Source organism: Molothrus aeneus, chromosome 2, assembly GCF_037042795.1.
Source record: "Molothrus aeneus isolate 106 chromosome 2, BPBGC_Maene_1.0, whole genome shotgun sequence".
In the NCBI taxonomy this organism is placed as follows: domain Eukaryota; kingdom Metazoa; phylum Chordata; class Aves; order Passeriformes; family Icteridae; genus Molothrus; species Molothrus aeneus.
In genome coordinates, this window is record NC_089647.1 from 84,018,980 (window position 1) to 84,130,366 (window position 111,387).

At 37.4% G+C, this 111,387-nt stretch overlaps 1 protein-coding gene across 1 annotated transcript; it reads left to right on the forward strand.

The window, feature by feature from the left end:
- Positions 1-6,034: 6,034 nt before the first annotated feature.
- Positions 6,035-110,271, forward strand: HERC2 (HECT and RLD domain containing E3 ubiquitin protein ligase 2). Its single transcript, XM_066545195.1, has 93 exons — positions 6,035-6,110; positions 6,807-6,926; positions 17,414-17,528; positions 25,070-25,207; positions 33,081-33,300; positions 35,019-35,119; positions 35,854-36,010; positions 36,814-36,924; positions 37,237-37,408; positions 37,965-38,138; positions 38,753-38,941; positions 39,558-39,709; positions 40,504-40,661; positions 41,105-41,218; positions 42,565-42,816; positions 43,729-43,922; positions 44,454-44,654; positions 45,277-45,505; positions 45,580-45,704; positions 46,197-46,375; positions 47,286-47,470; positions 47,840-47,995; positions 48,252-48,437; positions 49,270-49,440; positions 49,548-49,651; positions 49,762-49,912; positions 50,525-50,739; positions 51,610-51,742; positions 51,839-51,966; positions 52,089-52,284; positions 52,895-53,031; positions 53,539-53,712; positions 53,803-53,939; positions 54,438-54,589; positions 55,017-55,208; positions 56,037-56,224; positions 57,493-57,685; positions 58,270-58,452; positions 59,011-59,195; positions 60,824-60,971; positions 61,063-61,259; positions 61,492-61,722; positions 62,404-62,539; positions 63,071-63,214; positions 64,593-64,735; positions 64,941-65,208; positions 65,368-65,510; positions 66,890-66,988; positions 67,084-67,252; positions 67,366-67,491; positions 68,108-68,216; positions 68,352-68,491; positions 69,935-70,125; positions 71,224-71,329; positions 71,502-71,593; positions 72,138-72,313; positions 72,773-72,884; positions 73,692-73,773; positions 73,872-74,015; positions 74,592-74,682; positions 76,091-76,268; positions 76,681-76,762; positions 76,845-77,016; positions 78,939-79,083; positions 79,677-79,902; positions 80,613-80,784; positions 81,344-81,530; positions 82,273-82,413; positions 83,921-84,112; positions 85,385-85,538; positions 86,260-86,367; positions 87,455-87,586; positions 88,107-88,265; positions 88,358-88,476; positions 88,865-88,990; positions 89,944-90,099; positions 90,247-90,362; positions 90,481-90,679; positions 91,867-92,081; positions 92,348-92,525; positions 93,353-93,514; positions 94,612-94,703; positions 95,577-95,716; positions 96,667-96,854; positions 97,503-97,700; positions 99,349-99,432; positions 103,629-103,770; positions 104,548-104,742; positions 104,840-104,952; positions 105,819-106,009; positions 107,761-107,866; positions 108,408-108,620; positions 109,269-110,271. The coding sequence occupies exons 2-93, from the start codon at positions 6,855-6,857 to the stop codon at positions 109,539-109,541; spliced, it is 14,520 nt and encodes a 4,839-aa protein (XP_066401292.1). The 5' UTR covers positions 6,035-6,110; positions 6,807-6,854; the 3' UTR covers positions 109,542-110,271.
- The last annotated feature ends 1,116 nt before the right edge of the window (positions 110,272-111,387 follow it).

The window sequence follows — 111,387 nt, forward strand, 5'->3', positions numbered from 1 at the left end:
ATTTAAAGAAATAACACGAAGAGCCACAGAGAACTCATTACTGCTGATATGTTTAGGGATGTAGGATTAAATCTGATCAGACCTGGTTTGGGCTGTAAAGCAAGAGACTCCCTGATAGAAACACTGGGTCTGGCCTGGGGGAAGAAAAACAACTGTTCTTCTTTAATGGAAGACATAACCTGGAAAGCAAGCTTCTGGGCCTGTGTTTTTCTGGAAGACTAAAAACTAGCATGGTTAGCATTGTGTGAGTGAGGCTGTGTGGATGAGGAAGATTATACCAGGCTGAATTTCTGAGCTTAATGAAGCTGATGAAAATGTTACTGCATGCTTTAACAAGGACAGGATTCACTAGAATATTAAAAATAATTAACTATGCAAAATGTAATTAACAACAAATTCTAATTAGCTACCTGTGGAAATTGTGCCTTTACTGTCACAGTTTTTCTTTCTTTTTTTTCCCACTCCTCTGTATTCTGAATTGCTTTTCCAACACCACCTCTGCAACTGAGCTGTGTCAGCTGTGCAATATACTGTGATTCACACAACAGTGTTCTCACAAAGAAAAATTGTCACAGGAGAAGAACTTGTTAAAATTTTGATTGTAAGCAATATTTGTCATTTTGAACTGGAATAATAAAAGACAGGGAGGGGTTAACCTAATTCTGTTTAATAGAGAAACAACACAGTTTCCACACTAGAACTTACATGACTGCCTAGTAAAGGTAGGAGTGAAACCACCTTGGAAGTAATAATGCAAAGGATAAAGGTTGGAAGGGAGATCCATTAGCGAAATGGAAGAGATGTAGCAGGGCTGTTACTGCTGAAAATGAGAAAGGAACAGAAAGCCATGCACACAGATGGAAGATCTTGTTTCATTGTTCTGAGGAGTGTGAGGAAAGACAGGATACTGATTGCAAGAGGCTTGGGTTTCTGAACATGGAAGCTGCTTCTTTGTTTGGTTATTCTTCTCATTATGTAAATAATATTTATTCAGTAATGAAAATGGTTAGTAGAAAGTGCTGTTGTGATTGTTTAGAAGTATTGGCGAATGTGGGAAAGGAGGAGAATCCTCTTGTATCCTTACTGTTCTGTTTTCCCCCTGCAGAAAGCACTGGTGTGGCATAATAATATGTATTGACCAACTTGAACTGATGGCATTCTTTGCAAATAACACAGTAAAGAAATAATGGGCCTTACCATGAGCTTCTAATAGTATAAAACTGAAATTTTGGGCAACTGCTCAGTTCAGAGTGTACTGAAATAATAAAGGCTAATTTCTCACTTTCTTTGGGAAAGCCTCCATCCTTCAGAAGTAAGCCAGGGAATTCTTTGAGACTTGTTTTAAGCCTGAAGTGGACTGGATTTTGTGTTTTGTTTATAATAATACACAAAGGCTTCCAAACTCAGTGGGACAGCTCAACACAAATGGCTCTTGACAAAAAAAATTACAAACAAAACAGGAATTGTCTCGCAGTGAGCAGCTAGGCACTGCTCTTACAGAGATGGTTTTGTGTCCCATTCACATGCATAACACTTCTTGATATTCACTAATGAGAGACAAAAACGCCCCACATTCCATTGCTGTTATCACTAGAATGGAATCCCTAGAGCGTACACATTTAAAATAATTATTAATTAGTAAAGATCTCATGCTGACACTGAGAAGACCTGCAGGTAGGACTAGATGCTATTTTTATGTAAACATATACTTGCTTATTTTTGTCCCTCTTCATGAAAAAAAAAAGTAAAAATTGCTCTCACCATTTGTTCATTGGCTCTTATGGCTTTGCATTTAGTTATTTGAGAATGCAATTGCCTCAATTTTTGAGACTGATCTTATAAAATACTTATGAATTCATTTTCACAACTGAAATAGAAAGAAATATGGCACTGCTCAGATTTTCCAAAGATACTTCTCTTTCTTCTGCCTGTTCTGCTTCAGATTCTTGTGATAGATTTGCTTTATTCAATTAACATCCCTCCCCACCTCCTTAGGCTGGCCTGACAGTGTTACAAATTGGAGGTGAATGTATTAACTGCATGGAGGTGAGGGTTCCATTCATGCTACCAGCCCCACCTTCTTCAGCCTTCCGTGGTTTTCAGAGTTCCCATGTGCACCACCAGCCATTTTTCCTCTACATCCTGCACCTCTACAGCACCTTGCCTCCTGCAGAAGGCAGTGTGGTTCCTCTACCACATTTACAAAAAAAAGAGGTCTCCTGCCCACAGCCTAACATTTCTAAAGTACTCTGTATTGTTTGTAGGTGTTCTAAGAGGTAGACCAGAAAATGTGACCCCTTGGTTTTAGCGTGCCTTTCATTTGGATGTCTTTAATTTTTGCTTTAATCTATAATAAGAATGAATTGATCTAGAATGTGCCTAGAAGTGGATACAAGTAAATGAGTGACTGTATCTGAGCACAGAAACTAGATTTTTCCATGTCCAACAATTTCTCTGGAGGAAGTAATAAAGATGGGGACAGATTTTGATAGACTTGTAGTGAATGCAGAGAGCTGCACCTAGCTCACTAGCTCTCTGCCATGCAGCTCTGAGGATGTTGGTGGCTCTAAGGCAATGCTGTCATAGAATCACAGAATGGTTTGGGCTGGAACAGATTTTAAAGATCATCTCATTCTAAACCCCTTGCCATGGGCAGGGACACCTTCCACTGGACCAGGTTGCTCAGAGCCCAATCCAGCCTGGCCTTGAACACTTCCAGGGATGGGGCATCCACAGCTTCCCTGGGCAACCTGTGCTAGTGCCTCAATACCCTCACAGGGAAGAATTTCTTCCTACTATCTAACTGGGGTGTGCGTTTGACAATCCATCAGATCCATTTAATGAATATCTCAGGTGTAAAGCAGGTTGCTTGAGCAAGCTGCAGCACTAAGAATGATGCCTGGAGAACTGATTTGCAGGAATTTATAACCCTGCTTTAAGATGGAAATATGCATCAGGAGAGTGAAACACAAAGCTTAGAGTGCTAACATTTCAACAGTTTGTTTTGAACTTGCCTTCTGAAGTCTGTCAGACCTTCATTATGTTGGCCAGTCTAAAGTGATACAGCTCGCCATTGTTATGTAAATAACATCAGAATAACAGCTATTGGTGGACTTAATACTGCAAATGCTCTGTATAAAGAGACTTCAAATTTTCTGATTATTTGAAGTCTCAGGTTCCTGAGACTTCAAATTTTCTGATTATTTGAAAAATAAAATTGTTTTTAATAATGTTATCAAATAAATTATTCATGTAGTTGTACCAGACATACTTACCCTCTGGAAAATGTGGCGGGTGCATATTTTTATAATTGAGAATGCCATTTGATATTGTCCCATGCTATTACAGTGCATTTCAAATGGAAAAAAAATGTTCATCAGAAGTGAAATCTAAATCTGGATATACAAAATAACACATAAATTCTTCATAAGTATCTCTGGCTTTGAATTTCCATGGTTACTGCACCCAAATATAATTTTTGTTGAAGTGAGTGTGTACCTGCTAATTGGACCAGTGATTCAAATCTAACAAGTTGGATCATTGAGCACTTTTCAAATTCTTCACATCAGGAGTTCCAACAAAGGCTACTGCCATTTTTTATTTAATAAAAGAAAACTTATGGACATCAATGTAGACTGTCTAAAGATGATAATCTCAAAAAGCCAAACCAGAACTAGCAGTGAATGTTGCATTTACAAATTATGTTATTTACATATCACTTGCAAATTGTTTAAACAAGCAGTAGGCACAACTGGTGGGCACTGTGGTTTCAAGCAAGTTTTCATAATTCCTTTTAGATTGGGCTCCATACATAAAATGTAGAACCATTAAATATCCTGACTTGGAAGGGACCCACATGCATCATTGAGTCCAACTCCTGGCCCTGCATAGGACACTCCCAAGAGTCACACCATGTGCCTGAGAATGTTGTCCAAATACTTCCTGTCCAAATACTCTGTCAGGCTGGTGCTGTGACCACTTTTCTGGGAGCCTGTTTGGCTGCCCAACCACCCTCTGGGTGAAAATCACTTTCTTAGTAGCCAACATAAACCTCCCCTGGCAACTTCATGCTGTTTCCTTGGGTCTTGTCACTAGCCAACACAAAGAACTGTGTCTGCCCCTCCTCTTTCCCTCATGAGGAAGTCTCCCCTCTCCTCTTCTCCTGGCTAAAGAGACAAAGTGATCTCAGGTCCTACTCATACAACTTCCCTTCAAGGTCCTTCACCATCATTGTGTCTCTTAAAGAATAATTCATCAATGTTGCCATCCTGGCTGGGTGACCTATATTAAACTCCCATGACGACATCCACTTTATTTATCTGTCCCTTAATCCTTATGTTTCAAAGCAGTTTTTATCCCTATCTGGATTATGTCAATATGACTACTTTCTTACATTTTCAGTCTGCCAGGTAAGACAAGAGTAAAGTATTTCCCATCCTCGTGCACTAACATGTAGGCATTTGGGAAGGTTTTTCAAAGGAAACTACTTTTGGTTTTGAAAGCTTATATTTTAAAAGTTCAATCAGTAACATGAGGAAATGGAGTATTTCTATATTTTAATATAAATTTTGAGGCATTTCAGAAGTTTTGTAGAGTATTTTACTTCAAATGCCTACTCTATCTTGATTCAAGAGGTGTCTGTAATAAACGACAGACTAACCAGTTAGGTGATAGTTGCCTTTTTTACTTTGAAAATAAAGCCCGGAGAATAAAATTCCTTGTTTTATTACAATGCTTCTTACATAATAACAACAACTAAATATTGTGTACCTTTGCCTAAAAATGCCAGCAAATGGTCTCAGTTCTGTTAGCATTTCATTGACATTCAGTCAGTGGCTTCATGTTGGCCAAACCCAGTAACAGTCCCATCTGCCAAGTCTTGCTCTACATTCCTAATTCCTTAGCTGCCAGGGAACAGGAGTCTAAGTATTGTGAGAAACTTGACTTCTGGTTTATTTGAATTTCAAACTACTAATATACATCCCCAACAAACTTATGCTGAAGGATGATTATTTGCCTCAGAGCAGTTTCTCCCTTGAGCAATCAGTCATATTTGCCTCCAGACTCCTGTTATTGCCTGCCATTAGCAAGTTCACACTTTATTCCCCAGCATCCTTATTCCTTCATGTGTAGTGGCATCGCTTTATTGTTCCCAGCCTTTGTTCCTTCCCTGGTTACAGAAGATGCAGAGGACGCAGAGTTACTGATATTTTCTTTGCAGTGGTCTTTACTTACACAACCAGCAATGGGCAGAAACTGATGCACAGGAAGGTCCAGCTGAATATGAGTTTCTTTACCGTGTGGATGACCTTGCACTGGAACAGATTGTGCAGAGGGGTTGTGGAGTCCATTTCATTGGAGATATTCAGGAAGCATCAGGACAATCAGAGTCACAGTATTATTAGGGTTGGCAAAGACTTTGGAGGTCATCCAGTCCAACACCTCTGCCAAGGCAGGGTCACCTAGAGCAGGTTACTCAGGAGCGCAGCAAGGTGGGCTCTGGATGTTTCCAGAGACAGACACACCGTGCTGCGCCGCATGCTCCAGGATGACTCTGCCTGAGTAGGGAGGCTGGGCCAGATGCCCCAGTGTGGTCTCTTCCAACCTTTCCCACTCTGAGATTCTGTTTGCCTCCGAGCTACTCCTTACTAACCTTTCTCGTCTGAAACACTTAAAAGCTACTTTATTTAAGAAGTCAACAGTACAGTTTGCAGATGGCCCTTCAATGACTTAAACAACCCTTTTTGGTTTTTTTGGGTTTTTTTTTTTTAATCTCTGCATCCCGGCTGTAAGGATGCTCTCATCCCGTTACTACCGGCGCGGCTCCGCCCGCCTGCCCGTGGCGCTGCCCGCCCCGCTGCGGGACAGGATGTCCCGCCTCCCGCCGCTCTCCCGATTGGCAGGGAGCTCCGCTGGCGTACGGGGGGCCGAACTCTCCCCGTCTCCAGTAGCGGCGGAGCGAGGGAGGGATCGGCCAGCGGCTCCGCCGGCGGAGGGGTGGGGGGTGGGCGGGCGAGGGAAGGAGGGGCGAGGATTACCCGGGGCCGAGCGGGCGGCGGTGCAGCGGGAGCCGGATCCGCCGCTGCCGCCGTCGCTGCCGCGGCTGCTTGGTGAGTGTGGGAGCCCCGGCAGCCCCGCCGGGCTCGGGGGCGGCGGGAGGCAGGGGCGGCGGCGGCGGCGGGGGAGCGCGGCCTCCGCTCCGCATCCCGGGAGCGCCGCGGGAGGGGCAGGCGAGGCAGGGCCGGCCCCCGCGGCGACCCCTGCCCGGGCGGGGCTCTGCCTCCGCTCCCCGAGCCCCCGGCCCGGCCCCGGGCTGCCCCGGCGGGTGGGAGCCGTCAGGGCGGTGACAGCGGGGCGGGAGCGCGGGGTGGGATGCTCGGCAGAGGGGGAGCCCCCGGCCTCGGGGAGGAGGGGGTGCGGGTGACCCTGATAATCGCTTTATGTTGGCCTGCGGCTTGCGTAATCTGCGATCAATTATTTATTTCATGCACCACTTGCGGGGCTGAGGGGCAGCGTTAAGGCCTTCGGTGTGGCTCAGCGCAGCAGAAGGGAGGCTTCCTTCCCACGGGTGTGACAGGGAGGGGATGTGCAGGCTTTTTTCTGGGTTCAGGTAGTATTCCTAATGCGCGTTCCTCTCCCCGTGCAAATTCAGGGGATGTGAACGAGCGAGGTCCTTCTTCATGATACATTTTTAAAGATCGAGTGTAAGCCGTCCTAGTCTGAACAAAAATAACCTTGTGTGGTTTACTTCATGTGCTAGATTGTCCTTTTTTTTTATTTTTTCTTTCTCTCCGCTCATTCTGTAGCAGGTTGGGCTGCTCAGCCAGCCTGGAGAGAAGGCTGAAGAAGGAAACATGTCTTCTGATTCTTTTTGTCTGTCTGCTCAAGCAAGGTTTGACTCCAAATGGTTGAAGACAGACTTGCAGGTAAGGACTTTGGTCATATTGCATTGTGACCTTTCAGGTGCTGTTCAAGGATGCTTTTAGTCCAAAAAGCTGACAAGTAGAAGATTGCAGCTCTTGAGATAGTGTATAGGTTTTCCCAGGTATGCTGATTTATAAGTGGCTTTGAAGAAACACCAAGTTATTTTGATCTGCAAATAGATCTGCATTTTCAGTCCAGTCCCTTCTGCTTTGAAACAAGCTGGGCTACATATGTGTGTTATCTTTGCCGAGTGTCAAAGCTCCTGGCAGAGTATGTGGCATTTCTGCTAGAACTATAAATTCTTATTTAGGCTGTTGCTAAATGTCTTGCCTGCATATGAGCTGGCAGTTTTAATGCACAGGAGAACTGAAGCAAAAGGCAATGGAAATGTAATTTATATTTTGAAGAATTCAAATTAGATTTTGCTGCAGTTGTTTGCATTATGAATAGAAGGTTCCTTTAAATTTTGTCCTTTTTGAGTTTTTTGTCAAAGGTACAAGGTTGAAATGGAAGTGGTCTTCATTGAAATATACCAGTATTTGATGAAAGTTTTCTTTTATCTTAGAAGATTTCTTCATTTAGCAAAGTTGTGTGATGTGGGGAGGAGGAGGATATTAATATGTTTTCTCAAATCAGGTTTTACAAATAAATGGAAAATACAGAGAAATAGAGTAGTTTGGGTCAGTTATGTTTGTTGTAGGTGAAATGAATAACTAGATTAAGTCCTTGTGTCTTCTCCTTCTTTTACCCAGATGTTGCGTATAGATCTCTTACTTTGAATAACCTTTCCAAGTTTCAACTCAAAACTGTGAAATTCTTTTTGGGGTGGGCCAGCCAGTGTTATTCTTTTGTTACTGTTAATGATAGTGCTACTGAAAAACTCCTAAAAATTCTGTCTTCGTGACTTAATCCCAGATTACCTGCTGATAGTCTACATGCTTGAGTTGTTCTGATGGTTAGAGAAGGATTTTCCCCATGCAGTTGTGATTTAAAAGCAGCCTTTCTCCAGTATTTTACATCAAACAAGATAAATTGGAATCAGAAGTGACAGATATAGCCTAAGAGATTCCATTATTTAGTAGGTCTTGAATGTAAATGCTATGCAATGACAGGGCTTGCTCTTGATTTGGTTAGATTAATTTTATTTTCATCTTTTGTTCCTACCAAAGTAAAAGTTTCAGTCTAAAGTCAGATGTTTCTCTAATGTAGTAAATAAAGATGCTATACAACATTTTGGAGGCAAGCATATTAAGAAATAGGGAAATACTTTTTTTGTTTTCAGAAGAGTGGCTTTTAGATTACATTATATTGTATATAATGATTGTTGAATACAGGGAAATTTATCTGAAAAAGTGGCAACCTTTGTTTGTAACACCTGCTGACTATGCATTGCCTTTCTTTTCTTTTCTATTATATGGGGTGAAAAATGTGACTGTTCATGTGATATATCAGATTTTTCCTTTTTTGTAGTGCCTTTTTTTCTACATCACTTTTTTTTCCCTAATTATTTAAACTTTTGATAGGAGGGTTTCAGTTGTCATGGATTATTTTCAGTTGTGTGTATAAATGCAATGATATTATTTGTGATTTATTAGACTGTAGCTTAGTTGATGTGTTACAAGACTTCCTTTTAATAATAAAAATCTGCATTTGTAGCATATTTCTATGAATAAATGCTCTTACTTACACATGTTCTTTATGTGTAATAACAAGTTAAACTCTTAATTGCCAGAGTACTCTTTTTTTTTTTTCCTTCCAATCAAGCTTTAGTCAGAATAATGAGAATAATGAAATAAGAGAACAGTAATGATTTGTCATGTGCTGGATGCAAACATCACTTCTCTGGAATCTGAAGACAAGCCAGGCCTCCTGGGTATAATATAATTTTCTTATTAGGTTACCTGTTTTTGGTATTACACAGGTCCTCATCACAGAACTCTTAATTGGATGCGTGTGTTCAGTATTTTAAAAAATTGAGCATGTGAATCTTGAGTAGCATCTTTTAATGTATTAAATGGCAGATGCCTTCTGTGAAGGACAGGGGTTTTGGGCTCTGGAGAATTTTTCTACTACATGAATGATTATTTTAGCTGCTTGTTGGCTAGCATGACCTAGCTGCGTGTGGTTATTTTTTTTAATGGGTATAAATCCTGAGTCTTAATCCTTTGAGTTCTATGTGTACTGAATATGTAGATTTCTTAATGTGCTTGTTTTTACTGGCTCAGCTGTAGAAGAGCCCTATTGGTGCTCAAGAGACTGTCAGCAGGAATTGAAAAGGTGAACACAGTACTATGAGAGGTTTGAAGAGGACACGCTAAATTTATGTGAAAGGATTAAAATGACTACAGATTGTTTGGAATTGGACCCTGGAACTCTTCACTTTTTAGCTGCATTTTTAACTTCTCAGTGTACAGCAGTCCAAGAATGAGTAGGTGACAGTCCTTGTAGAAACAGAATTATTCTGGGGAATTACCTTAGGAGGCATACAGAGACTGATTAATTTTTAAAATAAATTCTGCTGCTAAAAAATTTGGGGTGTATTGCTAGGATTGGAAGTAAAATGGTTTCATTTGGTGGCCTAGTATCTCCAAAGTAGTTTTTTCTTTTTTTACTTTTTTCCTTTGTCAGTGTTGCTAGAGAGTTTGTTTTTTAGACTTGATAACTGGCAGTTATTGATGATTAGGCCAATGAAATCTCTCTTAAAATTATTGCATTCTTTTTTGCATTTGCTCAAGATGTTGCATGAATAGTGTAATACACAATATTCTAGTACTATTTGCATTAATAAGTATTATGTTGTGGCATTAATACAATAAGAAAAGAGTGACATGTGGATTGTAGCATGGCTTGTGTTTAATCACCTGTGTGCATCACTGTTGCAGCTGGTGTCCAGGCCAAATTTAAATGTTCTTACTCAGTTTTGGGATGTTACTGCTGTGAGATAGAGGCAGTGGGATGTAGCATGTTATTACTGCTCTTAAGTGAATATCAAAGGCACAAGTCCTTCTGTAGTAGCAGTGACCTTCTGGCCTGCACAATTACCTGACATGGTGTGAAATGTTAATGGAACTGCATCTTCACAATGTTTTTTGCTTATGTTATTTTTTCTGAAACCGAACAATACTATTTTAGGAAGCCAAAGTGCTCCACAAAGATCCAAATGCAACCTGTAACTGCTCCATGTCTTTTTAAAAACTTTGTAATTATTTGCATGATCTATGGCTACTAGTGTAATTTTGAAGTGCTCAGAAACATTTCTTTTACTTAAAAAAATCTAAATTTCCTGGTGGAGCAAAATAGGATACTCTCTGTTATCTGTAAAAACAGACTGTTACAGCAGCTGAAATATCAGGGTAGTACAGCTGAATATGAGAACATCAGTACACAATATGTAGTATGTTCTCCTATGACATATATCAACAGGATGTGTATAACATCATCATTAATGAAATAGTCCTGTGAAGTTATGAAATAGGTGGATTTTAGTGCAGGTCACTTTTTCATGTATCATTCTTAATACAGTTGCTTGAATTTATAAGTTACTTATTTAGATTTGAATTAATGCATTGAAAAGGCCTACCTATTGATGACTATTACTAGTAGGAACCATTACATTTATAGCAAACTTTGTGTGTCATGGGAGATTGTGTTTCAATGACTGTTCCTCAGGAAGACATCCTTTATTATAAAAAGGGAAGATTAAAATTGTTTACTTAAACCTAGGTAGGTACCCAGTTTGTGGAATCAAACTGTGCTTAAAATAATTCTGATTAAATAGATGTACTGTACAACTAAATTAGAATCTTATGCAGAGACCTTTAATTAGTGATGGATGAATAACTAAAAACTAGAATTGCTGTGAGCTAATGGGATGCATGTGTGTGTTCAAATGGAGTTTAATTAGGCTGCTTATTCTGGATCCTGTGGAGAACTGTTGTGCTTAATAGCAGGAGTTAGAGGGAAAAACTTTTATTTTCCTGTAGTGTGGAAAAAAACTTTAGGCAACAGTCAAGGTGTAGGAGCTGTCTGCAATAGGAAAATGCAGTATTTCCATCAGTTTTGATTGAATTCATGCTTGGCAGACTATTTCTGTCATTATCTTTTGTCACAGAGATGAAAATAATTTTTTTGAAATTAAATAGCCACCTTTAAGAGTTGCATTAATTTGAAACCTTTTTACCCTTCCTTTGAAGTTACATTCATCATTTGTATTTTCTTGAAAATCCTACCTTCCAACATTCAGATCAGTGTCTTTACTTGTGAGAAGATTATGTAAAGAAATGATGTCTTGGCTATTAAAAGCAAGAAGTCGGTGAAAGTTGCTGTCTCTATTTTGTTGTTTCCTGTTAATCTTCTTTGCTTTGGTTTTCTGATCAAAAAAATGAAGGGCTTATTTGGAAGCTCTTACAGTAAACTGCAAATGAGGACTCCTTTGTAATTAAAGGAAGTGAACTTTGTGATACCAATTTTTAAAAGTTATTTTAAAACTGAAGTAGTGCTGTCTCTCCTAAATAAGTGATTTCCAGATGGAGGGAAAAACACTCCATGTGGTGTGATAGGTTAGAGAAATTAGATTTAATCCATAGGTTCAAATATTTGTGTTCAGACAGAGCTATTCTTCAGATGTATAAAAATAGGGAATTGCATAATTTTTCTTTCTGTGTGACTATTTACTGTTAGTTTTTCCAGCAAGTGGAAGACCAGCACCCTGCTATAATGGGGATGTTTCTAGTTTAACCCCAAATCTGTTGCAGTAATGTGGGGCTGCTGAACCTTTTGATTTTGCTCTCTGAGCTGTTGAGCACTGTGTTTAGGTGTAGTGATGTTGCACTGTGCTCTGCATAGGTGTGATAAGCAGCTGTGGTCTCAGGGCCTGCCTCGTTCAGCAGGAGAGGAAGGAAGCTAGGACAAAATACTAAGACAACAATGAAAAAGGAAACACAAATTGAATGGATTCAGAAAAGCAAAAACAGAAGAGAGACTTAGTAAAGGACTACTTCTGTGATTTTCTTCACTACTACTGGGCTGAAAGTGTTTTTCACTTAAGTATTTTTCTAGCTATGAAAGTTTTTCATGTAGTTTTTAAATTACAGCCAGTGGCTAATGCAAAAATAAGTGAATAGAAGAACACATTCTCCACTACCCTTGACAATTCTGAGGTGAAGATTATTTAAGTAGCTTATATTTTAAATTCCATATTGATGTTCTGTGGTTATGAAGTCAGTTTCTTAAATTTCCAGCGCAATTATATAACCAGGAATCCTACCTAAGTCAATCCTTGTCCTTTTGGGTAATTTTATTTTCCTGGCTTCATTTCTCTTGAGTTCAAGTTAACTTTTATGAAGGCTTCTATGCTTTTTGCAGGGAAGTTTATGAAACCACCTTGATAACAAAATCTAATGTACTACATAGAGTTTGTCTAATTAAAATAGTTGACTTCAAAGCAAAATCAGAGCTGCTGATTATTCTTAAAATAACTTACTGAAAGCAAAATTGTAGCAGTGCTTTGAGAATTCTCAGGAGCTTACCCAGTTATGGTTGCAAGATTTAATTTTCTTGAAATGGAAGGAAATGTTAATGCCAGGGTCTTATTGTTTAAAGTTGATAGGGGTGGACGGGAATTTCACTGCCAGCCCTGTTGGAGGCTGGCAGCAGCATATGTCAGCAACCAAACTAGATACCCCTTGGACTTAATCAGATGTTGTACCAGACAGAATAAATTACAGTTCTACTGCAGAGATAAGATTAACTAAAGATTAGAGTGGAGGCAGCCCAGTTTACAGTAGAAGTTCACTTTAAAGTCTCCTTAGGCCCTTGTGTTTTTAGTTTGGGATAAGTGGGCAGGGCTGAGCCTTAGGTCTGTGTGGGAAGTGTGGATTTGTTGAGATATATGGCTTTCAAGTGATCATGACATGGTCTGGGGATGAGAAAGTGTGACAAATGATGGAAGAGCCTTGGGGTTTCAGAAGGTGAGATGCGTAGGAGATGGGGATTGAGAAGAGGTCAGTAGATGTCATGGGAAAGGACAAGGGAGATTTTTAGCTTGGGGAATGAGTAGGAGGATTAAGAACATGGGCCAAAGTTGCAAGGCACAAGGCAGTGGATAGTAGTAATGGAGTATAGAGCTGCTCTTGTCCTGGTCTTTGGAAGGAAGTGTGTAATGGGGCAAGCAGGGCCTTGGGGGAGATTTACTGAGGGCACATCTCTGATACTGTTGTCAGTTGCAGAAGTTCAGTGAAAACTTCATTATTCTTAATTTGTTAACTTACTGAGTTGAAATTCATCCCTTTAAACATTTGCAAATGAAATTGCTTGATTCATATGAATATCTTTCCCTCTAATAATTTAGCAATCTAGTGAGAGAGACTTTACAGAACACAAGTGGCTGCTCTTGTGTTTGGATGTCCAGTATGTCAGGAACAATGAAGACACCAAGTGTGTTTTTCTTGTCTTTTACTGTAGCACCAATTGCCTTGTGAAGATTCTTCAAATAATTTAGTGGAGGGAAGTACCTTTTTTCTCTCTCTTTTTTTTTTTTGTTCTGAACAAAGTTTTAGTTCTCTAGTTTGAACATTGAGATGTGTGATGGACTCATTATGAATGACTGAATGTGAGAGGTATCGGTGGGAGCAAAGGAAGAAAGTCATAAAATACTGTAGGAAGAAAAAAATGCAGGGTTGGGAAGTTAAAGCAGACACTCTTCCACTACACAGAAGAGTGTTATCTTCAGCTGCAAGTTTCACAGGGTCACAAATGTTTGAGATTGGAAGGACCTTTGGAAGTCATCTGGTCCAACTCCCCTGTTGAAGAAGAGCCACCTAGAGTCCAGTGCCCAGGTCTGTGTTTGAATGTCTTCTGCATATCTTCAAAACTTGGGAATCTACAACCTCCCTGGGCACCTTGTGCCAGTGCTTGGTCTCTCTCTCACAAGGAAAATGTGTTTCCTGGTGGTCAGAGGGAAGCTCCTGCATTTCAGTTTACACCCATTCCTTTTGGTTCTGTCCCTGGGTACTACTGAGCAAAGCCTGGATCCATCTTTTTTACACCTTCCCTTCAGATTTCATACACACACACACACACATATATACATATACATATACATATACATATATATATATATATATATATATATATATATATATATATATATATATATATATATATATATATATATATATATATATATATATATATATATATATATATATATATATATATATATGAGCTTTCCTCCCAAACCCTTTCTCTCTGCCTTTCCTCATAAAAAGGGAGTTCCAGTCCCTTAAAAATTTTCGTGGCTCTTTGCTGGGCTTTCTCCTTTTTGTCCATGTCTCTCACACTGAGCCTACACTGGACCTGTAGTGATGCCTGAGGCTGTTCCTCCCCAGCTGTAGGACTTTGCACTTCTTCATGAGGTTTAGGATCATGAGGTCAATCCATTTCTCCAGCTTGTCAAGGGCCCTCTGGATGTCAGCATGACCCTCTTTTGTATCGACCACTCCGCCCCATTTCTCTTGGCTAAAAGAAATATTTCTCTTAAGGGAGCAGTAAATTTTCTATTGTGATTATGTAATTTTGAGATCATGAAAATAAACTTGCTTAAATAATTTATCACTTAAAAACTCAGACTTTTCTTTCACTTTTGGCTAATATATATAGCAAATACTAGATATCTGCTGAATGTTGAGTAGATTAATAGTAATTGTGTTACAGCTGAAATTAAGTTGCCATGTTATGACAGATGGATTGGTTGTAAATACAATTTCTTAATTATCTGTTCAGTTGGTTGCTTTGATTATTGCTGTAAAGTCAGTCCAGTGTTTCTTTACTTTCATACTTGTCTCATTTTTTCCCTTCCCCCAACACAGATACTACTGACAAAATGTTAACTACAACCTAAGTAGTAGGCAGAATTGTTTATCTGAAGGCTGCTTATGGTATTCGGAGAGGGAGGTGGAACTCTGTGACCCGTAGTCTTGGTGGTTCCTCTATCTTTTTGCAACATACCAAGAAAAAATTACTTTGATAAGACTTTGAAACAAATCCAAGGCCAAAGAAATTTTGTTTACTTTTACAATTTTTAGTTGCATGAAAGAGTTGAGTGAACTTTGTGCTGTGTAAAAGAATTAGAAGTTGGAGAAAACAGTTCCTGATTCTGCTTTATATGAATGCTTTCAAAAGTAATAAGTAAGTTTTCTGAAATAGAGCAGTTCTACATTATGAAGAATCTGGCATTCAAAGCCTGGAGACATTTAGATTCTATGGGCTGTGAGAATGATTTTCCATACTAAGGTGATCTGAGAATGTAAAGTAAAATGTGTGAAAAAGACAGTTTATTAGAAAAAGATCTGTAATTTCTGAAAACTATAATTTATTATGCAGCCCATATGGAAGGTTGCCTCACTTACTATTTTTCAAGCTTGTATTTTACCATAGGTTAGCATTTTACAGGTGAAAGATAAAAAAAATAATGTATCACCACTATATGAAATAAAATCACTGAAACAACTGTTTTACTTTTTTTTACACAGGAAAAAAACTACGAAAAGTAAATTCCCTAGGTGTCCCACTAAAGTATATGACCACATCTAAAGAAGGAAAAAGTGAAAACCATTTATTGTTGAAATATTCATAAATATAAAAAAAATCAGTTAATGGTGAATGATTTTTTTCATTGTTGAAATGCAGCTTCAGGTTATTCCAATTTTAAAAAAATGAAGCCAAATGTAAAGCTCTTAGCAAAACACAAAGCAGGTCTTTGCAAAATCTCCTTGTTCTGTGTAACACTGAAGTACAGGGACTGTACCTTTCAGTAAAGCATGGTCAGGGTTCGATTCTGGTGCTGTACAACTGATAAGTCACAGATAAGGTGAATAACGTCAAGCTCACACTGCATGATTCTGCCCCTGGTCAGGCAATAGTAAGGGACAGACAAGTACAATGTGTCAACTCATATTTTATGCTGAAGGAAGAATTATGGAGATCATTAATACGTGTTGCAGTGGATTTGTGAATATGAAATTCTCAATATGAAGTCAAGAAATTACTATGGGCATTTAGTGTGTTACAGTGGTGTGAAAGCACGTAACTTGTCTTTTAATTCCTGTTAACTGGGATGAGCTGGGTCAGCAAATCTCTGCCCTGCTGGTGGATGTGTCTCTTAGTATCTGTAATCCTTAATCATTACAATGTAATGATTTTATTTTGAGCTGTTTCTCGAGACAAGTGGACTTTTATGTAGTGGTAAATATTTTATGGCAGTTGTTGCAAGTCACATCTTTGTATTACCTCTCTGTTAAAACACTTTGGATTTGATTGCTAGTTACATAACACAAAGAAGCTTCTGAATGAACCTTCAACAAGTGCTGTATTTTCTTTTCTTATTTTTAAAAGGGTTTTTTGGTGATGTTATGGGGTTTTTTTGTTTATTTTTTGTTTTTGTTTTTATTTTTTTTTTTATGTGGTCCACTGCACCACTGTGGTATGGAGAAAATACTCTGTTTTTCAGTTTTGTGTCCTGCCCTCCTCCCTTATGCTTTATAGCTGTGAATTAGAGCCTGGTTATTATGGAATTCACTTGGGATGCAGATACCTGTTCTGCAGCATTTTATAAAGCAAAAAACAACATCCATAGAAGAGAAGTTGTCCTGCTCATTAGGATTCTCCAAGGGAGATCCAAATTCCTAAATCATTAGGAGACTTGTGTTACAGCCAGTGCTTTTGTGAGTGGTTCCAGCTAGCAGAGTCTATGTTCTGTTGCCAGTATTTGTGCTCTTGAGCACAGAGTGTATTGGGAGCTGACCTGGGCTCAAGCAGCCCTTTGCTCTTGCTCTGGGTGTTGCTGGGTTTAGGCTGATCCATTCCATAATCTGGCTCTTGGTGGGAGAGGAGGCATTGGAGCAGTTGGAAAGAGGAGGGAGGGTGGTGAGAGATGCTTTGCACAGCAGGACCAGATTGAACTGGCTGAATTCATTTACAAATCTGTGCCTTGATGTCATCATTCTGGTTAAGATGCCCAGCTCTTCAGCTGCTGGTTGGCGAGGGGACTGTGAGCTTCTGTGTCTTGGGATTTTATGCAGCTTGACTTTGTTTGAATAGCTTTTCCTGAAGAGAAAAAGGACTCCCCACACCCTCTCCCTGCCCCCCAGCTGGTGTCATCTTGAATGGGTGGATAGTTCTGGGGTGACAAAGTCCATGCCTTTAATGAAAACTTATCACCAAAAAAAGTTCATTTTTCTGGACTTGAACCTAAAATTTACCATTTTGCACTTTTAATTTGAAAATAGCATAGCTAGACAATCAGAGATTCTGAAGATTTTTTTAAATCCTTGTCATACACACACACAGAAAATCTCATTTCCAGTGAGATGGTACATGTGTTTTCTTTCTTCTGGGATGATGTATAAAATCAGATGTGTTTTTAGTGTTAGCTTGAGTTGCCTTGAGAGAAAAGTGTGTGTAACTGTATGTAATGTATTATTTTTAACAGCTTGCTTTTACACGAGATGGATTGTGTGGCTTGTGGAATGAAATGGTAAAAGATGGAGAGATTGTATATCCTGGAACAGAATTAATACAGAGTGGTGAACTACCTCCAAGAAAAGGTATGAATTTTAAACTTCTTTTAATTTGTTCGTTTTTTTTCTTTCATTGTGGTGTTGAAAATGGACTTCAGCTTTCATACTGTCACAAAACTTTTGTTCATCATCACCTGTCTATATGATTTGCAGGTGTTAATGTTTTGAATTAAATACAATTGAAAGTGATTTCTAAAAAGTGTATGAAAAGGTAATGTCCAAGCCTCCAAATGAAGGCTTAAATCTGTTCTAGCCTTGTGAAATTTAACTTCATAACTAGGCATGTTACTATGAGAGAGGCTTGGCAGTGTCTTTTTGTTTGGTATGCTTGGTGTGTTTACAGCTGTAGCCTTTGTTTAAAGGAAGTGGACTGAGGAATGGGATAAAGCTGATACTGCTATTTCTAATTTTGTTTACAGTCTTCAGCAAGTAACTGAAAGGTCAGCTGAAAAACTGTCCACGATCCGCCTGAGAATGTAGTGTGTGGTGTGTGGGGGGTTTTTTGGTTTTTTTTTTTTTCTTTTAAGTTTTCCAGTGTACTTGAGAGCAGTTATAACACTGCAAATATTGCAAGTGGCAGAGTAATACATCTGCTTAGAGAGATTACTTTGGTGGGGGTGGATTTTGTTTTGCAATGGGGAATGCTGGAATGGAGTGATTCTGCTCTTGCCTTTTTTTCACTTTCACCACATAAGTGGTGCTCTTTTAACTCCATACTGAACAGAAAATTAAACTGGTCAAAAACTAAAATATTTGTTTCCTCATCTGGCTGAAATAGACTCACCAAATGGTCAGATAAGTTTTGTCAGTAATTTGTGAAATTCCCAGATAAATGAGGAGATGGGTAGAAATACTGCCTTTGGTAACAGTGAACTATTTTTTTGGCATCTGTTACTTCCTGAATTGTACTGTGGAATAGACATGATATTTCAAACCAATAATGCTGAATTACTCATGTAGACAATTTTTTCATACCTATAGTATGCCTTCTTTAAGAATAGGAGGAATGGATGTGTTTTTGACTATAAGAGGTAATTTTTACAGGAAGTAAGATGCAGTAAATAATTTATGAAAGAAGAATGAATTATACATTTACTTATCAAGAGTATAAGCTTTGTAGGTTATTAGTGGCTGCATGCTGTAGTAAAAATCAGGTTATGCTCCTAAGTGTTTCAGAGTTAGAAAACTTTTGTCTTCCCTATGCTGCTGGCCCTTTGGAGTATTATTGTTGCCACTGGGTGAAAATACAGCTGATCTTATCAAGAAGGCTACTACAAAGCTGCTCTGAAATGAGTGGAGGTAGAGTAATGGTTGGTTTGTTCTTTGGGCTGGCTACTTCCATGTGTAGTAACAAAAGGCATTGTAAACTTTTTGCAATAAAGGGAAGTATTACCTCCTAAAGGAATTGTAGGAAATGGTTTCCTGTTCACTGACAGCTTGTGATAGAGGTGTTGTGGTGGTTGTGGTAAAACAATTCAACACACTGTGCTTTCATGTAGAAGAAGGATAACAAACATCTGTAGTACTGAAGGGTACTATATATATGTATATATATATATATATATATATACATAATCTATATTTTATTAGATATATAAATTATATAATGTATTTTTTTTTCTTGCTTTGCAAAATTATCTTTTTGTGCTGGATACTTACACGTTGCTTTTTAGAGTTGTACCTGTGCTAGTCCTTGACAGAAAACTGTTCTTCCAATATCTTTATAGCTAAGTAGCTGCAGAGAATTGAGATTTTCAGTTAATTATGGTGCTGTAGTGCTTTTAGTAATTCTGAGAAAGCTTATAGAAAGATATCAAAGTATAATTGTTTTTAATTTTCAGGATAATCCTTGAAATATCATCTAGGAAAATGCAATCTGTCACTTCTGATGCAAAATACAGACAGCAGTATAAAATAAAAATCCAGAAGTGCTAAGTCAATCATCTATGACTTCATGTTTGTCCACCCTTAGGACACTTCTGAACAATTATGAGAATTTATTTTTTTAATGCCAGATGCAAGTGTGTACATGTCTCAGAAGGTTCAAAAAGTGTTGAAGACTGTAGAAAACATTTATTTAAAAATATAGAGTTTCTGACACTTCAGTGTATAAATAAGGCTTTCATGGTACTCTGAAATGTCCAAGCTCTGATGAGGCTTTTGAAAGCCTTTTCATGTGCATGGTGGGGTGGTGGTAAAGGCAGACTGCCACTTGTTGTTTCCAGTACTGTATTGTGGTGGGCTGACCTTAGCCAGGTGCTCACCCTTCCAGCTCCTTGCCTGCTGCCCCTCCTCCATAGGAGGTGGAATAAAATATAAAAGCTTGGGAGTTGAGATAAAGCCAGGGAGATCACTTACCTGTTACTGTTGTGGGAAAAACAGACTTGGGGAAAATTAATTTAGTTTATTTTAGTGCCAATTAAGATAGACTTGTATTGTGAGTAACAAAGGTAAAAACTAAAACATCACCTTTCGCTCGTCTTTGCTTCTGGAGGAGTTAAGTGTAAGTTTTACATAGCACAGATCATACCTGTTCCTTTCCACAGCTGGAGGGTGTATGTCCTTCTACATATCTCTTGAAACACTGCAGTAGTTTGGAAATTTAAATAAATCTTTTTCAGGCTCTTAACTCTTAGGATTAATGTACGAACTGTGTTTCAGTGAAGTTAGTTGTCATAAAGGCTGTTGTGTTGGCCTACAGGGTTCTAAAATACAGCTATCTTGCTAACCAGGCTTGAGGGGAAAAAAAGGGCTATTTTAGGTCACTGTCAATCAGGTTGTATGTTTGATCATGGAACCAGAAAAACTGAGGGTCAGTTTACACCTCTGAACTTGCAGCTTAAGTTTAGTTTCATGAAATGAAAATCTAAAGTATTTATGTCTGTTTAGTTGGTACTTACTTTTTTGCATAAATGATCTGCAAATATAATTCAAGACAAGAGGGAAAAGTACACAGAAGTAATGAGATTTATATAAAACCCAGTGGTTTCATATGAAAAGTAATATAGAGTAATGTCAATATTCAGAGTTTGCTGCTAAATTGACTAATCTGGAGATGAACAAGAGAGGTTGCTGTATGTAGTCCCTTTTATTCAGTCTTTTTAAAGAAGTTTTGATTTAAGCCCATCCACTATACACACACACACACACATATACACATATATATATAAATATATTTCTTCACTAGTGCTATAGCTCTCTGTTGATGCTGACTGGACTGTTCAGAAGAGGCACTTCATTCTGTCAGTGGATATTAGCAGTGGCAGCAGACTGGAAGAACATGCTATTGATAGCAAAAAACATCCCTTTTCCCTCTAGGAGGAATATAAAAGTAGTGCTTTTTTTTCCCCTCCTGTTCGCAAGAATGTTTGGTTAGGAATAAGGTCTTTGTTTTGAAGTCATGGCACTTTAAGAAAAACATATTTGATAAATGTGTTCAGCAGAATGTGTTTGTATGTTTCCAAGTACCATCTGAGGACACAGCTGTGACAGTAGTGATGTCCAAATACAGGTGCACTTTCAGCATTGCATGTATTTCAAAGACAATCAGGCTGCCCTCAGGAAATTTGGATTAGATTAATACCTTGTATACTGGAATCCAGCTTCTGAAAATAATAAAAAATAGTAAATAATATTATTCTTACTAAATTTTGAAGTTAGAGAACTGTTACTGTAAAATTTTAAGACATACCAGTCTCTTTAAGACACACAGGTCTCTTTTGTGGGTTGCTATTTTTTATTTATTTTTGATTCCTCAGTCTTCATAGGTGGAAGAGTCTGTTTCATTTAGCTGTTTTAAGTTTCAGAACAAAAATATAAAATTGTCAGCTTCATACCTCTGTCCTGCCTTTTGTAAACACTGTGGGCTTCCTTTTCTGTTCCCCCTTTCCTGAAAGTTGGGCTTTCTCTGCCTGGTGCCTCTAAATACACAAACCTCATGCAGTGTTGCACCTGCAAGCAGGTTAAATGAAGTCCAAATGCCACAAGCAATTCCAGAGAGGCTGGCAGAAACAAAATATTTATGACAAGAATAACAGCATGTGGGAATTGGTTATGGTGGCTGCTGTACAAACCACGTTATAAATCAAACTGTAGCAGTGTGTAGGGGTGTGGGCTGGCTCCTGCTTTGAGCCTTCTTTTTTTTTGTGTAAGGGAGAACTTGTTAAAAGTGAGAAGTGGCACTTTTCTCTTCTGCTTCCCCTGACCCAGCTGTGGTCTGTACACCGTGACTCAAGAATTCAGTGCTCAGCTGTGGGTTTTCATATTCTCTCTGCAGGGTAGGGAAGTCTGTAGTCACTCTGTTGGACAGTTTGACTTCAGAAGTGTAGAATGCTCTATTGTAAATTCAAACAATAATGTATTAAATAATGTATTAAAAAATAGTATACAGGGAAGAAAAGAAACTTAAGATTCTGATCTCCTAACCCTAATTAGAAATAATCATCTAACCTAGAGAGCTGTATAAGTATGGTTTGCAAATGGTAAAGCATATCTTTCCCTCACAAATAACAAATACCAATTTTGTGTATGTAGGTGTATATATATATGGGTGTGTGTGTAAAACATCAAGGATTTTTGACAGAAAATATATTGCAGCTGAAATATTTCCTGGATCTGGGACTAGCAAATACTGGTTTAGGGTGGTTATAAAACACAGCCCTTTTCTAAAGCACACTGTGTGACTTTTTGCCCTGTCAACATCTGTAGGGGAACTGTTGCAGGCCTTCTCTTGCCATGGAGGGATTCCCAACTACATGAGTTCATTGGCATTTCAGAGCAGCACAAGACCATACTAGAACAGGTGGTGGAGGCCACTATGCAGTGTCAGGTTTTTTTCCCCTCATTGATTATGAAATGTAAGTTCCATTTTTAGTGCTTCCTTTTTATGCTCTGTTTATACCAGATTAAGCCATGGCTGTGCAAGATAGTGCAGGCATGGTGAGCTGCTGTGCTTTGGTTTGGGAGCTCATTTCTAGCTGAGAAGGGTTACTTCAGTTGCTCAGTTCTGACTGCTGGCTGTACCTGCCTGCCTCAGTGTAGAGGTATAAGGGTGTGTACTAAAACATAATAAAGGGAAAGGTCTTTCAGGGAGATGTTATGTTGCTTCCTCCACAATATTCACAAAATTAAGTTAAATCATACTGACACACTGCATTGTATTTTTGAATGCATTGTTTTGAAAAGTGTCTTGTTACTTTGGTCTGTTCTGGTTTTGCTCAAGATATTTCTCCTATTTCTCCTCCCTGCCCCTCTTTCTGAAAAATCTTTCATGAAGCATAACAGAACTTCCATAATTATGATGTCTGTGTTGCTGCTTTCAGTCTAGACTGATACCAGCTTTCTCTGTTATGTGGCAAGTAGTTTTTTTGCAAGTTTAGTGAACTGTCTGTGTGGAACAATTTGACATGGTCTTTTAATGTGATTTTTAGCTCATTTCCTTCCCACTTTTTCTCTCATTGCTCCTCTTCCTGGTTCATACAGACAATTGAAAAAAAAATCCTCCTGTGGATTTATCTGCCAGGGTTGTTTTTATTCCATACACAGCTTGAGTTCCTACCTGGACTGGGATCTTCTCTATTTGCAGTGAGGAGTTTGATTAAATGACTAAGTTTGTAGCCCTTGGTTGTCATCCTTTGCCAAGGATCTGTTGAAAAGCATAACAAGTTCTCCTACAGCTGCCTGTAAATTGTGTCTTGGCATAGCATCCTTCTACCCACTAACTAAAATTCCAGACCCTGCAAAGCGTATCTCTAGACGTGTGGGTGAGTGGAGAAACAGTGAGATTTATGGTGTTACTGTGGAAATATTCTGAGCCACTGGGGCTGAGCAGGGTCCTTGGTCTATAATGGGTTCTGTACTTTTCATGTTATTCTCCTGTGCCTCTGAAAAGAAACAGCTGGATTGAATCACATTTTGGACATTGTTATCAAACTGGTGACTCACAGACTGTTCCTCAGGGCTTGAGGGACACAGTTGGATTCTCTGTTTGCCACTTACAAGAAGTATATCCAAATTTCATTTTCCTGTTCTCAAGTGACTTTGCTATCTCTTCCTTGACCCACAATCTCAGCTCCATCATTGATACTGCAATTATGCCTCCTTTCCTTTTCTCCTGCTCTTCAGTCTTCATCTTCCATCTCCTAAACACCTGTCAGTTACAGGTCAGGAAACAGTGCTTTAATTTCAAATTTGGGTAATTAAGGTGGCACAAAAAACCCTTTTTTTTGGGAGGTCTTATTGTCTCCAGTTAAAAAAAAACTTAACAAAGTGGCAATCACAGATCCAGTTTCAGCCAGATTAAGCATTAATTTTCTGTTAGGCCAGATGGAAAGAATAGTTGAATGTTCTTGTACATTGTGATAGGTGCATTTTGTACATTCTGAGGTAATGAGAGCCTTTGATCTCACTCCATGAGTGTGAGGTAGGCTGCAGTCAGATGTTCCATGTCTGGCTACTGATGTAAACCTCTTGCTTATTATTTTCTTCTGATATATGCTGGTACAAATCTATTATTTTGGTGGGGTACGTGGGGTGAGAAAGGAAAAAAGACAAAATAGTAGTGATTATCTGTCATGTTGTGGCTGGGACATTTAGGGAGGGAGTCTCTGGACTAGACTGGCAGATAGGAATGAAGGATTGATCAGTTCTAGGAGCCAGGTAAAAAAGGCTGGAACTAAACTCTTCACAGGCAAGTTTCAAATGCTGGACTTGAGAAATTTGGAGTGGTATGGTTTGAAAAGAAGGTCAGGGTGAGGAAAGTAACTGGCCATGTGTCCCTCAGTTGCAAGGCAATCTTACGCATTGAACTGACTGGAGGTATGGATATGGAAATCCCTAGTCCCAATATAAATAAAGAGAAACTTCCAGCTGTCTAGTTCTACTCTCTTTAGAAAATTGAGACTTTCAGGCAGCCTTTGATTACAGAGATAAGTGACTAATGTCTGTGTTCTGACTTTGTGAAAGTAGTCTCAAAAGGATTTCACATGATGTTTTGTTGCTTGGGCAGAAAATGGTGGTATTATTTTCAGTACTTGCCAGTAATTACTAAGATGCTAGATGTTTTACAGATGTTGACATACTGCTGCATAAAAGTAGTGTAAATGCCAATGTGTAGCTCTCCTTGATTTTGAAATATAGGCTATTGCTGTCTTTTTTTATTCTTGGAAACAGAATATAAAACCAAGTAAATGCTACAGCAATACAGATAGCTGGGAGCACAGTCTGACTTCAAGTGCCTTCTTTGCAGTACTGTGTATTGCAAATCCTTTTCAATTCTTACATGATGGTATCTATATTAAATGTTCATCATGCTGAGGAGGTTACAGAGGTGATTTCTGGATTGCAAGGTCGCTGTCTTATAAAATGTAACGTGAGACCCAGCACCTGTGACAGTTAACATGATAAAATAGAACTTCCCCCACTATGTTCTCTTAATGATAGACAACATTTCTGTAAGCTTGTGGCCTGGGGATTTCACCTTTATATTTCTAATCTAGACCTGAATTCCAACCTGACTTGAAGGTAGCTTAACTGGTCTTTTTTTTCCCCCTCCCTTTTGTTTTCTTTAGATGATAGCACTGAATGCCAAACTGCATCAAAGAAAGAAGAGCAGAATGACAAAGAAAAGAAAGATGAAGAAGAGACTCCACTGCCCACTTACAGGGCCAAATCGATTGTTGAGAGTTGGGTGTGGGGTAAACAACCAGGTATCACAGCTGTTTTGGTCATTTTCACTGACATCATGTATTCTATATACATCAGGAAGTATTTGTATCAAATGTTCTTGCTGACATCTGCATCTCTTAGGTTAGTGAAATAAGTTAGATACATGGTTTAACTGTGACTGAAATTAGACGTTTGCTGTAATTAATTTCAAATTTAATTAGACTCTTGACTTGAAGAGTCAATTTGCCCCTTTCAGGCTGCTTGAAGGAATGATAGACCAACTTGAAATAAATGAAGTTACCCAGTGAAAAGTTCCAATGTCTTCAGAATATTTCTTTTCAGTTGCAGACATTATAAAGAAATTGCTTTGTTTCTGAAGCCTGAATTTTCTGCAGGCAGTAATGGTTTAATGGGTGATTTTTCTTTTTGGTTTCATGGTCTAGTAGATAGGTTTGTGTGAATCATGGGAGGAAGGTTGAAATGCTTAGTTCACTTAACTGTTTGTCCTGACCTTTGCTGACACTAATTGCACCTGTGGGGCAGTGGAACAGCAGTTTGTGTATTCACATCTTTGTGCAGGGGTCTATAAAATCCTGCTTTTGATACTGAAGCCATTTGAGGTTTGTGGCTGTTTGCTACTATAGAGCGGCAGTTCATTGTCTAAAATTGTCCATGTTTAAAAATAGCAGATGAGAAGAAGCCTCAGTTCAGTAGTTTATTTTACAGTTCCTGGTACATGATATTGCCTGATTCAGATGTTGGCATGTACAAACTTCAGAGACATCTGTTGTGTCACTTGTCCTTTCCCCTCACCCAGAAGCACTTGAAGATCCCTGGGAAAAGTATTATCTCTTCAGTGCCAGAATCTGCATCTGTGTAGCTGTGTTTGCTAGGGGACATGCTTGTTTCTGTTGAGCCACAGGTCAGCTGCCAGGCTGCTGTCCTCTGCTCTGTGCCAGCCTGCTTGCTCCCTTTCCTTGAGGACAGGAGGACAGATGGATTTGCTGTCACTCTGGTAGTAGGACAGAACCTTGCAGTATATCAGGAATGACAAGAATTGCCACTACAGTGGAAGTGGGAGCGAGAATTCAATGTGTTGTAGAGATGTGAACTGAAGGTCACATTACTTATGTCTTATATTCTTATTTAATGTGTGTTGCTGAAAAGTAAAATAAAACAATTTTACAGAATAGTAAGCTAAATGTCAAAGATCTTAACAAATTTCTTCCAGCTGACCAAAGTGTTTGAGACAACATTTGGTCTTTAAGCTCACTCTCCAATTATTTTTTAAAAAATTGAAGCAGCAGTTTTTCAAAAGAAAAAGGATGTTTGTGTGTTTGGAGTTTTCAGAAAGAAGTAGCTTTCTGTCTTGTAGTTACTTATAATGCTTATATATAGTATGGCTTATTGCCACATGTATGGATTCTTGTTCTAGAAATAAGGTGTGAAGACTTTATAATTTGTCAGAAATAAATTTTTATTCCTTGGTCTCTGTTACCATTTGTGTTTGAATTTTGTATCACCTGGCTGTGACAAAAATCATTAAACAGCGTTGGGAACACACTTGTGGTTTATTTGTACAATAAATGCATTTATTGTATAAATAAGCCCCAAGTGGGGCTTTTGTTCATGATTGCAGGTTACCTTGTAAGTTTTTGTTTTGCATTTGTCAGAAATATAGCTAATAGCTGCCTTTTGAGCCATCCTAATTGTGACTTGGTAATTAATTCTGAAAAAGCTACAGCATCAGTTCCATTTTGATACTTCCTGTTAATGGTTCATAAAATGAGAACTGTTTTAAGCATTTCTTCTATTATCCTTTGAAAAATGAACTTCTAAACATTTCCTTGTCAAATCCATGAGGGAACTTCTAAAAAGGAGAGTTATTTCTTAAATATATCATTGCTGATCAAGTAAGAACTAGAGACTTACTATGTCTTCATTTATAGTTTATATTCCTTTACAAGTAAGATATAATTCAGAGATGGAGATTTGAAGTTATGTTACAAAAAGAACTGAAGAGGCATTTAAAGTCAGTGTTTCAGGTCAATACACTGAAGTATTTCTGCTGAGCTGAATGATTTACAGCCTTACATTATGAAAATAGTAACTAGATATTGGACACTGTATGTTTGAGAAGTGCTGTAATGCAATCTTATTTTGCCAAGTGTGGGGTATCGTGGTGTTGAACTTCAGCAGGCTAATCTAGGTCAGTGGGCCTTGTGACACCTCTCCCCCATGAGGGCTGAGAAGTTGTGGGAGCACAGAGGAAAACCTGCTCATTAAATGTGCTGAGGAACAGTACTTCATGTGCCCCTCAACTCCATGCGTGTTTTGTCATCCTGGCACAAGTTCAGAGAAGCAAAATGCTTTCTCTAGGTCTCATTTAAGCTGAGATCACTGTGCTGTCAGAACACGGCAAAGATATCACAGTGGTTTTCTTTTTTTCTTATTTTTTTGTAACAGTCCTACTATTCCAAGAACTGTAAGAATACATAAGATAATAATAAATACATGTATAAGTCATTTTTTGACTTGAGGTTTTTTTTCTCTCTTTTGCATCTTAGTGTTCTTCTATTTCATATGCTGCTCTTTTGTGATACCACTGTTAAACTATTCGTTTTTTAAATGAATGCTCCCTTAAAATATCTTCTGCCTGTTGTATTCATACCAGGTTGAGTACATTAATAAAGAAGTTCCTGTGATTCTTCCTAAAAACCCTTGTTTACTACTTTCTTCTTTTTTTTCAGTTTTCTTTTCTGAAGATCTTTCAGGTTTTAACATCTTACACGATCTGAGGTCCAGGTGTTCAGCCCTAGGTATGGGGGGAAAAAAAGAGAGGAAACTCTTTGAAGTGGTTGTTCAAAGCCTACAGAAAATAGAGCAGTATTTCATCTTCTTGGGCTTCTTTTTCTTAGTTATAATATGCTTAAGGTTGGCTGTATTGAGCACACTTTTTTCAGTGTTGCACCTTATTTTTCTGATATTGTTATACAATATCCCCAAGATTGCACCAGGATATGCTTTATGGGCACTACTGAAGAGGCAAGGTTAAAATTAACCATGTGACTTCAGTGAGCTTGTTGGGATACTTGTCATTACCAAGTGCATTGTATTCCTGCATTTGTGTTATGAGAGAAGGACATAGGCAGGACTTTCATCCTGTAAGGGGCTTTTAGTTACACAATGAAATCTAAATTTACACTGTGTACAGAAGTAATTAAAAAGTAGTCATGGCATTGAAAAAAACCTTTCTTTTAGCCTTCTTTATTGAGATACTTCTGGTTTTTATCAAATTTCTTTGTTCATACTTTCAAGTTTAGATTTACAAATGCTTTACAAATGATTTACAAATGTGTCAGTGTGTTTTTTACACACATACAGGAATTAAAATTCTTGCTGTTTTGTTCTGTGCATGAATATTAGAACATCAATTTAAACAAGTTTTGCTGTAAAACTTTGAAAATCATAGAATTGTAGAATATGCTGAGTTGGAAGGGACCCATGAGGATCATTGAGTCCAACTTTTGGCCCTGCCCAGGTCACCCCAATAAGTCACACCGTGTGCCTGAGAGCATTGTCCAAACACTGGCGCTCAGGCTGGTGCTGTGACCACTTCCCTGAGGAACTGCAGTGCCCAACCACCCTCTGAGTGAAAAACTTTTTCCTGGTATCCAACCCAAACCTCCCCTGCCTCAGCTTTGTGCCATGTCCTTGAGTCCTGTCACTGGTCACAAGAGTGAAGGACAGGTACCTGCCCCTTCACTTCCCCTCACAAAGATGTTGAAGATCACAATGAGGTCTCCCCTCATTCTCCTCCAGGCTGACCAAACCAAGTGTTCTCAGCTGCTTCTCATAAGGCTTCTCCTCCAGCCACTTCACTGTCCTGTAGCCAGCCACAAAATGAGATGCATTCTCAATGCACATATGGCTGATCAATATCTCTCCTATTGAATACTAATTAGGTGAAGTTTTGATGTTGTTCATCTTTTGAACAGGGGAGCAGAAAGCTAAAAGCTAAATGACCTTTAGGCATTTTAGTCTTTGTTGGTATAAAATAACATTGAAAGCCTATTTTGGTTTTGTTTCTGAAGGCAATTCTGTGTATGTGATGGCATTTTTGTCCTTCCCTCTAAGTTTTGAATTTGCTCATTCTGGAGGTTTGAAGGCTCATTAGAAGCCTGTTAAGCCAAGCCAGCTGCATCCTTTATCTCCTCTTTGTCCAGTGGAAATAGTGTGTAGTAGAAAGGGAAAGAGAAGACAAAATATGAAATTCTCTAGGAAATTAGAGCACATTAGTTCTGCTGGTGACAGGAATGTGTACTCATTATAACAGTAGATTCATGCCAAATTCTGCTTGAAATGTGTTTCCAAGTCTCCAATCTCTCCACACTGTAACATCTATATTTGCAGTTACTAAAGTTTGTGAGTCAACCTGGAAACATTTCAGCCTGATATTGGCATTTCTAAGGTGCCTCATTTATCTGTCACAAGCATGTGGTGTTCCGTAAAAGAGCTAATGAAATTAGTGTTAAAAAACCACCTAGCATGTTAAGTTATTTCTTTGTTCTGCTAAAACAGGAGCAGACTGCCTTTGGACATGCTACCTGTCTTAGGGCTAGTGTCAGAGATGGTTTAAGAAGCTGCTCTCTTCAGCTGTTTGTTTTGTTCAAATATCTGAATAGCACCACTTCTTAACTCTGTTCTGTCAGATAGGCTGGGTTGAACAATTCCTGTGTTTTTCCTTTGAATGCAGGGAACTTTGGGCAGGAGGAAGTCGCAAGTGAAAATGTGTAGTTGTGTTTGCTGAAAGGAGGGAGAGATGTGATAAATTTTAACAGAAGAGGGTAAAACCCTTGCCTAGCTCTACTGCAGCCAGTAACATACCTGACTGTAGCTGCCAGTTAACAAGTATTCTGCTAATGGTGGTTTGAGAAATTAAACTGGTGTGGTATGACTCCAGCCCCTACAGTGCGGGTGCAGAATAGGTAAATAATGTGTCTGCCTTTCACAGAATAACTGACAAAGCATAGGATGGTTGGCATCAAGGGCTGGTGTAGTGACATAGGAACAGTTTTGTTTAAAGAGTTCCCTGTAACCTTCTCAGATGAAATTTGAATCGTTGCTATTAATAAGCTATTCTCTCATTTGACTGTTCAGTTCATCAGTAACAAGTGTTGCTCACATTTGAAGGTTTATTGAAATGAGTTTCACTGCTTTGATTCCCAGATATGTTTAAATCTTTTGAAAGCTTAACTAATTTTTTTTGTAAAGATAAATTTACTTATTGTGGAATAAGAGAAGATTTAAAGTGAGGAAGTGTATAGATATATCTCACTTAAAATAGTGTTGCTTTTAATAAAACAAGACAGTCCTTGGTTCAGTTTTTAGATGTCTGAGTTATAAGGATACTATTACCTGTTCCAGCCTTTACTACACTTTGTATATGAACTTTGTTTTGCATTCTTGAAATACTAAAGAAAGTTTATATAAAGTATTTGTGAGCAGAATATTTTAATTTTGGTAGAAAGCCTTCCTAAAATTGTAGCCATTTTTAACTGTGAAGGCACATCCTTCTCCCCCAGCTTTCTTAACCTCCCCTAGGTCTGAGATCATTGAAACATGTCAAACCCTAAACCTTAACAAGGCAAGAAATGTGTCTTTCTTAGTTTATGTAACACTGGGATGTCATTGTGGCCGAGTGAAAGTGGTTAGAAAGGTTTGCAGTTGCAGACTTTCAGGGAAAGTTCCTTGTGAAGTAATTGCTGGAGGATTGGAGAGTAGGTGGCCTCTGCTTGTCCTAAGTGTTTCTTTCTAGTAGTCCCCATGATGGATTTTTCATTAGTGTGTTGTTTTGAAACAAAGTGCTTTTTCACTTGAGTCTTCAACTCTCAGAAGCAATTTTAGAGACTTTCCACAATTAGGTAAGTTGCCAGGCAGGAATGAAGGACAAATGCTGTTGCTCTGTATTACTTGACAGACTGCTGAATCTAGCACCCAGTGCTTGTTTTCTGTAGCACCAAACATAGTCTTTTCCTCAAACACAACTGTTAAAGTGCCTTCTTTTTTCTTCATTGACTATTTCTTTACTTTTCCTATGGATATGAGACCATAATTTGGGAATTGAATCTGCAGCATAAAATTATTTGTTGAAACAGTGTTAAGCAAAGTCTCTTTGTGAAGAGGAGAGCATGGGTCATTTTGTACTTTGGTGTTATAGCCTGGTGATATTTTAGAGGGTAATAGGTCTTCAGTGTTCAGGAAGGGAGGAAAAAAGTCCTGACTTATGTCTTCTTTGAATGGTTTGCCTAGAGGGATCATGAAAGTAGGATGTCAGTATTGACTATGTTCTGTTGTGGTACACTGTGAGATGGTTTTTTTGTGTGTGTTTTTGCTCTGTGCTACTCAGTTGTTTGGGAAATTTTGTAGAGATAAAATTAAGTGTGATGTGGCTTTTTATAAAATTTCTTGTTGATTTTGTCATATTTCTTGTTGTTTGAGTCAGGATGTATAATTGTTGCTGTCACTTCTATCTGAGAGGTCTAGACTGCAAGGTCTAAATTGCAAGGAATATTTTTTAATCTGTTCTTTCCTGTTGGAAAAAATAAGTCCCTCAGAGTCAGGTGGAAAGATGTGAATTGCCTAGGGGAAAGAATCTAACACATTATGAAATGGTGAAAGGTGAGTAGCAATGTTGAAAACAGGCTGGGATGCTGGCTGACAGCAAATCCTAAGTGACTGTGGAATGTGATCCAGTGGCAGGAAGAGTTGCTTGAATTCTTTCCTGGGTACACAAAGATGGGGGACAAAACCTTGCAATAGATTTTATAGCTGCAATTGCAAAAGAAGTTTTATACCTCCTTAGATTAAAACCTTTAACCATAGAGACTGCCATAAAAGTGTCTAAATTTCTATAGTTAGGAGGCACTTGTTCCAAAAACAATATTGATTTTGCATGGTTTTGGGGTTGGTTTTTTATAATTATTTTGAAATGTGTCCCTCTTCTCACATTGTTACATATATGCAGACATATGGTTTTTTTTTTCATACCCCTAGTTAGGTGTCATTTAAAACAAAGATACTTCTGTGTAGCTGCCAGGCAACAAATGTGGTTGGCTTAGGGACAAGTATAGTAATGCAGTGCAGAGCAGAGTGGGGTGGCTCAGTGACCAGACTGTTAATGAAGGGAAAGAAAAGAACTCCTTTAGGAATGCACATTGTTGGTGTTTGTCTTAGGAATTGAAGCTACAGAGTACATAAAAATACAGTTTCCAAATTTTTATTTTAGAGTGGTTTTTCCTTGTAGTTGTTTTTGACACTGTACTTGTTACCATCAGTTAGTAGATTAATAGGACTTTGGGCTGTTGCATACTTGCTGTGGTGAAGAGAAAGAAGAATTAATATTCTAGCATTGGTATATAAGTGAGATCTTTTATTTGCTAATAGCAACTGAAAGCATCTTATGTTATTTATGATGTTGTTTCAGAAGCATAGCAGGTCTTGGCAATGATCCTAGAGCTTCTGAGAGTAGTTTTATAACTTCTGAGGAACTTTAGATAATATGTAAAATGAAAGCATATTCTTGTGGGGACTTGCAAGGGACTTGCCTACACTTAAGAGAGACTCTGAGGTTGGATGATAAGAAGTTGTTGTCTAACTTGTTTTTTTGAAAAGCATAAAACATTTCCTGATGTTTTAATTTCAGACATGAAATATGAAGCTTTAGATATGTTTAGTTTTGATGATAACCTGTGTTTGAACACCTGTTTTATTTATGTCATACCATGTGCATTAAATATAGAAATGGGGAGTTCCACTGGGTTCAGACATCTGGTCAATTTACAATTTTCAATTTGTCTTTATTTTTCTTGATACTGGTCTGGTTTAAAGAGGATATTTCTCTCTGATTCTCAGACGTGAACGAACTGAAGGAATGCCTCCAGGTACTAGTAAAGGAACAGCAAACTCTGGCCACACAATCTGCAACAACAGCTCTCTCAGCTATGAGGCTAAAGCAGAGGCTGGTCATCCTGGAACGATATTTCATTGCTCTGAACAGAGCAGTTCTTCAGGAGAACGTCAAAGTCAAGTGGAAAAGCGGTAGTGTTCCTCTGCCTGCTGTGGATAAGAAAAGGTAATAACACATGTATGAACAAGTTAATCCATTAGAAAAGCCATAGAAAGGTTATCAACCTGTCTGTGAGGGCTTAATGTGATTTATTCCTTCTTGTGAAACATTAATGGTAAAGAAACTTCATATTTCTTAAGATGGCTTTACCATACTAAGTGGTTTCCCTGCCATCAGTCCTCCTTCTTGCCTGGTGCTTTCTTACAGTATCTCTCTTTGTACTAGTAGGTTTTTATTGTAATACATTGCTGTAGGTATTAAACTTTGAGCTATAAGTATACATTTATTGAAGTATTGCTTTTGTTCTGCTCAGCTAGAAAGTATGGAGAAGCCTGTTTCAGAAATGGTGCCAATGGAAATTACATTGTTTGAATAACAATATGTTTTTGTCAATAGTTGCTCAGTTAAATAGTTGCTCAGCTCACATAAATTAAAAAATACAAATACCTAAAAGCAGAACACAGAATCTTAGCTTGGGTGCGAAATTATGTAATTGTGCATTTTATATGCAACTATTTAATACAAATACAAAAAAAGCTGAACATAGCTCTCCTTAGTTTGAGTGTGAAATGATGTAATTATACATTTTATATGCAACTGTTTCAAGAGAAGTAACTGAGTGAGGAATCATCTGATTACTTTTCATGTCTGGATAGCTGTCTAGACCTAAAAATAGAAAAATCTATCAGATAAGGCATTAAATAAAGTTTCAGTAGCTGTCTGACACAACAAGCAATTTGTCTAGAGAAATTTTTGTTAGATTGAATCTCTAGATTCAGATATGAAAGGAGAATGTAAGTAGATATCACAACTAGTTATTATGGAATTGGAGTTCTGACAAGGATATCTTTGTATAGACTGTTCCCTTGAAATTTTTTTCAGCTCTGATTAAACAGAGTACTGATATGTTTAAATTATCAGATTGATAAAAATGCAAGTATAATTTTTTGAAAAAGTCCTAAGCTGTTCACTTTTGTTGTAATCTCACAACAAAACAATCTAGACTTGGTGGTTCAGTGTTGGAAGAGGTGGGGAATCTCCTGTTGCTGACTACAAAGGGGAGCTTATTTAAATTAGTTTGATTGTCTGCATAAGTTAGCAGAAGTGAATGTGAGTCCAGTGAATATTACCAAAAGTTGAAGCTATTTCTCTTCCTTACACACACAAGTACAGAAACTGCAAAGAGATTTTTGGCATTGAGATTTGAATAGAAAGATAAGTAATGACAAAATGGGTGAAATTTATTATCAAGAATTAAAGATGAATTTAAAAAAATCTGCAAACTTAGTTTATGCAGTCCAAACTAACCAAAAATATAGACTTCCTAAATAAATAATTAGTACATGAAGTACCTTATGTTTGTGTATTTTGAGAAAAGCATCATAATTTCACTTTGAGTAACTATGGGCATTTTTTGGTGGCAGTCCATTATGCTGGTCTGGTTTAAATTTTTCTCTCTCAAGCTTTTTGATTTGGACATTGAATTATTTCTTTGAAGTAGTTGAAGTTGAATTTTGGTTGCTGACATTTTGATGTTGTTCACCTTATTTCTCAAGGCACAGCTATGATTCTTTACAAGTAAAAATTGTGTAATTGTATATGCATGCATATGGCTAAATTTTAAAATAATCAAATATACGTTATAAAGAAGAATAATAACATAAATATGTATATATTATTGTAATAAAGATTTATTGAAGCTATTAATATATAATTTTATTTAGCTCAAGACCTGTAGGCAAAGGTGTGGAAGGACTTGCACGTGTTGGATCCCGAGCAGCACTCTCATTTGCATTTGCTTTTCTTCGTAGAGCCTGGAGATCAGGTAGGTGTACTCTTGAGCATTTTGCATATATATTTCATTTGAAGCCATGTGACTCATTGAAGTGTGTTAAATATTTGCATAGCACTATGAATTTGTAAATGATGGATTTGCATAATTGCACTTATGTGATTCTGTGTCCAGCAATGTTGTTGCTGATCAAAGCCATCCAAGCCAGTATCAATGTTGGGTTTTTCTCAGGTATTTTATGCTGAGGAAGGTAAGTTGGGCTTTCATGAGAAGAATTGGATTTTTAATGCTAGACTTCAGAAAAGTTAGATTTATTCTTCAGACAAGGTCAAGCCACTATTATTACATGATAGCAGCAGCTGAGAAAAAGCTTTGCATGTGAAGCTTGTGTTTAGTTGGTGATCCTGTCAGCTATTGTCAAATTGCAGAGATTGGCAGAATTGTCACCTGTGCCACTAAACCTGCCTCAGTCTGCACCATTTGGTCAGATGTCAGGTGTGGGCTTACTCCAGCCAGCTCTAGTTCTCCTCTTTTCTCAGTGGCTGCATAGTGAAATCAGCTGGTTTGGGTTTTCACCTTTCTGAATTTTATTTTATTTTGGTGAAGATTTCTTCAGAATCTTGCAGTCAAATGTTCATGTGAAAATTGAGAACTTTGTCCATAGGAAGTAACTTGTGTTGAAAAAAAGCTCCACAAAATGTTGTGTACAACCATTTCTCTAACCTCTGTGAAGGTGGGGATGTAACTGCTCTTGCTGTGTTCCTTAGGTGAAGATGCAGACTTGTGCAGTGAATTGTTACAGGAATCACTTGATGCACTGCGAGCTCTACCAGAGGCATCCCTTTTTGATGAAGGGACTGTGTCTTCTGTGTGGCTGGAAGTGGTAGAAAGAGCTACTAAATTCCTAAGGTCTGTTGTGACTGGGTAAGTTTCTCTTTTTGAGCTGTTAAGTGGCAAGCTTGCATCTCTCAGAAGCTGGGGATATAAACATAGTGATTTATAGAAAATTTGAGAGATTTCCTTCCTTTTACAATGTAGTTATACAAGCAAGCAAAAAATTAATGAACTATTGAAATGATGCTATTTAAATATGATTTAATGATTTTAGCTGCTTAAGAAAAATCTGAATTGGAATATTCTGAATCACTGCATGAAATTTAGCAAAAAATTGTGTTTTACTAATGTAAATATATCTGCAGAAGAATGCTTTGGTAATGCTATGTATATGCACTCTTAACTGTGCCCTTCAAGTATAGTAAAATAATACAGATTTTTGTGCATGAGGGTAAACGCACTCATGTTGGACTTGGAACAGTCCTCTGCTTTTCCCTGTTATTTAAGTAGGCTTCAAGTTACTACCTTTTTACAGTAGTTACTAGAAGTTACTAGGAGTTACTAGAAATGTCTTTTCAATACTGGAACTATGTCATTAAGGTGCATATCATAAAACATATTTGAATTTCACCTGTGAGAAATGTTTTTCATGTTCTTAGCATGTTTAATAGAACTGTAGATAGATGGTGAAGGTTGGGGTGCTTTTAAAGCCTAGCTGTCCCTTTAAAATTTGATCTAATTTGGAATGTGTGGGCTTTTCTTCTCAGCTGTTTTCATCACCCCTTTGATATTTTTCTGTAAGTTTAGTGGTTCTTGGGGTGCTGTAGATGAATTTGGTAAGCAATTGTGTATTATTTCCTCTAGTTAATGTATATTGTTTGACTTTTAAATAGAGATGTGCATGGAGCTCCCAGTACCAAGGGGCCAGGAAACATTCCTTTGCAAGACCAGCACTTGGCACTTGCCATATTGCTTGAACTGGCAGTGCAGAGGGGTACACTAAGGTGAGAAGCAGAGCACTCTGATTTTTGGCTGTCATGTTGGAATGGGCTGACAGGCTTCAGTTTTCATGAATTTGGGTTTAATGTAATAATTGTGGTTCATATGCACCTTTTCACTAAAGCAGTGGTGACTGAGACCTAATACTATCTAGACTACAAAATCCATTTTTTGTATTTTGATGAACTGTTTAAAACAGAAAGCCCTGGCATCTAATTTTGGTGAACTTCAAAATGTAGAGATTGAATTCTATGGATAACCTAACCCAATGGTTTTAGGAATGCTTATTAATAGAAAATGTTGATTCCCTCTTTCAGCCAAATGTTGTCTGCAGTTATGTTGCTGCTTCAACTGTGGGATAATGGAACGAGGGAAACGGATAATGAGCGATCTGCACAGGGAACAAGTGCACCCCTTCTACCTTTGCTACAAAGATTTCAGAGCATAATATGTAATAAAGACATGCCCAATACTGAGGAAGAGATTCAGGTACTTAGTCTTGGTTTATTTAAAAAGGGGCATTATGTTGGAATGAAATTTCATTTGCCTAGCTAAAATAATCATAGAATTATCCAAACAAAGTTGGTGGTGGTGTTTTCCATGTAAGGTGTATATATACCATGGTCATTTGGTTTTCATGTGAACATTTGAGTTTCTTGAGGTAGGGGGAAGAATGTCACAGCATGATTAGAGGTGAGTTGTGTTTTGTAGTTAGTGCTGATGTGATAATGAACTTAGATGTGGCTAAGTAACTTTTCTGCATATTTGTATTGTTTTTGTGTTTAAAATTAATTGAACTATGACTGTCATAGTTATTAACTGAGGTTGATAAAACAATCAATTTTATTATGCTTATAACTTTCTATTTATATCCAATCTGACTATTTTGTTGACATTCATGTTTCAGATTTTTCTCTAATGTGAAATGTGTGGAGTTAATTAATTTTCTCTTATACTTGTGCAGATAGTCATCTTATCTAAACTTTATTGTGTAGTCTCAGATATATCTTGAATGTTTTTCTGACTGCTTTTTTCTCTTTTCCAGCTCCTGACTTACCCTCTAAGTCCAAATGAAAGTTTTCTGAGGTATCTGACTTTACCACAGGACAATGAGCTGGCCATTGATCTGAGACAAACAGCTGTGGTGATCATGGCCCATTTGGACCGCCTTGCCACCCCTTGTATGCCTCCACAGTGTAGCTCTCCTACATCTCATAAGGTAATTTTTGCAATATCAAATACAGTAAGATGTTTTCCCTAAAAGCATCACTCAATTTCAGAATGCAAGGAAAACATCTCCTAAGATTCTTCAAATTCCTTTCTGATTTTCACAACATAACCTTGAGTTCTGAAATTTGTCCCACTTGGGTAACTTTTATTACATCAGCCCTTTTTGAGTGAGCCTTGGAGTGCAATTTTATGGTTTGTGAACCATTCTTTCTTACCACACTATGGCTAATTCTGCCATATTTTGAGCTGTTCTTGTGTTTCTCAGAATAAATTCTCAAGACCAGACTTTATAAGTGTTGGGGGTCTGAATTACTAGAAAAATAAAAGAAAGAAAAAAGTAAATGCCAAACTTTTCAATCTGAAAAATCTCTGAATCTCTTACCATAGACACTTATTGCTCTTTTAGTACCAGACTGAACTGAATATGATGCATGCAAGTCTTTAATTTTGATATCTTATAATTAGGTAGGTTTTATTGACTATTGGAAAGAAGGACAGTCTCAGATTTAAACACATTTGGTATTTAAAAAATAATTTGCTCTGTGGATTTTACTAAGCTGTTCGTTTCAAAATTCAGTACTTACAGAATTTCTTATTTCCTAGGGATCACTGCAAGAGGTCATTGCTTGGGGATTAATAGGTTGGAAGTACTATGCTAATGTGAGTGGTCCAATTCAGTGTGAAGGACTGGCCAACCTTGGTGTGGTACAGGTTGCTTGTGCAGAGAAACGTTTTCTGATATTATCTAGAAATGGAAGAGTTTATACACAAGCATATAACAGCGACACTCTGGTGAGAGTTTTTACGTGTTTTTAAAATTTGTTCTGTATTACTTCATAAGTTTCCTCTTCTAAATATTTACAGTTTCTTAGGAGAGTAGAGGGAAGCATGCTGATTTTTTGTGAGCTTTCTGTGGTGTTGTATTTGAACTTTCAGAAGCAGTGGGGTTTGTCTCTTGGGTCGATTTGAGGAAAAGCATATGGATTCTGTAATTTCGATCATGCTAGAGGTTATGAATACTATGATAATTGCTTTTATTGGTATTCTGGCCTTGGTAACTTCACAAATTGGAAGATATGAAATGGATTTTATTTAGTGATATAACTGTGTCCAAGCTGTGTAGTTTCTCAAAGAAAAATACACTGTAAATAGAAGCCTTTGTCACTAAAATAGCCTGTAATTTTAAGTTAAACACTGTTTTCATATGTACTGAAGACCTATAAGAATGGGAACAAATGACTTCAAAGCATTGCTTTTGTCACGTTTGACCATTTTTTTCTTCATGCCTTCACCTCATTAATTTGAGAGCAAAGTTTTGATTAAACTGGAAATAGGAAAACTGTACCTAGTTATGTGATGGAAAATGTCAGCAGATTTTGTAAGCATATTGCTTTTGCTTGGTTTACAGGGACCACAGCTGGTGCAGAGTCTAGCTTCCAGAAATATTGTGAAGATAGCAGCACATTCAGATGGGCATCACTATCTGGCTTTGTCAGCAAATGGTGAAGTTTTCTCTTGGGGTTGTGGAGATGGTGGAAGACTAGGTCATGGGGACACAGTGTACGTATTAAAAATAATCATAACATTTATTTGCAAGTATTCTGAATTCTTAGTAAAAATTATTTTGTTGTCTATATAGGCAATGTTCAGCATTTAACATTTGGCTGTTACTGGACAAAAGTTACATTCTCCCTGCTTGTTTTCTCTGTCTGGAATATTCCTAGTTGTCTACTGATGCTGCTTTCTGAAATTCTTGTAGGTGGAGGTGTAGTAGTGAGCACTGTTATCAGGCCTTTTATCAATGGTTTTATGAATCCAGATCACATTTTCTCTGAAATGTTGACTCACATTCCAACACTCACATGTTGGAGCAGGGTCATTATTTTTTATGCAGTCATGTTGTACATTATTCCATTTTTCTGAGACATTACTGCCCTGCTTTTGTATAGAAGCAGTCTTCTACAACAGTATTGTATAGGAGGTGTGCATCAATACATTTTAGATTTTATGTGTCTTCCCCCAGTGCAGAATTCCCTCTGAGGCAGGAGAGACTACACAAAGGTTACCAGTATCATGAAATTAATTGGTCAGATATAGTAATTAAAGATAGTATTTTTAATAATAGACAAATATTTTTAAAAAACATTGCATGAACTTAATTGAAAACAGAAATTGCAGTGGCTTGTATATTGTTGAACAATTTGAACTTAATTTTGGCTTGTATTTTGTTACTTCAGACTAATAATAAGATGTGCAGGTAAAATTGCAGCAATTCTAACAAGTATGTCTAGCACCTTTTATCACCTACTCATCAAATCACCTTTTGTGAAATATGTCACCTTCTCTTTAAATAGCCCTCTGGAGGAACCTAAGATGATATCTGCTTTATCTGGGAAGCAAGCTGGAAAACACGTTGTTCATATTGCATGTGGAAGCACCTACAGTGCAGCCATTACTGCTGAGGGAGAGCTGTATACATGGGGACGAGGAAACTATGGCAGGCTTGGTCATGGTGAGTTAGTTGATAGCTTCAGATAAGTTGTTGAAGAATTTAGTGCCTGTTGCAAATGATCTTTTATCCCACCAAAAGCTGATTTGTGAACATTATGTGGCTTCACGAGAATTGAAATAATTATGGGAGGGATTGTCTCAAACCCATTAAATTCCCTCAGTTATCTGGAAATAAGCAACTGCATGGAGAAGAAAAATCTGCAATGTTCTCTGTTCCTTTCCTCATGAAGCTAAGACTATTTCATGGGTTAAATCCTTGTTGGATGTCTCTCAGAAACCATACAGGAGCTTAGTCATGATACTCAAATCTGAAAACAAAACTAAACAACGCTACCCTGCACCCACACAATAAAACATCCAAAAGCAAAGAAGCAAAAAAACCAAACAAAAGAACCTGTCAGGCCTTCTGGGTTTTGCTTCTCACAGAACCATTTTGTTTTGAAGGTTCCAGTGAAGATCAGACCATCCCAATGCTGGTCACGGGGCTGAAAGGACTCAAAGTTATTGATGTGTCGTGTGGGAGTGGAGATGCTCAGACTCTTGCAGTTACTGAAAATGGTTAGTAGCAAAACAAAACTTAAAATTTTAAGTCCTTCCTTTTACTCTGAAGATACTTGTACTGAAGATATGCTTATTTCTAGCAGCTTGAATTCTGTAAGAATTTGAAGCTGAAAATCCTTCTGGAGAAAAAAATATGTACATTTATACATTTTGTATATAATGTTGCAGAGGTATTTCCATACATAGATATGCAGTATGTTCCTTATGAATATGTAAATATATTGAGTTATGGTGTATGTATATTTAATGGAAATGTAATGGACCCACAAAATAATACATATATGTGCATGTGTCTAAATTTTATTTGTTACTATATAAGTACAAATATCTCATGTTGTCACAAGAGCCAGAATTCAGAGTAGGAGAGCTGTCTCTCTTAATCCTTTGGAAGTGTAAAAGAGAAGCTGCATGGAAGTTCATCTTTCCAACATCCCTGACCAAAGGTGCCTAGAGTTAGACAGATTCAAAACCTGCATTTCATTGTGAGGTCAAGCCCCAAAGTCATCTCTTAGAAAGCAGATAGTTCTTGGAGGTCAGTTGTTCCTTTGAAATGCAGCTGCTTAGTATGACCTGCATTATTTAAAAACTGAAATGTTTGCTCATACAGGAAATGGAAACTCAGATTTTATCAAATTTTTTCCTCTCTTTGATTTCTGCCTTGCATGCTTCCACTGCTTATCAGAGTACCTTAGGGACTCTGCTGATGCGGGTAGGGAACAAAAATGCATCAGAACATAAAAAAAGACTTTCTGTTTGGGCATGCATGGGTTACCATTCTTGAAGCATAATTTTATTTACTGCAGATGCAGAATGACTTGACTGTTTCTAAGTTTCTACATCAGGACTTAGATTTAGTAGTGTATTTCAAGAGAACCTGATAAATGTGACAATTTCATTTCATTTTGAGAAATGCTTGAATGATACAAACTGAAAATTAAAATAGGTTTAACAGAAAATTTGGCCATTGGATGTAGAAAACATTTTGTAAGTTCTTATAAATAATTAAAGAAAGCCGTTTTTAACTTGCTTGATTTACAGTAAATCCTATGCTTCATTTATTTTTAAGAAGGACTTTCCATACACTGATAGATTTTCAATGAATGTTATATATTGCACTTTTTATGTTTAGTTTTGTCAGCATGACTATTTTTCAAATATTGTTCTTTATTATTGTCACAAACAATTAGAAATTAATTTGGAACTGCTTTCCTTAAAATAGAGTTTAAAATTTGTGCTTGTTATAGAATCTCAGATTATGAAGAATTTATATGTTAAAAGGGATGACTTAATTGCATGAAAAAAGCAGTTCAATTATTTTTTGTTTTCTTTCTTCTGGTTTAAAGGCCAGGTGTGGTCTTGGGGTGATGGAGACTATGGAAAACTGGGAAGAGGAGGCAGTGATGGTTGCAAAACTCCCAAGCTGATAGAAAAGCTTCAAGATCTGGACATTGTGAAAGTGCGCTGTGGGAGTCAGTTCTCTATTGCTTTGACCAAAGATGGCCAGGTCTACACCTGGGGGAAAGGTGACAATCAGAGACTTGGGCATGGGACAGAAGAGCACGTTCGATATCCCAAACTGCTGGAAGGCTTGAAAGGTAATTATCAGAGTTGGAAATGCACCAGAGCTCTTTCTGTTGTTGGAGCTTTTTACCCGACACAAATGAACTCTGCTTTGAGTCATGGTACCATGTACTCTGTCATATTTTATGCTGGTAGCATTGAAAAAGGTAATAATGTGCATTTCCCATCACTTCTTTACACCTACAAGATTTTAGCAGGCTTAAAGGCACTATATTATGGCCACTTTAAATGCTGCATGTCTTGTGTTCTCCATATTCTTACTGCTTTTCTTTTATTAGGTTCACAAAAATGCTACTTTAAAGCAAGTATGTTTGCATTGTCATGCAAATAAATATATATAATATATGCTTAGATTAAGGCAGTAATAATCTGTAGATATACATTCTCATTTATTCTACTCTATTCTATAGAGTAGAATAAATGAGAATAACAGACAACAAAAAATGTCACTAAATATGTGTTTGACTTTTGACCAGTTTGTAATGGTGAGAAAATTACTTCCTTCATTTGGGAGAAGACCTGAGGTTCTGTCGGGGAAGATGAGGAAGAAACCTCTTTTATAGCTCGGTCTTTCCTTTAAATCGTTACTCATATATTTTGAATGATCTAAACGAGAATAATTTTACAGTCTCTCATCGTAGATGGGGAGATCTTTAAATAACTCTTTCCCAAAAAAGTTTCTAAGTTGAAGGGACACAAAGTAGAATAATTTTTTTAAACTTGTAAAACTTCTGTACTTATCTGTCTCTTGGTTTATGCTTTGCTGTACTCTTCCAATCCACTACTGAGGCAGAAATGAGCCTCATGACATCCAAGGCATGTTCCTAGTTAAGCATGGTTGTAATTAGTTTTCTTTACGTCTGCTATTTTTCTGCCCATGATTGTTGTATCTAAGTTATATTTTCCATATTTAACTTTCTTATCAGGAAAGAAAGTGATAGACGTGGCAGCTGGATCTACCCATTGTTTAGCACTGACTGAAGACAGTGAAGTGCACAGCTGGGGAAGCAATGATCAGTGTCAGCATTTTGATACTTTGCGTATCACTAAACCAGAGCCCGCAGCTCTCCCGGGATTAGACACAAAGCACATAGTTGGAATTGCTTGTGGACCTGCTCAGGTTGGTGTTAATTTTGAATTCTTTGGTTTTACTTCCCACTGAGGTTACTGTTCTGTATTATAATCCTGGTCCTTCTTTCTGTGCTTGCGTGACTTTTTGTATTCTTCCTTATTCTGAGTAAATGAAGGCTTTGGAAAAAACAAATCTTGCACAGTTGTTCTGCCAAAAAGGGGTGATCAGCTTTCCCTCTGTTGGGTGTTCTGAGAAGCAGCAATTTTCCTGTTTTGTTTTGTGTGATACAGCAGTTGAGGAGATGTCAGCAGAAGGTTTCCTGTGGCAGAAGCAGTGAGGTATCTGGATTGGGTTTGACAACACATTGGAAATGTGATAAGAGAGTTCTGGATCTGTATGGATTTATCTCTGTTTACAAGGATGCAAGTCAAGCATTCTCTTTGATAGTTGTGTTGGTATTATTTCCAAATCATCTATTACTGTTTGAAGGCAGATTTAGCTTTACACTCCTGTCTGTAGTCAGTGTCATATTTAGGAAATAACAAACTGTGGAACTTTGTATATTGTTTCCATTTATAGAGTTTTGCTTGGTCATCATGTTCAGAATGGTCAATAGGCTTGCGAGTACCTTTTGTGGTGGATGTTTGCCCCATGACATTTGAGCAGCTGGATCTGTTACTGAGACAAGTGACTGAGGGAATGGATGGATCCTCTGACTGGCCCCCTCCTCAGGAAAAGGAGTGTATGGCTGTGGCAACATTAAATCTTCTAAGGCTTCAGGTACCTTCAATTTCTTACACTTTGAGCAGTCATTGAGCTGAATGTTTTCACTAAGTTGCTTGGATGGAAATCATGACCTTTAATGTGCCTTAAAGCACTTCTATTGATTTTAAAAAGTGAAGTAACTACACTATCATTTTATATTCTTTGAAATTTGGCATCTAGTGGTTGTTTTTTGATTTTCTTGATAGCTTCTGAGTTTCATTAAGAGTGAACTATAAAAACAATATCTAAATGTATTAAGCCTTGTACAGTCAGAGATTCTGAGCATTTTTAAGATTTCTAAATAGCATATTTAAAAGTGAATTACCTCTTTAATTGGAGTCTGACAGTCACTGAAAATGTGCTGTTTTTTCTAGCATAATGTAGTGACGCAGAAACAGTTTAAGTTATTCTTTAGGTTTACTTCAGATCTTTGGGGCTTATAGCTACCATTCATAATCTTGTATGTAAATTCAGGATGTAGGCAAGCCAGCATTTCCCTTTAATTTTACAGATTTGCAGGTGTAAGTTTGTATCTTGGTCACTGAAGTTACTTGCTCCAGGAGCGACTTCCTGCCAACCTCAACAAGTTCGTATCACTTATTAATTAAAATTTACCTTTTTTTTTTTTTTTTTTCAGCTTCATGCTGCCATTAGTCATCAGGTGGATCCAGAATGCCTTGGCTTAGGTTTGGGCAGCATCCTGCTCAACAGCCTGAAGCAGACAGTGGTAACATTGGCCAGCAACGCTGGGGTTCTGAACACGGTGCAGTCGGCGGCGCAGGCGGTGCTGCAGAGCGGCTGGTCTGTGCTGCTGCCCACGGCCGAGGAGCGCGCCAGGGCGCTCTCAGCGCTCCTGCCCAGTGCAGGTCGGTCCTCACACTGAAGCCTCCTTGTTTGGGCCTTGTGTTTGGACTCCATTCATGGCTTCTTCCATTCTTAGTTTCAGGAAATGAAATGAATGTCAGCCCGGGACGTAGATTTATGATTGACCTCTTGGTGGGCAGCTTGATGGCTGATGGAGGTTTAGAGTCTGCACTGAACGCTGCTATTACTGCAGAAATTCAGGTATGGTTCATCAGCTTTGTAGTTCAGGTTCTTCAGGGACTGGAGACTGGATTTGTTACTGGAGACTGGATTTATTCATCAGCTTTGCAGTTCAGTCTTCTTCAGGGACTGGAGACTGGATTTGTTACTTATATAAATACAAGAGTAAATGTGCCTTCAGTTATGTACTGTGCAGCAGCTACTGACATATGTCCACCCTGGTTTTGTGGAGTTCCCCTACACTTTTTTACCTTCATGACCTTCATCCCTCACTTTGCCTTTCTTTTTATAATTGTACAATTATATTAAAAACAATTATAATTGTTTTTTAAAAAGTGTGCCCATGTGGTTGTTGCAGAATATACAATATATGTCTTATCTGGTAGGAATTGTTTCATTTTTTCTGTAGGTAAAAGTAACTTGATCTTATTACCATGTTGTACTTGTTAGCAAAATGTTTCATTATCATAGTGGAAGTTCATGTGTTTTCTCTAACTTGATTTACTTTTTTAGGATATTGAAGCAAAAAAAGAAGCACAGAAAGAAAAAGAAATTGATGAACAAGAAGCAAATGCATCAACACTTCACAGGAGCAGAACTCCATTGGACAAAGACCTTATTAACACTGGAATCTATGAATCTGCAGGAAAACAAAGTTTACCATTAGTTCAGTTAATTCAGCAATTACTAAGGTAATTGTTTTGAATTTGTCTTTTACTTTTGTACAGAATATGTATTTAGATGTTCTATAAACTAGTCAGCTAAACAATGGTTAATTTTGCTTAATAAATAAAGTCTCTTGCTAGCATTTTTAGCTCTTCAGAATTCAAAATATTAAACATTCTTGTAGCTTGTCTGTAGTTCTGCTCTGTTTGCTAAGGAACAATGTTCTATACTAAATTACCCAATTTTAGAAAGATTGACTTGGTTTTATGGACTTTGATACTTCTTCTCTGAAAGAAGTATCTGAAAGTTTTTGTACCAGATACAGGACAAATGTTTAAAAGATTGTCCTTATAAAGTGTGAGAATCACCACAAATCTGTTTAGAACTGAGTATTTTGTGCTATTTATTTAGAACTGCCTCAAGGAGACTGTCATTCGGGAAGAAACCTCCATTTTAAATTCTTGACTGAGAGTTTTGAGTGCATGACCAATTAAGGTGCTGAAAACAAAGCTGCTTTATATCAATCAGAGGAGCTAAGGAGTACTTAACAGAGAGGATGTATAGCAGAAAATAATTATGAGTTTCCTTTTTCACTTAATTGTGACGGCAACCATGTAAATTAATCAATACTGAGGCTCTTTTGAGCTACATAGTGTCATGGCTTTCACTGCAGGCTGTCAGTAAAGATTGTCAAATTGTGTTTTGTAGTGAGTGATGACAAAAAGCATAAACTTGAGGTATTTTACAAATCCTGTTAATCAAAATGTAGTCACAAAACCATTGACTTTTTGGGCACTACAGTGCAGAGGAATGAAAGTTCTGTGCAGAAAATTTGCAGAGGCTTCTTAGATATTTATGCAAAATTGCAGCAAAAGCTTGACCCATGGACTGTCTTCACTCTGAGCTCCCCTTAAGTGACACTTTTGTACTGCTTAGGAACATCGCTTCTCAGACCATAGCCAAACTAAAAGATGTTGCTCGTCGCATTTCTTCCTGCATGGACCAAGAGCTTTATAGCAAGGAGAGATCTGCTTCTCTGGACCTGTTGCTCCGTTTTCAGCGTCTGCTTGTTAGCAAACTTTACCCAGCAGATTGTGTTGGCCAGGTCCCTAATACATACAGTAAGTTGTGGTTTTAAAATTAAAAGCAAATAACATCTGACCCCTCCCCAAGTATTTCTGTAATAGCTTTTACAGGATAGCAGTTTCTTATTTGAGTTTGTCTTCTTGTCTCATTTATCAGCCTGGTTGCTGTCTGAACAGTGTTTGAAAGTAGTTTATTTACATTGTTTTCTGTAAGTGATTTTTTTTTGGGTTAGGTGATAGGATCTAGATAATAAACTTTTTATAAATTTTTAAAAATACGTGATTTCCTAAATTAGTGCTAATATCCAGTGGCATAATTTCAGAAGAGTTTGTTAGCTTTTGAAGTCTGTTTCTTAAATATGACTTTGTGATGGTTTTCTGTGCTCTTCCTTTATTTTTACACAGGTCCTGACCTCTTAGGTGTTGGTTCTTTACTGAAGAAATACACTGCTCTTCTGTGCACACACATTAGTGATATACTTCCTGTGGCAACCAGCATTGCTTGTACTAGTCATAGGCATTTTGCAGAAGTATCTTGTGTTGTGGATGGAGATTTAACAGGTAGGTGTTTATTTCCTCTTTCCTTCCCCTTCCACAGAATTTTAAGACCTTCATGAAAGTTCTAAATGACTAACAAGGAGTCAGTTTAATTTTTTTGGTTAATGGGAGAGAAGGAGGGAAAATTCAATGAGGAAGGCAAGAGCTTTGTACTCAACGCTAGTCAAAGGCAGAATATATTAGTGGTGATTTACTTCTGCAATGCAATGAATGTAGAACTTGAACTAAGTGTGTCTTCTGTGTTTGTTTTTTGTTTTAGGCATTCTTCTTCCAGAATTGGTGGTTTCTATAGTGCTACTCCTCAGTAAAAATGCTGGATTAATGCAGGAAGCTGGTGCTATCCCTCTGTTGGCTGGCTTGCTGGAGCATCTAGACAGATTTAACCACTTAGCCCCTGGAAAGGAAAGGGATGACAATGAGGATTTAGCATGGCCAGGAATAATGGGTATGAACTTAGCAGCATCTTGACTGCTTTCATAAAGTAGCTATATAAAAGTGGTGGCTGTTCATGAACTACTCTCAGGAAAGGGAACCTGCTTAACAGTACAAAGTTTTATTAACCAAATTATATGGCAGTCATTAGGCAGTATTCATTTCTGTCAGTACATTCTTAAGGAAGTTACATATAGAGGTAGCATTAAGCAGAGTACAGATACTGCTTTTTCAAGAAGTAGTTCACATAATTTCACATTTTGAGTATGAAAAGTTGCAGTGAAAACCTGAGTAGTACATCTAGACATTTTGCTACTAAATTGTCTGTAATACAAAGGATGAGTAATGTGAAAGCTGTGAAATAAAGAATTCTTATTTTCTCTGGGCACTTTGTATTATGAGCTGTGTCTGTGGTTAAAAGAGAAGCTTCTTTTATATTTAAAAAAATCTGAATTTAAGCTGAAATGAAATACACAGCAAATTCCTTGCAGGCAAGTGAGTAATAAAACCAAAGTAATTTGGAGGAAGAAGCAATTAGAGCAGTGATTTACCAGCAAACTGATTGTTCTGCTCCACCTCCACACAAAACAGCTATATAGCTGGGCAATGCTAGGTGACATTAAAGATTAGTGCATTAGAACACAGTATTCAGACAGTTTAATTGCACAATACATAGACAGGAACATACTAATAGCCGCTTTTACTTTTGAGCATATTAAAAAATAAGCAGCTTTTGAACAGATGTGAAGAACTGGATTAGGCAGCTATTTAAAGAATGTTCAGGAAAACCACCTTACTTTCTGATTTTCTGTTGATAAATTCTCTTTTCTGTTTTATATGGATAGGTTCATTTTTTACTGGCCAGAGTTGCAGAAATAATGAGGAGGTGACACTTATACGTAAGGCTGATCTAGAGAACCACAACAAAGATGGAGGATTTTGGACAGTGATCGATGGCAAAGTGTATGATATAAAGGACTTCCAAACCCAGTCTTTAACTGGCAGTAGCATACTTGGTGAGAATTTTCATTTGACTTAAAGACACAAATTACTTTTGTTTCAAAACCAGGTGGAATTAACAAAATGTTTAGATACTGTATTGACTACCCCATTGTTTCATTAGCTCAGTTTGCTGGTGAGGACCCAGTTGTTGCTTTGGAAGCTGCTTTGCAGTTTGAGGACACACGGGAATCAATGCACGCCTTCTGTGTTGGCCAATATATAGAGGTAAAAATGTTACTAATGGGTAAATGCTTACTAAAGTCAAGCATTGATTTACTGTCAGATTTCTTGTTGGGGCTCAGTTCTAACTTACAGTTGCTATTTCTTTTGTGCAGCCTGACCAGGAAGTGATTACAACACCAGATCTCAGCACATTGTCATCGCCTCTGATAGACACAGAACGGAATTTGGGTCTTCTCCTTGGCCTGCACGCTTCCTACCTGGCAATGAGCACACCACTTTCTCCTCTGGAAATTGAATGTGCCAGTAAGCAGGATGTCATTTTGAGCTTTATTAAGTGATAAATACTTGTCAAAGCATGTGAGGAAAAGACAAAGGACAAATAAGTTAACTGAAAATTTAGCACTTCTCTAGTCTTGCTATCTTCTGTAGGAGTTCTGTATTCTTAATGAGTGTGGTAGCATTAGCTACTACACTCATCAAGATCCCAATAATTTAACAAGATTTAAATAGGGATTAGATAATTTTGAGCAGTTGAATTTAGAATTTCATAGTCTGCAACATAAAATAGAAAATGATGCTACACAGTCTCCTATCTCACCAATTTGTTGTCAGTTAAGAGTCACTCATGTGGTACTGGATATTTTCTTATTGGGTGTCTTGGTTTGGTGAATAGAAGGTATAATTCAGTATTAATAGCAGAAAAATTTCTAAGGCCCTATATCTCTATATGATAGCTTCCCTGTTAGCTAATGATTTCTTGGTTGCAGAAGCTTTTTTTTTTTTCTTTGAAAAAGCTTCAGCAGATGAGAAAGTTGCTAAATGTTGTTGAAGCCTGTGAATACATTTTACTAGAGAAATTGAGTCTTGATAGCTTATCTTTGATCAGAATATTCACTCATGTTTCCTTTATTTTAGAATGGTTGAAGTCATCGATCTTTTCTGGAGGCTTGCAAACTAGTCAGATTCATTACAGTTACAATGAGGAAAAAGATGAAGACCATTGCAGTTCACCTGGTAACACTACCCCAAATAAATCAAAACTATATACACATCGATTAACTTTGAATGACCATTCACAACCCTTTCTCCAAGCTATTGCAGATAATAATATTCAGGATCACACTGTGAAGGTAAGCCCTCAGTAGTTCTGTGCACAAATACTGTTTCTGAAGGGTGATAGTGATGAGGAAAATTCTCCAAAAGTTATAGCAAAACAATTGAAAAAGTTATTTCAGAATTACATTATGTGAAAGGAATGGTTGAGTACTACTAATGAATAAGATGTGTATATGTCACTTAATAGCATAACAGTATGTTATTTATTCAGAATTTTTGAGTGGGAGAACTAAAAAATTTGAATATTCTTACAAAAAAAAGGTAATGCATTACTTCTCATGTCAAGTTTCAGTAACATTGAGAGATCCTGCTCACCTTCAGTTGAAATAAGATGGATTTTCTTTTGTCAAGATGCAAGTGTATTTTATGTTTCAGATTCACATATGCCTTTGTCTTAAAATCCCTTTGGGCCTTGAGGTTCAGGTTTCACAAGGTTAGAATTATCACTATTATGAAAAACCTTGTGATTTACATTGATCACTATCTTTTGTAACACATTTAAATTTTCTAACCCTCTGAGTTCAGCTCCTTTATTACAAAAAACCCCAAAGAAGTCTTTAGGTATAGTGATGATGATCAATCATGATTTATCAGAAGACAATTGAAAATTTTGTTAGGTGACCTGACTATCTCATGAAGAGATCAAAGCAGTAGAAGCTTTATTCCTTGAGTCATGTTTCTCCTGAGAAAGGATGTAGGGTATTTATAGGATTGGGTTGTAGTTGCTGTGTGTTAAATTGCACATGCTGCCTATTGTATCTCAGGTATGTTAGTTCAGATTGTGGAGTTTATTCAGTGTTACTTAAATGCTGCCTGTGGTCTTTTGAGTGCTTACATTGTATTCGAAAATGAAGTTAAACAGAGGCTGTTGTGTATTTTCTTAGGACTTCTTGTGTCAAATAGAGAGATACTGTAAACAGTGTCACTTAACAACACCAATCACATTCCCTCCTGAGCATCCTGTGGAAGAAGTAGGACGTCTGTTACTGTGCTGTCTTCTGAAGCATGAAGATTTGGGTAGGTAGGCCTGTGGTGTGATTGTTTTGGCCAGTTTAAACTCTGCTACTGATGGCTTTGGAGATGCATATTCAAACACTGTCTTTTCCCATTAAGGTCATGTAGCACTGTCTCTTGTTCATCCTGGTACCCTTGGAGTTGACCAGGTAAAGCACAAAACCTTACCAAAATCTGTAGTGGATGTGTGTCGTGTTGTCTACCAAGCAAAATGCTCACTGATTAAGGTAAGCCTCTTAGCTGCTGATGTTAAGATTAATTTTCATTTGAAGTGTTTTATTAAGAAGTTATATATTGTTCATTTTAATGTGCATTATGGAGTAATTTAATCTTTCAATGTCTTTTGTAGACACATCAGGAACAAGGGCGTTCTTACAAGGAAGTCTGTGCTCCTGTCATTGAGCGTTTGAGATTCTTATTCAATGAGCTGCGTCCTGCTGTTTGCAATGATCTCTCTATAATGTCCAAATTTAAACTTCTTAGTTCCTTGCCCCGCTGGAGAAGGGTAGCTCAGAAAATCATTAGAGAAAAAAGGAAAAAAAGAGGTAAGGTAGAATTAGTGTTGTATTCTCTTTGAAACAGTGGAAATCCATCTTATTTCAAGGTTTGCTGCTTCATGAGACTCTCCTTAGATAAAGCATCAAAGCCATTTGCTTTCTGCTGCTTTTTCATGAAGTTTTCTAAACCAGAGGTTGCATGTCAGATCCTACAGCAAGAACTGGCAAACTAATGTGTCAAGTTTAGTTGAGATGTGTTTCTTCATGTTCCAGTGTATTAAAAATGATCCTTCAATATCAGACCTTCTGCATTGGTTTCAGTAACATTCCACTGGAAGTGACATCTTTTTAGAAATCGAGTTTTATTAAAGTGTAGTCAGACAGTGATATAACTGGAAATTAATGTCATCAAAGGGCTTTTCAATTTTGTCTATAAAGGTAAAAGCATACTGCAGGTAATACCAGAGTTCATTTGGTAATAGCTGGACATAGACTTCACCAAGAATGCATTTCAATTCTAATTACAAACAGATCTTAGGAATTGTGTGTGCTTAGATTATCATACAAACCTAAAAATGCGACCCTGAAAATCTAAACCTAAAAATGCGACCTGAAAATCTAACTGTACTGTATGAAAAAAGAATACTTTTTTTTACAGTGCCAAAAAAATCTGAATCTGCTGATGTAGAAGAATCCAAAATAGGAAATGAAGAGAGTGATTTAGAAGAATCTTGTGTGGTACCTCACAGTCCTGTACCTATAGATAAAAAGCCCATACCAATCAAATCACCCAAGGTAGGATATTAGATTCTGAATCAACCTTGTCAATAAAAATAACAAGAGAGAAAAGAATGAGCTAAAGCATGATTCCTATAACTTGACATTTAATGTTCTGATAATGGTGTTTACTGTGTATAATTAAGTGTGACATGTTGTTTCAGTGAAGCCTGGAATGATTTTTAAAGATAAGGTTGTACTATGTATTTAGCATATGTGAATATACCTTCTTTAATTTTTAAATTATTGATAATCTTAGATAAAGCTTCATTTCAAAATAAAATGTTGAGTTACTTCCTCTTTTTTCAACATTTGAACATTTGAAATTTTATGTAGCAGTAGTAAAAATGATAATGATTAAAATAATACTAAGTTCTTTCCTGACTTTTAAGAAGTTTTCATTTTCCCCTCAGCCCCCCCCCTCAGTATTTTAAATTTGGAAATTGTTTTGCATGAAATAACTTATATTTTCAGTAATTTAAAGTTGTTTAAAAAGTTTTGACATACTACCTTCTTGTTTTGCAGGATAAGTGGCAGCCAATTTTGAGTACAGTTACAGGTGTCCACAAATACAAATGGCTGAAGCAAAATGTTCAAGGCTTGTATCCACAGTCTGCCCTCCTTAACACCATTGTTGAATTTGCACTTAAAGAAGAGCCAGTGGATGTAGAAAAAATGAGAAAATGTTTATTAAAACAGGTGACATGAACAAAAATGTGCCACTTACATAATTCTGACAGTTATTAGCAATTTACATAAGTATGACAATTTGTTTTTTCCCTTTGACAGTTGGAAAGAGCAGAAGTTCGTCTGGAGGGAATAGACACTATTCTGAAATTGTCAGCTAAAAATTTTTTGCTCCCATCTGTGCAGTATGCCATGTTCTGTGGATGGCAGAGGCTTATCCCTGAAGGAGCCAATATAGGGTAAAACTTCTTGTTGCTTTTGCTTCTGTTAGCATTCAGAAACACAGAATCACAAGAGTGATTATATGTAGGTGCTTTTTATTGAAGAGCTCTGGGTGTCAGGGGTATTCAACCCAAATCTGACTCCGACATGCATTTGGGATGAACACGTTTTTATATTCTATTGTTATAGAACTTTCATGTTAATTATTAAACTTATATTGTTCTATTGTATACATAGATTTCAGCCAAGCATGGCTCCTCATGGCCCACCTTTAAATTTCTAACATAGTTTCTCATGATTATTCTTATGATTATACAATAATTATATTTCATTACTAAACAATCATCACATCTAACAATTATATCATTTATCATACTGCTTATGCAGGTGCAATGATATGGAAAAACACAAAGCCTAACATTTCAGAGTCTAACATTTTCCGGGGCCCCGCTATCACTTCCACAATTCTTTAATAAGAGAACAATACTTATTTTTGTTGTTGGTTTTCTTTGAAGAGAGCCTCTTACCGACTGCCTGAAGGATGTTGATCTGATCCCGCCGTTTAACCGAATGCTGCTGGAAGTAACTTTTGGGAAGTTGTACGCCTGGGCTATTCAGAATGTCCGGAACATCCTGCTGGATGCTAATGCAAAGTTTAAAGAACTAGGTGAATCTCATCTCCTTGCTGTTTTCTGTGGAGAAAACTGCTTTACATTAATATTATTGCATTTTTTTAAAGTTCCAAATAATTGGGCTGTTGAAATCAGTTCCCTTGATTTGTGTTGAGAATTACTTTGTGTTTGTTTCTGTGTGTTTTTCCAACCTTCCCACCGTGACCCTGTGTTAACTCACTTCTCAGTATTTGAGTATATTGGTGATTTCCCAGCAACAGGTGATTGATTACTCATTAGTAACATTTTAGCATTATAATACAAATTAGTCAGTTTCTTGGAACTTCTGCTTTTAAGTTCTCAAAGACAAGCAGGGAATAAAAAATAATTTAAACCATCAATCAAACAAATAAATCTATAACTTATTTTATTGTAGCTCCCAAATGTCAGCTGACTTTGTTGTTTATATTACGTTTAAACTAGGTCTGCAGCCTGTTCCTCTTCAAACAATTACTAATGAGAATCCAGCAGGACCAAGTCTTGGAACCATTCCCCAAGCACGTTTTCTGCTGGTCATGCTGAACATGTTGACCCTGCAGCATGGTGCAAATACCCTGAGCCTGCTCCTCAATTCTGGCATGCTGGCCTTGACACAAACCACGCTGCGGCTGATAGGTACAGTTCTTCTTTCTTACTTGGAGAAAGCATTTGCTTTACAAATTCCCTGTGTTTTCTACCTGTTGGTATACACAAATTACAGAATCACTTTGCTGCTTGAAGATAGTGCTTAATGCTATTTACCTTTACCCTGATACAAAAACCACATCTGCAAGCATGATTGAGAAGGAGGTTAATTTAATTGCAGTCTTTATTCAATCTTTTTTTTTATTGTTTGCTTTGGCCAGCCTTTTCTTAAATTTTAGTTAATGTGTAGTTTTGGTGGAACTGTTGCAACTAAATTAAAAATGGAAAATTTAAAATTAAAGTAGTAAAAACTGCCTAATCTCTACTCTCTATTTAATTTGTTCTACATATGAAAAATGTTGCCAGTCTGCATATTTAAGCTTGAAGCTTTGTTCTGTTATAGAAGTTCTCTGGTGTGTTTCGCTATGATTCAAATTGCTGTGGTTTTTCTCTCTTAGTTTTCTTATCTAATAGCAAACATTTGTTCCTGTAACTTGTGTTTAACTGAAGTGTGCACCTAAAGTTTTTAAAAAAATTCTGTTTGTAGAACCATTGAGCCAATTGAGTCATCATTATTAATGTCTTTTACTTGTCACTTGTTTTTTCATTCAAAATTAAGTATTTCAATTTCTTTGCATTCAAAACCATTACACTTCAGTTTTCTAAAAGGTCATTTGGCTTATCACCTGCTAGTCAGGTTTCATCTTTGTTGCTGCTTTTATATTACAAGGTTTATGTGCCTGTAATTTTTCATGTGATATAGGTACATATATACATGTGTAGCTGGATAAAACCTCTTTTGTGTTTTTTCCTTGTTAGGACCCAGTTCTGATAATATTGAGGAGGATATGATTGCCTCTTCTCATGGGGCTTCAGCCACGGTCCTAGAGGAGTCAAGAAAGGAAACTACACCTGTTCAGCTCCCTGTTTCTGGACCAGAGCTGGCAGCCATGATGAAAATTGGTACCAGAGTGGTCAGAGGGGTAGACTGGAAATGGGGTGACCAGGTACAATTTCTTTAATACAGGTTTTGGGTGTGTTATTATCTAAAGTCTCTGTTCAACAGACTGTCTGTGAAGTTTCTGGTCCATCAAACTTAAGGGCATTTTACACTCCAAATGTTGAATTAAGGATATGGGAATTTAACAGAAAATAAACCTTGCATTTCAGCTGGTCCTCGGAGATCAGAGGAGCTGGTTGCAGCTGGGCTTGAATTCTGATTGTAGCCCAGTCTAGCATTGTAAGTCTGAGTTTGGAGGAGAACTTGCATGAGCACAGAAGCACAAATAGTGCAGCTTCCCAGTGCAGTTCTGTAGGTCTGATGGATTCAGTAAGGACTTGCATGATCCCAGCTCACAAGTAGTATGGTTACTTGAAGCACCAGAAAAGCAGGCTCAGAATTGCTGGTGTTAAATGCTCTAACTACAGAGTGTTAGTATGTGTTGTGACACAAAGCATAGCAAGAGATCTAATAGCACTATATATATGTATACACACACACACACGCATATATCTGTATGTAAATTAATATTTCCAGGTGTGCTCCAATGCTGTTGGAGATGCAAAGCTCACATAAAGGCTTCTCTTTGGGAAAAGAAGAGAGATGTAGTCTGTTAACAGATCTTGAGCAGGCAGGGTTTTCCCCCTCCAGCCCTTTCTTGCCCCTGCAGCCACTCTTTTCTATACTGTAAATTTTGGCCTGTCCGAATGGGATGGAACAATCGTGTTCTAGATGGGGTTTGGTGACTTTGGCCATATGTGCATTATTACACATCCCATGTTTCCCTTCATCTGCGTGCTGAGGGGTGCCTAAGTCAATAATAGGGCTCAATGAGGCTCTCAGTTACCTTCTGTCAGAATTTATAGTTGACAGAAGAGGTAGAATAAACACTTTGGTCCTCCTCCATGTACTGAGGCAGACTCTCTGACCTTCATCAGAGGGTCTTTGTGTGCGTCCTTATCTCCTGAAGGAACTGAATTTAAAACTATGCTATAATAGTATCCATTTCCAACTATATAGGACATAACTTCTACTTATGTAAGACATAGTAAAAGAGATCTAATCATGAGTGTCCAAATATGCAGCTTACTGGGGTGATTCTTTTGAAAATTGTGAAATGCTTTCTAACTTCATGCTTGATTTTTGAAACCCCATTGAATGTTTACTGCCTAATCATTAGGTTAGCAGCAAAAAAGAGCAATTGCATTATTATTTTATGAGCTTTTGGTATGAATTAATGTTGTTGATTGAGGTTGAACCTCTCTCTTCTGTCAGGATGGACCCACACCAGGTTTGGGTCGTGTGATTGGAGAACTGGGAGAAGATGGCTGGATTAGAGTGCAGTGGGATACTGGAAGTACAAATTCTTACAGAATGGGAAAGGAGGGAAAATACGATCTCAAACTAGCTGAGCCACCACCTGCAACGCAGCCCACAACAGAGGATTCAGACACTGAGGATGATTCTGGTAAAAAAAAAAAAATGTGGAGACACAGTTTTATTGAATTTTAAAATTGGTATCTTGTAATATAAAATAGTTTTTTCACAGGAGCAAGTGCTTCATCAAAGAAGATTCATTTAATAGGTGTGCACTTCTGACCAGAATCTTCCTTAATGTAACTTTACTGTGAAAAAGGAAGATACGCAAGATGGTGTCCCATTGTTGCATATTCACGGGTCAGAGGAAATAATATTATTTGGTTGAAATAGTTACAGATACCTGGAGGTATCTATTTTAACATATGTTAATAACATTCTGAAGTGGGTTTTATATATGGTCTAATTATACATTTAGTCAGTGTTTCCCTATTCTTGGCAATATTTTGGAATTCCTTTCAGCTGGGTACTGCTAGAAAAAAACTTGAAAATATATGTGCAAAACACCTGGTTTATATTTTGCACTACTTAGTTGGCAGTAAGGAATCTTCATGTCAGATCATCTCAGAGAAACTATTTATGACAAATCATTCACAAAATGTTTGTTTGAGAACCTTCGTGAAATAAAGTAACTCAGTATTAATGTATTCCTTTGCCTTTTATGTCCCCCTTCAGAAGGAGAGCAAGTTGAAAGGAATCTCCACCCTACTTCCATGATGCTGACAAGTACTGTGAACCTGTTGCAGACACTGTGTCTCTCTGCTGGTGTCCATGCTGAAGTCATGCAGAGTGATGCTACTCGGACTTTGTGTGGGCTCCTCCGCATGCTTGTGGAGAGTGGAACAATAGATAAATCAGGTATATACAGCAGCAATCTCACTGAGCTCTGTGCTTGTCTTATGCTTTGTTGTCTTGTAAGTTTGTACATCTTTTCTTACTAGTTTTTAATCCTTTTGAGGCCAATGGCTGGAAAATGCATTTTCAGAGCTTTTAAAATCGTAATTTTTAAAGGTAATGTAGGTGATCCTGTGCATTCTTAGGATATAAACAGTAAAAGCAGAAGAAATGCATGAGATGTGAATTGTTGACTTAGACAATTTATTAGCAATCTTTTTGTGTTTGGCAACAACAGTATGACTGGGTGTGTCATACTCCTTTTCGTAGCTTTCGTGTAATTTCAGAAGTAATGCTGTTAACTACTTTGAAATGAGGAAATAGTGTAATGATGAGAATTGTTTTAAAGGTTTATTTTATAAAATTAATTACAGGCTCTCAAATTGAAATTAACAGTTCACATAAAGACAGTGAAACAGCTTGGTGTTCTGATTTGTCCAAAAAAGACCAGTGTAGCATATAGAGAACTACATAACTGGTGAAAAAGTCAACTGTTACATGTATATATCTTTTTGTTTGTAGCTTCCTTGCCAAATAAATTAGTTTATAAAGAACAGCATAGGAGTTGGTGCACGTTGGGATTCATTCGAAGCATAGCACTCATGCCTCAGATGTGCAGCACTCTGAGTACCTCTCAGTGGATAACTTTGCTAATGAAAATTGTTGAGGGGCATGAATCTTTCACTGCTGCTTCACTACAGAGACAGGTAATGTGTGCATTTCCAAATTACTTCAATAGCCAATAAAATTAGTAGACTTTAGTTTTCTTAAAAAGAAAGGTATATTTTACAAAACAGCTGTGACGTGTCCATAAATTAGATTTTAGTTAGTTGGGAAAAAGATAACATTTTCTTAATATTTAGGAATTACTGTTTTAAATTTACACCTCTTGAATTTTGAGCCTTCAGGATACTATGGACTCCCTTGTTCTATTGAAAGAAAGGTCAAAATTGTGTTCCAGAACTGTGCTTCAGAAACTCCCGTATAACATTTTCTACAAGTTGAATAAATGAAAGAATAACAAGTATATGGTTAGGAAAAAGTTACATTTCCTTTAAAGTTACCAAATTACATATTGTCTACTGCCCCTATTTCCATTGGAAACTGTTAATATTTAAATTACAGTCTCTGTTAAGAAGCTACATCTTTGCATCTTATTTTGGTATTGTATTTCCCTTGGCATCTTTCCCCTTTTCTCATTTCTTCTTTTATTTTTTATCTCTTTTTTCCTCTTCTGCTGTTCCTTAGCATCTTGTTAGTGCCTTTTACATGAGACTGAAAAGTTTTTATGGAATAACTGCCAAATTTTAAGGCTTGGGGATCAAAAGATCATCTTATTCTTTTCCTTGATAAGCTAATCAACATTTATTGATCATAAGGCCCTGTTCATAAAGGCCTGTTCATTTTTGTGTGATCTTGCAGTAAATTCTTACCAGTATTTTTAATATGCTGAGATTTCTGTTATCATCCTGGACTTAGTGCAGTAGAGTCATCTGTGCTGTCCAGGGAATACTCAAGAGAAATGACCATTCTTCGTGTACTTCATGTACCAAGTCAAGAACAACGAAAAGATGAGACCTTGAAGTTCTATAAAGACATGTTATTGGCAGAAGTTTGCAAGAGGAGAGTTATCTTTGCTGTTAGTCACTTGTATTGGTCTTCTGGGTAGAAGATGAGGAAGCTCAAAACCTCAAGTGCTCCGACTCAAAATATGCAACCACCTCTGGTCTTTGATACTGCAGTGCTGCACCTGCCCCTGTTCCTTGTCAACCTTGCACTGAGTGTCTGGGTTCAGAGATGCCAGCCTGTTCCTTCTGTACTGTGTTGGAGGCCCTGGTTTCACAGTGCCTACTTCTGACTGTCACTGTGGCTGCTTTTGCCTGCCTTCCACCATTCAGCTTTTTATCTCATGAATTTTAACTATTATAGCTTCTTTGCAGAACACTTGGAAACTTTCTTTCTGAAGTACATCTTAGTACTAATTTCTGAATTTGCAGTCTGAACAAACTTTCCCATTCTGTATTCCTATTTTTCCTATTTGTTTTTTTCTCAGTGTGCGTGTCTCATGTCCTAAGAGGTTGGTTCACTAATATAATGTGCCAGTAAAATTGTTACTGGCTCTGAATTGTATCCACTCATTTTAAAATATCCCTTAGCAAACTCAAGATCAGTAACTCTGTAATTTTCACAGCACAAAAGAAATCAACATTATAAAAATAACTACAAAGGAAAGCAAACTTTAAAAGCTTCATTCTTTTGTACCTAATGTATTTGAGAGTTTCTTTAGTATTTGGTGATGTAGACTAGAATGACACTAATTTTGTTCTCTTTTTAGATCCTTGCTGTACATTTATTGAAAGCAGTACTTCCATCCTGGGATAAAAATGAAAGGTCAAGAGACATGAAATTTCTCGTGGAAAAACTGTTTGGATTTTTAGGGAGCCTGCTTAGTACTTGTTCTTCAGATATCCCACTACTCAGAGGTAGACGATTTTTCCCTCGGTGGCTTGTTTTCTGTATGGGAAAAGTGTGCAATAAACTCATGACTGTTCTGCCACTGCTTTGTCTTTCCAGAATCTACTCTGAGGAGGAGAAAGGCCAGGCCCCAAGCATCTCTAACTGCCACTCATAGTAGTACTTTAGCAGAAGAGATAGTGGCACTGCTGAGGACGCTGCATTCGCTCAGCCAGTGGAATGGACTCATAAACAAGTACATCAACTCTCAGCTAACCTCCATCACCCACATCTTTGCAGGAAAACAGTCAGAAGGGGTAGTTTCCACGTTTTAAAATAAGCTCATTTTTATAGCAATATTTATTTTGAAATTATAAATACTAAATCTTTGTAAACAATATTAAGCTTAATATTGAAACCATTTTTCTACTTTTATATATATTTGTGTTGTAATTTTTAAGTTGAAATATGTGTGATTAACTTTGTATTTTAAAGCAGATAGAAGGGTGTGTTTTCTCCCTACAGTTAAATTTTATTGTTCTTTGTTAGGCTGTTTTGGATGACTACTTCCCTGACACTGAGAATCCAGAGGTGGGAGCTCTGATGGCAGTCTTGGCTGTGATTGGTGGCATAGACAGTCGCTTGAGACTGGGTGGACAAGTAGTTCATGATGAATTTGGAGAAGGCACGGTGACACGCATCACCCCGAAAGGGAAGATCACTGTGCAGTTCTATGACATGCGGACGTGCAGAGTGTGCCCTCTGAATCAACTGAAACCAGTGAGTTTGTTTTATTAAGGCTTCAACACTGGGAAAGTGTGAAACTCTGATATGGACCAAAGAAAACATTAGTTCTTCATTGGCTAAATACACTGACATTTAACACACACAATGCTCTGAATGCACGTCTAAGATGGTCCTCATGCAAACCTCTGTAGGACCTTTAAATCCCATCCTGGGATTCCCATTTGCTGGGGAGGTGAAAGGAAGAGGGGTTTAAGCTGGAGTTGTTTGATTTGAGGTCAAGCCCCAAGTTATTTTAATGTGTTTTATAGCTCTTAGATGAGAGGAGCTTTCTATTTAACCTGATTTGCTAAGTAATCTTAGAAAGTCTTGGGTATTTGCAATTGAACCTTGATTTCGTTGATATGACTTTAGTGAAAGCACAGTATGCTTGGCTTGCTTCAGAGTCTGGAGTTCTTTCTTGCTCTGACTCTGTTCTGCTTTCTCACCAAGAAGGCCTGCAATTGGGTGGTACAAGTACAGGCTTAGGAGCTGTGTAGGGAATAGAAATCCCCTCTAGTTTTTCCTGGTCAAGAGCAGTAACACAAATGCAACTTTTCCTCTCCCACAGTTAATAACCGTTGAAACTTTTTAGTGACTCTGTGAGATTTTAGGAAAATGCCTACCTGTTTTTTTTAGTTTTTTTTCTTGTTTTTTGATTCTTCTCCCACTGTCTAGCTTCCAGTTGTGGCTTTTAATGTGAACAACTTGCCTTTCACTGAACCTATGCTATCCATTTGGGCTCAGCTAGTGAATTTGGCTGGAAGTAAAATAGAAAAACAAAGAATGAAGTCTCCCAATCAAGGTCTTTCAGGTACAGTTGGGGGCTTTTTGCTGGTTTTTTTCTTCGGAAGTAGATGAATATGCTCTGAGAAAAATACTAGTATCAGCAAACATAGATAAGGAAAAGGGTGTCCTGGAACCTTACCTGTTTTGTTATTCAGCAGTGGATAACAGGCACTTAAATTTAGCTAGATGGTGAATTGCTCTGCAGTATAAGTGAAATATCTTTGATGGGAAAATATAAATAAGGTTTGGGGCTGATCTTACTCTACTGAGTTGTTGAAAATACCAGATCCAAGTAACATCTCTAGCTGCACTTACTGTGTTATCAATCAGCTGTATGATTGTCCAGGTTGTGAAAAGTAGGAAGGCAGTATTTTTAACAGCATGAGTCATACAATGTGTGCAGGCTTTTGATCCATTTGCTGTTTAAACTGACTCATGTGAGCAGGACACAGTGAGTTAAGATGTAAACTGATGTTTGGGCTGAGGTTGTATGAATCATAATCTTCCCTAATACAAGAGATTTCTAGCACTAATGGCTGCTTAATGTTTCTGCTAGGTCAAGTTGATCTGGATCTGCTGCGGTGCCAGCAGTTAAAGCTGTACATACTAAAAGCTGGACGAGCTCTGCTTTCTCACCAGGATACACTCAGGCAGATCTTATCTCAGCCAGCTGTTCAGGAATCTGCATCAAATCCTGCAGGTATTCTGGAGTGCTACCTGACTGTGCTGGTCTTTGTTCAGATGGTAGATAGAGTATGTGACCATAACCCTTGCTAGTGGCAATTGGACAGTAGAAATTCAGTTTTCTCTAAAGATTAAAAATTAAAATTCTTGTGTGTTTCAAGCTTCTATGTTAAAAAGATTTTGACTTTTTAACTTAAGTTTTGAAAACGAAGAACATCATCAAGTGTTTGAAGCTCTAAGTAATGGAGTTAGCTAAATTTGTAGGTCTTCTATAGTTGGTAAGCTTTGTAAGTAATTTAAAAAATACTTAATACTTTTTGCAGTGGCTTTATTTTTCTGCTTCAAAAGTTAAAATTGGCTATTGATTTTACTTCAGATGTCTTGCAGCTTCCAGTGAAACAAGTATAGAAATATAATTTCTTAATCATAATATTAAAGGAGTTGAAACAGCTGTAGTTCTAATAATTTGAATTATTTCTTCTACCTGCACTCTGCATATAAAAATAAATACAATAACTATGTCAGCTTTTGAGATAGTTATCGATGCCTTTGGAGTATGTAATAATTCATTGGGTATTTGGGAAGCATGCAATATCTTAAAATATAACAATATATTTGTCTTATATGGATATTTTTGTAGGATTTTTTTGTCAACTGCCAGACTTTAAGTCAACTGAATCTACAGGTTTTTTTTAGGAATGGAGCAGCGTTTCACTCTTACCATCATTTTTAAAGGGGAAAAAAAAAAGTAACACTTTTTTTTAACCTGAACAACATATGTTGAGGATTATTAACTGTTTTGTTATTGCTTAATGACGAGAGAACATTTTCATGTGGTAGTCACTGTAAAGATTTAGGAAACATGAATGTTTATGCCAACAGCAATACAAAATTAAATATGAAAGGTGCAGAATTGTGAGCTAGTTGGTTCAATAAAATTATCCTATTTTGAAGGGACAAAGATACCTAAAGGGATCTCTTCCTAAGATGTACATTATAGGGAAAATAACTCCTATAATTAATGCATTAAATTTTGAAGGAAATCCAGGGGTCACTAAAGTTCTTGGTTATCTGTATCAAGTAGTTTATCATGGAAGTATCTCTAGCTAATAGTCTTATTGCAAAAAAAGGTGTCAAAAGACACAAGGTGTAAATTCACTGTCCACTGAGTAGTTTCTGTTAGACCTGTCTTAGGTGTATTTTAATAAATATATTGTTTATCTGTAAATTTTGTACTTGCTTCTTTTGTCCAGAGATTGTGGTACAAATGGCTTAATCTTAAATGCATTGTATCTTGGGAGAAGAGATATGTGAGAAATAACAATAAACCCTAGAATAAGTCTTCTGATTGACCATGTTGCATGGTTTTGGTTAAAATAATGTTTTTCTTTAAGAGGATGGAGCAGCTGCCTCTCCAGACATAGGAGATATGTCTCCTGAAGGACCTCAGCCTCCCATGATCCTTTTGCAGCAGCTTTTGTCAGCTGCTACGCAGCCATCACCTGTGAAAGCCATATTTGACAAACAGGAGCTTGAGGTAGAGTCTGTGATTTCTGCTAAGTAACCTGAGAAATAACTCTGTGTAATCTGCATTCCAGTTGAAACTTATTAAACTATAGGTTTAAAAAAGAAGTGACTCTGAACCCTTTTGGGCAAATAATGTTTAAAGCATGCATGTTCACACACACGAACGTACTAAATATTCTTGTTTTGCTTGGACTGATTGATTTGTTCTCCTCTAGGCTGCTGCTTTGGCAGTGTGCCAGTATCTGGCTGTAGAGTCTACACATCCTTCAACTCCACTGTTTGAAGACTGCAGCTCTAGTGAAGCTACAACACCCATCACAGTGCAACATATCCGACCCACAAAAGTGAAGAAACGCAAGCAGTCTCCAATTCCACCCCTCCCCATTGTAGTTCAACTAATGGAAATGGGCTTTCCTAGGAAAAACATAGAATTTGCACTAAAATCTCTGTCGGGAACGTCTGGAAGTGCTTCTGGATTACCAGGTATTTTGTTTAGTAAAACAAATAATATTAGAAGGAGAAGAAGAGTTGTAAGCTGATTAAAAAAGTACTTAAGAGGGAGAAGTTGTCTTCTTTTTGGATACAATCTTAACAATGTCAGAGAATTCCTTGGAGACAAGCTGAGTTTGTTTTCTGTGTTAGGAGTGGAAGCCCTAGTTGGCTGGTTGTTGGATCACCCTGATGTTCAAATCACGGATCTTTCTGATGCTGATACTATCTCCGATGAATATTCAGATGAGGAAATAGCAGAAGAAGTGGAAGAAGCTGAAGCTGCTTGTCCTGTTGTGAGTATTAACTTAGTAAACCTAAGTTATGCTAGCTAGCTGCAAATTTTGTAATTCTTCCCTTTTTGGGAAAATGGTGAGAGTACAAGGACAACCTGTTGCCCCAAGCTTTCAGAACAGTATCAAGGATCATGCTTGCCCTGTGTTTCTAATACATGACGTTAAACAATGGAGGATAATCCATAAACAGTTTCTGAGTTAGCACAGGGAGGAGTAGAACGCAGGTAGATGTTTCACCATGCAGGTGGTAGTTCCAAGTATTCCTGGTAGATGGTCTTAGTTTCTATAAAAATAGTTGATGTTATAGTGTATTATTGGTGAAGGAGTTCTCCCTTCTCCTTTCCCTTGGTCTGAAAAACAAACAAATGGACTACAAGGAAGGACTTAAGAACCAGTGAATAAATGGCAAAAATAGTCTATTAAATAACTTAGCCTTTTCCTCATAAAAACTTTTTCTACTTACTGATGATAAAATTACCATTACAGTGCCTATTGAGTGTGATAGCTTTAATGTGAATTTGTGTTAGTCTTCTGTTGACTTTCAAGAACTCTTTCAAAAAAGGACTTGTCAATAAAATTAAATGGATTTCATATTTCTGTTTATCCTTGAAGGACTTATGTTGAGTTTTCATTCACATGTGGGATTTTGTAATTTAAATTAATGCATTATATTTTGAAGGAAATTAACTCGACAGCTTTTGCTATCTTTATCAGGATTGCAGTGAAAAACTGCTATATATTGCCTTTTATGAAAAAAACCCATTTAATCCTCAAAACAGAACAAAGTTTTCTGAAAATTGTCCTTACAGGTGGAATGTAGTAGTTCTCTTAAAAAAAATTAAGCTAATCAAATCTGGAAAAGAATAATTTTTAATAAATACAATTTAATTTTTAAGCTTATTTTTCTAAAGGAGTACTTTAAATCTCATTGTTCTATCTAAAGAAAAGTTAGTAAACTTCAGGTTAGAGATTACCATTTACCACTTCTTTTTTTTTTTCCTCTCTCAACAAATGTCCTAAGAAGTGGAATGTGAATGTGTATCTTCAAGGCTAATTAGAGCAGTGACAAATCCTCTCTGTTCTGATTTTCCTTGGCAATCAGGTTGCATAAAAGCAATTTGCAGCTTCCTTCAAACATTTTGAAAATTTGCATCTATGTTCCTTGATAAGTAATTTTAATTTAAAATCAAGTAGATTGTAAATGTTATCCTTACAGTGAGTTGAACCTGTTGAAGTTTTTTCCCATTTTGGCATGGAGCTGGGATATTGTATGGGCTTATTTTTGTTGGGTTATCTTCAGTCTTTGCCAACAATTTTATTTATCTGAATTGAAAACAAATTGTGTAATTGTTTCATATTTATTTTGGACTTTTTTCCAGTCAAGTGGTGCTGTTGTAACAGAGAGCCAGACCTATAAGAAACGAGCTGATTTCTTAAGCAATGATGACTATGCTGTCTATGTTAGGGAGAATATTCAGGTAAGTATGATGATCAAAAGCAACATAGAAACTACTTTCCTCTTGGTACTAAAGCCTTTACAGATTGATTGCATTCTGTTGTCCTTTTTCTCTAGGTGGGGATGATGGTTAGGTGCTGCAGAACCTATGAGGAAGTTTGTGAAGGAGATGTAGGCAAAGTTATTAAATTGGATCGAGATGGATTGCATGACCTGAACGTGCAGTGTGATTGGCAACAAAAGGGTGGTACTTACTGGGTCAGATACATCCACGTTGAGCTTTTAGGTGAGTTCACTTCTGACTGCTTTCTAACTGAAAAAGTGAGTGGTAGACTAAGGCAGATGTAGTTTTGGAGGGGGAAACCCCACTCACTATCCATTTATTCTTGCATCTGCTAGGATTCCCGCCCCAGAGTTCTGCCTCCCATATCAAGATAGGTGACAAAGTGCGTGTGAAAAGCTCTGTCACCACACCCAAATACAAGTGGGGATCAGTCACTCACCGAAGTGTGGGCATCGTCAAAGGTAATGTGTATTCAATGTGTATTCAGCATGGGGCAGGGGGAGGTAAGAAGCTCAAGACCATGCAGGCTTTTTTCTAGAAACACTTAAAAATCCCACTGTTTTGTGGAGTATTGTATGATGATAGAAAATATAGAATGCATTTGAAGTCTGTGGTGCATTCATAGACATGTGCTCTGTGGCAGCCCATTTTGTTAGCCTGTCCATCTGCTTTTGAGCCACTTCATTTGCTCACAGTAAAAGTCTTTAAGCATCTGTGCAGCTTCTGGTTATAGTTCTCATTTACACTTTGGATGAATCACAAATGATTTTCCTTTAAGAAGTAATTGTAGCTTGAGAGCTTCATAAGGAAGCAAGGAGAAAGTGGGATGCACTTGTGTCAGGCTGTAGGGGATGTAATTGAAGTAATCTGTGGAACACAGGTTCTTTGAGGAGGTACAGATTTTGGTCATACTGTATCTGTGCTTAGAAGTGTGTGCTTGCTTGGGAACTTCTTTTAAAAAAAAACTAAGACAAAATCAGAGTAGAAAAATTGAAATGGAAAACTGCTCTAAGGGCTTTTGGCTTAATTTTATAGAGATTTGCAACACCTTGTGTTTTCTCCATGTTTTTGTTACAGCCTTTAGTGCCAATGGGAAAGATGTTATTGTAGACTTTCCTCAGCAGTCACACTGGACTGGCTTGTTGTCAGAAATGGAATTGGTTCCCAGCATTCATCCTGGAGTCACGTAAGTGATGATTTACTTTTATCTTGGTGTATAGGGGTTGTCCTTTATCTTATTGTCTTGATTCTGTTATCTTGTCTCATTAACAAGTAACTTGTACCATATATATATAGACTTGTTCTTCTCTTGTCAAATCAGGTGTGATGGCTGTCAGATGTTTCCTATCAATGGGCCTAGATTCAAATGCAGAAACTGTGATGATTTTGACTTTTGTGAAACGTGTTTTAAAACCAGGAAGCATAACACCCGACATACTTTTGGCAGAATAAATGAACCAGGTAAGTTTTACAGTGTGTCTCTTAGATTAATTTAAAATGTGTTTAAGTTGTTTTGGAAAAAACAGTTTTAAATTTCAGCTCCTTAATATGATGAACTTAGTGTTCAGATTCACCCCCTGGACAATAAAACATTTATGGCATTGCTACAATTGCATGTGATGGACTACAACAAAACATTAACCCCTAAACCTTTTCTGTGGTGTTAAAAAGTTTAAAAAATGTCTATATGACAGTTAACTCTACATGTCAAAATGGCATTTTTACTTACACCAAGAATAAAATGTGTAATTTTCTAATCCTCCTTCCTTTTGCTGTCAGCCTAGATGTAGATGAATAGAATCCTCATGGTGCCAGGGGCAGCTAGAAATACCTAAGATATCTTCTTATGCCTCAGTTGCTCTTCAGCTGTTTTGCCTGTTGGTGTGTGATGGCTGTTGCCTCATTTCCTCTGTGATGTGGAGGCTCCAGAGGAGAATAGTGGGAAAGGGAAGCCTTTTGAAAGACTCATAATCAGACTTTTTTTCTCTAGGGCAAGAACAGGTACAGCCATTTTAGCTCCAAGAATTCGGGGCTTTGCTTTGTTATGCAAAACTTACCTGATGTTTTGTTTTACTTCTTTTCCATCCACCTTCCTAACAATTAATCTTATCCCTGGTATTTGCAGGGTGATGCTGACTTCTGGACTACATTTCTTTCTATTTACACATCACCAGTGTAATTGTTTTGGAAAATGAACAAACCTAATTCCTCCCTAGAGATTGTGAACAAGGTGTTGTGTGGGCAAGAAAGACATTAATTTAATAAGTCAGCTGATAGAGCTGTGCAACTAGAATGGTGTGAATCTGTAATCCTTCCCCTTGCCCTGTGCTGTAGGGCAGAGAAGTTAAAATATTCTTTTCATCAAAATTTCTAAATGCTACAAAAGCAGTGAAGGGTAATGAAACTAAGGTTTGCAGGGAGGAAATCCACATCTCACTAAACGACTTTCTTCTGGATCTTTGAATTTTTCAGTGTTCCAACTTTTCCATTTCTATTCTTTGGTAGGGGATTTTTGTTGAGGTTTAGTTGTGGTTTTTCATATGCTGTAGTGGTGTAAAAAACTGGTGTGCTGTGGCCTGTATTTGAATTACATATCATCATAAGTTTTGATCTGATTTGTTTTAGAGGAAAAGACCTTTTCAAGTAGCTGTCTGGTCAAGAACTTGGAAAGTTAAAACTTCTTTAAAAAAAGGCGCTACACCCTTTAAGCACCAGTGTTGTGTACTACATAGCATCACCATGCTAATGTGATATGTGCCTGTGTCCTAAATGCAGCCTACATACCCAAAATGGGTACCCCTACATCTCCAAAATTTGTTACATTGCCTTTCGCCCTGCTTATGGGTTTCAAAGGAGTAATTTTCTTTGAGAGGTGCATGCTAAATGTGTCACTTAACCCTGCAGGTCAGTCTCCCGTGTTCAGTGGGCGTTCTGGAAAGCAGCTGAAGAGAAGGCACAGTAGCCAGCGGGGAATGTTACTGGATGATTGGTCAAGGATAGTCAAGAATTTGAATGTCTCATCCTCTGTGAATCAGGCTTCCCGTCTCATTGATGGTAGTGAGCAGTGCTGGCAGTCTTCTGGTTCGCAAGGAAAGGTAACTTTTTTAAATGATTTATTCTGGTATACTTCATGCTTAAAAGGATCTCCCCAGTACCTTCCCTTCTGCAGACTGAGCAGCCCCAACTCTCTCAGCCTGTCTTTGTAGGAGAGGTGGTCCATCTCTGTGATTGCTTTTGTCACCCTCTTCTGATCCACTCTGTCAGGTCCATGAGGGGTTTTTGTGCTGAGGACCCCAGAGCTGGTTGCAGCACTCCAGGTGGGGTCTCACAGGAGCAGAGAGGGAGAATCCCCTCCCTTGACCTGCTGGTCACAGCTCTTGGGATGCAGCCCAGGATTCAGTTGGCTTTCTGTGAGTGCACACTGGTAACCCGTGTGCAGCTGTTCATCCACAAGAACCTCCAGCTGTCTTTCAGTGGGGCCACTCTCCAGCCTCATCCCCCAGAGTGTTGGTATAAGCAGGACTACCCCATCCCAGATGGAGAATGCCACACTTGCCCTGGTTAAATTTCATACAATTGGTGATACTCAACCCTCTAGTCTATCAAGGCCTCCCTGCCTTGGAGGGAGTCAACAGCTTCTCCTGTTTTAGTGTCATTGACAAAGTTACTTAATGTACATTTGACTCCTGCAGCCAGATAATTTATAAAAGGTGGTGTTCCTTAGTTTATGGTTTATCAGTTTCATTGGCCTACAGCAGTGCTTTGTGACCAGCTTAGGCACCAGGTTGTGCAGCTGAGCATCTCTCCAGTGTGTTTTGATGCTCTGTTGATGGCCATGCTGAGAGTATGCCCAAGTACCTTTACTCCAGGTTTTCTACAGACTGTAACCTAGTAGTTACATTATGTCCCATTACTTAACCTCCAGTGGTACTCTGCTTTCTGTGTTCTCAGTGGTGTTGGTCTTGGCTGAAATAAATTGTTTGCTACAACTTTTTCTCTTGTAATTGGACATAGGACAAGCAAGAAGTTCACAAGGTCATTTCCCTTTGGCCGGTTGCCATATATTGCAGCTGTTGTGTACCGTTCAGAGATGTTTTCCATTCTTTCTTCAAAAACATCACATATATATTCTTGTTAATCATATGGTGGTCATGACAATACTACCTAAAAATGAAATTCTGTGTTTCCACTAGCACTGGATTCGCTTGGAGATTTTTCCAGATGTTCTTGTTCACAGACTAAAGATGATAGTGGACCCTGCAGACAGCAGCTACATGCCCTCCTTAGTTGTAGTTTCAGGTATGTGTATGTTCTCTAAGAAGTCAAAAATTTTTTTTTTGTTTTTTTTTTTGCACCCAACAGCAGGTATTTATCTGGTTTTTGTTGACATAGTTATCTGTTACACAGATGCCTGTATGTGAAACAAACACCATATCCTAAAATGTTTTTCATTCTGTGTTTTCTTTTCTAGGGGGTAATTCCTTAAATAACCTTATAGAGCTAAAGACAATCAATATAAATCCTACAGACACCACAGTGCCTCTACTCAGTGATTGTACTGAAGTAAGTGAAGTTTGTGTGAGAATTACTCTTGTGTGCAGCAGAAGAATATTGTGCTGCAAGAGATGAATGAAAAGTATTGTTGTGATCATTAAAGCCTGGTATTTTATTTTTCCTCTTAACTTAGCAGTATTTCTGGCAAGTTAGTCAGGTTAATTATTCTAAAAAGTTTTACCATAATCACAAAGTAACGCTATAATAGACTTAGATATTTCAGGCAGTTTATGTAAGTTAATATACCTGAGAACCAGTAAAACATTCCAATAACCTTAAGTTTTGGGGATAATTTTGGATAGCAGTTCTGATCTTTTCTAGCAACAAGGAGAAATGCATAATGAATTCTATGAGATTGGCAGTGAAATTTCTCATATGAATGAGGCCATATGCTAATGATAAAGCATGAATTTAGAGCTGAAATGACAAGCATTTAAAGTGACAGATTCATTTTCCTCAAGTGACAAAGTCAAGCAAGAGTTCTAACTCTTTCTTATGTTTTATGAAGTTACATAGAACCCAAAAGATGTCAACAGAGTATTTTTCTTCTTAGTACCACAGATATATTGAGATTGCAATCAAGCAGTGCAGAAGCTCTGGCATTGATTGCAAAATACATGGCCTCAGCATACTGGGACGTATACGTGCTGAGGATGAAGATTTGGCTGCAGTCCCTTTCCTGGCTTCTGATAATGAGGAAGAGGATGATGATAAAGCTAACACTGGGAGGTAGGTAACTGCAGTGGTGAAGGCAGGGGGAAATGGTAAACAACCTTAGTGTCTATATATTCCTATAACTCTGGAGATTATTGGAGGAAGAACATGTTAATCAGGTTGAATGGTAGTAAAGATAAATCAGTATCTTAGTTTATTGGAGTTGTAAGGGGATCCTTTCTCAATAAATATGTTCTCAGAGATGATCACACATGTTACACTAAGGTGTAACATTTTGTATGACTCATTCCCTTTTGCTGTATACTTGGGGTTGGAAACTGAGCTAAAATCTTGATGTGCTTATATTTTATACTTTGTTTTCTTTTTTTTTTTTTTTTCCCCAACTGTGGTAGTGCAGTTTGAGTCTTGAAACTGTTCCCAACTGTAAAAATCAGTAAATACAGTAACAAGATGCCTATGCTACAGCATGCTGTTTGCTAAACTGATTGTTTTTTCTTTTCTCAATATGTTCAGTCTTGTTAGGAAGAAGGCAGCTGGTCTTGAATCAGCAGCTACAATAAGAACCAAAGTTTTTGTCTGGGGACTGAATGACAAAGACCAATTGGGAGGGCTAAAAGGTTCCAAGGTAGGTTGTTTTCACATTTAAGTACAAGAGAGAAACAGTGAAAAATAAAATGTACAAGTTACACAACTTAAAATTAGATACAAAGATTAGGTTTTGGTAGCTTTTTAGTGTTAAGACATGTAGATGTCTGCTGGGTGGAAAATTAGAGAAAATTTGCATTTTGGTTGGTACTTTGAAATCTGGCTTGATTTTCAGCAGCCACTCAGTCATTAGTTTTAGATGATAACGAACTAATTGTGTAAAAAATGTGTAATGCTCGACATATTCTGTTCCTGTTGAGTTTGCATGGCTAAAATAAAACTTTTGGTGAACTTTATGTATTACTTGTACTTGGCAATTCTACAATAGGAATTTTAGCACAGTGTGCAGCCATTTACATGTAGTTTTAATACAATACAAGATGAGATAGATCCCAAATGCTTATCAATTTGAAATGTCATTCATTCATCTGAAAATTATGTTCAGAGCATTTCTTCAGTTGATGTTGTGAAAGGTATAGTATATTGTATCCATAGAGTACCTTGAAGTTAACCTTTCCTGAATTCCTCAGTTTTCTCAAGAAAACTTTATTAAAAGTCCTTGTTTGTGTGACCTTTCATTTTTTATCAGGTTTTATATTTATCATAGTTTCTGTGTTAAGTTTTTTTAATTGATTTTTGTCGTTTGCCTGGTGTAATATTAATTGGCGTGGGTGAAGCATCTGAAAGTACCTGTTAGATTAACTGGTTTATCACTTAAGAGCTCTTCTTTTTAGAGTGTAAAATGTTGATGTGAATTGTAATGGTTTCTGTTTCCTGCCTGCTCTAGATAAAAGTCCCTTCCTTTTCTGAAACCCTGTCTGCCTTGAATGTTGTGCAAGTAGCTGGAGGATCCAAAAGCCTTTTTGCAGGTAACATACACTTAAAATAAATGTTATTATTTAAGGGCAGAAGCAGATTCTGAATTGTGAAACACTGATGGTGTTTCAAACTTTTTTCTTCATTTTAGTGACTGTAGAGGGTAAAGTGTATGCCTGTGGAGAAGCCACAAATGGAAGGCTGGGTTTAGGAATATCCAGTGGAACTGTCCCTATTCCCCGCCAGATTACAGCTCTCAGCAACTATGTGGTAAAGAAGGTGGCTGTTCACTCAGGTACTGACTACTGCTGTGCTTACAGACATAAATGTAACATATTAAGCCTGAAAACAGTTCCTTCGCAGTTTTCTTGGGTGCTGTGATGCCCTAGCATATCAGATATTTTTTTTTAATAAATACAGGTTATTGAATTCTGTCTGTTGTATACTATGTCAGATTGAATCTAATGGTTCTGTTATTAAATTCTGTGAATTTAGACCATACAAGTTTTCTTATATGCTGAGAGGTAACTTTGGTGTTTCCATTTGGTCGAAAGAAGGTGTTTTCATTTTTAATATTTCTAGATGGTGGGTTTGTTTTTCTCATTATTTTTTCTTGCAGCTCTGAAAATAGTAAATTGAGTGATTATTGGTTTGGTGGTTTTTTGTTTTTAAATGTGCCAGGAGACCTACTGTCACGAAAAATTTTTATTTTAAATTAAATCACATAAAAGCTCCAAAGAAAATAAGTAATGTCTGTGGAGCTGAAATGCTCATACAGTTGCTTTGTAGAAGAACAGCAATGTTAAATTGTTGCTTAGACCTGCTGCCTGCTTGAAAGCTCAAAAATGTAAATATATGTTTACAATTTCAGGTGGCCGGCATGCTATGGCATTGACTGTTGATGGAAAGGTGTTTTCGTGGGGTGAAGGAGATGATGGAAAGCTTGGTCACTTCAGTCGAATGTGAGGATACCAAATTTGTCTGTATTTCAGTAGATGATTTGTGTTGAATGCTACAGCACAGCTGACTACCACTATTGACAACAACAGTATTTTTAATACAGTAGGAATAAAAAAATGGTCTGTAAGAAAACTTTTTTTTCCACAGTATATTCCAATTTATATACTGTGGGGCATTTGTAGCAGGCTTCAGCCGTTTAGAAAGGAGGCATTCAATGAATAATATATATATAATAATTGAAAAGGTGGATAAAATCTTGACTGGTATTTTTAAATTTCACTGATGAAATTCCATACTTTTGGACATGCAGATTTTGTTTACTTTTATAAGGTGTGGTTTTCAGAAGTGCCTTGAGGAGTGAAACCATAGCAATTTTACATTCCTGAGATGTAACAACTGTAACAGTTCATAACTTAAGCTGTCATTTTATAGCCCTTTCTTTAGACTTCACAGACTTGTTAACCAGAAATAAAATTCTTTCACTTTTTAGTAATAGTAGTTTAATCTTCCACAGGACAGCTTTAAGAAAAATTTGAATTTTTTAAGATTTTACTTTGTACGTACCCACAGAACAGTATTTTGAAAGAAAAAAACGTGAAAAAAACAAAGCCCATTGGCAAATACTTTTGTCATTCTGATATATTTTGAGGATCTGCCCATAATACATACAAAATTAAATCAAATGATTAATATGTTACAGGAAATAAATTTTTATAAGGCTGGGTCAGACTAATGAAAAGGGAAGTCCAGATGAGAGCAGTATTACTGTTTATTGCTCAAATGACTCATGTTTTATGTAATTTTACTGAAACTGAGATTTGGAACTCATGGGCTTTTCATAGTAGAAATATTTTCAGAGGCCATGCATAATTTTGTAGAATCTTATTAGTGGTTCTGGTATGCCAGTATTAGGAAATCTTGAGTTGAACCCTTTTTTAGAATTAAGAGAGCTCTGTAGCCACATGAAGAATAAATGTTAGCAGTACTCACATAGAAGTCTAACAGCAAATTCTAGTTTGATTTCTCTATTGTGAAGAGCAAAGTTGGGATGGGAGTGTCATCTCCTAATCTTACTGTGTCCAGTACTAGTAACTCACTCAGCTTTGGACAGTGACAGGAAATTGATTTTCACTTTCTATTATGTGCTGTTTAATTGATTGCTTTTGAATTTCTCACCTAAGTTTGGCAGCATATACATAAAATATTCTTTAAATAAAATTTGAAGTACATTAAAACAGCATAAACTTTAGATTTATGCTGCTGCTAAAAAGTATATCTTGGAATCAGTGTTGCATCTTACCTTATCTTGAGATTGCTGTTAGTTATTACAGGATGTGTATTGCAGGAGTTGGAGTGTATTGTGTGGCTATTTTTGGTTAACACAATGGGTTTGTCATTCTTTTTCTCCAGGAACTGTGATAAACCCAGGCTGATCGAAGCGTTGAAAACCAAACGCATCCGTGATATTGCCTGTGGCAGCTCCCACAGTGCTGCTATTACCTCCAGTGGGGAACTGTATACCTGGGGTCTTGGAGAGTATGGAAGACTAGGACATGGAGATAATACCACACAGCTGAAGCCTAAGATGGTAAAATCAATGTTTCTTGTTTCTGATGAAATGCAAACGTGTTTAATAAATTACAGCAGCATGGGGCTAAAGTAACAAAAAACATGAAGGAATTGTTTTGGATCTTAATTAGGTTTTGGTGTCCAAACCTCTGGTGAAAGTAAAGCTATTTCAGAAAAATCAAAAAGATCCAGTCTCTTTCTTGGGAAGTGATGTAAAATGGCAACTGCTGCTTTCAGCATTCATGTCCTGCATCTACTTTGATGCATAGCTGGAAGCTGCCGTGTAGTATTGGATTCTGTGCATGGCTGGGTAGTTCTTTGCTCAGGCTGGGCACAGTGACTAAGATGAGTCATAAGACCTTGGATATGTTTGTAAGGTTTTAAAACATAATTTCTTCGAAAACTTCTTTCTTACTCCTTCTGTTTTGTAGGTTAAAGTGCTCCTTGGCCACCGAGTCATTCAGGTTGCATGTGGAAGCAGAGATGCTCAGACTCTTGCTTTGACAGATGAAGGTAGGAGTATCTTGTTCCAGAAGCTTTCTAGCACATGGAAGTACTGTGATCATTGTTTGACCTGCAATTTGATGTTTGTTAGGTTTGGTGTTTTCTTGGGGTGATGGTGATTTTGGAAAACTGGGCCGAGGAGGAAGTGAAGGATGCAACATTCCTCAGAACATTGAAAGGCTGAACGGCCAAGGCGTTTGTCAGATCGAGTGTGGTGCACAGTTCTCGTTGGCACTGACCAAGTCAGGAGTGGTATGGACATGGTATGTTACATTTGCCAGGGAGTGTTTACCAAGCAGTTGCTCTGTGCTGTATTTGATGCTTTTTTCACTCCATTTGTGCCTTACCTGTGTGCTTTATCTTTTACACTGGCAGCTCTTCCGGGCGAGCTGCATCCATTCAAATCACTCTGATGCTGTAGCATGCTTTCCTGTTTGCTCTACTCTGTTAGAATGCCTGGCTCCTATTGAATTAGAGGCAGAAAGGGAAGATCATTTTTTCTCTTGGCCACCATAAGACAGGTAAAGGAATGTTAAGAGTGGAGAGGACAAAAAACTTGAGAGCCATAGCTTGGACTGTGAAGCCTACAGCTAAAGCAGAGGCTTGAAAGAGTAAGGACACAGGAGAGTAAGGAAGTAAGCTGAAATTCAGAGCAGATAGGAAGAACTTCCTTGGGAACACAGGAGCACAACAACAGCTTGTTGCTGCTCAGAAGGCCCCTGAGTTGTCAGTAACTATGCCTTGGAGCAAGAATTGGTATGAGATGATCACTGAGAGCTACTCAGATATGGTTTTATTTTTCTCCTCTTTGCCTGCTTGTTTCTGCTTTGTCTTGAACACAAATCTCACTTTTTGAATTTTTAAACCTTTTTGTGAAATCTGAGACCTTACTGCATGGCAGGTCAACTTTAGGGCATTAATCAGATCAAGGTCTTACCCCATCCTTGTGTAGTAAGACTGTGACCTATTTGATGTATATCAAAACTAAGTAGACTTAAACCAATCATTTTTGTTGTGTTGTCAGCAGTTGCTGAATAACATATAGAGAAATCCTCCAAATTTTCATTTTTATAAGTTGCTACTACTGTTAAAAGGAAGAGACATTTTTAACAGAGGTGCTGTTTTCAGAGTGGCCACTGGAAATTGTGTTTTTTTCTATGCTCTCTGTCTAATTTTTTTTGTAGTGACAAAAGGAGCAAGAGGAAAGATAATTTGACAGTCTTTTTTTTAAAGAACTCATGCCTAAATTCTTGTTTGTTCCTTCCTTGCCCTAGTTTTTCTCAACACTGCTACATCTAGTCAGAAATCTACAGCTATTTCATGACATTACAGGTCTACAAGGAGATTTTTGGGTTCTGTTTCAGGTGGGGATGGCTGAATTGCTTTTAAACTTTTATTCTTCTTGAATTTTTTAATGGTTTGAGGAAAAAAAATCATGACTTCTGGGTTGTGTCTATAGGTAGATAACAGTACTCTATATCATGTTTCTCTCCAGCATAATATAACCTTTCTTCAGAAAAATGGGTGGTAAGCAAAAGAACTGAGTGAGTGGTTACTAAAAACATAGTGGAAGAAATATCAGGGATTTTTTCTTCTTTACTGATATTCTTGGTGGAAGCATTTTAAGGTGTTTACTTTTGTGTATGCTATTTTTTTTTTTTTTTAGTGCCATTTGTGTATAACAATTTTGGATGAATTTAAATTATGGAGACCTCAGAATCTATATTGAGGCTTTCAACAGTGGGAAAAAACCCCTCAATTCTCAAAAAACATTTTAGTTTCCTGTGAGCAGTTTAGTTCCATGGGAGCAGACCTAAGTTAAAGGTTCTGTTGTTTTAAGGTTTATCCTCCGTAGTTAAATATGCCCAAGTCTTATCAAACCACGTGGATTTTGGAAGTGTTTATAATTGCAGTAGAGGAAATGAAATGTAATACCTGTTGCTTTGCATATAAGAAGAGTCATAATCATGCTCTTCTGTATTGAGCTGAGAAGCTACAATGTAATAGAACTGCAGTTATCTTCATTCTTATGCCTATGGAATTCAATTTTGAAGCATTTGCTAGTTGAGGTGTGTGTGTGTTTCAGGCAGTGATAAATGAAGTGTATTCAGTTGGGAGCCTGCATTGAAGAGGAGTGTGTAAACAGTCCAGTCATTCTGAGTGCTACATTTACTGTCTGTTGCAGGGGTAAGGGTGATTACTTCAGGCTAGGCCATGGCACAGACGTGCATGTGCGAAAGCCACAGGTCGTGGAAGGACTGAGGGGCAAAAAGATTGTGCACGTGGCTGTGGGAGCACTCCACTGTCTGGCAGTGACTGACACTGGACAGGTATGTTGTGTGTCACCCTCCTTTCCCCCATGCAGAAAGGAAGAAACTGTTTAGGAAGGGAACTATAACAGTACTGGTGCTGATTAAATGAAATAAAAATTCCTAATTTTATTTCTTTGCTTTTAAAAGTCCAGCATAAATATAAGCACAATTGTTTTTGTCATAGTGGCTTTTGTAGTGTTTTCCTTGTATCAGTTTTCTTCTTACTCTGGAAATGCAGCAGCAGTCATAGTATTCTGGACAGATTTTTCAGCTTTATCATAATACTGTTTCAGATATCCAATGCAATTACTAGGCAGTTAATTCTTCTAACTTACTGTGAACACTGTGTCATTTAGGAATCAACTGATCAATTATAATTTGGTGATAATTTATGAATTATCTGATAACGTGCTGCTTTGATTGTTTTTTTTCTTTTACTGTATGATAATGCCTGCATTATCTAATGGAGGGGGGAAATGTCACAGTAGATTGTCTAAAATGTCCTAGATTACTAGCACAAATCACAAATATTCTTTTTAGGAATTTTTAAGGAAGCACTAAGTTGAGATAAGCAGTGAAGCCAAGTAATACATGGACATTTTTCCTGGCAGGTTTATGCTTGGGGTGACAATGACCATGGGCAACAAGGCAATGGAACTACCACAGTCAATAGAAAACCCACTCTTGTCCAAGGCTTGGAAGGCCAGAAAATCACTCGGGTTGCCTGTGGGTCTTCCCACAGTGTAGCATGGACAACAGTGGATGTAGCTACACCATCTGTTCATGAGCCAGTGCTTTTCCAGACAGCGAGGGACCCTTTAGGTGCTTCTTATCTTGGTTGGTATCTGTTTCCTTACATTGTTTTTCCTTTACTGCCACTGGTGTGTTTGTTTTGTGTGTGGTTTAGTGGGTGATAGAAGAGTGCAAAAGAAAATGGTTTAGAAAAAAATCACAAAACACACCTCTGGTAAAAAAAAGCCCAGCCAAAACTCTTCATGGAAGTGGAACTTTTAAATTAAAGTGCAACATGCTTTCTCAAACACCCTAAGGAATTTATCTTTATGGAGGTAATGATAGATGAATGTTACACTAGTGTTAATCTTGCACATTACTTCTTGTTGCTAAGGTGAGTTAAGAATTAGGGAATCAAAACAGCAGTGTTTTTTGTTGAATATAAAAGCATCAAACATCTTGCTAATTAAGCTTTTTCATGACCAAGGCAATTTATACCTAATAAATATTCTTGTTATTTCAGAATGTTTGTGTAAGTAAAACTTGTTTAGGTGCTGATCACTCAAATATTTGTCTGTTACTGCCTTAATCCTCATAAGTGAGTAGCAAGATCAAATACTATTTTATGAAAGCCCTTGTTGGAAAGCCACAGTATTAACTTTAATATTGTAACTGTAGGCACTGCAGTTTAAGAATCTCCTGTAGTTATTTTCAGTTATCTCTTCTGGTTTAACAAAAAATTAAATAAACCGTGTCCTTTTATGTATTATACCATTAAAACTGCTTACCTTCTCTTTCCCCCTGCCTCTTTTTAGGTGTTCCTTCAGATGCAGATTCTTCTGCTGCCAGTAACAAAATCAGTGGGGCCAACAGTTCCAAGCCGAATCGCCCTTCCCTTGCTAAGATTCTCCTATCACTTGATGGGAACGTTGCCAAACAGCAGGCATTGTCTCACATACTGATAGCACTACAGATCATGTATGCCAGGTAGGCATGGGAACATTCTTTCTGTTGCTGAGCAAAGGATGATGTAGCTTACCATCTATTAGGGACTTTTGAATCAGGTATAAATTGTTTTAATTCCTCAGGATGGGCCTAAGCTTCATCTAAATTTTCTTTTGATGTTGATGTTAACTTTTTTTGATGTTGATGTTAGCTTTTTGTCGTTATGTTTAAAGAAGTTTCTGTTGCCTGCGGAAAAAAAATGTTCATTCAGAAATGCTCAAGTAAATAATGTAGAAACCGTGTAAGAAAATCATGATGGATGATATGGAGGAAGCAGTAGAGGGCAGAGTGGAAATAACAATAAAACTTTGCAGTACTATCATTGTTAGTAGAGAACAGACTATTTGTGCTAAAATTTATAAAGAGAAACTCAAGTTAAACATTTAAGCATCAGGCCCAAGGCAGAATAACAATGAACTACCCTCTAGATTCTACAGCTTGGAAAACTTACCTTATTTTGTTAAGACAAGCTAATAATTTTTTTTAAGTTCAACAAGGAAGTATAATTAGATGTATGTTAATCCATCCTAAATGATTTCAGGGATGCAGTTGTTGGAGCATTGATGCCTGCAAGTATGATTGCACCAGTAGAATGTCCCTCTTCATCACCAGCCCCCCCATCAGATGCCACTTCTGCAGGAAGCCCTGCAAATGGAGATGAGTGTGTGCTTGTGGGAGATATCGAGGAGAGGCTGAGCCCAAACCCGTGGCAGGACAGGAGAGGGGAGGTAAAGTGTCACATTATTATTTTTTTTATTAGTTTTTAACTGTAAAGCTGACAAATATCTCAGTTAGTTTGATAGTAGCAGAGATTAAAAAATAACTTCATATTCTAATCAGGACTAGGTTCTCTGCACATGTCAGATTTGAAAAAAACTAAAATTTTAATGCAAGATCAGTTTTGAACTTTCGGAAAGCATTGTGTCATTTAAATGCAATCGTGATGATTTCTAGCAATATTTTAGAGATACTGAATTCATTTTACAGGAGTGATATTAAAAAAATGTTAAGAATAGCAGAATATTTGACCATTATTTAATGAAATTTAGTTGTAAACTTAGATAACTGATGTACACATGAAGCCCTGAATGAAACTCTACTACATTTCTAACAGAAGCAGAAAAAAGAAAAGGCTTGCTGCTGAAGAGGTCTTTTGTGTTTATAAACTGTGAACTTGATATGTATTCTCAGGGCTTGCCTTCTGCTTTGTAGACCTTTCTGCAGGCACTGATGTTTTTTTGTATGTTTTTGTAGCAGCTGGCACTGAGGGGAGTGTTTGCTGTTTTATGCACTGTTAGGAAAAAAATAGAAGCTAAAAATACAGGCAGTGAATCTGTTGGTTTTGAACTTATGGCTGTTTTTAAGTTGCTGCTGTCTTTGAGCGCTAGACCTTCTAGTAAACACTTAAACTCTTAAAGGTTTTACGGTGTCTTGTTGAAGATTTCATGAGTTATTATTTGTTCTGGCTAGGTTGTTCCTTCAGAAGATGCTGTGACACCGTCTGCTGTAACTCCCTCAGCTGCTGCTGCCTCTTCCCGTCCTTTCATTCCAGTCACAGATGATCCTGGAGCTGCCAGTATTATTGCAGAAACCATGACAAAAACCAAAGAAGTAATGTTGTCAATACTCTTCTCAAAACTTAAGTCCTTACCATGCTTTTATCAAGCAGTTTTTCTGGTTTTTGCGCTTTAAAAGTAACTCTATAAATGACTGCAATTTTAAAAATCTATGTGTCATAGTTTGAGAAGAAGTAAGTTTTCTGAGATGCTGTAATCACACCAATGAGTGTTCAGATTTGAATATTAGCACCTAGTGTAGTCACTGAAAACATTAGATACACCTCTGAGAACACAGAAGTTAAAAAGCAGAGCACTCCCAAGAGAAGATCCCTTAAGTTTCCAGCAGAGAAAAGAGTTCAGATCTCTCCCCAGTCCCAGCTGCTGCCGGCTGAGCTGGGGCGGGGGAAGAAGCCATGCGGCTGTGAGCTAGGACCTTGAACAGAGATGAGAAGTAGGCCTAGCCTGAAGAGTGGAAGAGTAGAAAAGCACCAAGAGGTATCGGGCAGCCCCTCCAGGAGAGAGAGAGAGCGAGAGAGAGAGAGAGAGAGAGAGAGAGAGAGAACAGCCTGTGCCTGAGACTGTTACCTTAAAACTCAATAGCATTGTGCTGGCAGCACAGCCGAAAGAGAAGAGAAGGGGAGGAGTGCAGCGAGAAAGTGTCCAGCCCCTTGTAAGAGTCTCCGGGCTGAGTTTTTAACCCCTTTTTAAACAATGAAAACTTTACAGAACATTAACCTTTCCTAAAGAAGAGATAGAGTAGAAGATGAAGAGAGAAATGTGCAAGTGTGAAAGTCTGAGCAAGTAAAAGATGTCAGAAAAATAGAGAAGAATCTTAAGTAAGAAGAGATGATGAAGTAGCTTTTGCTAGACTCTTCTTGTATAGCCATGGACAGAACCATGTTCCTTGTGACACAGAGACTGCATCCAGGGGGAAGCAATGGCTCAGAACCAAGAAAGTTCAGTGTTAGTACCCCTCAGCCCCAGAGAGTAAAATTTAGAGAAGACAAGTGTCCCAAAAGTGAGACTGCACTCTTTTTAGAACGAGACAAAGCATCCTTAAAAGACGACCCTAGAAGCAGCTCTAGTCCATGTTCAGTAGTAAGAGCACTAGACATGAAAGGAAAAAGTCACGATAGCAGATGTTTTCCAGGCAGTGCCACGAGTGACATAGAAGCACATGAAGTTTCAACAGTGTTTCCAAGAGAAGCCTATAGCACAAGAAAGACTCCTCTCCTCTTAATAAACTGAGAATTGATTGTCTGAAGAGTGGTGCTAGACTGAGAGTTAGTGATTTAAAAGATAGATGTATCAGAAATTTAGTAAGAAGAAATGTTTTTAGAAAGTTTTCATTTTCCCTGTGTGTTTCTTTTTACTTATAGTTGTAGTTTAGTTAATAAAGTTTTCTTTATTTCTAAGTGAGAGCCTGCTTTGCTTATTCCTAATCACATCTCACAGCAGAAACCAGAAAAAGTGTATTTTCATAAAAGCACTAGCATTCTGCCAGCATCAAACCATGACACTATGCAAAGACAGATGGATGTTTGCTGTTTGTTTTGTAGGATGTGGAAAGCCAGAGTAAGGTGTCTGGCCCAGAGCCACAGTACTTGGATGAGTTTACAAGTCTCCTGGTACCAGATGACACACGAGTCATGGTTGACCTGCTGAAGCTTGCGGTGTCCAACCGGGCGGGTGAGAAGGGAAGAGATGTTCTCTCAGCTGTGCTGTCTGGCATGGGCACAGCTTACCCACAGGTCAGCTTTTGCTTCTGTTGCATTTTAACTGTGCCCTTTTTATACTAGCCTGCTGGAATATTTTCTTGAAATGGAAATGCGGTTTGGCATCCTGAGAAACTTGCTAGGCATGAAATTTGAGCTGAGCTTAAATGCATGTGAGCTTTAACTGTTTTAATGGAAATACTATGTGAATATATGCATGTGCTGCTGATGTCAGTAACAGACTAATTTCTCCATTTCTCATGCTGCAATTAGACATTAAGAGAAAATGTATTTATGTATTGACCAAGTGTCAGTGGGTATTGGAATGAAGCTAAATTAACTGAGTTCTATTCACTCAATCTGTAGAATGTTAGTTAAAAAACTTCCATGATGGGAGTTATTTTGCATCTGAGTTTATTTTTCAAATTGATGCAGTCATTATTACTAGCTGAAAATGCTGTTAGTATATTGTATTGTTAATGATACAGTAAAGCTTCTGAACTGTTAACATGTACATTTCATGCATTGAAGCTTCTGATTTTTTACAAAGTCTCCATGGATGTGGGCTTTTTTTGACATAGCTGGCAGAATGTAACAAATCATAAATTATTTCTAGAATATGTGTGTACAGTGATGAACTGAAAGCTGTTTAATATTTCTGTTAGCTTTACCTTTCAACTAGTAATTTTCCTAATGAGTAACAATACTTTTTTTTAAGATTTCTAAAACTGTTACTCCCCCTGCCCAGTTTGTGGTGATTAGCTATATATATTTATGTTGGGTTTGAGCTTTCCCTGTCAAATTATGTACACATTGTATGTGCACTTTACATTAATGCTGGCTTTCTTTATTATCAATAGTGAGTAACTGAACAGCTTTGGGTTTGTGTGGAGTTTTTGTGTTTTGGAGCCAGAATTTTTATTCGAAACTCTTTTAAGATTAGTACCTTTGGCATTTCCTCCCTAAACAGGGTTTTGCAATATTTCTTACTAGTTAAATATTTATACCTTTCCATGCTGCTGTATGCCCTATAGCTTAGATTTAATAGTTTGCTTTTTCTGGAAGGGAAAACAATTATTTGTGTTGTCATTTACTTACTGAAAACTGAGGTTTTTTGGCCTTTAATTTTAGGAGTTTTTCTAGCTGTAACACTGCCAAAAAGAGTATTTTTGAGTTAGTATGATGGTTTTGAATCAGATTTCCAAAACCAAGTTATTTATTTTAAATTTGGGAAGAATGGTAATTTGCTTAGATTTCTTGGGTTAATCAAACATACAGTTTATAAAATGTGTCTTTTTCTTTTCCTAGGTTGCTGATATGTTGTTGGAGCTTTGTGTCACAGAACTAGAAGATGTTGCAACTGATTCACAAAGTGGTCGCCTCTCTTCACAACCAGTTGTGGTAGAGAGCAGCCATCCATATACTGATGATACATCTTCTAGTGGCACAGTTAAAATACCAGGTACAGAATTCTTAGTGTTATGTTGCTAAGATTCAATTATTTTGAAGCCTGCCTGCATTAAGTAGTTCCTTAGCTTAAAAAAATCTGGTTTGAAATTTAAAGCCATATTATGGCTTTTGCTATAACATGGTCCTGTTGATGTCCATGATCCTGTTGCTATAAAAAAAGTATTTCTTTAAGCTGATTTCTTACATGCTGCTGAAAAATCTCAATTCTGTACAGTGTGTATTCCTGGGTTCACTGGTGTGATTCCAGTTGCATATCATTGCTGTTCTCTGTTTAGTTATGAAGCTGAGAAGGACTGAGTCTTTTTCAGGTTTAGTAATTGAAAACTCATCTCCTAGTCTTGAGCAAGGGAAATACTTCTTTGTTGTAATGCTGTCTTTTCATTTAGTGCTTCCGTCAGTAGTTTACCTAGTATTTACCAAAAGTTATAGACAACAGAGAGCTATCTCCCTTAACTGTAAATAGGCATTTTTTGTCTTTTGCAACTTTAGTTTTGAATGTTCTGGTATGGTCTTTTGTCTGCTAGCCCCATTCACACATGATTTAACCTTGCAATGCAGAGAAATTACAAGCAAATAAAATCAAAAGAAGTTTTTTTATTAATGGGCACTATGGCTTCCAAACAACTGTTTGATTTCACGTGGGTTTGTGAACTACTTCATTTGTCTGTGCTGTTGATTGCTGTAGAAGAGTGTGAACTCCTTGTTCTGTTCAGGTGCTGAGGGGCTGAGGGTGGAGTTTGACCGGCAGTGTTCCACCGAGCGGCGCCATGATCCCCTCACCATAATGGACGGCGTCAACAGGATCGTGTCCGTCCGATCAGGTAGGGATGGAGAGAGAGGGCTTCCCAAAAGTGTCCTGTGGGATTCACTCCTGAATGCTGAATGAAATGTGCCCCTGCTTCTGACTGACTTCTTGTTAGGGATAGACCAGTCAAAGAAAGGAAACCTGCGGAAGTTGATAGTGTCTTTTAAACTAAAAAGTTTTGCAGGATGTAGACACAAAGATTGATCTTATGTCTTTGGATATGGAGAATCTCTGGGAAGTGCATGTTAGGTAGTCCAGTTCTTCCAAAGAGTGGATGGAGTGTAAAATTCAGTGTTCAGCACCCCTGCCACCATGTGTGAATTTCAATATAATCAAAGTGTATTTTAACAAATTGGAAAAGGATATTTATTTTACTAGCTTTCTCCTTTTTCAGGTAGTACTTAAAGAAATTTCATACAGTCAAAACAAATGCTCTTCTGCTGTCAAATGTCCAAAATAATAACATGGTGCTCGCTCTTTCTGTTTCGTGCTCTGGCCTTTGTATGTGACACTACATGAATTCTTCCCATCTTTAATCTTGATATCTCTGATTTAATTTTTAGGCACTATTAATTTCTAGTAGATTTTGGAGGAATATTTTCAATCTCATCAAATTGTGTGTTGAACCTGCCCATACACTACATTATGTGCAAGGGTCTCAGTAGCTACTGCCTGTGCAGTTATAATGTAGGCTTTTCATGTTGACCCATTTTTCCTCAAAGGTGTTTCATTATTGAGATATTTCTGGTTGGTTCCTGGTTGGAAGCTGTAAAGCTTTATTTAATGTACCGGTTATTATATCTTTTTTGTAATATGAAAGATAATTTGAAAATAGAACAAGGGATTTTAGTAAGCTCTTATAGTTGCCTCCTGCTTGTGGTACTCGGCTGTCTGCTAGCAGTGCTAACTGAACTTTTTAAGACTTGGTTTTGAACTTCTTAAGACTCAATGTAGCATCTTTACATTTATGTTCATGTACTTTACGTAGCTTTATTTAATGCCTTTGTGTGCTGTTTATACTTTTTAACTAGTTGCTATTAATGAGTGGCTATGTATGGCTCAGACAGTGTAGCTGAGTATGTTTGTCTTGCCTCCTGTAACAGGTCGTGAGTGGTCAGATTGGTCTAGTGAACTGCGAATTCCTGGGGATGAGTTGAAGTGGAAGTTCATCAGTGATGGGTCTGTGAATGGATGGGGATGGCGATTCACAGTTTATCCTATCATGCCAGCTGCAGGTAAGGTATCATACACAGCTTTTACAGGAGGCCAAGAGCAGATTTTACTACTATACTTTGTTTCCTTTTTACACTGCATTTACTGCATGGTATTTACATGCCAAAGTTCAATAGTTCATTTACATTTATGCTCACAAAACATTTTCATTCATATTTAGGAAGCATTTTCAACTAAGTCCTGAGAGGTGCATTTGTACGTAGAGAAGAGAGAAAAATATTTTATAGCCACTCTCGTTTGCCTCTTCATAAGTGAAGAGAGGATACCTCTGGGACACAAGTCATCTGAAATGCCCTTATTTTTTAAAATCCATCTGGTTTTAAAATTATGTAAATTAAGTCATGAATGTGCATCTTTATTCCTGTCTCTTCAAAGGGAAGTAGAATAGATAACTCATGCAGATGAGCCCTCTAGAGTGCTGTGTTTGGTCAACTAAGACCTGCCTATGTTCTGTTCTTATTTCAGTCTGAGGACAAACCTTCCCCATCTTTTTTTTCTGTTATTCCTTTTTGTTTCTTGCAGGCCCTAAAGACCTTCTCTCAGATCGTTGCATTCTTTCATGTCCCTCAATGGATTTGGTTACGTGTTTGTTGGATTTCCGCCTAAATTTTGCTTCCAACAGGAGCATAGTTCCTCGCTTGGCAGCTTCCCTTGCAGCTTGTGCTCAACTGAGTGCCTTAGGTGAGTATAGTCTTAAAATTAGGTCTGGTTTTTTGAAGTTATGGTGATTTGTTTTAAATAATTACGTTCTTTGTGTGCTTATTTGCTCTTAGCTGCTGGCCACAGAATGTGGGCCTTGCAGAGACTGAGGAAACTGCTCACCACAGAGTTTGGCCAGTCCATTAACATCAACCGGATCCTGGGGGACAACGAGGGAGAAACACGAGCTTTGGTGAGAAGGCAGTGGTGCTCTCCTCTTCACATTTTTCACATTAAGATTAAAGTGCTAGCCCTGATGTACAACATGTTTTGTGTTCATGGCAAAATAGGAAATGAGCAAATTAATAGCCTTCTTGCACAGGTCTGCAAGTGTGTAAAAAGTATTCCAGTTTAGAAAGCAAAAAATGGCTAATTCCAAGACCTAACAGGTGCGCTTTCTGAATTGCCAAAAAAAGGGTAGAGATAATTTTTTTTTTTTTTTAACAAGTGGATGGAAATGGTATTTCACACAGCTAGTTGTAGCTTGGGAAGTTATTTTTGTTTTGTCACAGTCATGTAAATAATGTACTTCCTGTACTACGTGCACTATGACTAACTTTCTAGTTGTGTGGTGTCTCTAGAGTTTCACAGGGAGTGCTTTAGCTGCTTTGGTTAAAGGTCTTCCAGAAGCTTTGCAGCGACAGTTTGACTATGAAGACCCCATTGTGAGAGGTGGCAAACAATTGCTCCACAGCCCTTTCTTTAAGGTAATGCAGGACAATCAGTAAAGAACACATTAAAATAGTTGTGGGATTTTTTTTGAGATGTGCTAAGGTCAGTTAGTCCTATATCAGTCATGTTTACTGACAAAATCAGAATCCTGCTTCTAAAAGGAGAATCAAATACACAAAACCAGAATCCTGCTTCTAAAAGGAGAATCAAATACACAAATGAGAAATAAAGAGTACTTAGCTAGGCAGAGAAACTCAGGAAAACATCTTGTAAGCACATTTTTGGTAAGTGATTTTGAGTTTTCCTAATAGGAGTGTTGTATATTTCTATTTAGTTTAGTACTCTGAAGGTTTTTTTACATCCAGTTGGAAAAAATTAAGATATCTTAAAAATGAACAAGTTGAGGAATTCTAGAGAAGAGCAGGAAGAATAAAAGGTGAAAAAGCCTCCTTTGTAGTATAAAAGTGAAACTGAGAGGTTGTACCTATCTTAACAGAAAGAAGATCTTAAAAGTTTATAGAAGGAGGAAGTAATATGTTGTTCACAATATTAATCTGGAACATTGGTTTTAAATTGAATCAAACTGAAAATCAGTTGAAAATTCATTGAATTGTAGAAAGGAGACTTAGTTCAGAAATGGAAGGTAAATGTTAAGCACATGGGATTTGATATGGAAAAGGTAATTAATCTGGGAATGTTTTTCACAGAGAGGTTATGAAAACTTTTCACAGGGAGGTTATGAAAATTTTTGGATTGAAAGAGGAAATTAGATACCTAACCACGTGAGATAGTGGGGCTACACTTGATGTTACCCCATCCATTAGGGTAATGAGGATGGCTCTTAGTGACTTTAGGACCATTAAAGTCTTTGAGACTTTACTGGTCCAGCCCCTACTGGCCTATGAGCTGTTCATCTCTGTCAAACGCTTACTGATTTTTATTGCATATTTTTGATACCTCTCTAAAACGTTTTTTTGATTGTCTGTAGGTGCTTGTGGCTCTTGCATGTGATCTGGAGTTGGACACACTCCCTTGCTGTGCAGAGACACACAAATGGGCCTGGTTCAGGAGATACTGCATGGCATCCAGGGTTGCTGTGGCCCTTGATAAAAGGACACCCTTACCTCGCCTGTTCCTTGATGAGGTACTGCAGGAATACTTCATATGGTTGATGGAACATGTGGAAGTGTCTCATGTAAAAAGATATAATGAGTATGAGTTACTTTATGCCAACTGTGATAGGAGTAATTGCTAACATGAATAATGTTGTTTAATGCAAAATATTTCACAGGTGGCAAAGAAAATCCGAGAATTAATGGCAGATAATGAAAATATGGATGTTCTTCATGAGTGCCATGATGTCTTTAAGAGAGAACAGGATGAGCAGCTTGTCCAGTGGATGAATAGGTAATTTCTTTCAACTGTTACTGCTTTGGTCTTGTGATAAGTTGTTGTACAATGATCAACTGCTGTTTTTGTGACTTTTAAAAAGCTTGTTTAAGATTTTGTTTTGCATTTCCTGCAGACGACCTGATGATTGGACACTTTCAGCTGGAGGCAGTGGAACCATTTATGGTTGGGGTCATAATCACAGAGGACAGCTTGGTGGAATTGAAGGAGCGAAGGTCAAAGTCCCAACTCCATGTGAAGCTCTTGCCACCCTTAGGCCAGTGCAATTAATTGGTGGTGAACAGACTCTCTTTGCAGTGACTGCTGATGGGAAAGTAAGGATATAAGAAATGATTGCATCTTTGACTATCTTGAAATATTTCACCCTCACTCAGAATGGGTTTGGCTAAATGAAAAACAGTGTGCACAGAGTGTGTACAGAATTCATTATTATTGATAGCAGTAACTTTGTTTTTTGTTTTTTTTCAAGAACCAGAACTGCACCAACTCCACCAGTATTTTCCAGCATTACAGTTACTATTGCATTAAATGGTTGAAACAAGAAACATATTTGAGTTCTCAATTCAAATATGTGATCAGATTTTGTCAAACAAAGTTGGGTACAAGCAGCATGCTCATGGAGTTCCCTAAGACAGGAGTGATTATTTCTCTCTAACGGGGGAGAGGTGTAATGTGAGATTGTTCACAGTTGGCTAAATGTAAGTTAGATATTGCAGGATCTAATTTCCTGGTGCTAAAATCCTGGGTGAAAAGGAATCTCAGTGCAGAAGTTTAGTGTAAGTTGTAGGAGAAAAAAAATCAATGCATGAATTTGAAAAGCTTTTTCTTTTTATACAGATGGTGGCTGTTAAGGACATGATAGAGAATTTTAGCTATAGCTTTGTGTAACAGTTACCTTCATCTAGTGAGGTACTGTAATGATTCCTTGGGGTCAGTATCATCCTAGTTAATAATTCACAGAAGGGTAAAGAGCAGATTAATGGCATTTCTTGATATCATTCTGTTGAAAGAAGTTATTTTCAGAGAGACAAAAAGAGTGAAAACCAGTAAATAAAACTGTATTTATGGAATGGAAAGAAGCAGTTGTTTTTAGGTATGTATATTCTACAGAAGAAAGAAAGAAAGAAGACTAGAATAGTGCTGCATGGAAGGAGAGCTACAGGCAATAGATGATTTTGCAATGCTATCAAGCAAAGCTATGGTCTCTAGATAGTTTTACAAAATAAACTTTAGTATTTCACACTAAATCCATTAAGTCAGTGGGAGTTCTTACTGACTTGAATGTAGCCATGTTTTCCCAAATTTTTTTGTGAAATATTAAAAAATATCTCCTTGTTTTCCAAAAGAGAAAATGAGAAGCCTGTAAGAAGCTGGTTTTTTTTAAGACTTTCCTTGAACTGCATTCTGACATCTATACATTAAGAATTCTTCTCTAGAATTAATTTCTAGGGAATGTTCTGCATGAGGCAAACAAAACTAAATTTTATTCTTTACTTTAAAGCTCTATGCCACTGGATATGGAGCAGGTGGAAGGCTTGGAATTGGAGGAACAGAATCAGTTTCTACTCCAACTTTACTGGAATCCATTCAGCACGTGTTCATAAAGAAAGTTGCAGTGAACTCAGGAGGAAAGCACTGTTTGGCGTTGTCTTTTGAAGGAGAAGTTTATTCCTGGGGTGAAGCAGAGGATGGCAAACTTGGTCATGGAAACCGAAGGCAAGTAACACTTGAAAATCTACTTTAAAAAAGTGATTAACTTGAAAATTTGCTTTAAAAAAGTGATTAATGGATACTTACAGTTGCTGTATATTAATGATTTTTTCTAGTCAAAAATAAATCCTTAGGATATTAAACTGGAGCAAAGCAGATACTCAGTGATTTTAGGTGTCCTCATTCTCATTTTAAGAGAGGACTCTCCATACACTGGTGAATGTGAATGGTCTATCCCAGAAGTTTTGTCCAGACAGATGTTTTCTTTTCAGCCCTTGTGATCGCCCTCGTGTGATTGAGTCTCTGAGAGGCATAGAAGTGGTTGACATTGCTGCTGGGGGAGCGCACAGCGCTTGCATTACAGCTGCAGGAGACCTTTTCACATGGGGAAAGGGACGGTATGGACGCCTTGGCCATGGAGATAGTGAGGACCAACTAAAACCTAAACTGGTAAGAAACCTTTGGAGTACTCAACAGTCTCAGTCCAGTTAATATCTTCTGATTATAACTTTTTGCGTTTCTGAGTACAAAGAATGAAAGGGCAGAACAGTGGCATGTGTTTGTAAGAAATGAACAAGCTGCTGTGATTGAAAGGATAAAATGAAAGAGGAGTTGCAAAACTTTGCTAGTGGTCACCAAACAGCTTACAAGGAATTAATTTTAGAAACTTAAAGAATTTAAATAAATATGTGAAGTTTCATGCTGCTTTCAATGATGGATTGAGCCACCTGGAATCTATTTAAAGTAGTGGCAAGGATAGGAAGGAGGTGATGTGTGTGGGTCACCGACCTTTTACTTTGTGATTCCAGATCCCATACTTCTTCATAGGTGGCATCATTTCAAAAGATGTCGACTAAATTCAGATTATGATGCAAGGGCCCAAAAATTGTAAACTGGTAAAAGATTACTTGAAAATAAGATTTTTTTTTTTCCATATACTGTATTCAGTACAAGCCCAGAGTGCCTGAAACTATTTCAACAGAATACAGTGTTTGATAACCTTAGGTGTTTTATATTGCTCTCCCTGACATTGAGGTAAAAAAAAAATCAACTAGTTCACCAATTAAAAGACAATAAATCCTGTGTTTAAAATACGTAGTTTTCATTTTGCTGTTCGAAAAGAGCAAAGCTCTTAGAGTTGCCTTTATTTCCTTGTTCCTGTGCTGTTTCAGACTTGTAGTTCCAGTCATCACCTCTCTAAGCTGAGTTTGTCATCTTTTGTGAAACTAAATACCTGAGTATTTTAAGGCAAACAAAAATGGGTGATTTCATTCCAGGTGGAAGCTCTCCAGGGTTACCGTGTGATTGATATAGCCTGTGGCAGTGGAGATGCACAGACGCTGTGCCTCACTGATGATGATACAGTCTGGTCCTGGGGTGATGGAGATTATGGAAAACTTGGGAGAGGAGGCAGTGATGGCTGTAAAGTACCAATGAAGGTATTTCTGTGTACTTTTTTCATCGCTTTAGAAACTATGATGTTGGTGGAGAATGCTGAAGACAGATTTGTCAATATGTGCAAACTTTCATCCATCCTGGAACATCAGGATTCTTCTGGTGGTTAAGAGTGAACTTTGTAGGCTATAGTAAGAGGACTTTAGGCTTTGTGCTGACTGTTAAAGTTGCACTTTAACTGACTGCCAAGTTGCACTTGAAGGTTTTTCTTTGGAAAGCATTGCTGGTGTAAAAACTGCTAATTTAAATTTTGGTTCCAGTCAAAACATTAGGTTTTGCCTAGAAATCTTCATGTTTCCTTGTGTTAATAAATTTACAGTAGTCATAAGGTCAGTCCAGAAAGGAGTATCAATTCATTGAAAAATAATCTTACTTTATATTGAACCCTTTCTGTGAATGCATGGTTGACTTAGAATTTCTTCACATGCTATGGATGAAATCCCCATAGCCATTAAATTTGAGTGCCAGCATTTGTTATGAAGGTAAATGTTGCTTGTGTTTGAGAAATGTGTCTGTCACTGTGTGTACCTATGCACAGTGGATTTTAGCTCCTAAATAGAGAATCACACTTAACCACTTGGATAGAGATATCCCTATTCTCCTTCCAGCATGGTGTAACAAAGTAAAAATAGCTTGTTTATGTTTCATCAGTCAGTCCCATAGGACTGCTGGTAAAGCAGCATAAAGTCCTACACAGAATAAATAGGAAGGGTCTGCTGGAGATGGAAATATTTTTATTATGTCAGCAGAATCACACCCATGTCTTACAAGCTAAGGATGATTGAGTGTTAGTAGACAAAGCCTTATCATTTCTACTGTGGGCAATTGCAGAGTAACTGTGGGCAAAACATTCTAGAGCCAATTTTCAACAGTTTGTGAAATTTGAGCTTCTTTCAGTACTTATGCAGTAAATGATAGAAAGATGACAGGAGTGAAATTCTTCTAAATCATCTACATAAACATTTTTATTTTTAAATATACATATAGACATACAGTAGCTTGTTATATTTTACTTGAGACAATTGAGTCTACAGTCTCCTTAATAAACTCATTGAATTTTCATTTGATATTATTTTTCTAGATTGATTCCCTTACAGGTCTTGGAGTGGTTAAAGTAGAGTGTGGATCACAATTTTCTGTGGCCCTTACCAAATCTGGAGCTGTGTATACATGGTGAGTGTTCTGTATTTGTTGTTTTGATAGTGTTAGAAGTCACCTCATCTGTAACAGATATCAGTATTACACTTCCTTCACTGTTTTGATCTTCTCTTTCAAAAATTTTTTGAGTTCCTGAGTCTTGATTAGTAATAAATTCTCCCACTCTGGGAAACATTTTCTACTGCCATGGATGAAAAATCCAGGTATTTTTTCTTGGAAACGTCAGCACAGGGTTGTCAATCCAGACACTGGCCACTGCAAGATGCAGAACTTCCAAGGAGGTCAGTAAGATAAGCATGAAGTGTCATGCACAGCAGAAAGTGGTAACATAAGCAGCATTCTCATGTATTATCAAAACTGTGTCTAACTTGTGGCTGTAGTTTGAGAATTTGATTTTAGAAATCATTGTTTTAATCTTCCTTACACCATTCCAAATTTTTTGGTTTAAACTGCTAGACTGAAATGTTTAAAAAGACGTAGCAAAATATCGTCCCAACTTCCCTCAGCTACCTTGTTTGTGTAACATTTAGGTATCCTTAAACTGTATGAAGTTCCAGTCTCTGAGATCAGTAAATACACTGTTTTTGCAGATAGATACTCCTATTCCTTGACTCCTTTAAGAGTTAAAAAAAACCCCACCCTCTGGAAAAGTGATAAAAGGAACTACCCAGATTAAGTAGGAACATTGTATTGGAGCTGTAAGAATCTGTACTTAGTCAGCAGAATCGCATCCATACAAAGTAGAGATTATTCACGTTGAATGTTTGGAGAATATTTTGGTATTGGACTTAATAAGTACATCTACAGGTCAAATGTGAGACATAGCCTGTCATTAGTTTTTTTTTCACAGTTAAAACTCAGTTTTTAAATGTTTACTTCTCTGTGCAGGGGCAAGGGAGATTACCATCGCTTAGGCCATGGATCTGATGACCACGTTAGAAGACCACGCCAAGTGCAGGGACTGCAAGGAAAGAAAGTCATTGCAATTGCTACAGGGTCTTTGCACTGTGTTTGCTGCACTGAAGATGGTATAAAAATCCAATAATTTACTTAGTTCTTAGCACTGAATTTGAAAAAATTAAAACTTTATCTTTTAGTCAACTGTTGGTAGGTTGTCCTTGCTAAAAATGCTGATTCTGTGTGCATGGACATATCTTGTATTTGAAGATGCTGCGTATTTCTTGAGCAGGCAGCATGACATTAAAGTGATCACATAAAACTAAATTAGTGAAAATTAAAGAATTCAAGCAGTAGCATTGAATGGACTTGGCCTTTTTTTTTGCAGGGTCCTGTGGGTTTGTTGAAGTGTTTAACTTACCAAATGAAGCACTGCACAAACAATATTGATTCTTGCATGGCAGATTTAGATTGTGAATTTTCTTTGTAGGAGATTCGCTGCTACAATTAACAACTCTGCACAATAACTGAGTGTTTTATAGGTGCTAGTGAAATATACAAGCTGAAAATGAATGTGAGTAATGAATATAGCTGTAGAAAATAAATGCCCAGAAATGAGGTTGTTACTTTTAAAGTTTCCCAATTATCTCGCAACAGCAAGCACCTATTTTAGTATCTTGTCTAGTAATGGAGTTTTTTATAGGTTTTTTTTTTTCACAAAATATTAAGCCTTTTAATTTTTTTTTTTTTCATATTGGCTTTGCTTTTGCTATGAAACTGTCAAATACAGGCTGTTCCTGATGTTCTGTTCCAGAGTATGGTGGTCTACCATCTCCTCCTATTCTGGACCAGAACCTTTCTGTTATACAAACTATGAGGAAAGAAATGCATCTTATGTAGCTCCTCTGTAGAGACTGTGGACCTGACTGTGTCAATCAAGATTTATCCGCACTAGATAGTGGATTTCAGGATGGCCATCAGTCACAGAATGTTGTTTACAGCCCAAGGCCTTATCTGGTTAAATAATTGATAAAAGGTTGTATATTAGCCTCTGGATAATAAATTATTTTTATTGGTTTAGGGGAAGTGTATACATGGGGAGATAATGATGAAGGGCAGCTTGGAGATGGAACAACTAACGCCATCCAAAGACCACGCCTGGTTGCAGCACTTCAGGGTAAAAAGATCAACAGAGTAGCCTGTGGCTCAGCACATACTTTGGCTTGGTCAACCAGTAAACCTGCTAATGCTGGCAAGCTGCCTACACAGGTATTGTTTTTGGCTTATTGAATTTAGATTTTAAACATACTTAGTGTGCTTATTGCTGACCTTTCAGTAGATGTATTTCCTTTCCAAATCCTTGTATAAGCTCAGTGTGCTTTAGTTTGACTTCAAGTTTGAGCCAGTTACTTCGTTTTACTTCCAAAGGATTCCATTTTTCTGAGCTGAAAAAGCCTCTTCATTCAGTTTTTAATCTAAATGTGGAACAGTAACTCAGTTGGAAAATTGGCAGGAATTTAGTTCTGCCTTGCAGCTATGAAAATGTTATGCCTTCCAAGGGAGTTCTTCGTTGCTTGCTTTATATTGAGAAGACTTGTTTTTTGAATATTCTGTATTTCAGCTATGCCTGGAAGTACTGATGACAAGATGTAAAATGTATTTGTTTATGGATAAATTGTAAGATATGGAACAGCATTTGTATTCTAGCCATCATATAATATTTGGTTTAGATGGATACTGTTAGTATTCTTATATAAACAACTGAACTCCATGTATGAAGTTTTGACAGTGTGAATAAGCAAGTATCTGAATTTCTAATACAAGTTAACCTACAAATCTAAAGATTGTTGTTCTGTTGAGTACAATAAAGTGTATAATAATTATAATTAACATTTGGATATCATTGCCTCATCATAGGTTCCTATGGAGTACAATCATCTGCAGGAAATTCCCATCATTTCATTAAGAAACAGGCTTCTGCTCCTGCATCACATTTCAGAACTCTTCTGTCCTTGCATTCCAATGTTTGATCTTGAAGGAAGACTTGATGAAACTGGTCAAGGACCCTCAGTTGGGTTTGACACATTACGGGGAATACTGATATCACAGGGAAAGGTATTGTATCAAACTCTTTCTAAGGGAGAGATTTGTTACCATAACAGAGAAGTGCTGTTTAAGCTGTTTCTGAAGAAAAAAGAGCTGTATAGCTCAATTTGTTCTGTAAGTTGTGTATCAGATATTTGCAATTTGATGATGCAAACTTCTTTCTTTGTGTTTGTTCTTCGGTGTTTTCTCAGTTCATCATGGTGCTTTTGTGTGTTGATCTTGAAAATAACTTTACACAGTAAATCTTCAGTTGGAGTATAGCTGAATTCTTCTAGAGTATTAAGTGGATGATATCCTGGAAAAAATGTAAGATAGTTGACAATGATCAATTCATACCTGTTTGTATTTCAGTTATCAAGTTCAGGTGATATACTAGTTAAACCAAAGCTCTGTGCAGATACAAACTTGTTTTAGACTGAGCTAAAAGTGAAAATAGAATACCTAGGAGTTCAATTTCAAATGGTAGTGAAAGGGGGTTTTAGTAGTTAAGTCAAGTCAGTCATGAGAAAATGTAGATAACTGCTAAAATACTTCAAAGTCACAACACTTATTCAGAACTTCAGACAGGATAAGCCATAAATCATGAGATTCGGATCTGAATTTTCTCACTGTCATAGTAATTTATCTAACTGAAAAAAAAACCCATTATACAAACAGACAGAATCTGCTGGGAGATATCTTTGAAAAGAGAATTGATTAAGTTTTCCCCCACGGTGCTGTCCTGTGTCCTTAAATAAGACACATGGCTTCTAACTAGATGACTTAGTATCTGTTGTCTCAGGGTCTCTTTCTCTAAACTCCAGTAAAATTGTGTAGTAGAACAACAAAGCTGTGTACATACTTCACAGACCAAGGGAAGTCATCAAACCCTAAACTAGAAAGGAAATTCTTGCTGTTCTGTTCATGAGACTTCTATTTGTTAATGCTATTAATTCTAAGTCCTTCCATACATAATCTTATATATAAGTGTGTGCAGGAGGCACATTGAACCTGATTTCAAGTCTGCAGAATAGCTTCAGATGTAAGATAAAATGGGATATCAGGCATAAATGCACCAGAAACATTCACGAGGCATCAGAGGTTGTGATGCCATATTCTTATCTAGGCATTTAAATCAAGCTTACCTTCAGAGATTCTAAAGACTTCAAAATCTTCTTAATCTTGCTTGAAATTGACTACAAAATTATATCCAAATATTTAGTGTGGGAAGCTCAGATACTTGAATTTGCTTTTTAAAAAAAAATATTTGTTGTTTGTTTATTGCTTTCCATAGCAAGATGATCTCATATTTGGCTTTTTTGATTGCTATTCTCTATGTTAATTAGCCTCTATATACCTACATTTTTCTGGTATTAACTAATTTATACTTGTACTCAGCAATACATTGGTTGCTTAATAATTGTATTTGGGTGCAGTGCAACCTTTCAAGCCTTGGTTTAAAGTGATACAGATGGGATTTCTTTACTTTTTTAGCATCCCTGCTGTTTTAGACATGATACAGATTAACACAAATAACATGATCATTGACTTGCATCTTGCACCTTCATATTCTGGTGCTTTTTTATTTCCTGCGTTGAACTATGTGTTATTCTGCAAAATAGGTGCAGCGCTCTTACTTGACTTCAGTTTTGCTATTTTCTGGTTGTTTATTTTTTAGGAGGCAGCTTTCAGAAAAGTTGTACAAGCTACTATGGTGAGAGACCGTCAGCATGGGCCAGTTGTGGAGCTCAACAGGATACAGGTATCTTCAGCTGAAGTTCTGATTCACTCTCTGTGTGTTTAGCCCACAGTGCTGTGTTGGTCAAAGCCTTTTCTTTGTTTCACCTCTTTGGTATCTGAATGCTAAAGAGTTGGATTTTTTATCAGAGAATCAAGCAATAAAGAAGTGACTGCAGTTTTAAGGCTGCTTATATTCTTTTCAGTATGTTTTTATCCATACTGCAGTTGTTTGGGGAGAGGGTGACAACTTGCTGAAATGTTAAGTGAATGATTTAGACTCTTAAGGAGCAAAGTATGTCCTGCTTGATAAAGGACTGCATTTCAGAGCTCACTACATTACATAGTTTAGGAGAGTAGTGATTCTGATGCTTTTCTTGCCTTTCCAAATGCTCAGCTGAATGAAGGGTAAAAAAAGAGAAAAAAAATGAAGGGTAAGAAAAAAAAAAGTCAAGGAAAGAAAGCTCTTGAATATAATTAAACTTGTCCTTTGGTGGTCATCATATGTAGTCATATTGATTGCATAAGTCTTTGATACAAAAAGGCTTTTTTCTTTATCATTGATGTTAGAAAATGTAATGTTGTTCCTTAGGCCAGATATGCCTTTTTTCCATAGATACTTCTGTAACACAGAATAGTAAAACATTGTTTTCATTTAAATGGATTGCAGCCTGATCTTAGAGTCTGCATGCATTTCTTTCCTGTTGTGGTGGGTTTTTTTTCTTTCTTTTTCCCTTAATATGCAAAACCATTACCATTTGTGAGGTTAGAGTGGAGAAAATGTGAAAATTTAAACTTGTTATTTTCTGTTTGTGAACAGAAATACATCCTGTTTTGGCTGGACCCTGTTTCTACTACTTTACAATTTTCTGTGGACATGTTAAATTTCTTGTGCTAATGTTCTGTGACTGTGTTGTTCTAGTTTATTAGAATCTTAGAATCACTAAGCTTTTACTTATTGAGTCCAACTGTATTATTTGGGAGCTTGAAGAGAGTAGCAGAGATTTTTGAAATTACTTTATAAGTTTGTGAATTCAGAAAATCCAATAAATATTGCTGGTATTTTAAGCAGGAAACTAGTGATGAGTAGGTTTTGGGATAGTTTCCTAGTGTCCTCCTTTGTTAATTGAGACAGGCTTTCCCTTGTATTTCAGTTTATTATTTAAATCTGTCTTGAACCCTAGGAAAGCATTGGCAGCTTCCCTTCTTCATAGCTTCTAGGTGAAATAAAATATTGCTGCAACTAACTCTGTCAGTGTAGTCAAGTGAAGACTAAAAAAGGTCATATTCATAGTATGCCCTGATTACACTGTACCAAATATGGCTTACAATTTCTCGAGTCAGGTTTTGCTCAGAATGAAAATGTGGATTCTGAAACTGTTTGATCCTTTAATTGAAGGTTCAAGGCTGCTTTATGTAGTCTCAGAAAAGCTAAATGTCAGTGTTAACTCTTCCTTGCAGTTGTAAGTTAAAGTGCAGCTGGGCTTTAGGACCCCTTGGCTTTCAGAAGACTCTTCTTGCAGTTCATAGATTATGTGGTGCACTCAATTCACTTCATCTTCCTTGGTGTAAAAAAAACAGATGAGTTTTTTAATTTAAACTTGTTTTCCAGGTATTGACTTGTCTTTTACAATACTTCCCCAGTGTCCCTTGCTGTTTAGTGGTTTCTTTGGAAGTAGCAGAACTGAGCATAACAGCAGTGTAAACCCAAGCAAAGCAGCACTCCCTTTATCCTGGGGTCCAGTGTTACAGGGACCAGCTTCCTTCAGGGTAGATCACATTCACCTTACATCCTTCTTGGCCCTGGGTCATTTCTGGGAGCCTTGTAATGATGGGACATGGTGGTTTTCTGTGGTTTTTCTGCTCAGGGTATGTGAGAAACAATGTGGTGGCTGTTCTGTAACTCAACTGTGTGCCACCCTGGTGTTTCTATAGAATAAAATGGAGTGTAGATATTTTATGCTTTGAGCTGTAGCATGAAGGCAAGCTTGGATGCACAGAAGCAGTTTGGGATGCTGTTGGAGGACTGCAAAGGGCAGAAGAAACCAAATTTCATCCATACTACATTTTGGGAATAGTCATTAAGTAAAATGTTTCAAAACAGCACCTGAGCCCTGTTCTGGAAAGATGTAGTATAAATGGTCAAAAACTAAGCCAGCAGTGAACTAACAGTGAAATGACTAGACAGGGTTGCAGTGCTCAGGTTTGCTTACTGACCCTCTTACTTGCAGATCAGATTTTCCTAGTGTTTAAGTTGTGGTGTAGTTCATGCAGTGTCAGTTGGACAGTGTGTTTTGGCCTCTAAGCAGATACTTTCATAAATCTGTGTTAAAACACATCTTTGCACAGCAGTGGAAAGGAATTTCTTCCTTTTCAAAAGGATGCAGATGTCAGTTATTAAGGAGAATGTCGACTTTCATGAATGTAATATGGCAAAGAATCTCCTGGTTTAATGTTCTTTACTCTGAAGGGAGGAATGTGATATGTATGGATATATGAAGTACCACTTTTAGTTTCTTCCTCCTTACAAGGACTTCTTATGCAATGTGGGTTATAGGAATCTCACTAACAGGATAAGTAGAAATGGTCTGATCTTAAAGTAGGCACAGCGTATGAATGAATTAATGATTTGTTCTTTTTGAATGTCATTTCAAATTAAATAACCTCCCTCCTTCCTGTTTATTGTCTCCTCCCTCATCAAATGTCCCTTTAAAGAATATTCATTTCATGACAGCCTTAATTTTCTTACACTGATCAGACTAAGGTTTTTTTTTATCTGCGTGTGTCGAATAGTCTTTTCTGTATTCTTCATGTTTTTATACTCTCATTTATTCTGTAGCATTTAAGTTTGAGCATAGAAAAATGGAACTCAATGTACACATGAGAACGGTGTACTTTTAAAATTATTACAGTGATACTTCTCTACCTCTTCTGCTGATTTTGTGACATCTTTCAATTTCATTTCCTTTCATAGATCTGTCTTAAAATATATTCCTCTTCCTTAGCTGATTCCAACTCAGAACCTGTCATCTTTTTGTAAACCTTTTTTGTTAGTGTCTGAATGCATGGCTTTGTGTACTAGATTTCTCCCAGCTTTTGGGAGAGAATTCTTCTGGGTTGAAGAGAGTCTCATAGGATGGCCAGTATTTTTCAAGCTGCTTAAGATTAATAAAAAGTTTCTCAATTTAAAACTTCTTGGGCATACAAATTTCACAGAAATCCATTGGATTTAAACCAGCTTGTGTTGATAAGAGAGCATCTTACACATGATGAGGATCTGGGTGTATCAGCCTTTCACTAAAACCTGAAAGAAATCAGGTGGTTGTTTCATCCAGAGCCATCAGAAATACACAGCATGAGATGCACTGCAGCTTAATATAGTGGGATAAGTTTCAGCTATTTCAGAATGAGTGGTCTCACAGATACTGATGATCTGTGTGCATATAAGAGTCCATTTACAGTCAAAACAGGTTGAGAAGATAAATTGCAGAACACCAGGCGGTGAAAAAAAAAGCCTTGTGTTTCTTCAGCTCTCTGTTCACTTTCCATTTCTTTCCTCTCTATACTTGTGAAATACTTTTTGTATTCTTACCATCTTTGTGTGCATCTCTTGCAGCAAAATCCATGGAAATTTACTTTCGTGCCTGTCTTAGGCATTTCCATCAAATATTAAAATAAACTTTTTCTGTAAGAAAACATTATTTGTGTATCTATATACAGATGTATTTTAGTAGTATTCACTCTCTTTTAGAGGCTCCTAGTAAGTATCATAGATGCATATTTAGCTGTTACTATTAATGAATATAAGAATAACACATTCAGTTTTCTGGCCAACAACCCACTCTCTAATCTGTCTCATGAGTGAAAAACTTACCCAGATTTGTCAGTTGAATCTGAGTAGAGATAGGATGAATTAACTAAATGGACTGAAATCAGAAAAACTTAATTAGCCAAGTAATGAGCTGTTTCTTTAGAAACGAGAGATGTCTTTATCATCAGACTTCATCTTTGCTATCCCTCTGTCTTTTTCCATTTCCATTTTCTTTTTCCTTTAAAGCTGAACAGATATAGTGCTGATTACTGACAGATGAACAAAGAATGCTTGGAAATTCAAGATAAGGTGTTGGTGGCTGGGGGAACTGAAAATTCCTTATTTATCTGCACAGTGATGCCAGTTGAAATATGTCTTACGGTGGCTTTTATAATGTGCTTACTCAATAGGTAAAACGTTCCAGGAGTAAAGGAGGACTGGCTGGACCTGATGGTACAAAGTCAGTGTTTGGACAGATGTGTGCTAAAATGAGCTCCTTTAGCCCTGATAGCCTTCTGCTTCCTCATCGTGTTTGGAAAGTCAAGTTTGTTGGTAAGAAAATTCTCAGCACTCCACCCCTTCCTAGTTTGGTCTTAACTTTACAATTTTCTTGGGATTTACTCTTTTGGAGAACCTGATGGAAGGAAGAAAGAGATCCAGAAAAACAGTGTATGTATGTGGGCAGAGGAAGGTGTTTAAAATACTGGGAAGTAAAAAACCTTTCAAAATAATTTTATAAAACCCCTCAAGATTAATGGAAGCGTGTCTGTAATTGTCTCCAGGTTCTTGGGCAGCTCTTCTGCTTACAACAAACATTCTGCAAAACATAAACCTAATTTTTCAGCTGTCCGAATTGGCAAATAATCCTAGCTAGCTATTTTTACTGGTAGGGTAGTTTTTACAATTCACCCATCACTCTGAGCTTTTTAATAAAAAGTATTTTAGATTGAAGAGCCATTCTATCTATTGTGTATGGGCTAAATAAAACATACCTACTTTAAAATACTGCTCATGAAAAAGCAATACTATTCCTTTTCTATTTCTGTTGTATTTTATTGTGATTAGCATATGGCACAAAATATTTTCTACACTCTGTTAAAACAGTATTTTTTGTCATTGTGATATGTCATATAATCTAAATGATACATTTTGCAGTGAACTGGAAACATCCAAATACGGAGCCAGACTTCTGGGTTTTCATATGAAGGGATACAACAGTGTAGCTTTTAGTAAACTTTTGTTTACTCAATTATCCCCAGAGAGGAAATAGAGTTTGTTTCAGTTATTTTTGAAAGAATATTTAATTTTGAGTCTTTTTTCTTCTCCAAGGTGAATCTGTGGATGATTGTGGTGGAGGTTATAGTGAATCAATAGCAGAAATGTGTGAAGAACTTCAGAATGGGCTGACCCCTCTGTTAATTGTGACACCAAATGGAAGAGATGAATCTGGAGCAAACAGAGATTGTTTCCTGTTAAATCCTGCTGCCAAGTCACTCCTGCATATGAACATGTTTCGCTTTCTTGGTAATTTCTTAGCAACTTTGTGGCATTCTGTGTGCTTTATGTGTAGTCAGAATATTGGGAATCTAACAAAAGCAATGGACTGTGTTTAAACTTACAGGTGTACTTCTGGGCATTGCTATCCGGACTGGCAGCCCTCTGAGCCTCAACCTGGCTGAGCCAGTGTGGAAACAGCTTGCAGGAATGAACCTAACAATTGCTGATCTCAGTGAGGTGAGAAGGAAGTTCCTGGGTAGGATGTAACTTAGAGAAGACAAGCAGACTCTGGCATGAATTTCTCAAGTGATTGGTTTCTGTCCTTGTATTTTGACTGGCCTTTTATATTTTGAGCCAATATACAGGGGTGATTTGTGATGACTATTAAAACTGTAAATTAAGTTGTTCAAGAGTAGTTAAATAATCTGTTTGAATTCTAGATAATTTTCAAATCTTCCTATGGGTTTGACTAGACAGTCTTTGATTGTAATCTTTGTGGCTCAATTCCTACTTCCCAGTAGACCTTTCTGTAGCTGTTACTGTCTCTTGTACCCAGATGCAATAACTGATTTGAAGTAAAAGAAAGTGAGTTCAATCTTTTACTAGTTTGTGCTCACATACTGAATTTCACAAGCTTTCAGTTTCTGTTTACTGAGCTCAGTAAATGTGGAATCAGACTTAGATCTTCATTACGAAGAAAAGTTCCTTCTCAAATACTGTCATGTAGAAATGTACTTCCTATAAAAGCATTGAGTCATTTACTTGTCATTGAGGGGATTCCTTTTGTACCAAATCCAGTGCTGGTAGGGATGATTATGCTTTTAAGCTTTAAATCCATTTTCTTATATGATACAGTTTCTTGGCAAATGCCCTCCAAAAAGATTGATATCTAAATATGTGCACTCTCCCACATCCAACATAATGAAGCTTTTTGTAAAGTACTAGGCTATTTTATGGCTTTGAATTCAAGCTAAATGAATTGTGGTCATACATTGGTCAGAGCTTTTGGTAAGTGACACATGATGCACTGCTTTTGGTATGCAAGAGATGCTGTTATATGGTGCTAGTAAACTGGCTTTAACTCGGGTTTCTTACTTTCAAAGGTTGATAAAGATTTTATTCCTGGGCTTATGTACATTCGAGACAATGAAGCTACTTCAGAAGAATTTGAAGCTATGAGCCTCCCATTCACTGTGCCTAATGCAAGTGGTCAGGATATTCAGTTGAGTTCCAAGTATACCCATATTACACTGGATAACAGAGCAGAATATGTGAGGCTGGCAATAAACTACAGGTTTGTTGAATAAATCATTAAAATTACTGATATGAATATGCATTTTATTTTAAAAAATGTATATCAGCTTTTAAACAATGCTACTTTAGCCTGTTATATACAAGTATATTAATATTTTCATGTGATTACAGTGTTGATTTTTTGATTTCACCTATTTTATCCAAGCAGAAGACTCTTAAACTTAATTTTTTGGAAGCAAAATAAACAAGCAGGTGTGCCTCTAGATTTGTCCTGACTAAACAGTTTTTGGCAGCCAATTTTAATGGTGGAGTAGTGTCCCAGGTGTCTAATTCTTCCTGTGGGCTAAGTAATTGGCTTGATCAGTAAGCTCCTTGTGAGGAGAGCTTAGATCTAGTACTGCTGCATTCATACCTTTTCATATCAACAACTGCAGTCAAGGGCAGTATCAGCTGAATTCTTACTCCAAACTGGAATGTACAAACCAAAATGTTCATTCCTTGGGTAGGACACTGATGCACACACCCCTGGGTGCCACAAACTGAGCACCCCACAGAGATCAGTGGGGTGCTCAGTGTTTGAGAAGACTGGCCTTTGGTTGCTTATGTGGCCAGGTAGCTTATCTAGATGAGTGCATCTCAGAAACAATCATAAGCATCTTGTTTCTGAAGGAGAGAGACAAGATACTTATTGCCTACTGAAATATGTAAATTTAGGTAATTCGGATAAGAAACTGGTTCAGGCTTGTTTTATTCAATCCACCATATTCCTCTTCTTTAGAGAGTGCTTGAGCAAGATTGTATCATCACAGTCTTGTATGCTTGCTTATTAGTTCATAGTTACAGTGTCTGCCAGCAATTACGAATTACAGCCTTAGTTGTTCCTTTTTTCCCCACTGTAAGTGGTTATGAACCAATACTTAGACCAGTTTCTGACAGAAAAGAGAGAGGTTTCATTTGGAGCTGATATTCCTTTGAAGAAATGTCTTTGCTCTCTTGCCAGTTCTGGCTGTCCTCAGAGGACACAAGCATTTCTAAAGCATTTTACAGTTAAAAGACCTTTTGGAGAAACATTTAAAAGTTAAGTATCAAGTTTTTTAACTCTATGAAGCCCTTGAGAGGGAAAACTAGCAGCTGAATAGAATCCATGTTGAAAAGTGGATGCAAAAGACCAAACTTGTCCGGACATCTTTGTTTATTTTGATGATGACTAGCCTGAGGACAGCACTTGAAAGAGATGTCTCTGCTCTGGAGGGCTCTGTAAAACATCTCAGAAATTATTTGACAGGGGAAAAAAAATAAGCCAAACACAAAACATGTGTGGCATGAGAAGTAGCAAAATGTTACTTGTCTGTGCCTGTCTTGAAATAAAAAAACCTACTGTCCCCTCAGACATCCTATTTTAGTTCAGACCCTTTTTTGTTTTTATACCATAACATCTGCCCAGTGCTTAGAATGTTTGAAGTTAGAGTTTCAATATACAGCCACTCTTTTTCCAAGAGCATATTGTTTCCAAATGGGATATTGTTTTGTTTTTGCCAAGCATAGCACATGAATAATACTGGAAATAAAATATCTAAAACACTGGGAGATATCTCCTCCATATTGAGCTTGCTCTGCAATCGGAATTGGTGTAGTAAATCAAGTATCTCATAAAAAATGTTAATGTTCTTTGGTACATAACTGGACATTTGAGGAGAATGGTTTAAGTTGCTTTGATAACACAGTAAAGTAATTGCTATTAATAATTGCTAGAAATTCATTCTCAGAAACTCTGAAAATGTTTCTTTACAGGCTTCATGAGTTTGATGAGCAAGTTGCAGCAGTTCGTGAGGGGATGGCCCGTGTTGTTCCAGTTCCTCTACTTTCACTCTTTACAGGATATGAACTGGAAACTATGGTATCAATTTCTGCTTTGTTACTTGTGACAGATTAACTTGGAGTGAGATTATTCATTCGTGTGCTTTACTAATATAAAACCCACATTACATGGTGTTTATAATGATTGCTGTGTGGTTGAAAATATCAGTTCAAGGGAAGACCAGAAAATGTTTAATTGCCCTCTTGGTGCTAGTAAAATTAGTTTTACATAGCTGACCAGTGATGTAGTAATTCATTATAATTATTTCAGGAAGAAACAAACATGCAAAACCAAAAAAAACCTCACATGCCAGTGATCTCATTCCAGTGATCTAGAAAGTAAATTGGAGATACTTGTCCTAAATTCAGGAGTATGAAAAAAGTTAATTACTGTTGCCTGATGGGAAGATGTATATTTAATATTTTTGTACTAGGAGACTATGCATGGCATCTCAAAGATCTGAATGCTCAGTTTGTCAGTGTAAAAGCTGATTAAATATTTTAAAGGAAGGGAGGGAACAAATCAGCTGTAATTGATTTGATCGGACTTGTGTAGCCTATCACTGTATTTTATTTTTCAGGTATGTGGAAGCCCAGATATCCCACTTCATCTCCTGAAATCTGTAGCAACTTACAAAGGCATTGAACCAACAGCTTCCCTGATACAGTGGTTCTGGGAAGTGATGGAGTCCTTCTCCAACACGGAGCGATCGCTCTTCCTGCGTTTTGTGTGGGGCAGAACAAGGCTGCCCAGGACTATTGCAGACTTCAGGGGGAGGGACTTTGTTATTCAGGTAATTCAGGTATTGTTGTGTGTGTGGGATGGGGAAGTTAAAAAGCTGGTAGTGGAGAAGTAGCAGCATGACATAACAAAGGCCTGATTTCATTAAACTGTTCTGCAGCTTTATATTGTAGATTCAACAGTGCAAGAGTTGAATAATGGCTGTGACAGTTATGTAACATATAGAACTATTTATTCTCTCTTGACTTGGACAAGTGGATAGTCCTTTAATTTCCCAGCCATTTGTTTCTGTGAATTTTGATAGTTTTCCACTGTCAGGCAGCTGTTTTTCCTGGCATTTATTTATTTAGCATTTCATTCAGTTCAGTTAATAATTTCAGCTAAATTAAGACCACACAATCTTCAAATCATTTTTGATACTGTCTGAAGTAATAGGGTCTTTTTTAGATTGCTCCCAACCCCATATTCATAATCAAAGCAGCTCATAAATGTTTGGTTTTATTTATTGATTTAGTGGAGGGAAAATGGATTTGGCCTCTTCATGGTTCTTTTAAGAAACTTCAGCATCAGAATCAAAAAATACCACAAGGTGCTGAAAAAAAAAATTGCAGTTATTATTTCGGTACTTATTTGTGTTTTGGACAGTGAACAAAAATCAAAAATACAGTGCTTTTTTTTCTTTTTTTTTTTTTATTAACAGGTATTGGATAAATACAGTCCTCCAGACCACTTCCTTCCTGAGTCATACACGTGCTTCTTTCTCCTGAAGCTGCCCAGGTATTCCTGTAAGCAGGTCCTGGAGGAGAAGCTGAAGTATGCCATCCACTTCTGCAAGTCCATAGACACAGATGACTACGCCCGCATTGCGCTGACGGGGGAGCCGGCGGCCGACGACAGCAGTGACGACTCTGATAATGAAGATGCAGATTCTTTTGCTTCAGATTCTACACAGGACTACTTAACAGGCCATTGAAAAGTAATATAAGGAATAGTTGTTAAAAGCACTGAGGCAAAATGCCAAAATGACAATGAAGCCAAGGACAGTTTAGGTTTCAGAGTAGAGACTGTATAGTCAGAGGGATGGTAATCTTCTGAGCGTGGGGAAAGTGTGTTTGCTACTCACAGTAGGACTTAAGGATTACAGCTTAATCCATCAGTTTAAAATAAATGGCACAGTATATGGGCATTTAACATTTATTTTAAGAGCTGAAAATGGCCCCCCATAATGCTGCACTACATTTAGAACCTTTGTGTTTACTGAAGTGTTGTAAATGTTTATATAAATATGGTAGTGCAGCATCCAAAAGGCAGTGAAACCTTTAAATTGTGGGTGCAATAGGTTTTTTCATATTAAGTGTTGTGTTCTGTGCATCTTCTTGATTGTATATTGGAAATACTGTGTAACAACGGAATAGTATTATAAATATTTCAATTAACTTTACTAGAAGTTTGTTAAAAGTTTTTGAACATTGAATAAACATTATTCCTTGAAATTCTTCTATAGATAATTAAAAATGGCCAATAGTTTCACCTCCACCCCTGGTTTGTATATTTTAGCTTATGCATTATTTATCTCAAATTTGATACCTTTCTGTGAACAGCATCATAATTCTTATCATGGAAAGTGTACTGTATATAATTGGTGCCATGTAAATGCAAAAGTTATAATTTCCCTCTAAATAAAAGTTCTGCCACATTAAGAACCAGGATGTGTTTTTTTTATGGTAATGCAGCTCGGACATGGGATGAACATTGAAACAGCTCTGCTAAGAAATGTTTCTGCAATGCACAGCCTTTGACCACACTGCTCCACCAATAGTAGGTGCATTGCCAGAGAGATTTTGTGAGCTACAGTAAACTTGAGCAAGTCCAGATAAGATGATAGTTGTAGTGATTAAGTACACCTTGTTTATGCAGTTGTTCCCAAGGATGCTGTTGTCAGTAATGGTGAATTTATTCTTGGACACTTGGGGAAGAAAATTGAGGAAGTGTAAGGGAGAGGTGTCATGAAGTCCCTGAACATGAGGAGAAGAGTCTGATGATACTCATGTAACATCGGATCACTGAGAAATTTTAGTTACCTTTCAAGGCCTGGCCATGACACCTTGGAACAGGACACATAGATCATGACCCATTCCTGACCACACAGTTTATGCACTAGTTTTTCAAAATAGAATAAGATTAATGTGCCAAAGCACTAATATTTTACTTTAAAATCTAATAGTAGGTGATGTCATACCATTGCTTCTGTAATTATTAGGATAGGTATATGTGAGTATTCAACATTTTACAATTTAACATTTTACAATTATGAGTGGATTCATTATTTTTTAGTGAGTGCATTTGACTTCTGTTCCAACTAGATTAAATATTACCTGTGATCATGAACTAAGTTTTCATGAGACAGACTTGATATTTCAGTATAGTGGTGAAACTACTGGTAGTCAGATGTCAGTGGTTTAAAATATGTTGCCTTTAGAGTCCTCTGTTTAGTGCTAAAGATCCCTTGTAATAAATGCCCCTTTCCTGATCTTCTGTCTCATCAGAGGTTCCAGAACTCAGGCCTGTGCTTGGTCCTCCAAATTTTCTCTGTCTGCTGCTGAAAAATGCTCTCTAAGATGCAAAACTCAAAAATCTTAAATCTCTTTTATCTTAGCTGCTGAATTTAATTTCTTCTGAGGGTAAGGAGTGAAGAAGTAGTACAGAAGTGCTCATGTGGTTGTCTGCTGCCCCTCATCAGGCTAAAACCAGAGCCCTGTAGGCATCCAGCCCAATCAAAGAGATTCTGTAGTCGGCTTTTCAGGAGAGGGGATGAATGA

Excerpts from the sequence above, each read along its gene's own strand:
- HERC2 (XM_066545195.1), top strand. The coding sequence starts at position 6,855 with ATGTCTTCTGATTCTTTTTGTCTGTCTGCTCAAGCAAGGTTTGACTCC. Across the intron at positions 43,923-44,453 it reads TTGCTTGTGGACCTGCTCAG|AGTTTTGCTTGGTCATCATG; the intron begins GTTGGTGTTAAT and ends TTCCATTTATAG. Across the intron at positions 64,736-64,940 it reads TTGACAAACAGGAGCTTGAG|GCTGCTGCTTTGGCAGTGTG; the intron begins GTAGAGTCTGTG and ends GTTCTCCTCTAG.